At 34.9% G+C, this 125,438-nt stretch overlaps 26 protein-coding genes and 1 non-coding gene across 33 annotated transcripts; 16 read left to right on the top strand and 11 right to left on the bottom strand.

The window, feature by feature from the left end:
* Positions 1-619: 619 nt before the first annotated feature.
* LOC9323296 lies at positions 620-2,736 on the top strand. The gene is made up of 7 exons (XM_021035533.1): positions 620-1,073; positions 1,204-1,318; positions 1,396-1,555; positions 1,634-1,782; positions 1,856-2,007; positions 2,202-2,316; positions 2,421-2,736. Exons 1-7 carry the CDS (start codon positions 784-786, stop codon positions 2,559-2,561), a joined length of 1,122 nt encoding a protein of 373 aa, XP_020891192.1. The 5' UTR covers positions 620-783; the 3' UTR covers positions 2,562-2,736.
* On the bottom strand, positions 2,585-4,487 carry LOC9324780 (chorismate mutase 3, chloroplastic). The gene is made up of 6 exons (XM_021035534.1): positions 4,171-4,487; positions 3,723-3,948; positions 3,548-3,634; positions 3,254-3,397; positions 3,076-3,168; positions 2,585-2,987 (listed from the first exon to the last, which is right to left on the bottom strand). The coding sequence occupies exons 1-6, from the start codon at positions 4,329-4,331 to the stop codon at positions 2,751-2,753; spliced, it is 948 nt and encodes a 315-aa protein (XP_020891193.1). The 5' UTR covers positions 4,332-4,487; the 3' UTR covers positions 2,585-2,750.
* A 5,445-nt stretch (positions 4,488-9,932) lies between these two features.
* Positions 9,933-11,088, top strand: LOC110230629. The gene has a single exon (XM_021034044.1). It carries the CDS (start codon positions 9,938-9,940, stop codon positions 10,916-10,918), a length of 981 nt encoding a protein of 326 aa, XP_020889703.1. The 5' UTR covers positions 9,933-9,937; the 3' UTR covers positions 10,919-11,088.
* Positions 11,089-19,518: 8,430 nt separating this feature from the next.
* LOC9323295 lies at positions 19,519-23,698 on the top strand. 2 transcript variants are annotated; one of them, XM_021034257.1, is made up of 5 exons: positions 19,519-19,888; positions 20,362-20,594; positions 20,702-20,818; positions 20,861-21,248; positions 21,486-23,698. In XM_021034257.1, exons 2-5 carry the CDS (start codon positions 20,364-20,366, stop codon positions 23,423-23,425), a joined length of 2,676 nt encoding a protein of 891 aa, XP_020889916.1. In that variant the 5' UTR covers positions 19,519-19,888; positions 20,362-20,363; the 3' UTR covers positions 23,426-23,698. The 2 variants fall into 2 exon arrangements, with proteins under 2 accessions (XP_020889916.1, XP_002888716.1); XM_002888670.2 differs by having other exon boundaries at positions 20,702-21,248.
* Positions 23,611-26,110, bottom strand: LOC110230704 (putative pentatricopeptide repeat-containing protein At1g69350, mitochondrial). Its single transcript, XM_021034258.1, has one exon. The coding sequence runs from the start codon at positions 26,096-26,098 to the stop codon at positions 23,729-23,731; it is 2,370 nt and encodes a 789-aa protein (XP_020889917.1). The 5' UTR covers positions 26,099-26,110; the 3' UTR covers positions 23,611-23,728.
* A 50-nt stretch (positions 26,111-26,160) lies between these two features.
* Positions 26,161-30,284, bottom strand: LOC9324779 (protein GDAP2 homolog). The gene is made up of 15 exons (XM_021034259.1): positions 30,090-30,284; positions 29,408-29,824; positions 29,231-29,308; positions 29,044-29,099; positions 28,614-28,733; positions 28,421-28,491; positions 28,238-28,331; positions 27,821-28,024; positions 27,488-27,739; positions 27,253-27,361; positions 27,064-27,131; positions 26,885-26,954; positions 26,732-26,806; positions 26,536-26,627; positions 26,161-26,448 (listed from the first exon to the last, which is right to left on the bottom strand). The coding sequence occupies exons 2-15, from the start codon at positions 29,729-29,731 to the stop codon at positions 26,373-26,375; spliced, it is 1,689 nt and encodes a 562-aa protein (XP_020889918.1). The 5' UTR covers positions 29,732-29,824; positions 30,090-30,284; the 3' UTR covers positions 26,161-26,372.
* Positions 30,285-30,906: 622 nt separating this feature from the next.
* LOC9323294 lies at positions 30,907-32,602 on the top strand. The gene is made up of 2 exons (XM_002888669.2): positions 30,907-31,071; positions 31,414-32,602. The coding sequence occupies exon 2, from the start codon at positions 31,519-31,521 to the stop codon at positions 32,311-32,313; it is 795 nt and encodes a 264-aa protein (XP_002888715.1). The 5' UTR covers positions 30,907-31,071; positions 31,414-31,518; the 3' UTR covers positions 32,314-32,602.
* Positions 32,589-33,536, bottom strand: LOC9324778 (uncharacterized protein At3g61260). The gene is made up of 3 exons (XM_021036019.1): positions 33,160-33,536; positions 33,002-33,083; positions 32,589-32,906 (listed from the first exon to the last, which is right to left on the bottom strand). Exons 1-3 carry the CDS (start codon positions 33,252-33,254, stop codon positions 32,721-32,723), a joined length of 363 nt encoding a protein of 120 aa, XP_020891678.1. The 5' UTR covers positions 33,255-33,536; the 3' UTR covers positions 32,589-32,720.
* A 2,086-nt stretch (positions 33,537-35,622) lies between these two features.
* On the bottom strand, positions 35,623-36,967 carry LOC110231128 (CLAVATA3/ESR (CLE)-related protein 10). Its single transcript, XM_021036066.1, has one exon. The coding sequence runs from the start codon at positions 36,239-36,241 to the stop codon at positions 35,921-35,923; it is 321 nt and encodes a 106-aa protein (XP_020891725.1). The 5' UTR covers positions 36,242-36,967; the 3' UTR covers positions 35,623-35,920.
* Positions 36,968-41,168: 4,201 nt separating this feature from the next.
* On the top strand, positions 41,169-44,658 carry LOC9324777 (probable WRKY transcription factor 57). The gene is made up of 4 exons (XM_021035960.1): positions 41,169-41,716; positions 42,499-42,642; positions 42,739-43,103; positions 44,334-44,658. Exons 1-3 carry the CDS (start codon positions 41,355-41,357, stop codon positions 43,100-43,102), a joined length of 870 nt encoding a protein of 289 aa, XP_020891619.1. The 5' UTR covers positions 41,169-41,354; the 3' UTR covers position 43,103; positions 44,334-44,658.
* A 3,388-nt stretch (positions 44,659-48,046) lies between these two features.
* On the top strand, positions 48,047-49,883 carry LOC9324776 (PLASMODESMATA CALLOSE-BINDING PROTEIN 4). The gene is made up of 4 exons (XM_002888667.2): positions 48,047-48,288; positions 48,518-48,757; positions 48,847-48,874; positions 49,255-49,883. The coding sequence occupies exons 1-4, from the start codon at positions 48,237-48,239 to the stop codon at positions 49,613-49,615; spliced, it is 681 nt and encodes a 226-aa protein (XP_002888713.1). The 5' UTR covers positions 48,047-48,236; the 3' UTR covers positions 49,616-49,883.
* Positions 49,884-50,683: 800 nt separating this feature from the next.
* Positions 50,684-50,757, bottom strand: TRNAN-GUU. Its single transcript has one exon. It is a non-coding gene; the product is annotated as a tRNA-Asn (tRNA).
* A 64-nt stretch (positions 50,758-50,821) lies between these two features.
* On the top strand, positions 50,822-53,103 carry LOC110230764 (pentatricopeptide repeat-containing protein At1g69290). The gene has a single exon (XM_021034567.1). It carries the CDS (start codon positions 50,882-50,884, stop codon positions 52,856-52,858), a length of 1,977 nt encoding a protein of 658 aa, XP_020890226.1. The 5' UTR covers positions 50,822-50,881; the 3' UTR covers positions 52,859-53,103.
* Positions 53,104-53,373: 270 nt separating this feature from the next.
* Positions 53,374-55,202, top strand: LOC9324775. 2 transcript variants are annotated; one of them, XM_021034568.1, is made up of 4 exons: positions 53,374-53,462; positions 53,684-54,509; positions 54,593-54,871; positions 54,970-55,202. In XM_021034568.1, the coding sequence occupies exons 2-4, from the start codon at positions 53,686-53,688 to the stop codon at positions 55,082-55,084; spliced, it is 1,218 nt and encodes a 405-aa protein (XP_020890227.1). In that variant the 5' UTR covers positions 53,374-53,462; positions 53,684-53,685; the 3' UTR covers positions 55,085-55,202. The 2 variants fall into 2 exon arrangements, with proteins under 2 accessions (XP_020890227.1, XP_020890228.1); XM_021034569.1 differs by having other exon boundaries at positions 54,940-55,202.
* A 2,473-nt stretch (positions 55,203-57,675) lies between these two features.
* Positions 57,676-59,672, top strand: LOC9323293 (probable LRR receptor-like serine/threonine-protein kinase RPK1). The gene has a single exon (XM_021035158.1). The coding sequence runs from the start codon at positions 57,875-57,877 to the stop codon at positions 59,498-59,500; it is 1,626 nt and encodes a 541-aa protein (XP_020890817.1). The 5' UTR covers positions 57,676-57,874; the 3' UTR covers positions 59,501-59,672.
* Positions 59,667-61,498, bottom strand: LOC9323292 (ninja-family protein AFP1). Its single transcript, XM_002887181.2, has 2 exons — positions 60,410-61,498; positions 59,667-60,199 (listed from the first exon to the last, which is right to left on the bottom strand). The coding sequence occupies exons 1-2, from the start codon at positions 61,104-61,106 to the stop codon at positions 59,841-59,843; spliced, it is 1,056 nt and encodes a 351-aa protein (XP_002887227.1). The 5' UTR covers positions 61,107-61,498; the 3' UTR covers positions 59,667-59,840.
* Positions 61,499-65,238: 3,740 nt separating this feature from the next.
* Positions 65,239-68,138, bottom strand: LOC9324774 (ras GTPase-activating protein-binding protein 1). 2 transcript variants are annotated; one of them, XM_002887180.2, is made up of 9 exons: positions 67,958-68,138; positions 67,656-67,842; positions 66,924-67,182; positions 66,586-66,827; positions 66,355-66,514; positions 66,142-66,257; positions 65,975-66,046; positions 65,833-65,893; positions 65,239-65,749 (listed from the first exon to the last, which is right to left on the bottom strand). In XM_002887180.2, exons 2-9 carry the CDS (start codon positions 67,827-67,829, stop codon positions 65,493-65,495), a joined length of 1,341 nt encoding a protein of 446 aa, XP_002887226.1. In that variant the 5' UTR covers positions 67,830-67,842; positions 67,958-68,138; the 3' UTR covers positions 65,239-65,492. The 2 variants fall into 2 exon arrangements, with proteins under 2 accessions (XP_002887226.1, XP_020891527.1); XM_021035868.1 differs by having other exon boundaries at positions 67,656-67,831.
* A 5,241-nt stretch (positions 68,139-73,379) lies between these two features.
* LOC9324772 (putative methylesterase 15, chloroplastic) lies at positions 73,380-75,820 on the top strand. The gene is made up of 5 exons (XM_021010187.1): positions 73,380-74,124; positions 74,447-74,683; positions 74,789-74,932; positions 75,122-75,256; positions 75,339-75,820. The coding sequence occupies exons 1-5, from the start codon at positions 73,516-73,518 to the stop codon at positions 75,627-75,629; spliced, it is 1,416 nt and encodes a 471-aa protein (XP_020865846.1). The 5' UTR covers positions 73,380-73,515; the 3' UTR covers positions 75,630-75,820.
* A 121-nt stretch (positions 75,821-75,941) lies between these two features.
* LOC9324771 (protein SPIRAL1-like 2) lies at positions 75,942-77,332 on the top strand. Its single transcript, XM_021010188.1, has 3 exons — positions 75,942-76,066; positions 76,579-76,864; positions 77,057-77,332. Exons 2-3 carry the CDS (start codon positions 76,613-76,615, stop codon positions 77,135-77,137), a joined length of 333 nt encoding a protein of 110 aa, XP_020865847.1. The 5' UTR covers positions 75,942-76,066; positions 76,579-76,612; the 3' UTR covers positions 77,138-77,332.
* A 297-nt stretch (positions 77,333-77,629) lies between these two features.
* LOC9323291 (serine/threonine-protein kinase PAK 1) lies at positions 77,630-84,066 on the top strand. The gene is made up of 18 exons (XM_021034320.1): positions 77,630-78,548; positions 78,705-78,793; positions 78,877-78,984; positions 79,125-79,232; positions 79,398-79,488; positions 79,684-79,736; positions 79,866-79,928; positions 80,281-80,325; positions 80,588-80,623; positions 81,188-81,243; positions 81,650-81,731; positions 81,971-82,099; positions 82,179-82,317; positions 82,658-82,811; positions 82,999-83,203; positions 83,284-83,484; positions 83,599-83,684; positions 83,768-84,066. The coding sequence occupies exons 1-18, from the start codon at positions 77,786-77,788 to the stop codon at positions 83,865-83,867; spliced, it is 2,508 nt and encodes an 835-aa protein (XP_020889979.1). The 5' UTR covers positions 77,630-77,785; the 3' UTR covers positions 83,868-84,066.
* Positions 84,067-84,086: 20 nt separating this feature from the next.
* LOC110230723 lies at positions 84,087-85,817 on the top strand. 2 transcript variants are annotated; one of them, XM_021034324.1, is made up of 5 exons: positions 84,087-84,350; positions 84,718-84,784; positions 84,867-85,046; positions 85,137-85,245; positions 85,333-85,817. In XM_021034324.1, exons 1-5 carry the CDS (start codon positions 84,107-84,109, stop codon positions 85,630-85,632), a joined length of 900 nt encoding a protein of 299 aa, XP_020889983.1. In that variant the 5' UTR covers positions 84,087-84,106; the 3' UTR covers positions 85,633-85,817. The 2 variants fall into 2 exon arrangements, with proteins under 2 accessions (XP_020889983.1, XP_020889982.1); XM_021034323.1 differs by having other exon boundaries at positions 84,718-84,788; positions 84,871-85,046.
* Positions 85,788-88,444, bottom strand: LOC9324770 (fructokinase-like 2, chloroplastic). Of its 2 annotated transcripts, none has more exons than XM_021034321.1 (5): positions 88,208-88,444; positions 87,602-87,945; positions 86,867-87,519; positions 86,316-86,787; positions 85,788-86,227 (listed from the first exon to the last, which is right to left on the bottom strand). In XM_021034321.1, exons 1-5 carry the CDS (start codon positions 88,252-88,254, stop codon positions 85,887-85,889), a joined length of 1,857 nt encoding a protein of 618 aa, XP_020889980.1. In that variant the 5' UTR covers positions 88,255-88,444; the 3' UTR covers positions 85,788-85,886. The 2 variants fall into 2 exon arrangements, with proteins under 2 accessions (XP_020889980.1, XP_020889981.1); XM_021034322.1 differs by lacking the exon at positions 88,208-88,444 and adding an exon at positions 88,128-88,198.
* A 1,812-nt stretch (positions 88,445-90,256) lies between these two features.
* LOC9324769 (folate synthesis bifunctional protein) lies at positions 90,257-91,477 on the top strand. Its single transcript, XM_021010007.1, is given in 2 exon segments — positions 90,257-91,342; positions 91,344-91,477. Coding segments are annotated over 2 exon segments (1,050 nt in total). The 5' UTR covers positions 90,257-90,334; the 3' UTR covers positions 91,386-91,477.
* Positions 91,478-97,464: 5,987 nt separating this feature from the next.
* On the top strand, positions 97,465-99,129 carry LOC9323290 (protein CRABS CLAW). Its single transcript, XM_002888659.2, has 7 exons — positions 97,465-97,743; positions 97,915-98,034; positions 98,132-98,240; positions 98,343-98,391; positions 98,512-98,587; positions 98,686-98,748; positions 98,835-99,129. The coding sequence occupies exons 1-7, from the start codon at positions 97,642-97,644 to the stop codon at positions 98,859-98,861; spliced, it is 546 nt and encodes a 181-aa protein (XP_002888705.1). The 5' UTR covers positions 97,465-97,641; the 3' UTR covers positions 98,862-99,129.
* Positions 99,130-99,324: 195 nt separating this feature from the next.
* Positions 99,325-101,487, bottom strand: LOC9323289 (squamosa promoter-binding-like protein 6). Of its 2 annotated transcripts, XM_021035888.1 has the most exons (4): positions 101,334-101,487; positions 100,479-101,154; positions 100,246-100,382; positions 99,591-100,159 (listed from the first exon to the last, which is right to left on the bottom strand). In XM_021035888.1, the coding sequence occupies exons 2-4, from the start codon at positions 101,000-101,002 to the stop codon at positions 99,591-99,593; spliced, it is 1,230 nt and encodes a 409-aa protein (XP_020891547.1). In that variant the 5' UTR covers positions 101,003-101,154; positions 101,334-101,487. The 2 variants fall into 2 exon arrangements, with proteins under 2 accessions (XP_002887224.1, XP_020891547.1); XM_002887178.2 differs by having other exon boundaries at positions 99,325-100,159; positions 100,479-101,486.
* A 6,083-nt stretch (positions 101,488-107,570) lies between these two features.
* LOC9324768 (protein BIG GRAIN 1-like E) lies at positions 107,571-109,311 on the bottom strand. Its single transcript, XM_021010113.1, has one exon. It carries the CDS (start codon positions 108,825-108,827, stop codon positions 107,865-107,867), a length of 963 nt encoding a protein of 320 aa, XP_020865772.1. The 5' UTR covers positions 108,828-109,311; the 3' UTR covers positions 107,571-107,864.
* A 10,652-nt stretch (positions 109,312-119,963) lies between these two features.
* Positions 119,964-122,027, top strand: LOC110231066. The gene is given in 2 exon segments (XM_021035845.1): positions 119,964-121,001; positions 121,003-122,027. Coding segments are annotated over 2 exon segments (1,983 nt in total). The 5' UTR covers positions 119,964-120,023; the 3' UTR covers positions 122,008-122,027.
* Positions 122,028-125,438: the final 3,411 nt, after the last annotated feature.

The raw sequence follows: 125,438 nt of genomic DNA, 5'->3' as shown, positions 1-125,438 counted from the left end.
AACTCATAACTTGTACTAGCGTTATGGAATAAGCTCGTAAACTCTCATAATATCTCATAAGTACCTTGTAGATACGTTGTAAAACCTTTTAAAATACATTGTAAAACCTTATAAATACCTTGTAAAAAACCTTTAAAATACCTTGTAAATTTTTGGCGGGAAAAATTTTCTCGCCAAAAATTTAACGCCAAAAAAATTGCGGAATCACTTTTCCCGCAAAAAAAATTTTTTGGCGGGAAAAAATTTTACGGGAAAATTTTACAAGGTATTTTAAAGGTTTTACAAATTTTTACAAGTGTTTTGGCGGGAAAAATTGGGGGATCACTTTTCCCGCCAAAAAATATTTTGTATTTTGTGGACCTAATTTTGTTATATTTCCTTATATATTTATAATATCTTTTATTAAAAGAAGGGTAATTTAGTCATTTTGTACATAAAAGGGGTATTTTTAAAAATGGACATCCATAGGGGGCATTTTTGAAAAGGGGTATTGAAAAAGGGGCATTTTTGTGAGTCTCCCTTTTCTTTTTACAATATGGGTTTAATGTTTTAAATAAACAAATAAACCGATAATCGTTTCATTAATAAAACAAAACACGGTCGTTTTGAAACATAAATACGCTAATTTGATTAGGGAACTGTGGTCACCGGCGGCGAGAACCAAGGCTTCTTCGTAACCATATCTTTGGAAATCAAAAACCATCTTTGATTTTGGGATCAAAACAAAATTGACTCGAGGGATTTTGGGGCAGAGGAAAATTACTTCAATTTTGATTTCTTTGAATGGGTAAATGGAGAGCAGTAGCTGCTCTTCTTCTCCGTAATCAATTACTCAATTCTTCAAAAAGACTAAACCTTTCTTCTCCATATGTTTCGAAACACCACCCAGCGATTGGTTTAGCTTCTCGCTTTCTCGATTTCCGACACTTTTCAGCGTTCCCATCTCCGATTTCGATTTACAACAATGATTCTGATTCTGGGTCTACTGATGCGTATCAAAACTATGAATTTGGAACACATGAAGAAGAAGAACTAGGAAAAATCCCTATCAAAGCCTACTTTCTCAGTACTGGGTATGTTTTTGCTTATTGTATTGGGACTCACTTGATAAAGTTTTGAGTTTGGAATCTTTATAGTTTCAAAGTTGAAGTTTTTTTGTGTTTTCATTTGTAATTTGGTTTCTCAGATTTATGGTTTTGGCAGTATTGATTTGAAGGCAATGCAAGCTGAGAACTTATGCAATGTTGTTCCTCCTACTTCACGTTCTACTAATTCTATTGCCCTCAAATTTTCGGATTTTACACCTTCTGGAATCCATGTAAGTTTTACTCAGTGGAATTGCAAATGACGTTCCTTTGATTACCTTATGTTGATCTTGTGTTACTTGCTTTGCAGACTATGGACGAGAGGGAGAGTGTAAGCAACTGCCGCTTCATGGTTGTCTTTCAATACGGTTCTGCTATTCTTTTCAATGTTGATGACAATGATGTTGACCGTTATCTCGACATTGTTCGTAGACATGCTTCTGGATTGCTTACGGAAATGAGAAAAGATGGTTAGTGTTGGTCCTGTCTTTACTACTTAGCTTTGAGTTTGCAAATGAACTGATCTTTTGTGGACTTTGTTGTGTTAGATTATGCTGTGAAGGAGAAGCCTTTGTTGACTGAGGAAATGAAAGGTGGCCATGACTACATCGTTCTCAAAACTTTGGATACTAATAGCATACGTATAATTGGGAGTGTGCTCGGGCAAAGTATTGCATTGGATTACTTTGTTTCTCAGGTAACTTGTTCCTTCTCAGTGTTCTCAACCAATACAAGTATATGGTTAGATTTGAGATTTGTATTTATCTCAGGTTAACAAGTTGGTGGAAGAGTTTGCTGATATAAACCGTGCAATGGCGAAAACAGGAACTTTCACAATGACCAGGAAAAAGCTCTTCCAACTTGTAGGGAAGGCAAATTCTAATCTAGGCGATGTGATTCTCAAAGTTGGTTTGTTTGAGAGGTATTCTATTAATGTTAAATCATTTTCACATTCTTATGTTGTTTTCTATGATCTCTATATATGTGTATGCTTTTACTCATATACAAAAATCTGAGTTCTTGAAAATGATTTTGGAAGTATGCTTACTCTTGAAATCTCGTGGAAACAATGATTGTATATAAATAAGACTCATATGTTCTCTTTTGTTCTCATAGATCCGAGATTGCATGGAGAGAGGCTAGATATGCTCAGATATACGAGTACCTAAGAGAAGAGTATGAGGTCACTCAGAGATTTGGAGATCTCGACTATAAGCTAAAGTTTATAGAGGTATTATTGTTACATTACTAGGTTGATTGTGTTATATTGTTATCGATAAACAAAAGTCATGTTTTTGTTTTTCTTTACATAATTTTCTCTCTTTTTATCTGCAGCACAACATTCATTTCCTCCAAGAGGTGTTGCAGAACCGACGATCAGATCTTTTAGAATGGTGCATTATCTTCTTACTGACCATTGAAAACGCAATAGGCATTTACGAGATTCTTCGAGAATCCGCAGGAGCTTCACTCTGATGCTACAAAATTACAAGTCATTGTAGAGAATTCAAAATTCTGTGAACTGAAGTTCATTTGTTTTGATTCTTAGTTTACTATATCTGTAATAAAATCAACTTGACTCGCTAGCTTGCGCAGCTTATGTCAACATTATGGTTTTTGGAAATTAGGATCAAAACAAATGTTATGCTTCCTTCTTTCAAAACATTAATCCAGCCTTCTAAGCAAGTACTCAATTTGGACTTCCTTTGTGAGGGGCATGATCCTTTCTCCATAGAGTTTTGCAACTAAGCTAGGTTGGATTTTGTAGGAAGGATCAGCTCCAGTTTCTGGGTCGTTGATCGTTATGTCTTGACCGAAAATTCTGGCTTTGATCTCAACTCTCTTCTTCACTACTTCTTCAACCGTTTCGTATGTTAGAAGTCGCATCAGCTGTGTCCGGTCCTGGAAAGACTCAAGCCAGTTTATGACAAAAGAAGATGCACATAATGCATAAAGAGAGGGCATTTAGCATGAATCAAAATGAGAGTACTTGTTCTCGGATAGCTGTTTCATAGGCAGCAGGATTTTCACGAAACTTGGCCTCAGCAACAAATTTACCAAAGTGAATTCTCTTTGAAAGTATCTGCAAAGAGAGCCAAACAAACTTTTTGTTCAGTTTCAAGTCTCCTAATTGAGCCATATGTAATGATGCATGCCAAGCTTCTTGCCTGCAAACACATTGTGTCACAGAGAGCAGCTGAGCCACAATTACCGTCATCCCCTGGCTTGACCAGTCTAGGAAGAAGGTGCTTGAAATACATATTCCACACCTTCTTGTTGATGTTTATCAATTCGGCGCAATGATGCAAAACCTGGTTTAGTCGCAAGACGGAAGAGAAAAGTTACACATCGTTCTATGTGGGAGTATGTCTAGTTATTAAATATATGATCTACTTGGAGACTATCAAGTGTTTTTGCAAACTGCTCAGATAAAATGCAAACCTTTGAAGGCCAAAAGTCACCTGTGGGTATTGAATCGGAGGAAGAATAGGCTCAGGCAAGCATTGTGGGAAAAAGGGATGCTCATCAGGACTCTTGTACCTGTCCACCTAACTTCAAGCAAACAAATCATCAACAAAGACAAGATTTTCAGAAACTATGAACTAACTTTAAAGATTTTGCTGATAAGTTTTCGACCTTTGCGTGAAGCTTTTCAGTTTCTCTGACCATAAACTCAACCAAAGATCCTTGAAAGCATTCCATAGTAAAGGCATCCTCGTCATATGTATCAGCGTTGTAGCGATACTGAGCTCGTTCAAGAAGATTAAAGATAATACTGTCCTCTTGACGAATCAACGAGTGTCTAATGCTGTCAAGTGTCAAATACTCACTCTCATCAACCCGTAGCAGCACCCTAGAGTATCTATAAGAAATAGGCCAAATCACATCAATGCCTTAATCAACTTCAGCTAAAATAAACACAATGCATCAAAAAGTATAAATCATTCACTTCATAAGATTGATTCATAAGAAAACGAGAGACAAAGGATTTGCAGCAAAAAGATAGGTTTTTTAATCTCCGGTTTGAAACAAGAGTTATGATTCTTTAATGGCGGACAATTGGTAAATAAACCGAACGCATTACCGGATCGGAGAAGCTGTGGAGAGACGGAGGGAAAGAGACCCAGATAGTCCAAACCTCGATTTACCGTTCAAGATTGATACTTGCGAGATGGGTTTTGAAGAATTCGCGAGATTGAGGCTTGGGGAATTGGAAAACGCGGGTTTGAGTAGCTTAGCCTCCATCGGAGAATCAAAAGAGAAGAACTTTGAGGAAAGGGACAGAGACAGAGAGTGGAGAAAGAAAAGGACAGAGGAAGGGATTCGGCGGAGTAAAAAACGGGTAGTGACTCAAAATCCTACAAAATCCAATCCGTTACAACTTTTATCCGGTGAAGGAGAGAGGATTGGAACCACGCACGTGTTTAATGTTTCTTCAAAAACAAAAAAAAACTTTTGTTTTAAAATGTTCCTAGTTTCCTACAATTGCTGTCCAAAAAAAAAAAAAGATCTCTACAATTTTGTTATTAATCATAAATAATTCTAAATAATTGAGTTTTGTGCTATGATTTTGGCTAAATTATTTTTCTAACTATCAGCTAGCATCTGATTTTTTTTTGCTATCTATGGGCTGAAATGTTAAAATGTTTATTTCAAAATAGTTTATCCTAATTAATATTCATATACGGAAAGTATAAAATTTTATTTACATGATTAGAATGTGGATGCGAAACTAATTTTTTTTTTATCGAACAGAGCACTTTTATTATCGAGATGAAATGTGATCTTCATGGAGGATTTGAACAATGTAACTAGGAACATAAAAGTGTGTTACAAAGTTTAAATTATTCGAAATGGGCTCCTTGGCCAGACGATCTGCAGCCCTGTTACATCCCCGTGGTGTCCAAATTATCATCGCACTTGTAAAACGCCTTTGCCAACCTTGGATTTCTCTAATCAGGTTGTGTAACTGAAAATCTCTTGTAGTTCCCTTGATTAGCTTTGGGACTAGTCTGTTATCTCCTTCAAAGATGATGTTTTTGATACCCCTTATCCAGACATGTTGCATAGCCATAAGCAGAGCTTGTAATTCTGCCTCTAATGGTGAATTACACACTCTTCCTTTGCTTTGCGAAGCTTCAACATAAAAACCATCAGTATCTCGAATTATCCACCCAGCTTTTGACTCCGACCCATTATGATAGAAACTGCAATCATAATTGCATTTCTTAAAATTGATTTCTGGCCTCTTCCAAGAATTTCTCGGTGGTGATGATGTCTGCATTCTTGTGTCTGGGTTCTGTTGTATTGCAGCCCATTCATAAGCATCAGTGATAGCATATTGTACATCTTTAATCCAAGTGCTTCCCCTGCGTTGATAGACTAGCAAGTTTCTACTTTTCCAAATCCGCCATAGGACCCATAGAGGTAGTTGTTGCGTGAGAGAGTCTAAGTTCTTGTTCTTGCAACATTGGAGGATCCTTCTGAATTTATCATCAAAAAAAAGATTAGAATCATAAAAAGAGTCATGAGCGACATTGGAGCCTCTCCAGATTGCTTGAGCATAGGGACATCCAAAGAAAAGATGTTCTTTGGTTTCTTCAGCAGCACAACATCGTTTACACATTGCATATCGTGTTACTCTTCGTCTTGCTAGGATCGAGCCTATTGCCATAGAGTTAGTAACAATTCTCCACAGAAAATGCTTGATTTTTGGTGTTGTTTTCAGTTTCCAAATTGCTTCCTTGAATTCCATTAAACCCGGAGGTGGTGGAAACTCGTTTTGTTGATCCGGTAGATGTGTATTCAACCAATAGCCTGACTTCACCGTGTATTCTCCACTTTTTGTGTAGTTCCAGCCTAAGAGATCCGGTTCCGGTTGTGAACTTAGTCGCAACGTTTGTATTAGATCAGCATCTTCTTCTATTATCAGCTCCTCAATAACTTCCTTATTCCAAGACTTTGTATCTATATGCATGAGTTGATGGACCTTCGTGAGGTTTGAGTTAACACCAAGTTGTAGTCTAGGTGGCCGCGGAGGGAGTGTTGGGAGCCATGGGTCTGTCCAAATATTTGCTGCCTTCCCATCTCCTATGAGAACACGAAGTCCTTTTTTTAGGAGATCTCGTCCCTCCAAGATCGATCTCCATATAAAAGATGGTTTCGGTCCCGTGCCTGCATTCAAAATATTAGTCTCTGCAAAATATCTTCCTTTAAGAAGTTTGGTGAGAAGACTCGTTGGAGATTGAAGAATTCGCCAAGCTTGTTTGGCCAACATAGCTGTATTAAAGCTTTCAATATCTCGAAATCCTAGCCCTCCTTCTCTCTTAGGTAATGCCATTCTTTTCCATGCCAACCAATGCATTGATCTTTTATCCGGTCCTTTGCTCCACCAGTATCGCGCCAGTAAACCATTGATATCATCACATATTCCTTTGGGGAGTTTAAAACAGTTCATAGTATATACCGGTAACGCTAGAGCCACTGTTTTGATTAGGATCTCCTTTCCCGCATCCGAAAGAAATCGATTGGACCAACCTTTTGTTTTTTGTCGAACCCTGTTGACGATGAAGCTGAAAATCTCCTTTTTATTGCGACCAATATGTTCTGGTAATCCTAAATATTTTCCACCTCCTCCATCATTGTGAATATTTAGAATTCTCCTCAGTCTAGTCTTCACTTGCGGTTTGACTTTTGATCCAAAAGTGATGGCTGATTTATGAAGATTAACCGCTTGACCCGAAACTTTTTTATATTCAGTTAGAACTCCCATGATTGATGAACATGATTTCGGATGTGCATGGCAAAAGAATAAGGCATCATCTGCGAAAAGCAAGATTAATTGTCGGTCCTATTGTGCTTATTTTCATACCTCTGAGCTTGTTCGATGTAGTTGCATTCGTAAGAAGATGAGATAGAACTTCCGAGCACAATATGAAAAGGTATGGTGAAAGAGGATCGCCCTGACGAATGCCCCGACTTGGTTTTATGTATCCGTACGGTGAGCCATTGACTAGGATGCGAAACTATTTAAGAAAAGTAATTGTAGTTTAAAATCCGAGTAATAAAAAGATGGAATCTAAATGGAGAAAACCGCAAATGCATGCAAGATTGATCAATGGGGTTTTGTTGTGTTAGATTATGGTTTGAACTACATATGCAATTCATTTAGAGAAAATTAGATTATGGTTTTAGAAGTTCTTAGAGGAAATATATAAATTATGGTAAGCTAAAATCAAATAATTCAGTTTATCCAAAAATAATAAATGTCTAATGTGATAAACAAATTTTTAAAAACCTAGAATAAGAACATTTGTGTTTTCACTTTCTCACAAATCGGAACGAGTTATTAGGAAATGGAGAGAAGTTAACGTTAGAAAAAGAAGTGGCAAACGTTCTTAAGCGGAGAAATAAGAAAAAATCACATTTTATTTGTATCATTATTCATTACTATTTGTCTATTTCTATATAATATATATTCTAAGAGGTAGAAAATAAATTCCATTCTGTTACGAAAGTGAAAATAACAGGGAGCATTGCAAATGTCAAAGATTGAGGCGCACACATGTTTATCGTTTTACGTTTTAATATTATTTTGTGTGGAGCCCACCGTCACTATGCACGCATAGTAATTTACTTTTTTACGCCTATATAAACGAATGAATTCGTTCGATGTAATACACACCTTCACAATTCATTACTTCAATTACAAGAGAAGTAATCTCTCTCCCTCTCATCTCTTTATTTTCAGTATCCGATCCTTCTGCGGGTATAATTTTCTCTTCATTAAATATTTATATATCTACCATAAAATCAAATACTCTTTTATAACACGTTATCAGCACGATCACTCTATGATCGCTGAAAAAAAAATACGGTATTATACCGGGCTGTATGTCGCCTCGTTAAAAGAAAAATATGAGAATGAAAAAAAAAAAAATAGAAAAGAAAATTATATAAATAAATAAAAGAAACTATATTACTTCATGCACCATAATTAATTATTTTCTGTCAATGGTTGGCTGAGCCACCTGAAATTTTATTTACTGCTTTAAATATTTATTTCTGATGTCGGTCGGCTGAGCCGCCTTAATTTTATTCACTGCTTTAAATATTTATTTCTGCTACCGGTCGGCTGAGCCGCCTTAATTTTATTCACTGCTTTAAATATTTATTTCTGCTACCGGTCGGCTGAGCCGCCACATATTTATTTACTGTTTCTATGTGAATGACTCTGTGACCATAATATCACCGTGAATTATTTGTTTATATTATGATTATTATACAAGAAGGTTTATTCATCTGTATAAATATTTTTATCTGAATCGATAATTTTTGTTTGATTGATCTCTAATTTTTCAGATTAATTTTTGTTTAAATCTTTTTCGCCAACGGTCTCAAAGAAAAATTTCAAAATTTTTTCAAAAATTTCAAATCTTTCCAACGGCTAGGAATAGTATTTTTCAATCTATAAATACACTTATTTTCTCATTCATTTCATCAAAACAAAAATTTTTTTCATCTCTCTAAAAACTCTCTCCGAAAAAAGAAGAAGAATTTTGAAGTTTTGAAGTTTTGAAGAATGTTTCGATTATTCTTAATATTTGTTTTTGGAATCATTATTATGTGTATTTATAATCTTTGCGTTGTAGATTTTACTCCGCAAGAATTTCGTTTGAACATTAGTTTATTTGTTTATACGCTTCTTCTTTTTGTAATCGCTTGCATTATTAATGTAAACGGTTCATTTTAAATATGTTTTAAAATAAATTAAATAAAGATTTCTAATAATATTCCATGTTTTTATTTTTGGGAGACTCACAAAAATGCCCCTTTTTCAATACCCCTTTTCAAAAATGCCCCCTTTGGATGTCCATTTTTAAAAATACCCCTTTTATGTACAAAATGACTAAATTACCCTTCTTTTAATAAAAAATATCATAAATATATAAGGAAATATAACAAAATTAGGTCCACAAAATACAAAATATTTTTTGGCGGGAAAATTGCTCCCCCAATTTTTCCCGCCAAAACACTTGTAAAAATTTGTAAAACCTTTAAAATACCTTGTAAAATTTTCCCGTAAAATTTTTTCCCGCCAAAAAATTTTCCCGCCAAAAAATTTTTTTTGCGGGAAAAGTGATTCCGCAATTTTTCTGGCGTTAAATTTTTGGCGGGAAAAATTTTCCCGGGAAAAATTTACAAGGGATTTTAAAGGTTTTTTACAAGGTATTTATAAGGTTTTACAATGTATTTTAAAAGGTTTTACAATGTATTTACAAGGTATTTATAAGATATTATAAGATTTTACAAGCTATTTTATAAGGTTTTTACAAGTTATAAGGTTTTACAAGTTTTTTATAAGGTTTTACAAGTTATAAATACCTTATAAAACCTTAAAGTACCTTGTAAAACCTTTTAAAATACATTGTAAAACCTTACAAAACACTTGTAAATACCTTGTAAAAAACCTTTAAAATACCTTGTAAATTTTTCCCGCCAAAAATTTTCCCGCCAAAAAAATTTCGCAAAAAAAATTGCGGAATCACTTTTCCCGCAAAAAAAAATTTTTGGCGGGAAAATTTTTTGGCGGGAAAAATTTTTACGGGAAAATTTTACAAGGTTTTTTAAAGGTTTTTACAAGTGTTTTGGCGGGAAAATTGCGGGATCACTTTTCCTGCCAAAAAATATTTTGTATTTTGTGGACCTAATTTTGTTTCAAATAAGGGTAAAATGGTCATTAAAAATTAAAAGAGGGCAACCTTAAAAATAGACTCTCAAAGGGGGCATTTTTGAAAAGGGGTATTGAAAAAGGGGCATTTTTAACAATTTCTCTTTATTTTAGATAACAAATGGCAAACATTGAGAAGCTTAAATTTCCGGCTCTCAAAATTACTGGCGCAAACTACATAGCATGGACCACTGATGTGGAACTATATTTTGAGTCGCAAGAATTATCCGAGACCTTAAAATCGGAAAATTTATCGCCTCCAAAAGATAAGGCAAAGGCGATAATATTTTTGAGAAAGCATCTCGATGAAAATGTGACACATGACTATGCTCACATAAAAGACCCAGCAGAGCTGTGGCAAGCTTTAAAAGCACGGTTTGACAACCAGAGAGAAATAACTCTCCCTCATGCGTTAGAGGACTGGAAAAACTTGAGGTTCCAGGACTTTGAGAAAGTGGAGGAATATAATTCCGCTATGCTGAGGATAGTATCACAATTAAAGTATTGTGGTAGGCCTATTACTGAAACTGAAATGCTCGAGAAGACTTACCTTACTTTTCATAAAGAACACCGTGTCCTGCAAGAGATGTATAGAAATTGCGGATACAAAAGGTTCTCTGAGTTAATTGTGACTCTCATACTGGCGGAGAAGAATAATGAACTTCTTCTTAAGAACCACAACTCTCGGCCTACGGGGGCCAAAGCATTTCCTGAGGTCAATGCAACGGATGTAAAAAATCCGGAGAGAGGAAGTCAAACCTATCGAGGTCGTGGCCGTCGATTCAATCGTGGACGTGGAAGATCCTTTAACCCACAAAGCAGAAAGTCTTATACATGGGTTCGACCTGATCAAAGTTCAAAAGGAAAAGAATCCCAAGGACGTAACGCTCAAAAGCGTGAAAGCATCTGTTACAGATGTGGATCAAAAGGGCATTGGGCTCATGTATGTCGAACCCCTGAACATCTTTGTAAGTTGTACAAAGAGTCCCAAAAGGGAAAAGGGAAGGAAGTAAATCTTACTGAGCACTTTGAGGGTACATCGTACCTCGAAGCTTCCGACTTTATAAACGATGTCGACGAGACCGCTCATGCGGATAACTGAAATGCTTGTAGTGAGACTACTAGTCTCCAGTAATGCTATTGTATAATTATTATGTATTTCAGTTGTTCTAAAATAATGTTGTTTCTGAAAAATGAACTGATGTATAATTATTATATGTTTTCAACATCAATAATATTTACTTATATTTATTAATGTTTATGTTAATTACAGAAAAATGGATGAAACAATCTCCAAGGAAATGGCTCAAGAAATTTGTATACCAGATAGTGGGGCAACACACACTATTCTAAAGGACAAAAGATATTTCCCTAACTTAAAACCGACAAACATTATTGTCAATACAATATCAGGTCCTGTAGACGTGATTGAAGGAACTGGTATGGCCAACTTTATGTTGCCTAATGGAACCAAGTTTTCCATAAAAAATGCCTTGTATTCTCCAAAATCTAAAAGGAATTTGTTGAGTTTCAAAGACATATACCTTCAAGGATATGATACTCAGTCTGCAACTGAGAATGAAAAGAAGTATATGTACATAACTTCTAATAAATCGGGAAAAAGGCTTATATTGGAAAATTTTCCAAAACTTCCTTTAGGATTGCATTATACTCATATAAGTGCAATCGAATCGCATCTAGTGATTAAAAGAAATCCAGAAGATTTCACATTATGGCATGATCGCCTCGGTCATCCAGGCACCTCGATGATGCGAAAAATCATAGAGAGCTCACATGGACACCCATTGAAAATCCAGGAGATATATCATGGGAATAAAAAGACATGTGTCGCATGTTCTCTTGGAAAGTTGATCATAAGGCCATCGCCAACCAAAATTGATAAAGAATCACCAAAGTTCCTTGAACGAATTCAAGGCGATATTTGTGGACCGATACATCCACCATGTGGACCATTCCACTATTTTATGGTAATGATTGACGCATCTAGCAGATGGTCACATGTTTGTCTATTATCATCTCGAAATTTGGCATTTGCGAGATTTATAACTCAGATAATCAAATTAAGAGCTCAGTTCTCTGATTATTCCATTAAGAGAGTTAGACTAGACAACGCTGGTGAATTCACATCCCAAGCATTCAATGATTATTGTATGGTAACAGGAATTGAAGTTGAACATCCTGTAGCTCATGTTCATACACAAAATGGCTTGGCGGAATCATTAATTAAACGTCTGCAATTGATTGCAAGACCATTGATCATGAGATCAAAACTTCCAACCTCTGTATGGGGACATGCCATTTTGCATGCAGAAGCACTCATTCGGATAAGACCAAGTGCATACCATAAATACTCCCCACTACAGTTAGCATTTGGTCGAGAACCAAATATATCCCATCTAAGAATTTTTGGTTGTGCAGTGTATGTGCCTATAGCACCACCACAACGTACAAAGATGGGACCACAAAGAAGGTTGGGAATATATATTGGCTGTGATTCTCCATCAATTATAAGATACCTAGAACCGCAGACTAGTGATGTCTTTACGGCACGATTTGCCGATTGTCACTTTGATGAGAAAGTATTCCCGGTTCTAGGGGGAGAAAATAAGCAAGTAGGGAAAGAAATCAAATGGTGTGTACCATCCCTGTTACACCTTGATCCTCCTACAAAACAGTCAGAAATAGAAGTTCGACGAATTGTGCATTTGCAAAGTATAGCAAATCAACTTCCCGATGCTTTTGCAGATACCAAAACGGTAACTAAATCATATATACCAGCTGCAAATGTCCCTGCTCGAATTGAAATTCCACAAGAAAGTGGAAAAACAGATGATACACGTGAGTCTAAAACACGCTTGAAACGTGGTAGACCAGTTGGTGCTAAGGATAAAAATCCTAGAAAATGAAAGGAAGTTGAAAAGCATGATATTCCCAAAATAGCAGAAAGCATTTTGGAAGAAACAAATCATGAGTCTAATGACAATGATGAGCATCATGAGCCTGAAGGAAATCATGAGATTTCTATCAACTATATCCATAATGGAAAGATCTGGGATCGAAATAAAATGGATGAAGTTGATGACGTTTTCTCATACCTTTTGTCAAAGGAAATTGATGAGGAAAACGAGGATCCAGAACCAAAGTCGGTATATGAATGTCAAAAGAGACATGACTGGATAAAATGGAAAGATGCAATACAAGTCGAACTTGATTCGCTCAATAAGCGAAATGTATTCGGACCTATCGTACTCACACCTGAAGATGTGAGACCGGTTGGATACAAGTGGGTTTTCGTTAGAAAACGAAATGAGAAAAGTGAAATTACGAGATACAAGGCTCGTCTCGTAGCTCAAGGATTTTCTCAAAGACCCGGGATTGATTATGAGGAAACATATTCCCCCGTTATGGATGCAATAACGTTTAGATTCTTGATGAGTCTAGCGGCTGATGAAAATTTAGAAATGCGTCTCATGGACGTTGTTACAGCATATTTGTATGGATCATTAGATACAGATATCTATATGAGAGTTCCCGACGGGTTTAATATGCCAGAAGCATTGAAATCTAAACCCAAAGAGTTATGTGCAATAAAGTTGCAAAGATTATTATATGGGTTAAAACAATCTGGGCGAATGTGGTATAATCGTCTCAGTGAACATTTAACGAAAGAAGGATACGTGAACGATCCTATATGCCCATGTGTTTTCATCAAGAAAACAAAATCCGGATTTGTGATAATCGCGGTATATGTTGATGATCTAAATATAATTGGGACTCAAGATGAAATACAGAAAGCAACAAACTATTTAAAAAGGGAATTTGAGATGAAAGATCTCGGACAAACAAAATATTGTCTTGGCCTACAAATTGAACATACTCAAAAGGGTATATTTGTACATCAATCCACATACACCAAAAGAGTGTTAAAACGCTTTAATATGGATAAGGCAACTCCTCTCAGTACTCCAATGGTCGTTAGATCACTTAATGTTGAGAGTGATCCATTCAGACCACCTGAAGAGAATAAAGAGATACTCGGTCCTGAAGTACCGTATTTAAGTGCAATTGGAGCCCTTATGTATCTTGCAAATTGCACTCGACCTGATATATCATTTTCAGTCAATCTTTTGGCTAGATTTAGTTCATCCCCTACACGAAGACATTGGAACGGAATTAAACATGTTTTTCGTTATCTTCAAGGGACTATTGATTTAGGGTTATTTTATCCTAAAAATATAAATGGTCAAATGATTGGTTTTGCAGATGCAGGATATTTATCAGATCCACACAAAGCTCGATCACAAACAGGATACGTATTCACGATTGGAGGTACTGCTATATCATGGCGTTCTCAGAAGCAGACGTTTGTAGCTACTTCTTCAAATCATGCTGAAATCATCGCACTCCATGAAGCGAGTAGAGAATGCGTGTGGCTACGATCAATAAGTCGACACATTCAAACGAGTAGTGGAATTCGTCTGAATACGGAGCCAACTATCTTGTATGAAGACAATGCTGCATGTGTTGCTCAGACAAAGGAAGGATATATCAAAAGCGATAGAACCAAACATATCCCTCCAAAGTTCTTTTCATACACCCAAGAGCTCGTGAAGAATAAAGACATTGAAGTAAAATATGTCCGATCATCCGAGAATTCTGCGGATCTCTTCACGAAATCATTACCTACCTCTATATTCAGGAAACATGTTCATAACATTGGAATGCGTCGTCAACAAGACTTGTAAGTTATGATCCTGATCATTCGAGGGGGAGCTTGCGCGGTTGCACTCTTTTTACCTACTATGGTTTTTCCCACCGGGTTTTCCTAGAAAGGTTTTTAACGAGGCAACAGAAGATATTACGCAAAAGAATAGTGACACTGGTCTCCAAGGGGGAGTGTTACGAAAGTGAAAATAACAGGGAGCATTGCAAATGTCAAAGATTGAGGCGCACACATGTTTATCGTTTTACGTTTTAATATTATTTTGTGTGGAGCCCACCGTCACTATGCACGCATAGTAATTTACTTTTTTACGCCTATATAAACGAATGAATTCGTTCGATGTAATACACACCTTCACAATTCATTACTTCAATTACAAGAGAAGTAATCTCTCTCCCTCTCATCTCTTTATTTTCAGTATCCGATCCTTCTGCGGGTATAATTTTCTCTTCATTAAATATTTATATATCTACCATAAAATCAAATACTCTTTTATAACACATTCACCTTATTTTTCTTGCCAATATAGCAAATATATTCTTCAGGAATGTAGTGGAAATTTTACTTTTAGTCAATTCAACTAAAATGTTCATCTCAGATTTCAACTTTTTAACAATATTCTACTTGTGGGTTTTTTTTTTTTTTTTTTGGTGGTCAAAGTGGTTTATCTTTATGTGGTTACCATTTCAAGTCTCTTACTTTGTAAAAGCTTTGACATTACACCAAAATACATATTTCAATTACAACTAACAAACTCAAGAAGAATTTATTTAGATGCACTACATAATAATCATGATCTGATAAGTTTACTGTTAAAAATGATAAATAAAATGTTGCAAAACGACCTCAGTTTATTGGTGATTTTAACGATTATCGAGCAAGTAATAAAATTTTTGTTTAAGTAAAACGAACACTTACACCAATACACCATCATGCTATTCTTTTTTACTTGTAAAGCTAAGACCATGTACGTAGCAGATTTTTTATGGGTATCATAAGTCCAAAAACATTAAATTAATAGGTAAAATAAATGATTTGGACCTGAGCAGTATCAATAGAGTGATACTTGTGATACCAATCTCTGATGACGTGGCGGCTTGGAATTAGTCGGGAAAACGCGTTTTTGTGGAAAATGAGAGAAATTTGTTTTTTATTGTAATATTACCTTTTGTAATTCTATGTTTTAATATATTAATTTTTGATTTTGCAATTTTTTTTTATGATATTTAAACTGGTTTCACTAATGCAAACATATTTAGTAGAAATATCGTAAAAAATCTCAAATAATAAACAAACATTATAAATAATATTAAAAAATTTCTAATAATACTATATGAATATCACCTATAACCATCCTCTAATCACTTAATCAGAGCCATCGAAACATTTAATCAGTTATTGCGTCGGCTCTCTCAATGACATGATGATGTTCTTGTGGTTTACAAGACGAAGCACTTAAAGTCTTATCTTTACTTTACTTTTTCTCCACTGCTAGATCTAGCCAATCTTATTTTTATAATCATAATAATATTATTCCATTTGTTAGATACAATAAATTCGTACTTGCAAAGGTTTGGTCCTTCTGATTATTTTACACGAGAGAAAATATAAAATTCATACGGTTTCTAACGTGTTAATAATGCATAAACACGTTACCGTTAATGTTAGTGTATATAATAATTTTAATTATACTATATGTTTATTTTATATCGTTGTTTGACACCAGTGGTTTGTACAACTGGTACGTGGGTTTTAATAATCATAAACATTCCAAGTTGACTTATATCGGTCGATAAAATTAAAAAAAAACTATATAACAAATGTAACGTCTAGATTGAATAATATCCAACAAATGTATGACACGTAACGAAATTCGAAAGAAAATATGCTTCCTTAGAAGAATGGCATTTTACGTAATAATCTACACAACAAAGCCTTTTAATTACATTATGTTTAATACTAGATTAACCAATCAGTGACGAACAGAAGAAAACAAAACTTCAAAAGTATCCAAAACCAATCCCAAAACCGTAATTATCTTCAAAATTAAGGTCATTTAAATCCTGACATTTCAAACTAAAAACCTCAAAGTTGCATCGACATTGGGACCCTCTCATTGCTTTAAAATCTAACCTAATTTATAAACATTAAACAATTGATGCTTCATTTAGAAATTAACTAGTGTTATCATCAAACTTGTGATTTAGGGTAACTTATCTGGTCTTAAACTTAATCAAGTGTCTTAGGTTTATAAATGTCCTTGATTTTAAGCTAACTTTTGCGGGTTTTGCCATCATTGCTCGCTCTAATTATCTTTTCTTACTCCATTTAGGAGTGTTTAACTAAGATATTAAGTCTTTGTTTTAGTGTGCATGAGGCAAAGCATGGAGACCAAATTAATTACCACATATAGTTTCTGGTTTACGCTATATTAATTAACCAATATATGTATCTTTTTGTATATTTTGTTCGAAAGGAAGCAGAAGCTTCTCGATCTTAATATTCTGAAAAGAATAATATTTGTATGAATGGAATTAAGAAAAAGTTATGACTTTTTAATGTAAAAAGTGGTGGTCTTATAGAAAATTGGGAGAAGTCATGGGAGGGTATAAATTTGTAAATTGGTCATAGGCACAGCACTGTATGATTTTAATGCTCATATATAGAAACAGTTTTTTTCCAATCAAGGAAAATTGAAAACAAATAGACAAATAGTTGTCACATTTGTCTAACCGGTATTTAGAGAAATCGCAAGACCATTTCAGACACATGCGAACAAAGATGAGTTTTATCTATTTTGATTTCTGAACCGTATATTATCTTTGTGGTTTATGTGTTATATGATGCATCTGTTATATTATTAAAGGATTTTATATTGTTTTTAAGAGTGTTAAATATTACTAGCATATTTTGTAACTTTTGTTTATCAGAACATCAAGTGAATATAATAGAATTTTAAAAGTAAAATTCAATAAAATAGCGTGTTAAAGGCTTAAAGCTTATACATTTTTTTTTACTGTTAATTATTTTCTTATAGCATCTTTTGGAATTGTCTAATAGCAAAACTTTTAGTGAACCTAATAATTTTTTTTGTTTACATTGTTAATTACCTAATTCACTTTTTGGCTAAGAGGGTTTTTATGGTTTATGGAGTTTAGAAATCTAAATAAGATATTCAATTAGAACAAGTGTGATTGATGAGTTATCAAATAATGATATATCTATCGTCTTAGAAAATACAATATTGCGTTTTCTTAGGAAATTAAATATAACCAATAAAGATTCTTTATTTATTTATTCTCGAGTTCAAAACCTCTTTCAAGAATTGTCATATATAAGTTGCATTCATCAAAATGTATGGTTTTGGATCATTAAGATATGAAGTGAACCATTACTATTTTTTGTTAAATAAGATCTTTAGTTTTACCATCAATTCCGTGTTCGAATATCATAACTCTTTGGAGTTGTTAAGAAACATGTTTTCTAATTTGTGGATAAAATTTGAACATCAATGCTAAAACTAAACATAAACCATTTTTAATAGGTAATGCAAGTACAAATTAAAGGAGAAAGATATGATTTCTCCAAATGAATGAAACAACGCGCTTTATGTTTAGCAAACAAATGGAGACGTAAGCTCGATCTATTGTAAAAGTAAATGTATTTTTTTTAACAGCATACATAAATGTTTTTCTAAAGGTAATAATGAAGAAAAGATTATTCTTTGATAGTGTAGCTTTCACCATTCTAAAATTAATGTCCCAGGGTTAAAAGCCAAGGAACGACTCTAGGGGTAAAATTATACTTTTGATCTGTAATTTACGCCACTCAAATTGCAACCCAAAAGAAAAAATTATAAAAGAAATTAAATTGTAGTAGTAAAAAGAAAATTTCACAAATTTAATTCAAAACTACACTAGTTTCCAAGAGAAAAAAAAACTATTCCCTCCGTTTCGTTTTAGTTGTCGTTTAAGGTTTTTTCACACAAATTAAGAAAAACATTAAATTTTCTGTTTTACCCTTTACTAATATATTTTATAAAAAATTTCATTGGCCAAAACATTAAAACAGTAGGGATAAAACTGGAATTTTTACCAAATATTTGCACTGAAAACCTAAAACGACAACTATTATGAAACAAAATTTAAATTCTAAAACGACAACTAAACTGACACGGAAGGAATAATAAATAATGAAATAATAATTTACACGATGATGAATAAATAATGAATCTGCTCTTTGATTTAAATATTTTTATATCAATATATTTCAAATTCGGTAAGTATACTATATTTAAATGTATTTTTTAAAAAAATATTTAAATCTGAAAAATTCAGATTAACTTAAATAGATAAAAAAAGAAAAATTTACTCAGCTCTCGAATTGATTCGCCGGAACTATTTGACGTTTCCTAGGTTAAAGCTGGAGAAATCCGACCATAAATATATTATACAAATTCATATATAATGAAAAATATAGTCAAGCTACATTGAAAAAAATAACAATTTAATGCTGAAACAACTTTCACATAAACACGACTTAACAAACAATTTGAATTTTTTTTTTTTACTGCAAGTGTGTAAAATATAACAAAATCTAATAATTACTCAGGATATACAATCTGCAAATCAAATAATGAAAAGATTACTTTGCATTTAAATTAATTTGCATTCAAAACTGAAATTCATGAGAAAAGTCACTTTAAAATTTGAAAAGCCTAAAAGAAAACTGTAAAACAAAATGATGAGAAAAAAAAGAGACCAGATGTTGACAAAAATATATCGCGTCTCTGTTGTTAGAAGCGTCGTTTCGTGTTTTCATGTAATTTTCTCATTTTTAATTTTATTTTTTAAAAAACTATTTTACGGGATCTCTCTCCTTTCTCTCTCTACACCAAACTATTCTCTCTCTCTCTCTCATCACTCTAATAAAAAAGGTCTTATTGTTTTGTTTAATTTGTTTTAAGAATCAGAAGATAGATAGAGAAAAAGAGAAGAAGAAGACAGATGATGATACAGAGAGAAAGAGAGAGTAGTTGGCCCAGCGGATCGACGTCGACGATGATGATGATAATGATCTGATTCTCTTCTTTAAGCTTTCTTCTTCTTCTCTCTCCCATAGTCTCTCCTCTTAGATTTTCTATCTCCCTCTCTCTCTCTCTCTCCGCTTCTTATTTTTAGTATTATCTCAGAAACCAAAAAAATTAAAACACTTTTTTAAAATATTTTATCTCATTTGTATAATTTTTGTCGCCGATTTGGGAGTTAAGTGTAATTAAGCGAGATTAGAGAGGAGAGGAGGATGTGTGTCGTCGTCTGAGAAGTAGAGGTAAATCAATAATCTCTATCTCCATTATTTTTTCTAATTTGTATATTAATTTTCTACTGTTTTTTTTTCTGAAATTAATCGAAGCTGATTTTGATTTTCTTTATCTGATAAATTTAAGCATCTGATAATTTCTACTGTTCATCGTACGGCTAATGAATTTGTTTGTCAGATTTTTCTTCTTTCTCTTTTTTTTTTTTTAAAACCTTTTTCGAGTAATTTTGAGTTTCTTAATCAAGGATCGCTTTAGATTCAGCTTCTTCACCTTCAATGGCGGCTCCAATTTTCTGGGAATTTTTATTGTTCTACTTGTGAATTTTACAGCTAAATTCAGCTCAGATGTTTTTTTTTTTTTTTTTTTTTTAAATGCTCGGATCATTCATTTTATTGAATTGGTTACTTGATCAAATCATATAATGTCGTCGGTGATTTGAATCAATGGGCTAATAAAGCGTTGTTTTTTTTTTTTTATTGAGGAATGGGAGAAACAGTTCATTGTGGAAGCTTCTTACCCTCAATGAGGGATTTAAGTGAAGATTCTAATACTTGTAGCTTTTCAATGTTACATTCTAATGGTGATCAAAATTTGCCATTTGGGAAGTATCAGAATGGTTGTTGTTTCTCGGCGAGACCTCCTGCGACAGATTCTTACGAGAGAGATTTTTTAAAACAAACAATGCTTCAACACGAAGCTGTTTTTAAGAATCAGGTATCGAATTAGTTATGCCTTTTTCGTGTAACTCGAATGCTTTTGGTTTTATGTTTCTGTTATATTTGATTGATCTGTTTTTTTTTTTCTTGTTTTGGTTGATGCAGGTTTATGAACTTCACCGTTTGTATAGGACACAGAAGAGTTTGATGGATGAAGTTAGGGGAAAGAACAATGAGCCTACACCGGAAAATGCGATTAAACGAGGATTTCTTTTGGGAAACTCGATATGCGGTGAAGGTGGTAGCTCTCCAGCTTGTAATGTTTCTATGCAAAATGGGAAGGATGTGCTAGAGGTTAGACCTGTGAAGCTCAGGAGAACAATGATTGATCTTCAACTTCCCGCAGATGAGTATCTCGATAGAGAGAGTGAATATACGACTTGTCCTCCTTATGAGCAGTCAAAACAAGTTGGTGATGGAAAGTTGTTCTTTGAAAGAGGCAGTGCTTCTTCTCATCGGAACGATTCTTCTTTGGTTTTGAAGAAACCAAATGGATTTACTGACTTGAACGAGCCTGTCCATTGCCAAGAATCAGTTCCTCTTTCTTCTTCCGGGGACATATATTCTCTTTATGGAAGAAACATTTCACATGTGCAAGGCCAGTGGTTGGAAGAAAATGCAAGTCAAAATGGATGGATGGTTCTACAAGCAGGTGAGATTTTTCATTAAAGTTACATGTTCGTTTCTCTACCCTTTGAAACTATATTCATGGGAGGTGAAACTGTTTTATGCCTTCTGCTCCATTTTATGTGGGGAAAGTTTGGCAAAGAGCTCTTGTGATGGCAGTGCATGTCTTTCTAGATTGGTTTTTGTTGATTGTGTTACTGATACAGTAGCTATTTGCTTATCTTCTACTCTCTGATGTTTCTCTATTGCTGCATGGTTATAGGGAGCGGAAAAAGCACTCCAAGAGACAAGTTATGCCTGCCTTCCCATTCGGTACAAGTTCATTCTAACGGTGCATTTCAACCTCTGGGCTACCCTTCAACTGACCATAGGAAGTTATCCGGCGAAAGAGCATCTTTTGAATGGGAAGCTCCTCAAAGGAATCCTGAAGTTTCGTATGATAGCTATGTGGATTCAAGTGTGGCATCAAATGCTCCAAGCTTGAATCATGGCTACCGCCCTGAATCTGTCAGACCTTGGAGCCATTGGATTTCATCTTGGGAGAACCGAAGTAGCAGCTCAGATCAGAAACCCCTGCCACTGCAAGCGAATCCATTCTTGAATTTTACTACACAAGCAAGAGCAGACTCAAGTGCGGAGATGAGAAGCCGTGATTCTAACGGGCTTAACCAAGGATTCTCTTCAGTGTCGAAGGAATCTGCCTTTAATTTACCATCAGGAAACTTTAATCATCTTAACAATGGCCCAAAAGGGACTGTTACTAATGGTTCTTTGAGTGAGAGTGTGAAGCATCGGAGTCTTGAAAACCTTCAAGGACCAAAAAAGCAGGAGTGCTCTGCTGGGTTGCCCTCGATAAAACCTATGCCCATTAACAAAAATGGAATAACCAATGGCGGTTTGGATTTGAATGCTTCTGCAAATCATCAATTCATGGATGGAAGTGATATGGGTGACAGCTCAAATAATGTATCTCCTCAGAATGGTTTGAGGTCTGTTTCATGTTCTAATGACGCCAACTTGAGACATGTTGAAATGGCCAATTCACAGAGCAGTAGAAAGATTCTTGGTTTCCCTATCTCTCAGAAGCATTCTATTTGCAAGGAGCACCCTTCCCTTATCACTTCTTCTGTGTGTATCTCTAATGAACCCAAGAAAGTAAACACCTTGGTGAAGAGAAACCTCGATATTAACCTGCCATGTGAAACCTCGGTTTCTGAAGCAGTTGTTCTGGACAAGGAAGAAGGTAAAAAAGCTGCCACTCACAGGCAGCACATTGACTTGAATTTCTGTGCTAGCGAGGATGAAGATTCTGGCTTGTGTTCTAATCCAAGAATGGAAACAAAAGCAACTACTTTGATAGATTTGGAAGCTCTCCCGACTCTTGAGAATGAAGATGAAGTAGCGAAATGTCCAGTGAACAGAGCTGCAGACATTTCAGGGTTAGAGAAAGGTGAAGCTGGAGATTCTTTGGATGAACTCATTGAGGCAGCAGCAGAAGCTATCGTCACTATCTCACTGTCTTACCATTGCCGGAATACTGATGAAGCTGCTTCCTCTTTGACTGATGCAGTTGCCAAGGACCCGCTCTCTTGGTTTGTGAACATAATAGCTTCTTGTGGCAATGATTTAGAGAAAAAAATTGATGCTTGTTTGGAAGCCAGAGATTCTGAAGGCTGTCATGAAGAATATTCTTCAGGTGAGTTTGATTATTTCGAGACAATGACTCTGAACTTACTCCTGACCAAAGAAGAAGACTACATGCCGAAGCCTTTAATTCCGGGATATCTGAAATTTGATGGGACGGGTTCTGTGGGTATCACAACAAATAGGCCAAGAAGAGGACAAGCAAGACGAGGAAGACCAAAGCGGGATTTTCAAAGGGATATTCTCCCTGGGCTTGCTTCTCTGTCTAGGCTCGAAGTAACCGAAGATCTTCAGATGTTTGAGGGACTTATGAAAGCCACAGGCTACAATTGGAACTCAGGAGTGGCCCGAAGGAGCTCAAACCGAGGAAGAAAACGAATGGTCAGCAACATTGACAGAGCTCCGGTTTGCTCGTCTTTGGCGCAGCCAATGAATAACAGTAGTGTACAAATGGTGGGACTGGAAGATAGGAGCCTTACAGGATGGGGAAATGCAACTAGAAGGCCGAGGCGACAAAGGTGCCCTGCAGGTACTCCCCCAACAGTGATATTAACATAAAAGTTTTTCTTGAAACAAAACCGATTTGAGGAACATTATAGAGGGAAAAAGAACCCGAGAAAGTAACAATGAACAAAGACTGATTCAGCGATCGATGTTTTATTATTTTCAATCACCTCACCCCATGTTTGTGGGTGTTGGTTGCCCTTTGTATATCTTGTCCTCTCTCAGAAGGGCCAAAGAAAAGAAAAACATGATTGATTTGTATTAAGCTGGTTGGTTATTACAAAATCTGCAACTCTTTTTTCTATTGGGTCAATAAAGAATATATATACATGGCTCTAAAAATATATGACTTGTGCTTCATTCGTTGATCTGTGAATAATCTTCTTCAAGAGTTAGATTCTGTAAATTCCCAAGAAACATGTAGATTTCCTCTGTTTGGAAACAGGTTTCTTCCCCAGCTCCAAATCTGAAAACTTTTTTATCAATCTCAATCGCGCTGTACCCAGGAACTTTCTTGAGATTCAAACTCTTCATAGCTGATCTCATTCTCCTGAATTCTTCCCATTCCCCTTCTTCAGCATATATATTGGACAAAAGAGTGTAGTATCCCGTATCGTCGGTAACAATATCCGAAATGTCATTTTTAATGGCTTTGATGATATCCATTTTCTGATGGATTCTGCATCCATTGACCAGAGAACCCCAAACGGAAGCATCAGCTAGGAAAGGCATCTCCTTGATGGTTCTATATGCTTCTTTGAGATCACCAGAACGGCTCAAAAGGTCGATGAAACAGGCGAAATGCTCCGAGTTTGGTGATACGCCAAATAATTTCATCAAGTTAAAGTAGTACTTGCCTTCTTCAACGGAACCAGAGTGACCACAAGCAGAGAGAACGTTCATGAAGACAACCTCGTTAGGTTTGGTTCCAGATTCCACCATTTGATTGAATGTAGATATGGCGGATCCTATCCGTCCGTGCATTCCATACGCGTTGATCATACTACTCCATGACACAATGCTCCTATTCGACATGGCCCTGAAGACGGTTTCAGCTGTGTTGAGATCTCCACATTTGGCATACATGTCGATTAGAGCTGTATCAGTAAAAAGATCCTTTATACCGCAAACGATGAGCTTGTGATGAACCCATCTCCCTTTCTCCAGTGAACCTATGCTTGAGCACGCTTGAATAACCGCCAAAAATGTAACCTTATTTATCTCGAGGCAGCTATGATACATATAGTCAAAGAGATTAATCGCCTCTAAGGAGTTACCATTCTGAGAAAACCCGCAGAGCATTGAGTTCCATGTCACAATGCTCCTATGCTTGATTTGATCAAACACTGTGCATGCTAAATTTACAAATCCGCTTTTAGAATACATGTCTATCACCGAGTTTTGCACAAACTCATCCGAAACATCCGTTCTTATAACATGTCCGTGAATCTGTTTCCCTAGCCGGACTAAACCAGTATTCTCGCATGCAGAGATTATGCTTGCCAAAGTGAATGAGTCCGGTTTTATTCGCCATGTCACCATCTGTCTAAACAAGCACAATGCCTCAATCACCATACCTCTGTGTGCATATAGAGATATATGAGAGTTCCATAACACAATATTTCTATCACCAACCACATGTAGAATTGTCTCACAGTCACCGAGTCTCCCGCATTCAGCGTACAGCTCAACTAAGGCCGGAGAAAGCGACTCGTAGTTCGGATCCAGCTCTCGTCTAATTGCAAAACCATGGACCGACTTGCCTTCTCTAATCAACCCGTTCAATCCACAAGAGCTCAAAATGCTATAAAGCGTAACCAAATTCGGCTCAATTCCAGATTTTAACATCTCACTGAAACTTCTCAATGCCTTTTCAGAGAACTCGCCACGATTGTAACTAGAAATCATAGCTGTCCACGAAACAGCGTTCTTCTTGGCGATCTTCTCAAAGATTTTCTCCGAGCTAAGCAAATCCCCACACTTACTGTACATTGTAAGCAAAGAATTACACAGTGTTTCATCAAAATCAAACATTTTCCTCGTTATCTGTCCATGGACTGACCTAGCAATCCTCAAACATCCAAGCTCAGCACATCCTTCTACAACGCTGATCATCGTCACAGCATCGGGCTCAACACCATCATCCACCATACACTTAAACATCCGCAATGCTTTCAACACCTCACAATTCTCGAGACAGCTAGAAACAAGAGTACTCCAAGCCACAAGATCTCTCACAGGCATTCCATCGAACACCTTCTCTGCATCACTTAAATTCCCCGTTTGACCATACATACACAACAGAGACGTCTCTATCACAGCGTCGTCGTCTACACCGCTCTTAATAATCCTCCCATGGACTTTCCTACCAACACTCAGATGCTCCCTCGAACCCGCACAAGCCCTTAAAACAGACGGAAACACAAACTTACTGATCTGGGTCTTCTCCGAAACCAACCTATGGTACAGATCAATGGCAGCGTCGAGTAAATGACACCAGACGTTGCATTTGATGAGAACACCGTACATGAAGGAATCAGGGTAAGGAAAAGCTTCAAAGACGAGCCTAGACGAATCTGGAGAACCCATGAAAGCGTATGATTCAATGAGCTTCGTCACAGGAAGAGGATCACGACGGAGACGGCCGGTGACGAGGAGGTGAGCATGAAGCTGACTTACTAATCGTAAGCTCGAACATGATCTAAACAATGGCATGTACTGCGTCATCTTCAGCTGAACAAGAACATTGACAAACAGAGAAAAAAAGAGAAGACTTTTGGCTCTTTTTCTTTTTTTTTGTTCTGCTGAGAAAATGGATTTATAAACAAAGATTCAAACTTTAGATTACATTAGAAGAAGAAGACTTTTATTTGCTCCCAGGATCATCATACACAAAAAGGGTAGCGAAAATCTTGAGAAGAAGATAAGCATGAAAGAATGAAGAAATATTGCACAAGCAAACATACAAGTACTGGATAAAGTAACTGTCTTTGATTTTGGTTCATGGCCGTTGGTAAACGTATTTTGTTCTTGGATCAACGATTAGACCTTTTCCTCCGTTAACTTCAAGATCATGCCTGCGATTTTTCACACAAGACCCGGTGATTAAAAAAAATCGACAACTGAACAATGATAATAGAGAGTAAAGAGGAGACTCAACTTACTGGAAAACAAAGTCTGGGATTGTCAGCTGCTCACGAGGAACATATTTGAACAGCTGCAGAAGTCGGTCTGCATATACAACTTTCTTCCAAACCTTATCGGATTTTTCGAAATGGAACAAGAAAACGACAGCAAATTAGAATGACTCGAGTCTACCGGGGGAAAAGGCTGGGACTTTGAAATAATTCAGGACTTTACCACATTATCCACGAAGAATTGCATAGTTAAAATTGTAGCCTTCAAGTGAAAAGTTGGATGAAGAACATAGATTGCCTGGAAGAAGCAGAGATGATCAGGATTGGGACAAGGAGGAAACTTCCTCTATGAGGTTTAGTAGGTGTGATTTCATACCTGAAGGTTACGCTGGTGTTTTCGACCAAGTATCTGTTGTAATCTTTTCATCCATCCCAAATCTGGTTGGCTGTTTATTCACATTGTAAAATCAAGACCCGTAAAAGCAAAAAAATGTTAGTGAAGTTTATAGAGCACAGGAGTCTTTTTCCAATAAACAATATTAACAATCAACTTACACTTGTAAAGATGCTGCAGAATGAAAATAGACAATCGAGTAAGGCTTTTGTATCACAGGTTCAAATTCCTGTAAATTTGCACCAATTACAGTATCGTCAGACACCGTATAAAGTCAAAGAAAATCAATACAAGATAGTTTTTGAGACAGAACTGCAGTATGTTAGAGAAGGTATGCTATGCGTGCTTACCTTTATAACATAAAGCACAAAACGCTCCAGATCAAGACAACGCAGCAAAAAGTGAGCTCCTACAACAACCATTACAGGATGACCCTCGGTGTCAACACCACCACGGTAGCTGAAGAAAGAAAACAGAAAGGGCTTTGTCAATGTCTGTTCCAGTAGTCATTGGCTCAAGGGCATATAAAGTGAACTTATGCAAGGCAAAGCGAGAGAAAGAAAACCAAGGACATAGAAACCATACACAATTTTCATCTCTGCAATCTCGGAAAGGTTGAGAGAATTAGCTTTCGCTAGGTATCGCGAATGAAGTGAGTATTCCTCTGCAGCAGAGAGAGGGGGTCCTCCTAGATCACCAAATCCTAGCAATTTAACAAAATTGAATCCACTTTGTGCTTGTGCAGTCTTCTCCCATTGTTCTTTGCGCCTTTCATCTGGATCCTTAATCAAGGACATGAAGGCAGGATCCAGATACGAATCAAGATGATTCGAGTTCCTGAAATCATATGGCTATTAATAGAGTGAAAAGTAGTGATACAATAAACTGCAAAGACTGCAGCAGTCAGAGTTCACCAACCTGCGTAACAAAGTAAGATCAGTAGAAGGGCGCTCGAGTGGAGTTGGAAAAGATCTGGGTGAAGGTTTATTTGGCAGCGCCTGTATTCTGATTTTACGTTCGTCTATAACCGTCTCACCATTTTCATCTCCAACATCAGCTGGAAGCTTTGAGATGGCAACCTCTTCCTCATGTTCATCTCGAGGAAAGTAAAGTGGAAGTAATCTACATTTAGAGAGTCAAATTCAGCAATGTTCGGCATTGCTTAACTATAAGAAATTATGGTATATACATTGCCAGCATTTCTACATGCTATGGTATTTATGTGAATAATTCTGAAAGCAAAGGTTCTCGAAACTGAAAATGAGCAAATCGATTACTACGATTACACAAAATAAGTAAAGGTTCTTGCAAACCAGTTGCAGCGAATTAAGATACCGTTTGTATATCTCTGTATCAGAGGATGTGGTGGTACAGAAAACAACGGCACTGATTTTATCCTTTTGCTTTTCTAGAAAGCGGCGAACAGTTCCTGAAAACCGCACAACCCATGAGTTGGAAACTTGACAGTCATTTGATCAAAAGCAAAGAGACTGTTCAAAAAGAGAAGAACTATCTTACTTATGGCAACATGAGCAGCTGGTTCTCGGGGATAGTTTTTGGCTTCTGTGTATATACAGCCCATAGCGATACTGCAATGTTGTATGCAAACCAAAATCAAGTTCTTGAGTTTAGAAAACAAAGAAAATCACAAAATTACTAAAGAATCAGATTGTTGCAAATAAAATAAGGAAAGTAATTTCACTTCACACACCTTTGAAGGCCACTGTCTATGAGAAGCTCCAGACAAGATCTATAGCAGTGACTTAGAGCATTCTCAGCAGCTGTATGATACTTTACTGCATACTTGGGTCCTACTGTGTGGATAACCCGCCTGAACAAGACACAACAAAAAAAAACATTTTTTGGAGTTGGGGACTACGTCGCACAAAATGTTTTAAAGTCGCACAGAATGTTTGGTATTTGAAAAATTCATCAGAAATCACAGTATGTAGTACTCACACAGGATGTAAAAACTGTACAGAAGCAACAAGCCAACAATGGAGAAGCTCTATCATACGGACAAAAGGATAGTTGAAAGATAGAGCAGAGGCTAAATTCAAGGAGCACAATTTTCTTTCTTTTTTAGTCTTCTAGGTAAATACTGAATTTATCTTAAAACTGTTTTCTCCATCACCAATTACCTCGCTGGTAGATCATAGGCATTTGTTACTTTTGCCATCCCTGTCCTGCATCCACCCTGTCAAGAAACAAAGAATAAGCAAAAAATACTCTTTCACGCAACCATCTAAGACAATACATAATATAATCCCTTTAATAGTATATATAAATAATCTTGTTTTAGAAATTAGTGAAATAAAGTGTTTATACCAATGTAGCACATTGCTCTGCAAGGCCAGGTCCAGCAGCCACATGTAGACCAGGACTGCTATGTGCCTCATCCAAGTTCTGTCCTCCAATTCCAAGAAATTCAACCATATCAAAAGACGCACATTAAGAGCAACTTACTTACACGCAATCAAACACAATTCCTTGACATCAGCTTACCTCATTTGTCGAATTCACAACAGCATCAACCTCAAGGTTCCAAGGTTCCCCTCTCCACAGGTATATTCTAGAGTTTATCTCGTGGTCAACAGGAAACTTAGATACCATCCCATTCCCGCTGCTCCCTGCTTCAGAAGACGAAGCCAAAGGGTTTGCATACCGTGGATTCGAATGTGCAGGATCTCCTGTTTCACCCTCCAAAGATGACCTCTGCTCAACATCACTCCACCGTGGAATCTGATCCAAAGTAACAACGTAATCACCACTCTCTGTTGGAGTTCCACCACGAATGGTTGCCGCCGTGGGAATGGCTTGATACATCATTGTAGATCAAACCAGAAACCACCTTATTACCTCCCCCACTATAAAGAGGGTTTGCCCAAGACTTAGTATATGCTCCTGTCAAAAGCTTCTTCACTGGAAATGGGAAACAAACAAAACAAGTAAGAAAGTTGGGAAATTCTCAATGCCCAAGTAAAATTACGTCCACAATCATCAAAATTACATAACCAGATCGTACTAATGCAATCAAAAACCTAATAATTTCCAATCAGCCATAGTCTACAGTTAAAGAGAAAAAAAAAAGATGAAAACTTTCAGATAATACTAATCTAAATCGTTGAGCTTTAATCACAAAATCGAAAAATTAAGAAACAGAGAGGTCGTGAGATTGAGGAATCACCTGAAATTAAAGAAATTTGATTCACCAAAAGCGAATCGAGAAAGAGCCTAATCAGAATTTCAACTTCATGTCAAGAACAAATTTCTACAACTGTGATTAGAGAGATGGATCGATGAAGTAGCCACAACATCAAAACCAGCTACGACACAAAAATTGAGTTGTCGTTTTAAGCGAATATACCTCAAACCTCGAAACCCTCTCACTCATCAAGAAGGTTTGACAAAACAATTAATTAAAAAAAAAAAAAAAGCATTCAGCCGTTAAAACCATCACACTTATGGCACGTGCACATTGGTCAATACCTTTGTTTGAAAAATCGCTAGGCGCTAGTCGGGCGCTCGGCATGGGCCTAGCGATTAATCGAAAAATCGGGGATTAATCGGGGATTAGTTTTAGGGTTATTTTAATATTTTTAAAACATATTAATCTAATATTATTTTCAAAATTGCAGTAAACACATAAAAATGTATTTTTGAGACAAATTTATGATTTTTATTAAAATTTGAACATAAATTATTGTAAAACATTACAAACTCTCAATTCAAATGATTGAATAACAAAAATAAAAAGTTTTTTTATACTAGCAATCTAAAAATAATCGGGATATGTAAGATTAGGCGGGGAATAATCGGATTAGGCGGGAAGTAATCGGATTAGGCGGAGAGTAATCGGGTGACTGATTTCTTTAAGGGATTAGTCATTAATCGAGGCGGATAGGGTGGGCCTAGCGATTAAGCGGGGAGTAATCGGGTTTAGGCGGGGATTTTTAGAACAAGGGTCAATACTCTCTAAGCAACCATCTAAACGACGCCGTTTTCTTCGTCTGCTCCGATGTCTTTATTTGCGTTTTGCCATTAAAAAACTATCACGGCGGATCAACGAGAGAGAGAAAAAGAGAGAGGCTTTATTCTTCTTCTTCCTCTCTTCCCCGTTTCGATATCTTCTTCAATACATCTGCGTATCTGATTTGAAAGATTTAACGGTAAGTAAAACTTCATCTGTTACGGAACCTAAAAATCGAATTTTTAACCTAGATTGCTCTTTTTGATCTATTGCGTCTTCTGCATCTAAAAGTTCATGCGAGTTTATGAGTATATTTAAGGTTTTGATTAAGATGAATCAACCTTTGTTTTGTTTTGTACATTGAGCTTTCGAGGGCACAGTTTTTTTTTTTTTTTTGTTTGCCATTCTTCTGATCTGTAATCTTGTTCATGTCCCAATAACATATATAATGTTTGTTATTCTGAAAAGTTTGTGTTTTTGTGAATATTTTCATATGTAATGTTTGCTTAACTATCTATGATTCTCTTCACTTGTTATCCAGGTTCGTAAAAATGATGGGTATTGGTCAAAGAAGCTCTTTTCAATCTGGGAAGGTTACTGGGTAATGTTTTGTACATTGGCTCAGATTTTATAAAGTTTGATCAAAATGTGGGGCTTTGCGTCGAATGTCATTGGAAGTATGGGGTTAAAGAAGTCCCCTAAAGATCCAGCTCAAGCATCCTCTCAATGCTCTGATGACGAGGTTTCAAATGTTAGCAGGGATGAAGAGGGATTAGAATGTCCCATATGTTGGGAATCTTTCAACATTGTCGAGAATGTTCCCTATGTGTTATGGTGTGGTCATACTCTTTGTCAGAATTGTGTCTTTGGGCTCCAATCTGCTGTTTTGAGACTCTCGAGCCAAGATATCAGGATTCCGTTTTTCGTCTCGTGCCCGTGGTGTCAGTTGCTTTCGTTCAGGATTGTCTACAAGGGTAATCTAAAGTTCCCTCGGAAGAATTTCTTCCTTCTCTGGATGGTTGAGAGTCTGAATGGTGACAGGACAAGCCATGCTTCTTTGGTCAGCGATAACCAGCAATCGGTTCCGACTCCTAGGTGTAGCATGTCTCTGGGGAACCAGAGCAGCAACAACAATCTGATTGCAAGACCTTTATTGCGTAACCAGTCTACAGAACTTTTGCCACATCATGACCACAGTAACCAACCAAGCAGACAACACTTCTCTTTTCACAAATCTCTCGATTTTTTCATCTCTTTCACCTCCAAGTTTCCGTTTGTGATCATCTTCCTTCTGATCGTATTCTTTGCTATACCTGGTAGCCTCATAATTCTTGCCCTTTACTTCCTCCTCACAATACTTTTCGCAGTTCCAGCTGGTCTGGTACTATATTTTGCTTACCCTATTCTAGAAAGGTTGGTGCATGAAATAACATCATCATGAGATTGGTTCTGAACTCATGACTCCTATTATTGGTTGCTCGGCCCAGTCTGTGTGTTTGTAGTTTCATTATGGAACCCTTTTTTAGGACTTGGAGTCTTTGATGGTCGGAACTCAGAAGAAGTTTTTATGATTTGTGGTAATTTTGCACATTTTTTAAAATATTATTTATTACAAGCTTGGGCATTGTATTTGTGATTTTGAACTCTTGGTTTTAGTATTGTGGTGCAACTGTCTAAAGTTTTGGTTTGCAGATTTGTGCCATAATGGATCACATGTGTGTTATCTCTCTCTTATACTCTAATAGATTAAAACACCTTATGTATTTGTGTCTGCATTTTACATGTTGGACAATAGTGATCAGCGGTTAAAGAATGTTCGGTTTTACATTTCCTGCAACTTTGCAGGATTCAGAGGCATGCAGAGGGTTTCCTACCAGTTGTTCTCATGAGGTTTGCTTTCTCCTTAACCTTCAACTCTTCTTTCATTCGACTCTCATATGCATGTGCTCTTGCACTTGCAACGATGATCTCAATACGTTCATTTTCGTCCGTGAACCTCTGGACCGCCTTCAACTTTGTTTTCTCTACAGCTCTCTTCACATTCATCACATCGATTAGTTCTTTAATTATGCAAGAATCAGTTTCTGGAACCAAAGGAAAGTGGAGAAAAAAAAGAAAAGAAGAGGCACCTCTGTTCTATGAAGCTTTCTCTTTGCCTTTTTCCTCTTCTTATCTTCCCATGACACAATCTTCTCACTTAGCTTCTCGTACCTGCAAAAATCTCAAACCCATTAGCCTCTTAGCAACATTTAAACAGGACAACAAAGAAAGAAAACATAACACACACTTGTTTCTTGATTTGCTTAGCTCTGTTTCCTTCCATTGATCCACCACAGCTGCCATTGGTACAGGTTTTGCTCGTTGCTCCCTGGTATCGTTCATAACGCTACAGTTTGTTCAGAATCGTATCTTGAAATTTTGGATAGTACCGTCAACTAATATATAGATAGATATTGCATTTGGAGACAAGGAAGGTTTAGTTTGGGAAAGGCTGCTTAAGCAATACCTTTCCCTTAATTCAAGTCATTAGCTTAGGGTCTCACAAAGGGTTTCTAGTTAGGATCTCTTAGTACGTCAAAGAGATTACCCAGTTTAGATAGATTCCTTGTCTCCTAAGAGAAGTTTTGTTAGTTTATGTGAGATTTGTTAAGCAATTCATGTATATAGTTTTTGGGATTTTACTTTACAATACCTATAGTTTTTAATCTTCCCTTAATACGGAACCACCATAACAACCTAACAAGATCTAAGACAGAAAGAGCAACTTAGAAACCAGAGTGAAGAAGAAACTCGTTCAACCATCTCTCATCGTAAAAACCAGCTGATCCTAGAACCTTAGGCTGAGTTTTCTCATCTTGGTACAGCTTCTCCACCACTCTCTTTAGCTTCTACATGTCTTGTGCATACTGTTTCACTTCCACATTCGCCGATACTCTAGATGAACAAAAAGCTCGTTCCCGACTTCGTATGAATCGATCTTGTAACCCTTTTCGACTGAGTATTTCATTAGATCATATGAGTTCTTAGCGTTCCAATCTCTAATCCATATCCTTCCTCTTAGACCAAACGTGACTATAGCTCTGCGTAGGCATGACCAAAAGCTAACCGTAACCGTATTTCGAACCGTAACCGGACCGTTTCTCAACCGTAACCGGACCGTAACTGTATAAAACGGTTAAAAACCGTAACCGTTAACCGTCAAAACAGATTAGTTACGGTTAAAAAATATACTAACCGTAACTGTCAATTAACCGTAAACGTGTCAAAACCGCATAGTAAAGACTTTAAAAATATGATTGTAGCTGTGGATGATGCAAAAACAAATTTCGAATGTTCAGATAAAGATTTTCAAAAAAAAGTAAATGATACCGCACATTAAAAAATCTACGTTAGGAAAAATGGTTTTTTTTCAAACAAATATGTTCTAATGCTATATTGCTAAAAATGAAGAAAATTTGGTTTATAACATACTTTTTAATTCTATTCAAAGTAGTATAATAAGTTAGGTAACTCGTAAGATTTTACCTCCGATATTAATCGTATCGTAAGCATCAAATAACCGTAACCGTATTTAACCGTAACCGTTGTAACCGTAACCGTTTTTAACCGTAACCGTTTTAACCGTATATATAATGGTTAAGGTTACGGTTAAAGAAAATTTATAACCGTAACCGGCGGTTAATCGACCGTAACCGTAATAACCGTAACCGTGGTCATGCCTAGCTCTGCGTACGTACGTAAGAGTGTAGAACCCGGTTTAGCATTAACCACATCCGGTCTTGTAACCATCCTCCAACTCGTATCCTCATTTCATTTCCCCAAATGCTGTTACATTTATTTATTATAGTGTACTCACAATTTATCATTAGTTAAAAAAGATACAACAACATATATATATATATATATAATCAATGTTACCCTTGATTGCATTTTGAAGGATGGAATTAGACAAATCCTGAAATCAAGAAAAGAATGATGTTTTTAAAAGTGTGTGATAATATAATAAGAAATGTATAGGACATACCAAATTGTTGAGACCAGATTGGCCCCAAGGAGACAAGGACATTGGCAAAAGTCACACTTATCAGTGGGCCACCAATCTAGAGTGGCACAAATGAAAATGATCATCAGTTTTGGCTATGGAAGTCACAGCTTCAATTTTCAGTTTTGAATCACAATTGTTTTCTTTCTTTTTTATGTGTTGAAGGATTTATTTCTATTTGTCACATCATCATTCAATGATTAAAAAAAAAAAGTTTTGTAAATAATACACACTAGATTCTCATTTGTAATTATTACAAACTAATGTTTTAAAAATTAGTGATTCATAAATAGTGTGGTAAATAGTTATAGTTTTTAACGATGAAAAGTATTTTATTTTCTTAATACTTGGGTTGCATAATTCATCATAAAAATCTAGACTAGCAATAGAGAAAAATATTTTGAAATTAAAGAGTTTGAAAACAAATAATTAAAGAATTGGAAAATATCAAAATAAATCATTTTACCTTTGTAGCACCTTCTCGGTTTGCATCTACATATCATAATCTTACGGTTCTTCTTACCCGTAGGAGATTTTTGGCAATCAAATTCCATAATATCCAATTGAGAAGGCCCATAAATCATAAAGCCCATTTATTATTTAAAACTCCAAAGCAAGAGCCAAGAGAGAGATTCAGCTCCCAAATTAATGGAACTCATGTGTTTCTTTTGTTTGTCAAATCTCAACCTCCTGTCTCAATCAAAACAATGTATGGAGCTGACCTTCTTTTTTTTCTACCGTTTTGTTTTAAAATAAGATTTTTGATGCAGTAATATAACAAGGAAGTGAAGATCAAGATCCTTGGCAAATAAAACTATTTCCAAGCTTGTTTCTGCCCTATTTTCACAATCGATAAGCCCAAAAACAAGCATGGAAATAGTACTAGTTTTGCTCATAACGTAGTAATTGACTAATTGCACAATACAAAAAGATCAAGAAAGTAATTGAAAGAAGAAAGATTTACAAGAAAAAAATGAGAAGAACCCTAGGTAGCTCTTTCCTTGGATCAGTTGTGAAGTGGGTTTGGACCGGAGGGAACAAGTCTTTTCTCGACGCCGTACCTTTGATCAATCTCCGTCGAAGGAGGTGGAGGAGAGAACAACGGTTGTCGACTGCTTCTGTGGATTCTTTCGAGCTCAATGCACATAGAGCGTGCGTATGGACGAGAGAAAGATTCGCATGAACGGTGAGGATATGCGTAGTACGCGTGTTGAACCCTAGGAACGGTTCGGTGGGTTCGGTTAGTCCAGTTTCTTGTTGCTCTTGCGGTCGTAAGAAGAAAGAAGACGATGAGGATATTGATCGGACTGTTCCGGCTAATCTTCATCGTTGGCTATAGAGAGAGAGAGAGAGATCTTCGAGTGTCTTGTTGTGTTGTCTAATGGAGAGAAAGAGAGAGAGAAATTCTTGGAAAAAGAAAGTTGTGTGAGAGAAGGGAAGATATTGAGTGAATTGGAAATTTAGTGTTTAATGCTTAGCTACATCAGTGGATACGTTACGTATAATTTATTATGAGAAAAAAATCTAGGTTAAAAAAAGAGGGTAAGATAGGGAAAATTGAAAGATGGGTCTCTATAGGAAAGTTACATTTTCCATATCCATAAATGTGAATCCGTGACCTTGTACATTCCGAACCATAAATTTCCTTTTTTCTGTAATTGATTTGTTTCGGAACAAAAGTGTGAAGGATTACTGTTTTAGATATGGAAAATACAAGATTGGCCAATAAATTTGACAAGAAGCTACATTGGACCTTATTTTGGGTAGTTTCGTGAACCTTAAGTTATCTTCATTCTTCAGTGTTTTTGCAAAATCTTTCTCTTCCTTCACTTACGACATGTTCGAGTTTGTGTCACCAAAACAGTAAAACCAGAAACGTACCTCTGCTTTACTATGAGATTGTAGGTTGTGAAGGATTTCTATTGGAGCCAAACCCAAATACTCTCTGCTTGGAGAGACCAACTGAGATAGAGAACTAAAGATAAAGATCGCAGACTAATCGGAAATTACATCAATCACGAAGATCCGGTTAGAGAAGAATCATGAAAGATTGTAGAAGATTATCCATATGTCAGAATATTTTTTAGTTCACTTCTATTCTATCTCTATAGTCTATACTCTATATATACATAATAAGTGAATCCATTTTGTAATTTTATTCTTAGGAGTCTGAAATAATTTACCACGAAACAAGCCGCCAAATAATAGACATGGCTTATGGATCTTGTGGGCTCATAATTTAGTACGGCCCATTGTGATATATACAGAATTGGCCCAAATATAAGGAGTGTATTTTTTTTTTTATCTCCTCCATTCATTTCATTAGTAAAGTAAGTGTTTACATGAGATTACAAATAGAAAAAGATGAAACCCATAAGATACAAGCCACAAGGGTGTTGGTCTAAGCCTAATATTTGTATCTTCTTTTCTCTTATAGAAAATGGAAATAATAGGGAATTTTAGTCATTGGTTAATTGAATTGTAAACGTGACTGTCGTTTTCCAAAAAGGAGCAAACGTGGTCGTTTTAGAATCATGGATGATTCGTAATCTAGTACTATTTCTCTTTTAGATTTGCAATAATGATTATGATTTCTTGAAAACATGGAGTTTGATTTTATAATGTTAAAAGATGATGATTAGATACTAATTAAGAGAAAGTCTAATTGCGTTAAATTCCATGAAAATTGTGTGATGGAATTCCAAGTTCAAGGTTCATCGCTCCTGACTGATGAATGCCACTTGACTTATGTCACTTTATGACTCGATCTCGCACCATGGCCCCCACTTTTGTCGACGCGTACTGATCTCATTATTTATAATGTATCGCGTAGTCATTTGTGTATCAGTGAGTAAGAGTTTTTTTTTTTTTTTAATTCTAAAAACTTTCATTAAGCAATGGTTATTACAAAGTCAATACAAAAATTCACAAAAATAATTTATTATATACGCAAATTTATGAACCATATGCCGAAGAAGTGATTAAGAGTTTAACTATCTTTATTTTTAATAAAAAAGTCCAAAAGTCGAATATATTTGTCACAAAACTAGTCTACAATAATCAGGTCAAAATCACATCAACTTTTGTAGATGATGAAATTTGATCTTTGATTCATAATACCAACTATTTATTCACTTAAACAAGTATTAGATCACAAGTATTTATACTGCTAGCTAATTAATTTTTTTTTTACATTTTAAATAAATTATATTTATCAACTAAAATTGTAAACGATAAACCCTAGCAGTAGATTTTACAAAAAATATTTTATACAAATTTGGATTCATCCATTAACTTTTGCAACAGAAAATCTTATTAAAAAGTTCGTAATAGTTTTTTTTTGCCCCTAAAAAAAACAAAAACGTTTGTTACCGTAATGCAGTGTTTAAAGTCTAACCAAATGGTGAAACACAAACAGACAGAATAATTAATTATTATTTTTTTTATACAAAACAGTCGAATAACAAATTGCTCACATTTGACGTATTCATTTATAAATAACGATTTCATTCATGTTCAATTAGGTTTACATTTTGTGAATAATGATATGAGGAAAAATAGTTTGTACCTAGTGAAGGGGGCTTGTGGCCGCAACACTATATATCACAATTTGGATTCCAACTTTATAATATTCGTGTATAAATTATAAATAAAATATGGTATAAGAAATTTGTGCATATATATGATTTTTTTTTTTTGTGCATTTACGAATAATCAATGGAATTTAACGGCAACATGAAGCGGTAAAAAATTGTTTAACAATAAGAGATGGCATGATACTTTGAAACGGTAAGAGATGGCATGACATTACCAATTTTTGTATCCGTTGTACCGATTTTGTTAAATCATTTTAGTTCCTATTTATATGATATATATATATATATATATATAACATTAGAAGTGAGCAATAACTTTAAATGATATATAAAAAAATTGGTCAGTCCTTTTATAGCTAATTTTTTAAGTTGTAAATCCTTGAAACTTAAAAACACTTATTTAATTAGTAACCATTTTAACGATATATCATATAATACAATATTTATGTTGATTTGATTTCCAACATGATTTGCTCCCATTATTGATACCTTTTTTCTTTTGTGAGAGGACCATTATTGATACTTTCTATTCATAATCCACTATTTTTTTTTTTTTCCGAGGATATGTATATCGAATCAAAGGGCCTACGAGGATATAGATGGATTGTGGAAATACAAGTAGGTGTCCCTCTTGCGTGTACGCACAAACGATTCTCGACGTGTAGATGCTAGCGTTCTAATAGCTCCGAGATCGATAGACCAAACCCAAAAATGGTAAAGAATATATAATGTTGCTATTTAGATGTGTATTAATACTTAATTCTTTGATTAGAATACAAATGATAATCTAAATTATGTCTATCCATATATTTTCACAAAAGTGCATATGGATAAAGACATAAAGTTATAACTATTTTTCTATAATCAAAATTTTTAAAACACAACTTGTATTACAGCTGTATCTATATATGTTGTTAGCGTAGTAGCGTGTGGTACATATGTTACATGATTTCAACAATATTCTAATAATGGTTAGACATCACCTAGACATGTGTCTCGTTTTAATCCGTTTATTTTACAAATATCGATTAATTTAGTGATTATAAATATAGACTTACTATTTTTAAAAATTCGATGTCGTTTTTTTTTTTCTACGGTGAACTTTTTACATGATTCTTGAAGATATGGTTTTGCTTGGGTGCGACCGCAAACGTTTATTTGATGGATTGCAATTATGGGAATATAAATATGGAATAACATGTGAATATGATTAGAATGATAATCATCATATATGAGTTATGAGGATTAAGAATTTCCACGTGGCTGGTTAATTGTTTGTGGTTTACATTCGCTAAGATTCTTGTCATATCCGACACGGACAACACGCAGGAACCAATTATTTACTTTCTAACTAATTTTCAATCAAAATTTAAATATACATACTTTAATCATTTTTAATAATTCCTCTTTTCTCTTCAATAAAATGCTTCTTTTTTTTCTCGTTTCATCAAAACCACAATAAGTCGGTGGTATTTGTAAGTTAAAGCTTATTTTTAACACCAAAAAAGGAATCTCATGGACTCATATAACAGAAATTTATACCAAATCGAACTAGGGGTGTGATAGTTCGAGAAAAGGGTAATTTCATATTCGTACATTCTGCAAAGTGTGTTTTTCGACCTGAACAAATACGTAGGGTTAATTCATATCCAAATCTCAAAAAAATTAAAATTTCATACCTAAACTTTATATTTTGTGCCTAATTCAAATTCGTAATTAACGGATGTTAGTCATCTTTTACAGTTGCTAAATCAAATGATCCGTATTTGATAACGTGGCTTAAAATAACGTCGTTTTAAGCGTTAGAGTTGAAGTTTTATCAAAAGTTAGCATTAATCAAGTCTCGAACCCCCGGCGTTTCGATCAAATGGTAATAGGCTGCATAAATGAGTGAAATGTCGTGGGTTCGAGACCGATATATGTTTAGGCCATAACATCAAACACGTGTCATTTCACTCAGCAAGCGTAACACCGTTAATTACGATTCCAAATTAGACACTAAATATAAAGTTCGGGTTTGAAATTCAATTCTTTTTGGAGTTCGGGTATGAACTAACCCTACATATTTATTTAGGCCGGAAAACACACTTTGCGAATTTTCTCGTGATAGTTCGTATATCTGTTTCGTAATCGCTCACGACATCAACAAAGATCAATAACTCAATTATGTTTGTTTTGTAGTTGCTAACAACATTATCATCGACTACTCCTTGATGTGTGAAAAACAAAGTCTCAATGAACCAACAACTAGAAAACAAACAAAACTTAATCGTTATCGTTGTCGCTAACGTCGTTAGCCTAACGACTAATTTTTTTTGCTACTCGTTCGTCTTTGAATTAGTGGTACCAATTTTAATAGTGAAAGAAGTCTAATTCATGTTAAATAATTTCTTTATAATTGAACAAAATAGGGAAGAGGTAAGCAACGAGTAAATGCAAATCCAAGTCTAAAAATAGGAGTCGATCTAGGGACGGAAAAGTAGACGTGGGCCTCTCACTTCCGCTACTAACAGCCTCCCGTTCCGTTTCACTTGACCCTCTCGACGTTGACGTTCCATTTTTTTCAACCTTCTCTTTTTTTTTTTTCCTCTCTCTTGAATTATTTATTAATAATTTTTGTGTTTACGCAATTTCCAAAATTAAAAAAAAAAAAAAAAAAATCTCAATGGAAAGAGAGTCTGAGATCGGTCCTTGACGAGACACTGCACTTTAACGGGCTTCAAAGTTTTTTTTTTTTTCACTCTCTCCTCTCTTTTCTTTCTTTCTTTCTCTTCCAATCAAGAACAAACCCTAGCTTCTCTCTCTACCTCTCTTTCTCTATCTTCTTATCAGTACTCTCTCATCATGAACGATCCTGATAATCCCGATCTGACCAACGACGACTCTGCTTGGAGACAACTCACTTCTCAAGATTCTGACTTCTTCGACAGAGACACTTCCAATATCCTCTCTGACTTCGGATGGAACCTCCACCACTCCTCCGATCATCAACACAGTCTCCGATTCGACTCCGATTTAACACCAACCACCGGAGTCAAACCTACCACCGTCACTTCTTCTTGTTCCTCATCCGCCGCCGTTTCTGTTGCCGTTACAGAGGTTTCGACCTCTAATAATAATAATCCCTCCGCTACCTCAAGTTCAAGTGAAGATCTGGCCGAGAACTCAACCGCCTCCGCCGAGAAAACACCACCACCGGAGACACCGTGAGTTTTTTTTTTACTGAGACGAGAAACACGTGTGTGTTTTTTTGTTTGCAGGGGTCCGATCGTAATTTACTTCATCATCTTGGTGTTGGTGGTGGTGGGGAGGGTTTTAGTTTTACCTTGGGACCAAAGCCAAAAACCCCAATTTTCTCTCATTTATTTTTCTCCTTTTGAGTCATTTCTTTGGCATCACAAGAAGATGGAGAGTGACGAGTTCGTCCGTACAGTACATAAGAATTTTTGGAGAGGGAAGGAGAAATTAGTAATTATGTAAAGAATCGTCGGTGGCAGTTGGAGTAAATAATGATGAATGGGAGGAACAACTCCGCCGCTATTGCGGCTGTGATATTAGCGTGCACTCTACATCTTCTTTTTCTCCTCGTCCTTTTTTTTTAATTATACTAATGTTAGGTCAAAAAGTGTCTAACGTTTTAATGATGTTTATCCTACATAGTGTCTATCTAGCAAAGTTATTAAAAAGACACTGATTTTTTTAACAATTCTTGTCTCGTCGATCGTAGTTTCATAAGATGTTCCTTATGTAGGGTTTTAACTTAAAAGATGAATGAAAATGGTATAGCAATGTAGAATGGATGATTTTAATGAAAATGTTTGAAGTCAAGTAACGTTTTTTTTTTCCCGTGGCTGTTTGACTGTGACAAATATTAGGATTAGAATCCATGTTTTGTGAGATCTCTTAGAATTTGATGGCTTGATTCATTGGTTACTCTGTGATTCTGATGCATGGTGATGTACTAATCTTTTGATGTTTTTTTTTGTAGAGTGAAGGAGAAGAAGAAGGCTCAAAAGCGAATTCGGCAACCGAGATTTGCATTCATGACCAAGAGTGATGTGGATAATCTTGAAGATGGATACCGATGGCGTAAATATGGGCAAAAAGCCGTCAAGAATAGCCCATTCCCAAGGTCTTCTATATATCATCAGTTTCTTCGATCATTCTCTTAGTTAACGGATATGCAAGGTAATTAAAAGATCTCTCATTTATTGTTTTTGATATATAGGAGCTACTATAGATGCACAAACAGCAGATGCACGGTGAAGAAGAGAGTAGAACGTTCATCCGAAGATCCATCGATAGTGATCACAACATACGAAGGACAACATTGTCATCAAACCATTGGATTCCCTCGTGGCGGAATCCTCACTTCACACGATCCTCATAGCTTCACATCTCATCACCATCTCCCTCCCCCATTACCAAATCCTTATTATTACCAAGAACTCCTTCATCAACTTCACAGAGACAATAATGCTCCTTCACCGCGGTTACCCAAATCTACAACTGAAGATGCACTTGCCGTGTCTAACCCATCAGAGGAAGGCTTACTTGGTGATATTGTACCTCAAACTATGCGCAATCCTTAAGGTAACTTCGTATATGTCATATATTTTTTTGTGTGAATTCAAGCCCTTGCGAGCTCATATTCATATATATGTTTGTATTTGTTAATGTTAGCGTCTATATAATTATAGGAGTGATCAATTCTATAAAGAGCTCAAACATATATATCTTTTGGTTTGCAAAGGATTTAAAAACTTTAAATGGACCACAAAGGCATAAAGGGTTTTTCGTTGTTGTCCGAAGCTGAAAATCCACATCGAGAGATATCATAAGTGGGATAAAATTCCTATGCTTTGACAGAAACGGAGTTTATCTGATGTAGATGTACTTATGAATATTAGGATCAAATATCGTGTTGGTCTAATCATTGATGCGACCCATTATCTCTCTTATGGAACAATTTAGATCACTCGATAGATATGTCGGCCAGTGCTTATTCTTTCTCTAGTATTCATTTTTTCCAGAACACAAATTAAGTTGGATGATGCATGCATATATAATAAGTGGATGATTGCCTCTCTATATATATATATATATATATATATATATATATTATAGATATGTCTATATTTACCAGTGATTGTATAAGGATCAAGCACTGGTATAATAGTGCCTTTTGTCTCACTCTTGCTATAAGGCATATATAGGCTTACTTATGTATGATAGAGATGAGCCCAAAATGGGTCGGCAGTTTTATAGAAATGTCAACAAATATTTAATCCGAAGCTCAACTACTCCACTCAGTGTCACGATGATGCTTTTTCCATTTATATATATAACCTTTTGTGTGTGTTCACAATTGCATGTATGCGTGATTCTATGTCCTGCATGGTGCATCAATCTTTATTCTATGTATATGTATATGTATATGTACTTGCATGTATATAAGAAGTCCACGAGGCATGTAGGATAAGTTCTGAGGGTAATGTGTTAGGTCATAGGAATAAATGCTTTCTGTTTTAGCCAAAGACAGCAAATAAAGGAAAAAGGAAGAAAATGAGTTAGAAGAGACGTATGAGCATCTTTAGCTTAGCTTCACAATTGAAACCTTTACTACGTACATTTGTGTACATTTGTTAATTATTAAAGTATGTATATAGTTGGCTTTGTTATAAGAAGCTAGATAAACAATATGACAAAATTTACACCATTGACATTAACAAGAAATGTCTCTATTACATTAATATATGCTATTTCCAAAGATGAAATGTAACATATATATACGTATCTGCCTTGTTTGATATAATCTCCCAGGTAAGCTTGGTAACAACAGCTAAGGAGGTGCTAACTCATTATAGAAGAGATTGCAGACCGGTAAATGCAGGGAGGATATAAAACCAATATGGCGTTGTAACCATGGATCTATATATAACCATATATATTACTTCATTATCAATGTATAGCACCTCACCACCGGTACGTTTGCAATTTCTTCATGTATATGTTTTTATGTAGTTATATATCCAGATATAATTTTGATATAACTTAACATTAATCTACTCAATCGTGAATCCATCCCACATTTAGATGCATGTATGTGCACTTAAGAAAAAGAACGTGGAAGAAATTTAACGTTGTTTTTATTATTCTTTTTATCAATTATTTTACAATTATTTTAAACAATTTTATCTTTATAACTTTAGGGCGATATCTAATTTACCTTTATGAACTTTACAGATTGCAAGAATATATTTTATATTGGAGAACAGAATTCGCAATGCGTAGTTCTATTGAAAAAATGATAATCAACTGATTTGGTGATGAAAATATCTTATAATGTGGGTCAAGGCATGAATAATCCGAACAATATCGAACAATACATGACATATTTACAAATATAAGTCGATACTGTAAGAGTTTCGTGCACATATCTCTTTATCTAATTCATAATGATAACGCTAGCTAGCTAGTCCATCTCAAACCTTTTTTTTTAGGGAACATGGAGGAATGAAAACCATCTTTCCGACTATATTTGTTATATAATCATTTTTGTTGTTGATAATAGTATATATGTGGAAGCTAGCTAGCATTATAATTTGTCATAATTCGGTGAGATTATATCTTTTAATTCAAAACTAATTGATTAGAAATATATTTTTGGTGAGAAATATTCTTACATATAAACTTCTCTTTTGGTTCATATATCTCGGACCAAACCTCACTTCGGTTATATATTGGGCTTTCCAAGTTCATTTCAACTCAATATCATTGGGCCTACATGCTCAAGTTCCGCACAGATTTGTTATTGGGCTCTTTTCCAAAAGGTTTCATACTAGTTGGAGTTGGACTTTACTTATATATTAGAAACTTTTTTGTAAAACTTCCGATGTGGGATGTTGGTTTGTACCCAACAATCTCCTCTTCAAACCACAAACCACAAACATTGGGCTTCCTCTTCAACGAAACCTTGGCACCCTGACTCGGCACCTTTTTATTCACGAAATTCTTAAGACACCTTCTTATCGTGTCACATTTGAAGGCTTCTCTCACACCGATCATAGGTCCAAGCCCACTCTCTTAGGTCCACTTTTTTGACCTAGGCTCTGATACCATTTATTGGGCTTTCCAAGCTCATTCCAATTCCGTAATAGTATGATATTGTCCGCTTTGAGTCTACATGCTCAACTCAAGTCCGCACAGATTTGTTATTGGGCTCCTTCCCAAAAAACCTCATACTAGTTGGAGTTGGACTTTACTTATATATTTTAAAAATTTTTTTCTAAACTTCCGATGTGAAACGTTGGTTTGTACCTAACATTATACCCATTATTTAGGTTTTCAGGGAAACGATCGCGTGTGAGAGTATAGAATATAGAGTATATTTTAACTATAATAAACGTTAAAACAGTCGTAAAACTCTATGGTTTAGTGGTTAAAATAAAGAGATAAAAGTTTTTTCAAAATTTCTCTTTAAGTAACATATATATTACAAAACACAATACTCCCAAATGTTAACAATGCTTAATATACATCTATATATATGGAGGAGGAGGCTAGTGCTTACTGGTATATCTAGATGAGAAATTACGAACGTTACGGCCCAACAAAGTTGCCATGGGCTTGGGAGTAACAAGACAACCCAAAAGCAAGTAAGTAACGTTCGAAAATGTTTGAAATTGAAAAAAAAAAAAAACTGATAAATATGTCCATTGAAAAGCTGAGGCACCGACTAACAACAAACAGCTCAACTTTCAAGAATGTCCACACAAATAAACAGAAATGATTATTTAATAAAACCAGAACAAAAAAAAAAGAAAGTGTACCATTTTTTGTGTGCAAATGTGTGTTGTGTGTGGCACATCACACGTGTCGTAGTATGACGGCAAAGGTTGTCTTTTGCACATGGCTCGGTTCGCTCGTTTAATAAAATCCGAAACCCATCCTTTTTTTTTTGTTACCGTTGCTTCTTGCACAAAATTGAAATCCTCAATAAAACAACTTTTGAAATGTGTTCTTTAAGAATCGAGTTCTCAAAATTGTTGGAAGAGTGGATGAATTGAATTTGTACGTGTTGTTTTATAGAAGAAAAAGTATAAGCCAAGTTTTTGTTGGTTTTAAAAAACAATTAAAAGTTTAGGGTTTAGGTTTAACTTCTAAGCTATATATATAATAATATATACTATAGTTTTTGCATACTCACTAAACCATATGTTTAGACGTAATTTTTGACCGTTGCTAAAAAATGAGTTTTTATTTTGGGGAAACAAAAGACGAGTTTATTATTTTAGGACAGGTGTTTAAAAGGAAGAGAGAACTCATCTGAGATACGTAAATCGAGGAGGTGGCAAAATTTGTAAATAAGAAAGCATTTTAGTCCACTTTTACTATAATCTTTCGGTGCGCCGAATAAGTCTCACAAGAACAGAGACTAGAAGACAAGAATGCTTTTAATTCTTTTCTGCAAAACTACATTGGTTCGTGTAGGTTTTTTTTTTACTATCTTTTGTTATTTACTCAATTTCTTCTTACACTTTTGTTATACATAAAAGGAACATTGGTTACTCAATGACTCGGGGGACTTTTAGTTGTCCGCCGGCTTAGTTTCATTCTTTTGGGCGTTTGGTTTCATGTAAAGTTCTATCTCAAGTTTTAATGAAAATTTTTAGATGACAAAAAAAAAAAAGGAACATTTCTTTGATTCTTTTCTGTTGTCACTGCCAAAACGTACTGAGTTTATTTTAAAATTGAGTAGTTGGGTTCGTATGGTAAAAAAGAGACCCATTATTAAAGTTTTGTTGTCCCTTGAATAAAATTCAAAGCGCTTTCGTTTGTTTTTGTTAGTTGAATTTAAACACTTTGGATCAATTCATTTTAAGCATTGAATTGATACGTTATTTTTCTTGTCTGTGTTACTTTTTTTTTTACCTAAACGTCTCATTATATCATTTAACTATTTCAAAATGCCTCATATTCTGTGTTTGTGTAAATATTTAATTTATCAAATAGATTATATCTTTGTCACGTTTTATATAATTTGTATTTTTATTATTTAATGTGTTAAACTATTAATATAGCTATTTATGAAAGTATCAAGATATAAATAACTTTAACAGTAGGTTTAATAAAATATTGTATTAAATTTTTCAATTTAATTTTTTTTTATAGATTTGGAAAATCCAATTGATGACACAAAATAGTATAAAATTCTTTGAACGGATTGAGACAATAGTAAACGGTACCAAATTAGTTAAAAACAATAAAAATAACGATTTATAATGATATAAAAAAAACTAAAATAAATATTTTGGTGTGGCTTTTGTAATTGGTAATTATTAAACCGATTACCAAGAAAAGCCATACTAATACTATCTTTCAATATCAACTTTGACAATTGTTGTTTACATAAATACAAATTCTTTGATATTGATGTTAATTAGTATAATTACTACTACTAAGTACTAATCAGGTATTTTAAGTAATACATCTATTAAACTAATGCCGCAAAAAAAAAAAAAAAAAAGTGTTGGACCATGGTCGTATATAATTATTTATCAAAACATAGTCACACACACTTGCCGTTATTGTCTAGAACTCTCTCTCGCTGCCTAAAAAACTCATCTCTCACCGTCTCAAAACTCTGAACCTAAACAAGTTCGATCTAAAAAGCCTTTTCCTTTAGATTCTCTCCAACAACAGATCTCTCTGAACTACACAATCATGTCGGTTTTACTTCCTCTCTGTCTGATTATCTCCATGTTCACATACTCAAGTAAGCCCTGTTTCCTCTGTTTCTCACCTCTTTTAACTACAAAATGTTTCTCCTTTATCTTAGATTTCACCAGATAGTGTCAGAATTTTAGTATGAGATCTTAAATAGACCAACCCGTTCCAATCTTATATCTCAGACTCCTCAAAAATCTCGACTTTTGTCTTGTGGGTTAGTGTTCTAGCTCGAGCTCTGTAATGAAATCTGTTTTTGTATGTTTGGTAAATTTCAGACGCAGTGTATTGTGTGTGCAAAGATGGGAACGAGCAAGTTCTTCAGAAGGCAATAGACTACGCTTGTGGAAACGGAGCTGACTGTAGTCAGATCCAGACCTCCGGAGCTTGTTTCCAACCTAACACCGTCAAAAGCCACTGTGACGTCGCTGTCAACAGTTACTACCAGAAAAAAGCTTCCTCCGGTGCCACCTGTGACTTTAACGGCGCCGCCACCCCTTCTAACACCCTTCCGTCAAGTACTCATCTTTACACAAAGATACCCACTTATTTCAGATCAAGTCTCTATTTTTTTAATATTGACTCTCTGTTTCTCTAATTCTTGCAGCTGCTTCAAGCTGTTTAACTGGTTCAAGGTATGTTTTTGATTCTTGATTCATTCTTTGTTTAGATGATTTTAGTAATGTTTGATTCTTAGTCTCCATAAAGTTGGAAATTTTTTTTGGCTTTCTGGGTAGATTTGCTTTTACCACCGACTAACTTATTTTTAATTTTTCGAATTTGGTTATTAATTTGTATTTGTGGAGACACAATGATAGTGATTTAAGACCAAATGAATAGACAAAAGAATCTTGATTAAATGTTTTTTTGCATCATTCATCATTTCTGTTCATTTCACCTTTACTAAAAAGAGAATTCACATCAAAAACAGTCCATCATTCACATGATCCAGATGAGCATCATTATTAATTATCTTGTAACAAATGATCGCTAATGTTTTTGACTATTTTTGCAGCTCTAGTGGCACTCCTACCACAGGAACCCCAACTAGTGGGACCCCAACTACCGGAACTCCAACCACTGGAACCCCCACCACCGGAACTCCGACTACTGGGACCCCCACCACCGGAACTCCGACCAGTGGGACTCCAACTAGTGGCTTCCCAACTACCGGGACTCCGAACACAGGGACTAACACTGGGATGCCAAATTCCGGTGGGATGCCAACTTCATCATCATCTTCGGTGTTCCCGGGCACTACTCTTGGACCGACTGGGAGCGGGGGATTTGGTGATCCAAATGCTGGAGAGAAGCTGTCTGTCCGAACTAACATGGTGGTCTTCTTATTATCCGTTGTAGCTATGCTTGTCATATGAGGGCTTAGAAGTCACACGAGGTTGTGGTTGTAATTGGATTGCTGAGATATCAGATCTTGCCAACGGCTCATGGTTGATAGAGCCATCTTTTTTTCACTCTTCTTCTTAGGGTTTGGAATTAGGTTGGCAGAGAGACAGAATGCTGGTAGTAGCTAGTATTTTGGGTATGTACAACTTAACTAAGAGCTTTACTTTTGTAAATCCGGAGGATGAGATGCTCTTTTGTTTCTTCTATTCTTTTTTATCCTTTTTACTTGGATCTTTCATATTTTAATACGTACCATCATTACCATTTTAAGTCCTGTTACAATAACGATCAAAACAAATGCTACCAAATGAAAAGTATGTAAATTTTGTGACTTCAAACTATTTACTAGGTATGAGAAATCTATGTTTGGTCTCTTTCACCTTTGGAATTATATAATAAACTTGTCAAACAAAACGATTGAGGAATCACTTTTTTTGCTAGCGATCAAAAGAGTGTCTCTTTCGATGTGGGTTTTGTTTTCTCCAGTCTGTCTACTAACAACGTGGGAAGTAATGGTCTTAAAAGTGTTAACGTAATGATTGTTGACAATGAGCAAGAGGGATTAACTTTTGGTCTCCCAAATTAAGATGGCTCCTAAATCTATACATAAAATGGGTAAGACTTTGGAATTGAATATAGTTTTACAGTCTATGGAATCTGTTGAGTTTCTTTTGTGTGTGTTTTGGAATCGGGTGCGGTTAGTAGTGGTGGTCAAGAATCTGATCCTCAACTTCTCCCAAAGCTGCTTTTCATTTCCAAGCTGATTCTTAAAGTTCGTTGATTATTAGCTTCAGAATATTTTGCATCTCCTTTTCTCCTTTCTCAACTCTCTTTATACACAAGCTTGTGTAACCAACTAGGCTAAATGCCTAAATGGCTAATGATCTTTTTAGTAACTTAGGTGGCTCTCTCAATTCTCAAAATACACATACAACATATCTTACTTGGTATGGGCTTTACTAATGGTCTTTTGGTTCATGTGTGGCCGTATCTTTTGGGCTTGTGAGAGTAATTTCCTCTATAAAGGAAAAAGCCAAAAACGCTAGAAGGAGGGGTCGAACCTCCGACCTTGTGGTTAACAGCCACACGCTCTAACCAACTGAGCTATTCCAGCTTCTTTGGTTGTTATATTAGTTAAAACTATTTATACTTTTAGAGTTTTAAAACTCGGAAGCAAATATGGCGGAGAATTTGTTCTCTCTCTCAACCAGATTGATGATCTTCGACTGCTTCATAGAATGTTCAGAAAAACTCTAACTATAATCTCACGAAGACATTTCTCTTCGTCTTCTCCTGAAAGTCCTTCCCTTTACTCATTCCTTAAACCCTCTCTCTTCTCTAACAAGCCAATCACTCTCACACCTTCACTATCACCGCCTCAAAACCTCAAAACCCTAACCCAAGAGCAAAAATCCTCCTTTGAATCTACCCTCCACGATTCTTTAACTACCCACAACACCGATGAAGCATGGAAGGCTTTTCGATCTCTCACCGCCGCTTCTTCTCTCCCGGAGAAGCGTCTCATCAATTCTCTTATTACCCATTTGTCCAATACCGAAGAAAGCGGTGAAAACACTGCACACAGACTCAAGCGAGCTTTTGCTTCCGCTGCTTATGTAATACAGAAAGATCCGATTTTGCTTGAGTTTGAGACTGTTCGTACGCTTATGGAGTCGATGAAACTTGCGAAAGCTGCAGGGCCAGCGTTGGCTTTAGTGAAGTGTATGTTTAAAAACAGGTACTTTGTTCCTTTTGATCTCTGGGGGCATTTGATTATCGATATCTGTAGAGAAAATGGAAGCTTGGCTGCGTTTCTTAAGGTGTTTAAGGAAAGTTGTAGAATTGCAGTAGATGAGAAGCTTGATTTTATGAAACCGGATTTGGTAGCTAGTAATGCGGCTCTTGAAGCGTGTTGTCGGCAGTTGGAATCTTTGGCTGATGCTGACAATGTGATTGAATCTATGGCTGTTTTGGGTGTGAAGCCTGATGAATTGAGCTTTGGGTTTCTTGCTTACTTGTATGCGAGGAAGGGGCTTCGAGAGAAGATAAGTGAGCTTGAGAATTTGATGGATGGTTTTGGGTTTGCAAGTAGAAGAATTCTGTATTCCAATATGATTAGTGGGTATGTTAAAAGTGGTGATTTAGATAATGTTTCTGATGTTATACTGCATAGTCTTAAAGGAGATGGGAAAGAATCGGGTTTCGGTGAGGAAACGTACTGTGAATTGGTTAAAGGGTTTATAGAGAGTAAAAGCGTTAAGGGTTTAGCGAAAGTGATAATCGAAGCTCAGAAGTTGGAATCTTCTTCCATTGATGCTGACAGTTCAGTTGGGTTTGGAATCATTAATGCTTGTGTTAATCTTGGATTCTCGGATAAGGCACATAGTATTCTTGAGGAAATGATTGCTCAAGGAGGAGGATCTGTGGGGATTGGGGCTTATGTGCCAATCTTAAAAGCTTATTGCAAAGAGTACAGAACAGCTGAAGCAACTCAGCTGGTTACAGAGATCAACAGCTCTGGGCTTCAATTAGATGTCGAGATCTATAATGCTTTGATTGAAGCTTCCATGACGAACCAGGATTTCATATCTGCGTTTACATTATTTAGGGATATGAGAGAAACAAGAGTGGGGGATTTGAAAGGGAGCTACTTAACAATAATGACAGGTCTCCTTGAGAACCAGAGACCTGAGTTAATGGCAGCGTTTCTAGACGAAGTTGTCGAAGACCCTCGTGTCGAAGTAAATTCCCATGATTGGAATTCGATTATTCATGCATTCTGTAAATCCGGGCGTCTGGAAGATGCAAGGAGGACATTCAGAAGGATGGTTTTCCTCAGATATGAGCCGAACAACCAGACATACTTATCCTTGATTAATGGATATGTGAGCGGCGAAAAGTACTTCAACGTCCTGCTCTTGTGGAACGAGATTAAAGGTAAGATATCGTCGATGGAGGCAGAGAAGAGGTCCAAACTAGACCATGCTCTAGTCGATGCGTTCTTGTACGCATTGGTGAAAGGAGGGTTCTTTGATGCGGCGATGCAAGTGGTAGAGAAATCTCAGGAGATGAAGATATTTGTGGATAAGTGGAGGTATAAGCAAGCATTCATGGAGACTCACAAGAAACTTAGATTGCCAAAGCTGAGGAAGAGGAACTACAAGAAAATGGAATCTCTTGTTGCCTTCAAGAACTGGGCTGGTCTCAACACATGATAAAAGTTTTCAGGACACAAGCCAAAGACATCTCTGTCATCTCTTTCTGGTGTTGTGACAGTTTGCATTGCTAATAATAGAAAGCATCAGATAGGAGAGTTTTTAGTTAAAAAAAGATGGCGCCAAAAGCAGCCAAGATAGATTAAGACGAGCTAATCCCTAAATTGTAGGAATGCCTTTGGTTTATAGAAATCTGCAGGAAAACAAAAAAGAAAGACCAAATGGAATAATTCTTTCAATTTTGTTCAACCTTTTTCCTTTTTACCCTCAAAATTTTGAAAGGATTTCCTTTTTGTGTGTTTGTTTTATGAATTTCTCATTGTTCTAATATCTCAAGGATAGATTTTACAGTTTCCTGTATGGAGGTTCGTTGCCTTTATTGAGATAACAACTTTCATGAGTTCATCATTATATTTCTGTTGTTTGTTCTGTGAAGCTTTTGCCCATTTGGTTTTACAGTTTGCAAAATTGTATTAAGTTTCAATTTGGTTTATAGACAGAGAAGAATCGTGAAGAGAAGATTACTTACGGAGGGAGCCATTGCGGGTAAAGTATAAGGTTCGAAGAGCTAGGGTTCATTGGAACTTTACATGGATATTCATAGGTATAAGTAAGTTCTGTGTTTTACTCTCTTATAATTCTTCTTTATGCTGCTTTATCATTGAAGAAATTAAAGACTTCAAGGACTTAGGAAAGATTTGAAGGATTCTGATTGGTTCGTTCAGTCATTCTACGATGTATCTTGTGTTCTTGAAAACATCTCCTTTTCGTGCATTTGTGAAGCGAGTTCAAAGAAGATGATGAAGTTTTCATTTTTTCTTTCAGCTATGGAAACGAATCACAAGAAAGGAAAAACTAGAAAGGCTTATCATCTAAAGAAGCATAGAAAATCAGATAATAATAAGAGTTTCGATCCAAGACCAACGATCAAAGAAGTGAATGATGAGAAGCCGGTTTTGTTCCAATTGGGGAGCATTGCTAGTTATGGGGTCAGTGATGTTCGTCTCGAGGCAGATCCAGAGATCACCACTAGAAGATCCACATCTCTTTCCTTGTCTTCATTGTCTCCAACCTCTTCAGGGGATATACTCGAGATCAATGCAAAAGAAAGGAAATCCAGCTTATCTTTCGATAGTAGCGTACACAATAAGGAGCTCTTAAGCCTTTCTTCTAAATTATGCGAGTTACAAGGTTCATCAGACACACCAGGGTCACAAGTGTCTGGTGTAACTCATGCTTCAGTGGAGCCTTTGCTTATGTCGCCTTCTGTTCAAATGATGGATAGAGAAGGATCTGATCAACCTCAGAGAAACTCGTTACCGACCTTGGAGAAGAATTTGAGCACACTTTCAAATGATTCTCTGTTTAGTCTCAGCATAGGTGATAACGCGATAGCAAGAGATGAGTTGTTTAGTTACCGTGATTTCAAGTCTGGAGAGATCACAAAATCGGGAGAGCTGTTATCGTTCTGCCCTGCTATTCATGGTCCGGCTGATTCTTCTGATCTAGGAAAGAGCTTTGATATGGAGGACAAAGCGAGTGGAGAATGTGAGGATAAGTCGTCGAACTCAAATGTATCATGGAGGAACATTGGAGATTGCAATAACTCAGACGAAGCTCCGAGCAGCACGCAGTCATTTTCATATCCAATGTGAGTTTTGTTACTTTATACCATCATCTCATTGTAGTAGTCTTCAGAAACTTTAATTTTGATTAATTGTTGTTTTAATGCAGAACGAAAAAGAAGAAGAAAAAAAAGAAGGCAATAAAGAAGAAGATGACACAGCAGCAGCAACAGAAGAAGAGATGTTCTTGGTTGTGTTGCAAGAACACTGGACCGTGCTTCTCCTGCTGCAGATGGCCAAGTTGTGATTACAACTTCTTTTGCTGCAAACGGTTAAAATGTTGCCCGTGCTCGTGCTTCTCCTGGTGCAGATGGCCAAGTTGTGATTACAATTCTTCTTGTGGCTGGCTCTTCTGCTGCCATTGGAGCTGTTGGAGTTGCTGTTCCAGGTAGATTGCTACTTCCAGATTCTCATGACATTGGTCTTCTTTAATCTGTGATTGTTTCAATCGAAAAGCCTACCGGAGTTTTCTTTGTGTTGCTACAGTTCTTCGAAGAAGGTAGTAGATGATGAGATGACTAGAGGGAGTGACGAACAGAGACTGCAAAAATCAGAGTTAAAAACATCTCATAAATGGTTTTGTTGCTTTCTTTCTTCTTAACTTTAGATTAGATTCTTACACAACTCTGTTTTCTTCTTTAGCTAAAGGTATTAAAAAAATTAGATTTTACACAAATGTAAACGTTTCTTGCCTATTGAGAGCAGTACCAAAAAAAAAACAAAAAACAATATAATTTTCTGTTATCATCAAAGTCAGGTGAGGTTTGAAAATAGTATTAGGCAACATAAGGTTAAACCGTTTAAAGAAAGACTAGGTCTGAAGTCCCAAGATTCACAAATCTTGTGGTAGATAAAATATCCGTTGATGTTGATGTATCTTACAGTGTACGTGGAGAGTTAAGACTTTAGATAGTAGAAGTGTTTAAACTTTTTTTGGTAAAAAGAAGTGTTTAAACTTCTCAAGTAAAATTATTTAGGCTATCAACTTGATATGTCTAAAGGAGAAAGGAGTAATCAACATGATTTTGGGTTTGGCTTTGGTGCAAAAAGAACCTTCCAAATATAATTTTTGCAAATTTACCTTTTAACTTACAAAAAAATGCAAATTAACCCACAAAATCTAATTTTACCCGTAGTATAACCTCGGTCACAACAGTGACAACACTAACAAACTACTAAATTACTTAACAACTATTTTCAAGCTTATAGGCATGGAGATTCGCAATACCATATCACTACTAAAAGATTAAGATAACGACGTTACCGCAACCTAATATAGTTATGAATATCATAAGCTCACTCTATGTGACTTCCCAATTTAAAACCTTGTTTTTATTTCTTTTTGCCAAGGTCTCAAAAGCCAATAGCTTTATGTACTTATATAACAACCGAACTTTTTCATTTTCACTAATGATATTAACATTCTTAACAAAAAAAAAAAAAACATATTGTCAAAGTTCATTTATTCATGTATTATTTTGACATTTGAAATTGCATGCTAACCAAATCATAAAATTGGTTTGTTAAATATAAATTTTATAGTTTTTTGTCACGTATTTATATATTTGCTAATGTTTTGCTTATATTTTATTTATATTTTGTTATTTTTGTCAATGTTGTTCCTTTTCATCGTTAAACCGGTTTCAATATAAAACTAATTGGTAGTGAATGTTTACACTATATTCATAAATGTCTTGCATGTACGGTATTTGCATGTACGGTATTACTAGTATAATTGGTTCCGGAACTTTGTGTTTCTATTATTTTTTGTCAACAATATGTAATAAGTTGGGTTTAAATAGAAAAAAATACCGTACAATTCAAATAGTTATAAACTATTAAATTATAATATAAACTATGCACAAAAACTTTATAAAATCTAATAAAATAGAATAAAAAAGCCCAAAACATCATATATTATAAAACATGAGGAGTATTTGTGGAATGATTCAAATGATCGAAATTCTAATGAACGGCGTCATTAACATATTTCAAAATATTTGACATATTATTTTAAAATTAAAGTGACATAAAAAGTCGAAGAGATGTGAATCTTTATTATACATTTTCCACATGTTAACTTTTGAAAAATAAACACTTATTAAGAACATAATTTGTGTCTTTTTATTATATTACGGTTTTTTAGATTAAACCGATTGTTTTTGTAACGGTTTTTTTTTTTATCGTACAATATGTCAGTATACAGAATCAGTTTTCCAGTTTAAATATTTTTATCTTTAGTAAAATCTTACAAATGTTCACATCCTATTTATAAAAATATCATGTCTCCGGTTAAAAGTATTTTCTAGGTCCGCTTCTTTTAGGAGTTCCTACACATAACTCATTGCTTATGTTACCATATGGTAAGATATTGAACACATTACAAGAATCTTTTTCTTGATTTTAGATCCGCACAAGTACAAACTGTGATTCCTTTTCTTTCTAAATCGTAATCGTACTCTAATTAAGTTTCTTCTTCTAATACTCTTTTTGGTTAAAGTTATCAGCCGTTACAATCCTAAAATATGGACTAAAAGAGTCGCGATTAAAACAAAAGAACAAAAACATATTTCTGACGCAAAATCTAACGTCATAATGACGATGATTCACAGAGGAATACACGTCTACTTAAAAAAAAATGAATCGTTACGAAAGAAACGATTTTGGAATCTAATCATGGACCAATACAAGACTAGTGTAGGTCCCATACCTATCCTGGCTGGTCAAACCAGAAGCAGCCATGTGGTCTCTCACTTCTCTCTCTTCACATAAATACATTCAGACATTGACTTCAGTGGGTCCCACACTTCTCTAAAGTCTCTATGACAACGACAAATTTTTAACGACAGAACCGAGAGAGACACGGCTGAAAGTGAAACACTTATCCTATTTATCTCTCTCAAATTACAAGAGCAAATTTTAGAAATAAATAAGAAAAAAATTCGTTTTATTTTTTCCTTAAAATTTTATTTGATGGATAATATTTAAGTAACCTTTCACTTGTAATGTGTTGAAATTTCAATAATTATAAGGAAAAGTTAAAAAAGCTGAGAGATTTTTCTTTCTTTTTTTCCTCTTTTCCTCGAAATGCATTCTTCTTTGACTGTTTCCAATACGTTAAGAACTTTTTTTTAAAAAATTTATTATACGTCTTGATAATCGAGCCATAGAAAATATTTGTTTCTTTAATGTCATTTTCTTTTGGAGTAAAGAAACTTTCTTCTTTTGCAACTTGAAATTTCGATTTCGAGAGCGAGAAAGAGAGATCAAATTTTTTCACAAAAGACTTAAAATTTGTGAAAAAGAGACAATTTTTATTTTAGGGTTTTGATTTTCCTTGTTTCATCTGCCGTCGTCTCTCTTTCTCTTTCTCTTGTGAAGAAGAAGAAAAATGAAAATTCTGGGTTTGGTCTTCTTGCTGTTTAATTTGTTTGTGTTTTCATTTTCTCGGAAACTTTTAACCGAGAGTGGTCTTCACGACGAAGCTGTTCTTTTGAAGCTGAAGAGTAGTTTCTTCGATCCAAATGGAGTTCTGTCTAGCTGGGTTTCCGACAGCTCATCAAACCATTGTTCTTGGTACGGTGTCTCTTGTAACTCTGATTTAAGAGTCGTCTCTTTGATTCTCAGAGGTTGTGATGAGCTTGAAGGTAGTGGTGTTCTTCATTTCCCAGATTTGTCTTCTTGTTCTTCAAGTAGAAGAAGACTTGGTGGTGTAATCTCTCCGGTTGTGGGAGATTTGTCTGAAATTAGGGTTTTGTCTCTGTCTTTTAATGATCTAAGAGGTGAAATTCCAAAGGAGATTTGGGGGTTGGAGAAATTAGAGATTCTTGATCTTAAAGGTAACAGCTTTATCGGTGGAATTAGGGTTCTTGATGGGTTTTCAAGAAATGTTGTTCTTAGGAAACTTATGAGTTTTGAAGATGAAGATGAAATTGGTCCAAGCTCAGCTGATGATTCTCCTGGTAAACCTGGATTGTATCCGATTGAGATTGCTTCGATTGTGTCGGCTTCAGTGATTGTCTTTGTGCTTCTTGTTCTTGTGCTCTTGTTCCTCTACACGAAGAAATGGAAACGAAACTCTCAGATTCAGGTAGATGAAATCAAGGAGATCAAAGTGTTTGTGGACATTGGTATTCCTCTGACGTATGAGATCATTGTTAGAGCTACTGGTTACTTTAGTAACTCCAACTGTATCGGTCATGGCGGTTTTGGTTCGACGTATAAAGCAGAGGTGTCTCCAACGAATGTGTTTGCTGTTAAAAGACTCTCTGTTGGGAGGTTTCAAGGGGATCAACAGTTTCATGCTGAGATCTCTGCTCTTGAGATGGTTAGGCATCCGAATCTTGTTATGTTAATCGGTTACCACGCGAGTGAAACAGAGATGTTTCTTATCTACAACTACTTATCCGGGGGAAACCTTCAAGATTTCATTAAAGAAAGATCGAAAGCTGCTATTGAGTGGAAGGTTCTTCACAAGATTGCTCTTGATGTTGCGCGTGCTCTCGCCTATCTTCACGAACAGTGTTCCCCTAAAGTCTTGCATAGAGACATCAAACCGAGTAACATACTCTTGGACAACAACTACAACGCTTATCTATCCGATTTCGGACTCTCGAAACTCTTGGGAACTTCGCAGTCTCATGTCACAACAGGTGTAGCTGGTACATTTGGCTATGTTGCTCCAGAATACGCAATGACGTGCCGTGTCTCGGAGAAAGCAGATGTTTACAGCTACGGCATAGTTCTCTTGGAGCTCATATCGGACAAGCGAGCGCTAGATCCATCTTTCTCTTCGCATGAGAACGGGTTTAACATCGTGTCCTGGGCACATATGATGTTGAGTCAAGGCAAAGCCAAAGACGTCTTCACCAAGGGACTATGGGAGACTAGTCCACCAGACGATTTGGTCGAGGTTCTACATTTGGCTCTCAAATGCACAGTCGATAGCCTTTCGATAAGGCCGACGATGAAACAAGCCGTAAGACTGCTGAAACGAATCCAGCCTTCTAGATTGTGATACAAAGCTAGAAGAAAGTGTGTGTTTAGTAGATGATTTGTACAGCAGCAAACAAGTGCCTAGCCATTAGAATCTTTTTCAAGTCTGTTTTTAAAATTTTCAGTGTAGGGAGGTTTTTCATCTGTATTACTCTTGTTCACCATATGCATGAATCATCAAAATGTTATTCTCATTCTACTCTCTTGAAACTGATATAAATGATGTTTCTGTCTCCTTAATTCTCTTCTCTGTATAAAGTAATAAAAATACATATATAACTTAAAAATTGAGAAATGACCAGAGACTCTTAAAAACATCTTCTCTAAACAAAAGTGGGTTGGATCAGAGGGGTTTTGGTCTATTATAAGAGATTAGAAGGAGAAGAAGTGTTGACAACAATGTGTCTAAGAGGATGATCTACATGAGGACCACCGGCATGTATAACGAAATCGGCCGGAGACAAGAAATCGCCATGGCAAACACACATGATCCTAACTTCTTCTCCATTACCGTATCTATAAAGAATCCCATCAACTCTCTTCCCATTTGGTCCGTCTCCTTTTGTAAACACACATGGCATCTCACTTTTTCCTTTCCCTTGTGGCTCCATCTTCATGTTCATGTCCACTGAACTCAATCTTCGCAGCCGATTTGTTGGCTTTGTGGTTGTTTCTTGTTGTTGTGTCGTTGATGGTAAGCTTCTTGCTTCATCGCTCGACGCTGTATTCACCAAAACATGTTTTTTTCAGTAACATTAGTCCATTACCACAATTAAACGACCTTTTGGGTTGCGAAAAGGCGAAAACTTTGCATCAAAGGATTAATCTATCTAGCAATCTAAATTTGGCTTTAATGATTTGTTACATCAAATTGCTTATAGTTCAAGTTTCAACAATTTTAATGATCATATTAGATAGATTAGTAATATACCTTTAGTTTCCAACTCGGAGACGCTCGATGAACTTCCGGCGGCTCCTCCACCTCCTCCTCCGCCTTGAGATTCAACGGAAACTTGTAGTGAATCAAGAGCAGCGCTGTGTTGCCGCAAAAGTTCGCTTTTGTTAGCCGTCGCTGACCACCGAGGAAGTCCTGACGATGGTCTACCTCGCCGTCTCGAAGTGGTGGCAGTGACAGCTTCTTCCGGATTATTACTGTTTCCTCCACCGGCGACGGCGACGGTACGAAGCTTCTCGCTTCTCCGTCTCTTCGCCGCCATTCTTCTCAAAGTCTGCATCTCTTTCCTCTTCCTCCACTCTTCCTCCGACTCAGCCGGCAACGACGTCGTTCTCATCAAACCCGTCCCCCTCGTCGCTCCCGCCACCGTCTCCGTCGAAACCTTCGTCGTTATCATCGCCGCCGCCTGATGATGATGATGATCTTCCCGAAACAGAGGCATCGTCACAACAACGGAAGAAGATCTCACAAGCTTATTATTATTACTCTTATCAACTCCAAATCTCCCACCAAGAGATAAGCCAAGATTTAACTCGATCTCATCATCTTCTTCTTCTTCATCATCATCTTCACCTTCAACAGAATTAGAGATAAATCTCTGAAGTAGATCTCTTGGAAACACACAACTATTACTTCTCGCCATTTCTCTACTTCTCTCGTTTGCTTCCGCCATTAACAACAAAGAAGCTGATGAAACAGTAATCAGATTTTGATGCCACGATCCATAATCCAATATTTGCAGAAGAAGAAAAAGTTTCTCTTTAATCCATTAATAAAAACTTACGAGACACGTTCTGTTACTATTGAATATGATTTCTCTAAAAAATGGGGGAGACAGACCAAAAAAAAAGTGAAATGGATGAGACAGAGAAAGAGAACTCAAATTTGAGTACAAGACAGAATATTCAGTTCAATTTTACTTGTCAATACCTTATTAGTTCATCATTAACATTAACATGTACAATAAAAACCAAATCCCTGTAATTATTTTTTTCTATTTACTCGCAAAAAAGATTTCACCAAGAAAAGAAATTGTAATCAATTTAGATTCTCTCCTATATAATAAAATTTACTATTTTACATACTTTAATTAAAAAGTTTATTTATTTTTTTTATTAATTATTATGTTGTTGAGGAAAATTAATAAAATAAAGTTGAGTAAGAATATATATAAATGTTGGGTTTTGGGCACGTAGAGGAAAAGAAAGCGACGAGAATAGCCAATGTGTGAAAAGTGCCAAGTGGCAATCAGATGATCCCTCGAATCGACACGTTTTTGTACGGCTTATAATTATTTTTAATTTTAATTTCTTTGTCCCCACACTTTTTGCCACTATTATAAGTATTATTGCTTCTTTGCTTATACTATTATTTAAAAAAACAAAATCTCTTATTTAATTTGTTATAATATTCGCTGGCGAGTTACGTGTCATCATCAGCGTTAAAAACGGAGAGGATGACATGTGTCGGACGAGACACGTGTTGCTCTGTCTCGTTTTAGGTTCAGAGGAATGGGCTTAAGGTTCTTTGTCTCAGGTCCTACAATGGTTTCCAACACGTATTTAAAGAAATTTGTATTTTTCATTTCACAACTTGCTTGTTCTATAGTGTGCTTTATTCATGATTGGTTCTATTCGTTTCAAAATAGAAATAATGTGTCTATTTTGAGAAAAATAAAATTAATCATTAATCATCGACCAAGTAGTCAATTAATGGTTTCATCTTTTCTGTTAAAAAAGTTTAATTAAACATCATTGTTAGATATGGTGTCTCGTATAGATGAACTACTTTATATTTAAAACCATTATTCTAAAACGAAATCTCCTTATCGATGGTAATTACGAGGCTTGGAAATTGGAATTCGAGTAATAGAAAAATTAATTAAAGCATGTATTGGATATTTGGATTTAAGTTTTATCATAGAGGTTTGAGTGAATCATTTAGGACCATGTTGAGTTTTATTTGTTTAGGCAGATTTTTTTATCACATTACTTTTAAACGTAGTATATAACTGTAACCGGTTTTAGAAGTAGACCCGAATATATAAAAACTTGAACAACTTGATGGAGAAACTTATTTTCGACATAGATCTCTCGAACGACTAGTTAGTTACTTGATATATATAATGTAACTATATAGTACAAAGTTAAACTTATTATTAATTTATCACTTTGATTTCTTTATGATTTTCAAATTTGAGCATAATATTTATGAGTTATATATGGGCATGATCTTAATCTAAATAAGTAAATTTGCAAATCTATATATATCCGAAGTCTTGAAAATTCTAAGATATCGATTTCCTCTATAACCTTAATTGAACGTGATCTTCATCGCATGAACCAATATTAATTTTATCAAAAACAAAGTTATTATTCTATAATATTAAGCGTTCCCCATTGGCTAAGGGTAAGGTACGTGGTCCTATATGGCCAGCTCAGAGATCTGAGAGACCTCCTCTTACACCGTGACAACGAACTGTCGCGGGAACGTGAAGCATGTCAGCGCTCGGACATGTAAACACGTGTCCTAGTGGGTGTGTGGATCCTTGCGTGTCTAACATCCTCCGATCCATTTCTTGTATTATTCTTAAAATCATCCTATCTTTTTTTTTTTTTTTTTTTTTTTTTTTTTTTTTTTTTTTTTTTAATAATCCTATCTATCTACTTCATGTTAGAACGTGAATCATGCTTTTATACTATAGTCTTGATTTCGTAATGTACATATACAGTTATACACTTAGAGACCCTTTTGAACCAGATAAATTATGAGTGAAGAGTCTATCGTAGAAACTAGAAGACCAGAGTTTTTTTTTTTTCTTTCTTGTCTTTAAAATTAAAATGAATAGAATGGTAACACAAATAATAATAGCCATGACTCGATAAACATGGCAAACATTTAGCTATCGGCAAAAAGCCACTCCAATATTTCCAGTAATTTTGCGCAAATGAAAAAATTCAGCGTATTGTCGTCTTTGAAATTTTACTAACAATTAATAATAATACAAACTATAGATTACATATTTATGTTTTGATCATTTTTACGATATCTACTAATGGTCAACCTAAATACTCCCTCCGTTTTCGAATAGTTGTCGTTTTAATTATATGCACACAAATTAAGAAACTATTAATGTTGTTAGTTTTTCAATATAAAAATATCATTAATTATCTACCTAAACATAATTTAACCAATAGTAAATCAAGGTACATAATAAAAATAAATATAAAAAATAAAAAAGTAATAAATTTTGCATGAAAAACTGTAAACAACAACTAATTAAAAACAAAAAAATTTCTCTAAAAGGACAACTATTCGAAAACGGAGGGAGTATATAATAGTCGAAATTCGAGATTCGATAAAAATATTCAGTTATTCGAAGTATTCTCTTGTAATAGGATTTTATACTAGTATCAATGATAGAGATACATTAGCAGATAAATCGTCAATTTTGTAGAATCACGTAAATTTAATGCAAAATTAAATTTAAAATTTCAACCACAAAACATTTTAAGCCAAAACTCTTATACAAAATTCATGTTTTGTTTATTTGTTTACAAAAAAGGCTGAAACTCTTGTATGATTCTAAAAAGAATAATGAATCTAGGCCACTCATCATCACTACAAGTCCACTGTCCACCACACATCAAAGCTAATAGGTGTTGTGTGATGGGTAATGGCGGAGGACGCTTTATAAGTTATTGCCATAGGGGTCACGTGTCTCCAACGGATTGGTAAGTAAAGAATTTAATTACTTTAGTTTGGTTCTAATTTTTTTATTTAACTCATTAAAATCTATCCTTTTAAAAAGGATTCAAACAACTTATGTAGAGAGGTTCTAAAATTTCTGAGAAATTGTAGTAGAATGTAATTTGTTCTCTTAGAATGAACTTTCATTGCATCCAATATATTTATAGACCTTCATATATCAAAAAAATTGGAACAAAACTTGAGCCCATAAAAAAGTAAAACCAATGAGTATTATGCAATAATTATTTTTGGGAAGGATTCTATATATAAAATATAATTGTGAGGAGAAATATTTCGAATTTTATTTATGAGAAATTTTGAGTTTTTCGAGAATATTTTGACATTTTTTATGAGTTCAGTTTCTTAGGAGAGTGAAATGGTTCTTTTGAGCCCTATTTAATTTCGGATGACAAAAAAAAAAAGTTTGTTAGGAGAGGGAAAAAAATTCTCATAATGGATTAGAGTCCAATGGTTTTTTATACTTTCGAATTTAATGATAAATCAAAAGTAACTGGTTTAGAAAAAATCATAAGTAACCATGGATACATTAATAAGTTTTGAAAAAGAATTCTTATATCATTGTAAGATGATAATGACCTTTTTTTTTTTAATCCTTTTACATTATAAAATGTTATGGTCATTTCCTTTTTAGGTTCTTGCTATTGCTAAGAAATTAGGAAATTACTTCCAAAAGGGAAAAAATTTCCTAAAAGATAAAGCCATTTTTAACACATTTTCTGAGAGAAAAGGTAGGTAAGCTGGAAAAGAGATTGGAATCAAATCTAGCAAAATCGTTGACGTGGGAGACAAGAGAGAGAGAGAGGTGTCGCATTCGCATATTATTTGTTTTCTCTTTATCAAGCATTGCTAAATTACTTCTTTTTACAACTCCTAATTACTTGTTTATTACAAATTCTTTGCTTCTTTAGAAATTACAAATATTGAAATGATGCAACATTAGACCAGATTTCATATAGCTTATCTTAAATTACTATTTTTCTTCAAAGTGACTTGATTCGCAACGGAACAAACCATAGGATATACGTTAACGTGAATACTCGAATAATAAAAATTGGAATATAAGAAGAAAAAAAACAAAAAGACAGAAGAAAATGACTGGTGAAAAGAAGAATTATGTTGAGTTCCATAAGAAGAAAACAAAAAAGAAAACCTAAAGAAATAAAGATATATGAATTTGTAATGTCGAAAAATAATCTCAATTTGCAAACTCTTGAAATAATAAATTTTCTAAGAAAGCTCCAAATTGTAAGTGTTGTTCTTGTGTTGGTGTTTGTAGAGGAGAGTATCATCAAGCTGCTTGAACCTTAGGGGCTCCTCCTTCACTTTTTTTTTGGTTATTGTCTCCATTTGCATTCCGGTTTTTTCTAATATTCCTACGGTTTCTGACCTGCTTGAACTCATCTTCGCCATCTTCTGCAGAGCCGTTTTGTGTCTTGCTGTCATCTGCAGAGCTAATCTCAGTCTTGCTGCCATCTGCAGAGCCATTCTGAATCTTGTTGCTTCCACCTTTGGTTTTCCCAGAAGGTTTGCTTCCATCATAGTCAACTGCAAGAGGAAGATTCAGCCTTGCACGCTAGAAACCGATGATTTTAGATTAAGAGGCGGGGGTTAAGGAAAGAGAAGCTTACCTTCCTTCTCCTTTACACGAAGCTTACGGTCTGCAAGCATGAAGGGCGTGTTCTTGGTAGCCTGGAATTGACAGAGTTTGAATATTAGAAATTCAGAGACTTTTAAAAGGGAAACAAGAAACTGGTATCTGTAGTTAGTTACCTGAAGCACGCTCTGGACAGAGGCAGCAGATTCAAAGGCAATAAACCCGAAGCAAACTGGATTAGCATTGCCCTGGACACATAAGAAAAATGTAGAATTCATGTAAGGATTCTAGGAGAGGTGATGAGTAGAAATAGCAAAAAGATACGAGAGATCAAAGATCAAACCCTGGAGCTTCGGACTTGAATCCCGTTTTCTTTGATAGGACCAAAATCCTTGAACAGTTCATAGAGTTGGGGCGGCATTGCATTCAATGGCAGATTTGCCACAAATATAGATTTACCTGAAACAAAAACACACCCATCCGATAAACAAAATAGACAAGAAACGAAAAGAGTTAATTTCAATCCGACAGTAAATGGCAATCTCTGTCTGCTAACCTGGTTCTTCAATGATCTTCTGATCATTTTTCTTTATAGATTTACTGACGTAAGCAGGTTTTTTAGGTGCTGCAGCAGCACGTGGTTGTCCCATGTATTTAGGTTGCTGAACCGGGGCTTTCACTTGAAACGGAGCAGCGTTGTTTGCCAACGATTGGACCTGTACCGCATTACGGGTAAGTATGCATAGATGTCCCATGTTAAACAAAAATTTGCAAACATATGACTTACAATCGCAGCAAACGATCTCTTGGCTCCATCAGGTTGAGGAGCAACTGTTTCAGCAACTTGCTCTGTTGATTTTTGAGCAATAACAGCTTTTTCAGACTGCTTCATCTTTCCATTGTCCAATGGAGCAGCAGCATTCTTTTCAACAGCAGCATTAACAGACTTGGCCACCGAAGCATCGTTTTTCTGTTTCAGCTCGGTCTTCTTTAGCTCAGCAGCTGGCTTCACAATCTCAGTTGCTGGCTCTACAATGTAGATAGTCCACAAAGAGTAATAATTATTGACTGATATGGACTTACTCGACAAACTTAATCAAACGGAAAAAAGTTAAGACAACTTACCACATTCAACAACTGGCAGAGTTTGTGGGGTGGAATCATCTTGATCAACATATCGAAACATGTCATTGAGGACAACATGGTTATTATGACGTGCCAAATAGAATATCTGAGAAAACTTCCTCCTCAGGTTGTCTTTTCCAGTCATGAAACCGATAACCATGATAATTATCCCATCATCCAAAGAATTCTGAGAATCGATACTCAGAACCTCAAATGTCGTATTGTCAAAGCCACATGAAAGGATATGCTCGTTGATAGCCTGTAAGAACCAACATTATAAATAATGTGAAGTCTGAAACTAAACAAGAGTATAAAGTGAATCTCAATTGAAGAAAAAGAAAAGAAGTCAACAAAGCATTAAGTATGAGAAATCAACAAGTCAATTATAACTAGTATCACAACAATCGCATACAAATCTGTTCTCATATCACCATCACCTAAACTAGAAGAACACACTAATCTAAAGAGCTGTGATCTAACATAAGCAATTGTTCAATAGAACTCAATTTCCACAATGCAATAAACTGAGATAAACAAAAACTAAAAGCAACCAACAAAAAGTATGAGCAACATAAAGCTAAAGAGCTAATACAACCGTGACGTAATCAAAGGATAGTTTCACTAGCATGAGATCGATCGATTTCAAAACAATAGGAGCATTAAAGGACAAGACTTTATGTTATCAAATAGAAGGAGCATTAAAAAGGACAAGACTTTATGTTCTGAAATTACCTCAACGGAAGTAAAAGACAGCATAGTACCATCAGGACTAGGTCTGCTGAAAACACTATCATCAACATATAACTTATGAGCTTCATGAGGAACATATCTTAAAACATGATAGTACTGTTCCACAAAGGCAGCAGAAATCGCCTTCGCTGAAGGAACAACTCCCTCGGTAGCCATATCTGCACACGTACTGATAATCAAACCAACGACAAAACAAAAACAGAGAACAATTCAGAATCAAATCGGAAAAACCCTAGATCAAATTTTTTTTAAAACCCAAATCTGAAATCGGATCAATAATAAACCTGGCGGCAGAGGAAGATGGAACCGAGGAGAGTCCGGCGATAAAGAAGGAAGCTTGAGAGGCGTGATTAGGTTTTTTAGGGAAATTTAGATTTGGAGAAGAAGAAGAAGAAGAGAGAGCCTTTAATAGGGTTTTAGAGAGGTTCCTTGATTTGATTTGATTTCTTACGGCGATGCAGAAACTAAATAAATAAGGAAGAAGGAATATATAATAATTTCTAAAATTCTATTTAAGGTAGGCTTTGGTTTTCTTATTTCCGAACTCAACTAGTAAATTTGGTTTTTTTGACTTGGTTACCTTTTTAAGTTGACCGACTTAAGAACTTTTAACCCATCACACGGTTAAAAAAGTAAATAAAAAAAAGGAAAATCTTAACGCACTCGAGTCGAGTGGTTCGTGTGGGTCTTACTTGGTTTCGGCGTGTTTCGGACCATGTGACACTTATGAACTTAGCTCTTGTCCAAATTTTGTATTAAAAAGAAGTTTCTAGAACTTTTGTATATCTATATGTTAATATCTTTCATTTTTGATTATATCATTAATGATAATAAATTTTTTGAAGATTGGATAAATCTACTGTTTATTTAATTAGAGATATCTAAATAGTAAATACAAATCAATATATTTAAATAAATCTTATAAGATATTTTATTTAAAATACTGAGATTTTGTTTTGTAGCTCTTGTTATCTTGTAAGAAATTCATTGCTTATTTATTTTTCAATTTATAATTATAAGATTATAAGAGAAGTGAAGATTGACTTTAGAAGTCAATAAGGGATTAAAAAGATAAAAAAAATTAGAACTATAATTGTAAAAAGTAAAGCAGAACACTAAATAATTTTCAAATTATTTTGATTTAATTAGTAACTTTAAAAGAACACATAGTGAAGAAACTTAATATCATGGACCAGTAGAATAAGTTTAAGTAATATGTATAATAAAATCACATAATTAGCATATAAAAGAAACTTAACGATAATGTGAGTTAGCAATTTTGAAAACAAAACTTTATATGATAAGATAAGTTGGAAAAAATAAAAGGTTAATAGTAAAAGGGTTTTGTGCAAAAAACCCTTAGAGTTACCAATTTTTGCAACTTTACTCTCTTTCTCCAAAAATGCAAAATAATTCTATGAATTCAGAAATAATATGCAATATAGCCATTTTTGCTATTATCAAATTTTTAAAATTTTGAAAAAAATAATATATCAAATCGAAGCCCTCGAGACGAGGAGTTCAACTACACCTTTAGAATTTTTAAAATTAAATTTATGTGACGGTGAAAACGTTTACAATATATGTATAAGGGTTGTGTTACATATTATTTTTTACTTCAAAAGATTATTTTGCATTTTTTGGAGGTGAAAAGTAAATTTGCAAAATATCACACGGATCCTAATCTAGTGAATAATAAATTATCTCAATTTTTAGCGAAGAATTGCTCTAAATCCACACTACCTGACATATGTTTATAAACACAGACAGTTATAGAGGTTGTTTCTACCAAAGGTTGTAAATCTTCTCCTCCATGGGCATGAAGTTGAAAATCTATAAATTTTGAACTTGGCCCATGATTTAATGATCCTTTCGGTTGATCAAATATATTTACCGTTACGCTTTCTTTGCATGTAGATACTCCCGATCGATTTGTTCACATTTAATTTGTAGGATTATTCGGCACTCGATATCTTTCACTTGGAGTATTCTTCTCGATGAATTAATGAATTTTTCTGGAAACATAAAGCTTGGAAAATATCGATCTCTGAGGTTTGGATAGAAAGAAATAATCAATTTTAACGTGATATCCACAGATTAAGACTAAATCATCCTTTCAATTAAAGGTGTTATAAAGAAATAATAAGAAAAATAATGCAACAATTTATTTTTGAGTTGAATGCATAACATATTTTGCTCACTTTATTTGTGTCACATTTTTATATACCAATAATATTACTAATATAGAAAAAAATACAATATATTATTACTCTCTCTCTCTCTCTCTCTCTCTCTCTCTCATGTCAGAAATTTTTCATAGGACGGCGCTCACTGAAGAACCGCCGAACGCGATGCCGGAGGAGGTTTTTTTCGACAGTTTTTGCTTGGAAAAGAATCATCGTTGCACTGGAAAAAAGCTTATCTTTTTTTTCTACTTTGCAATCGCTGATTAGTGTTCTTTTGTTTGGAACTGAAGATTACAAGTTAGGAAAACCCAATTCGTTTTTTAGTTACGGAACTCAAGATTTAGGGTTTGGTTTTTCTTAGTTAAGGAAGGGAGTAATTAGGGTTTGGTTTTTCTTTGCTTGGGAAAGAATCATCGTTGCCCATGTAAAAAGCTTGTTTTTTTTTTGCTCTGGAATCGCTGATTAGTATTCTTTTGTTTGGAATTGAGGATTGCAATTTAGGGAAACCCAATTCGTTTTTTTTGTTACGGGACTTAAGATATAGGGTTTAGTTTTTCTTGGTTAAGGAAGAGAGTAATGAGGGTTTTGTTTTCTTTGATTTTGTCTTATAGGTAGATCACGAAGTGAAAAACTCTAAATCGGATGTTCAAGAGAAGACAAGTGACCAAGAATCCAACAAAGGGTAAACGAAACATGCTTTTGTGTTCCACCTCTGAAATTTTGGATTGTTTGTCTCTTACAAAACATGTGTTATATTTCAAGAAGCAGAGAAAGAGAAGTAATAGTTTCCCAGAGGTTATGGGCATGACATCAGCTAAGGAAAATGCTAAGTCTGCTGGTGAAAAGAGCTATTCTATGACCGGGAGAGATCTAGACTCACATAAGGGATCAGAGGACAATGACTACAAGAGAGCCTTTGGGCATGAAGGTTCAATCATCAAGAACAAGGCAAGTAAACTAGTCAAATCATCATTTTAAATAAAAACAGAAAGAAACTCAAAATCATGGACCACTATAATAAGTTAAGCAATATTTATAATACAATCACATAATAAGATAAGTTTGGAAAACAAAACTTTATATAATAAGATAAGTTTGGATAAAATAAAAGGTTATAAGATATCTTAAAAGGTATATTTTGCTGATTCAAATCCAAACATATAAGATTCATAATTGATTAACATAATGTTTACATAAAATTACAAGACAACTTACTAAATTTTCTAAAATACTATTTATCATTTAATTCGTGTATCACACAGGTCCTTATCTTTTTTTTTTGGAAGATCACACGGGTCCTAATCTATGAAATAATAAATTTCTAGTGAATAATGAATTACAAGCCAATATTGATATAATTGCTCTGGATCCGCACTACCTCGCATATGTTTATAAACAAAGACAATTAGAGATGTTGTTTTTACCAAATGTTGTAAATCTTCTCATCCATGGGCATTGTAAATTTTTGAGATAAACTAGATATTAAAATAGTGCGGAAGCTTAATAAACAATAAAGAAATAAACGAGACGACACGAGATTTAACGAGGTATCAGTTGGTTCTCTTTCAAACCAACCCCTAGTCCTCGACTGCAAACAAGTTTATTAGATAACTTTAAGAAGACAATACAAGATAGAAATAAAACTTTTACACAAATTTTAACATATCTATCTAAAACATGATATAAGATATCACGAGTAAAACATTTACTCTCCTTTAATCATGGATGTCTTCTTCTTGCTGAAATCCTTGCTTCGTGCTCCTCACAGCGGCAACAACTTCTTCCCAAGGTTATCTCTCTCAAACTAAACAGTCACACAACACTTGAATAATGAACTTTGTTTTCTGTTTCTCTGTTTTAACAGTGTAGCAAGTGTATACTTTGGAAGACACAACACATCTTCTTCTTATAGAGAAATTTTCCACGACTAACGTTACTCCTTTTCTACACAAAGAAATAGATCAATCACCACTTAATACAATTAACGTTAGAGAATAATATATCATATAGAAGAAAAGTCAAATTCCCACTTTATCAAGACTTTCCAATAAACAAATATGCCAAATTTACAATTAATAAAAAGAAATAATTATATCATAATTCAAAATAATATTCTTAGAATCAAACAGGCATGAAATTGAAGATCCATAAATTTTAACCTTGGCCCATGATTTAATGATCCTTTCGGTTGATCCGATATATCTACCACTACGGTTTCCCACGAACCTGACTCCATAAGACCATATGCAAGGGGGGAACTTTTGAGTGTGTTCTTAGGATTTAAAAATAGGAAATAAGGTGAACAGTGGTAGAACAGTTCTAACTTATCCTGCAAACTGTTCTTCCTGAAGAACAGTTTTTTATAATTTTAAGAACAGTTGTATCCACTATTTAACATTTTTATTATTTTAAAACCCTTAAGAACACACCAAGTGTTCCCCCTTGCATATGCTCTAAGAAGATTTCAAAATATATTATATTTTTGGCAGCCTTTACTCCCAATCATGCAACATGGAGTGGTATTCATAGAAAGGTTATAGGGAATATTGTTCGTCAAAACAAATCATGTTCGAGGTATTTGACAATCGATGAGGCCTGGGCATAAAATCCGAAATTCGAAAACCGATCTGAAACCAATCCGAAAAATCCGGTTTCGAATCTGAAGCGAATAGTCACGAAATCCGAACGGATAATGAATTCTCCTATCCGAATTATCCGAATCGAACCCGATCCGAACCAAAAACCGAAAGGATATCCGAAAACCAAAAATAAAATTATATATTCAAAAATATTAGTTATATTTAGCTATAATTTTATAACAAAGAACAAAAATTATAAATAACCTAGATATCGGAAATTTTTTAGTTATATTTGTTAAAATTATACTTATTTTTACGAAATTTAGCCAAATTTTAGTAAGACTAAACTATTTTTTATTCATATTAAACATTTTTTTAGTTTTTATCACGAAAAAGACACTATCCGAACCGAAACCGATCCGAATCTGACACTATCCGAACCGAAACCGATCCGAATCTGACACTATCCGAATCGAACCCGATCCGAATAGTCACAAAATCCGAACGGATAATAAACTCTCCTACCCGAATTATCCGAATCCGAATAAATCCGATTCAGTGATCGCCATATTATTTGTTTTGTAGTCACCAAATTCAGTGAAAATCGCTAAAAAAATTAGCAACCAAAAGTATCGCTTGATGGTAGCTATCGGATAAACAACATTTAGTCGTAGTCGTTGGTCACAATGGCTAGGGACTGACAAAAGAAAAAGATCTATATATAAACAAGAAAGATACGAGGATAAATATGTTTTATCGTTGTAAAGAAATAGTCTGCACTCGAAAGTCAAAGTAGCAAAATGCTCAAAGAAAGTGCCCTTCCATGTTCCTCCCTCTTTCTTCTATCTCCATCTGTATAGGCAAACAATTTTCATTAGTTTTATTTTTTTATCATTAGTTGATGATAGAATAATCAAAATTTTAAATCAATTTTTCTCATATGTGCGTTTTCGTGAGTCTCAAGTAAAAAAAGTGTGTCAAAACTATCACGATCAAACAGATTTACATTAAGTACAGCTTCACAACGTGAGAGTCTCAACTCTTCATTTTCACCCATCAGAAATCAAAATAATACACATGCAAGCACGAACATGCTACATATATATAAAACACATACACACAAACTTGTACACATTACAAGAAAAACCAAAAATTAAAAAAATGGGAAACTCTTTAAGATGCATATCGCAAGAACAAGATCCAAACCAGAAGAAACCTAGCTCCGTCGTCAACGGTAATAGCTCGGAGAAACACGTTCGGAGGCTGTCTCTAATACCATCTTTCCGACGCCGGACATTACTTCCATCTCTCTCTTGCTCCGGATCCTCAACTTCGTCTACGTCCAAGAAAGGAGGGATCAAGACAAAAAAAAAGATCAGAGAAAGACACCACCAAGAGCATCATCATGATCACGAGAAAGACTCTCTAATCCAAGAACAAACCTTAGCCGCCACTAATATCCTCTTTAGTCAAACGCCTCGTAACAGCAACTCTGCTCCTCCTTTCCGACGCTCCACCTCCGTCGTTTACACTCAGCCACCTCCTGCCGCTGTAGCCGCCTCCGTAGGTTCTGTTTCCGGCGCCTTGACTCCTAAGAAATCCACTTATGGATACGTTAGAAGTTCTAGTAATAGGCAGAGATCAAGCACCGATCCTGTTCTTAAACCCAATCAGCTCCTAGACAAGGCAAGTACTTTTATATTGTCCATTTATTTGGCTCCGTTACATGATACACCCCTAGATTCATCGAACTGTTCAAACCGGTAAAAATTGAACCGGCTAGTTCCTATAGATTCATTTGAGGAATTGAAGTGAATAACCAAAAACATTGAATGAAAAATATATAAAACGACATTTTTGTTAAATGTTTTTGTGAGAACAATCACTTGTTACACATGGATGATTACATAAACATATTTGTGTTAATCTTTTAATTTGTTTTAGCCAAATTCGCTATTGAGACTCATTAATCATTATATGATACTATGATATAAATGGATGGAAGCAGGAGCTAAAGGTGGAAGGTGCGGAGACGAAGCGGTTCGTCCTGGTTCATGGAGGAGGGTTTGGTGCATGGTGTTGGTACAAAACCATAACGCTCTTAGAGAAACATGGTTTCCAAGTCGATGCCGTTGACTTGACCGGTTCTGGTGTCAGCTCTTTCGATACAAACAACATCACTAGCCTCTCTCAATACGTCAAACCCCTCCTCCACTTCTTCGACACCCTTAAACCCACCGAGAAGGTCTCACTTTCATCTTATCATAATGTTTTTTTTTTTTGGTCTCAATAACACTAAAAATGGTAATTTACTAACAAATTTAAGATATAAATTGATGGGTGTGAGCAGGTGATATTAGTGGGGCATGATTTTGGAGGTGCTTGTATGTCTTATGCCATGGAGATGTACCCTTCTAAGATCTCGAAGGCTATCTTCATCTCTGCTGCTATGTTGGCTAATGCCCAAAGCACTCTTGATCTCTTTAACCAACAGGTTTTTTCTTTTTCTTTTTTCTCCAAAACATTTGTTTCTATTTTTTAAAGAGTTTATGCACTAAGTAGCCTAATTTTGGCATTTATTTGCCAAAATGATAAGATAACAAATTATTTTACACAATATCTTGTTAAAATTAACTAAGCACCAAAAATTTTTAAAATCTAATTGCAACCATTTGATTTGCAGCCTGACTCAAATTATGATCTGATGGAACAAGTCCATCTATTTCTGTACGCCAACGGAAAAAAGAACCCTCCAACAGCCGTTGATTTCGACAGATCTTTGCTTAGAGACTTTTTCTTTAATCAGAGCCCTCCAAAGGTACACTACACATAAGGCTAATAAATAGCTGAACCGGTACAATTCGGTTTAACTAAACCCGACTTGTCTTTTTTTGGTACAGGACGTTGCATTAGCGTCGGTATCCATGAGACCGATCCCGTTCGCGCCAGTGGTCGAAAAGCTTCACGTGTCGGAGAAAAACTACGGTTCAATCCGACGGTTCTACATCAAAACCATGGAGGATGATTACGCTGTACCGGTTTCTCTACAAGATGCAATGATCAAATCGAATCCTCCTGAACAAGTTTTCAATCTCAAGGGCTCTGATCATGCACCATTCTTCTCTCGTCCTCAGTCTTTGAACCGAATACTCGTCGAGATTTCTCAATTACCTCCCAAGAAATCTTCTTGATCAATGTTACCGGTTATGTAAACCGAACCGGACATAGGATCCTGTAAACATAAAGTTAGAGATTGTCGGATTTGTTTTTTTTTTTTTTGGAGAGATATGAACAAAAACACATTTGAGAATGGGTCCGTTTTTTTATAATTTGTAACAGTTTTATCAAACAGTAATGCTTTATAAAAGTTTTGAATCACTAATGCAAAAAGATTAGGAAGAAAGCTAAGTTAATTTTTGGATTACACTAGAAAAAGGTTTAAAGTTACAAAACGACACCGGCTTATACAGTGATTGTTGTTCTGTTGGATAATGACGTGCCAGATAAGCATTACCTTACTATTTTCCGTCACCTTTATTTAGTATATATATATCACAATTCACAGGCTTCTTGTTATCTCTCATTGGCTCTTCTTCTTGGCTTCTTCTCAAATCACCTTGCTGATCAGGTAAACTTGATTGGTGTTTTGTGTTGTTTCCTTCTCGACTTAGGTGTTTGTTTGAGAAGTTTTTTTCATTTGTTGTTTTTTTTCTCTGTATGTTGACATGTTGTGTTCATATATAGCATTGCATCAACGGATAGGTTCGGATATGCAGAATTTGATTGATGTATGAAAGAATGTTTGTATACTCTAGCCTCTAGCTAGGTTATTGAGCAATTGCTTTTGTTAGGGTAAGATGAAGATAGTGTGGTTCAAAATTCATCTGGCAAGTCTTTTCAATGATGTTATTATATTGGTGATGATAAGTTGTTAATGACTCTCAAGTCTTAATTCATATTTTGGTTTTGTTGCGTTGTAGATGTGAATGTTTTTTAACAGAAGCTTTCACAAACAAATTATGATTAATTGAGTGATCACTCCACTATTCTTTTTTGTTGTTTCATATCGTTTAGTGGATAATGTTTTTGTGTAAAATATGATTCTGATTCAAGATTTTATCATATTTTTGAACCCAAAAGCTAAAGAATCTTTGAGAGAAGCAAGAGAGATAGAATGGGTCGTGGAGTTAGTGCCGGTGGAGGGCAGAGTTCTTTGGGATATCTTTTTGGGAGCGGAGAGGCTCCAAAGCCATCAACCGTTAACAAAGCTCCAGCCGAAACCCAGTCTTCTGCTCCTGCTCCACCTCTTCAAACTGCTGCTCCAAAGGCTGTTGATAGCATCAAACAAGTTCCTGCTGGTCTCAATAGCAACTCTACAAATAATTACATGCGTGCAGAAGGACAGAACACAGGCAACTTCATTACGGTATGTCTCCTTCTTTCAATGAATCGGGTTCTGTGTGCTGGTTATCGGATAGCAAAAAAATCTGCGTCTTACTTTTTTTAGATTAGTTGGCTGACAATGAAGCTTTGTTTTGTTTTTTTGTGCGCTAACAAAGTAATCAAATGTCTAAAAGTTATGGTACAGTTACGAAAACATCTTGTGGTTGTTGTGCAGGACCGGCCATCGACCAAAGTTCACTCAGCTCCAGGAGGTGGCTCGTCTCTGAATTACCTCTTTGGTGGTGGTAGCAACTAGCTATTTGAGGCAAACTTGGTCACTCTATCTTCTTTATCCCAAGTCACCCTTGTATCATTTTCGTGGAACCTCTTGCCTCTTGGTCCCTAGCAGAATATAAAATCTGTATAATCTCTAAATTTCTATGTGATTCAATTGTTGTATTCTCGTCTTTCAAACAATAACATTCTCTCTAGATTTCTACTATTTTTTTCACGTTTCGATTCATAAAAACCTCAAATAAATGTTAAAGAAAAACGAATAAGAACAATCTTGTATCCCATTTCCGCAATTGAACACTTTAATTGGTAATCGGTAAAACGGTAAGGTCAAAACGGAATATACCATTTTTTTTTCTTCAACGGAATATACCGTTATCTTTTTTTTTCTCTATCTTCTGCAACTTTTTGTCGTACTTTATAACCATTATTTATTTTTTTACACCAATATATATTTACTGTAACAAATAATTATGCAAGAAACACTAATGTTTAGAGGGTGCATAGACAAACATAGAATTAAATTAATATTCCAGCTTGCAAAAAAATTTAGTTGGCCCATTCCTTTTTTTTAATGATTTTTTTGTTCATCATTAATTTTAACGACGAGAAGTAGTCTGCCTGACTCTCTTTTTCTCTCTCCCGGCGACGACGGTTAGAGCCGCCATAGATGGATCATAACTCGCCGAGATCTCGTCGGAGCCGGAAACCGGAGCCCAAATCCGACATATACTCCACTTTCGTAGTCCACTCCGACTCCGATTCTGATCAAGGTCGAAATCGAGATAAACGTAAAGCCAAACCTGAGGAAGACGAAAATGTCGATTTATACGCTACAATGGTTTACAAAGGTGATAGTGACGGAGAAGGAGAGGAAGATGATGAAGACGATTCTATGCTTCCTCCTCTTCTCAAGCGTCTTCCCAAAGATTTCGGAGGCGGCGCGTCGCTCGATTACGACGACGACGACGGTGACGAAACCGGAGATTTCGGCACGATGATTGTGAAAACAGATCGGAGTAGTCATAGTAAGAACAGTCCGTACTCTTCCAAACCGCGTATGGGAGTTAGTCCTAGGAGGAGAGCGAGAGGTGGAGATGAGGAATCTTCCGATGAGGAAGACGAAGAAGAAGAAGATGATGATGATGACGGAGAGTACGGTACGTTTGTTGTGAAATCTTCGTCTAAAAAGGGAAAGAATAAAGAGAAGGAGATTGATATGTCAACTATGGGAAGAGCTGTTGCGAGTATGCAGAAATCAAATTTTGGTGGTAAGACTCGGAAATTGGATCCTTCCTCTTCTTCTTCGAAGCTTCAAGGTGAAGATAATCGGAAAATGCAGCAGCAGAACAGTAAGATGTCGACTACGTCTCTTCCGGATAGCATTACTAGAGAAGATCCAACCACCAAATACGAATTCCTCAATGAACTTGGTAAATTAGCATATCTAGCTTCATAGAGTTAATTTGGTGTTTGTCTCTATCGGATTTGCTCCATTATGTTGCTATGATCATGATCAGCTATCAATATCCCTCAGTGCTTGTTCCAATTTTTGCTTACTATATCAAATCTGGCATCTGGATTGGCAGGGAAAGGATCATATGGATCTGTATACAAGGCAAGAGATTTGAAAACATCGGAGATTGTTGCTGTTAAAGTCATATCACTTACTGAAGGGGTATTAAAAGCTTGTCCTCAGCATAAGTTAAAATGTCATAGTTGCTAAAGCACTCTATGTGATTCAAGTTCTACTTTTATCAGGAGGAGGGATATGAAGAGATCCGGGGAGAAATTGAGATGCTGCAGCAGTGTAACCATCCAAATGTTGTCCGCTACCTTGGGAGTTACCAAGGAGAAGATTATCTTTGGGTGAGCATCTGGGCCTCAGCTTGGTTATCTTTGTTGTATATAGGAGCTCTTACTATTTGGAATCAGTTTTTTTTTCTTCGTTTATATATTATAGTTTATGTATTCGCTCTCTCTAGTTATTAATTTATGTCTTCTGACAGATAGTGATGGAGTATTGTGGAGGTGGAAGTGTTGCTGATCTTATGAATGTTACCGAGGAGGCGTTGGAGGAGTATCAGATAGCATATATATGCCGGGAGGCGTTGAAGGTATGCACACAATTGTCTGTACCTTTTTCACTTTATAGAATGGCTAGAAGCATGAAGAAGAAAAATGATGTCTGCTCTCCTGTATTTGATGGTTCCGTCTTTGCTTGCGCTCATTTGCTTCAACATGTTTTAGGCCTTATACTTCTGTTTGTATCTATTTTGTAGGGCCTTGCATACTTGCACTCAATATATAAAGTCCATAGAGACATTAAAGGTGGTAATATCTTGTTAACTGAACAAGGAGAGGTCAAGTTGGGTAAGTTAGCTTGGGGAATTATATAACCACCTGTTTGAAGAGTTGCCTTTACTTATGTTATTTTTATTACACATGCAGGCTTTTATGTTTTAAAGCTTAGAATCTTCCTTAGCCTTATCGGTTTTTAATTAGAATTTTTATTTATTGCTTTACAGCTGCATGCTGATTCCAAAGTTCGCTACCTTATCTTTTCAGGTGATTTTGGGGTTGCAGCTCAACTTACGCGGACTATGTCGAAGCGAAACACGGTAAATACATATTTGAATAAAGTTCCTATGGTTAATGCTTCAAGCTTTCTTTGATCAGTCGGGCTATTAAAGCCTTAGAGACTTTCTGCGCCTGATGGTGGATTCTTTAATGTTTTGTCTTGTTTGAAGTTCATTGGGACTCCACATTGGATGGCCCCGGAGGTTATTCAGGAAAATCGTTATGATGGGAAGGTAGGTGTCCTATTTGACAGTAAATTGTCTGATAAACTCCTTCAAGTTTTTCGATTAATTTAAAAAACTTCACATTTTATGGACTGATTTAGTGGTCCCTTTCATATCTAAATGTTAATTGCTGGAGTTTAAATTTTCACGTCTACTAAATCTAATATTATATCTCTTGAAGAAAGTAATTAAGGTTTTACTAAAAATGGGTTTGCATACCAGTTCACAGGATGCTACTTTTAGAGGAAATTAGAATCTGGTACATAAGCCAGTTAGAAACTAAGACTGCGAAGTTTTCTAGAGAGTAGAATTAAGGATTTTCCTGTTTACAACTTGATGACATTTTGACTCTTTAATACAGGTGGATGTATGGGCTCTTGGTGTTTCAGCTATCGAGATGGCAGAGGTAATATGGGACTACTTCTCTTAGGTGACAGTTTAGTACTTTTTATCCGACAATTGTGCAAGCAAGCTAAGTTAGTGACTGTTTTGAGAGCTGATTGTCCTGTTAGCTGTACTGAGTCTCGCCTGACATGTTGTGGAAAAAAGAAGAAAATTGTACATTTTGATTAACACTTTTGACCCCTTGTCACTTAACTCGCTTCTTCCTTATTTTATTCTTAATAATTCTGTGGTTTTCTTCTGACTTTTGGTTGTGTTGTTTACAGGGGCTTCCTCCAAGATCAGCAGTTCATCCGATGAGGGTTGGTATATTTATATTAAGCCATCTTGCTTTTTAATTATGTTTCCAAGTGATCAGATACCTTGCTGAGTTTAGGATGGGCAAACTATACAGTCTCGCCCTTTTTAATGGTTTTGTTTTTTTTCTCTGCTTGGAAAATTGAAAGGAATGACTTGAAGCCAAACCTAAAACAATTTGTTGCACATCAGTGCGAGTTTGGCTTCGTTTCAAGAGTTTCTGTAAATGTGGTTGGCTCGAACCATTTATTAACTTTGGTTGTAAGTGGTTTGGTTAGGTCTGTTATAAACCAATCTCAAAGCAGCTTGCTGTTGTTAAGTTTGTCCTATAAATTGAAATGGAATGAAATTTGTATAGACCTGGTATGAAATTTTTCATAAACATGAGAGTTATTAGGCTAGAAAATGGAGGTCTTGAAATACTCTTAAAAGGCCTTCTCTTGATTGGTTAGTGTTGAATACTACGTAAGAGAGAGAAACTTTTGCTTGTTTGCTTACTTGATGGCCACTAATCTTATCATGCTATTGTCGTTATTTAATATCTCATTTCAAACATCTGTCTTTGTTAGGTTTTATTCATGATATCCATCGAGCCAGCTCCAATGCTCGAGGATAAAGAAAAATGGTATGTCTTCAACCTCTTTAGAATTGTCACGACGATTATCATTAAGGCAGAAGAGAATTTTCCAAATCATCCAAGCGCAATCAGCACCTTATATTGTGAAAAGTATAGTTCCTTGTAGTCGCTTCATAGACGTATGGGTCCACAGGTGCTGTAGTAATTGCATATCCACAATATATACAGTGCTTTATCGATTGATGGTCTATTATTAGCTTCAGAACGATTTTTCTCATGGGTCTAATAATTTTTCTAGCATTGGCAAAGAAAACTTATATATGTGGTTAGCAGCATACTTTTATACAAAAGCATTGACCTACAAGCGCTCTGAATCATAGTAATGCAATTCTCGTTAAAGAGGTCTTGGCAATATCTTATGCAACATTCGACTGTTGGTTGCTACTTTCTGCAGGTCCCTGGTCTTTCATGATTTTGTTGCAAAGTGCCTTACAAAGGAACCACGTCTTCGCCCAACTGCAGCTGAGATGCTTAAGGTAAACTATGATAGTCTTTTGCCTGTTCGCCAGAGATCGTTAGTATGTGTATCTCAATGCGCTCTTTTTTCCTTCCATTTTTCTTTCTTTTCAGCTAACTGTGACTCTGTCTTGTCAATATTAGGATGTCTTCAGCTTTAGTTGTCAGAATTACCATCAATTTCATAACTGGCATGCAATTTAGTGTTTAAGTTCTCTGTGTTCTGCTGATGCCATTTACTCTTTGGTTTTAAATTCAGCACAAATTTGTTGAGAGATGTAAAACTGGGGCTTCCGCAATGTCGCCAAAGATTGAGAAGTCCAGACAAATCAGAGCTGTAATGGCTTTGCAAGCGCAAAGTGTTGTCGCACCTTCTTCGGAGGACACTGTATGTATTGTTTTTCTGAAACGGTTACCCCTCTCTTAGTTACCCCCATCTTCTTTCCTAATATCTAATCTTGTAACAGTCAACACTGGGTCCAAAATCAAATGAAGAGGTAGGAATTACTGTTCCAGCTAAACCTCCTCAAAATTCCACCGAAGCACCTCTAACTGGCACCCTGAATCGGCAGCATATAACTGGCAACACTGTGTTGGCTGGAGAAGGCAAGTATTATATGCATGCGTATCTATGTCCATATTGCATACTTCCACATAAGGAATTCAACCAAATGGTGTGTTGTTGTTGACTAATCAGTATGCTTCTCTAAACATGTGCTGTGAACCTCAGCCTGTTATGTAGTAATTTACAAGTTGGCAATCTGCATTTCCGAACCATCATGAGAATTGTTGAGTGCATTTTCTTGGAGATGTATAGTAAACTCTAGGGGATGATGTTTTGATGATTTATTCAGCAGCTTTTTTAGCATCCAAGCTGTTGTGAGTTTTCTCCCTTCATGGTTTCAAAAGCATGTAACTTAATGTTTCCACTGGTTCATGTGATCAGGTGGTGACTTTGGAACTATGATCGTTCATGGTGAGGATGAGGCAGAGGAGAGTGACTCCAGGTCTCAACTTGTCAAAGAGAAAGAAGAATCTTCATCTTCTCAGGTTGAAGGTGTTTCTCGCGAAGTCTCCGGAGAAGAATTACCTGACTCATGGTATTTTATCTTTGTAATCCTTTTTTTTTTACTTTATCGGGGGCATATCTACTTACATAAATAGGCGCTTAAATTTTCCTTCAGATCATCCAATTTATTGAAAAGAAAGTTACATGGATATATAACAATCAGGATCTGATGATGAACTTGCTTCTTGAGCATAATTTAACCTGATATTGGTTTCTAGGATACATGACAAAAAGAATCCTCCGGGTATCGATCTTCCAATTGAAGCTTCGACTTCACAGAGCATCCAGGCCAGTTCGTCTCATGAGCATAGAACCAAGCTAAATAACATAGCTGGAACACAGATTGAAGGTGGCAGTGATGCAAGTGGTAGTACCTTGAAAAATGAAACTGTTGGCAGGAAAGCTTTTGCTTTGCAAGATAAGGTTAGTTAGTTTTGTGCTGTGTCTGTGCGACAGTCTAGTCAATGGCGTGTTTGGGTTAAAATGTGTCTACTTTCCTGCAGTTATGGTCAATCTACGCAGCTGGAAACACAGTACCAATACCATTCTTGAGAGCAACAGATATATCCCCAATTGCACTCTTGTCAGAGAACATGATCGGAGGCATGCAACAAGATGGGAATGGAACTGTAGCCGTTGAAGCACTTCAGGAGCTCTTCACTTCTGATCCCCAATCCAAAAAGGGTCGACGTGGACAAAACGAGGTCGAAACTCTCTCTCTCTCTCTCTCTCTCTCTCTCTCTCTCTCTGAACTCTATATAACGTGAATGAATCATAATTTTATAATAATCTGTGGGGGTATGAAATATATTCTGCAGATGCCTCTTCCTCCAAGCGTATACCAAAGACTGACTACAAGCTCTTCTCTAATGAACCTTGCACAAGTTTTAGCATACCACAGAGCGTACGTGGGAGATAATAGCAAATGTTTTTGTTTTGTTTAAATGTCAGGACTAGAAACCTAAAAACCCATTCTGCTGATTGCAGGTGTTACGAGGAAATGCCGCTGCAGGAATTGCAAGCAACGCAGGAGCAGCAAACCATTCAAAATCTATGCGATACTCTTCGCACTATTCTCCGCCTCTAAGTATTTCTATGTTCATATCTGTTGCTACTCTTGTATTAGTATAGTATAGGTTGGCTCGACAAGTACATCTTTATTTTTCCTAAACGTTTTTTTAAAAACCAATCAATTTTGTATCCTCTTAGCACAATTGCTAGAAGATTGAATGTAAGAAACGGATTTTATAACACTCGTATAAATAGAATTCCTTAGGTTGAATAAATATTATTACAAGTCGTGTCCTGTGGGTAATTCGAAGAAGCATGGTGAGATACCAAAGTCTCTCTGCTTTGTTTCGAGCTTCTCGCCGTTTAACCTCACCGGCGACTTGGTTCTCCGTTAGGCAATTTTCTTCTTCCTTACTACTTCCAAAGACGACTCCTCCTCGCTATTTTCCTTTCTCTTCTTCAATCTCTAGGTTTTCTTCTTCGTCTTCTTCTCCTTCTCCTTCAGTTCGACCGCCAAAATCCGCCGGTAGTAATGGCGGCGAAGAAGACACTTTTGAATGTAAGATAAAATAAATCAACCTTGTCTTCTTTGACTGCCTCTCTATCTTCTGGGTTTAGAATTTGTTTAGGTCTTTTTCGTGTCTATAAGGTGTTTGTTAAAATGTCTCCTGCTTATAAAATTTAATGTTGCTCACTTTTAGCCAAACGGTTGCTTCACCTTAGAATTTTAATGTTTTCGCAGTTGAGTTATGTAAATGCCCCTTAAGAGTTTCCTGACAAGTCAGAAACGTTTGGTCTCATGTAACACACTTTTTGTATGTTCTAAGTTAGAAACTGTCTTTTCTTGTCCATAGAAGCTGGTATTTCCTAAAGGTCATAAGATACTGTTGGTCTCATAACACATTTGCTTCCAATCCAATTGGCAGATAAAACAACTGATGATGTTGAGGTCATAGAAGATTGGGAAGAAGAAGAAGATGAGGAAGTTGAATCTTATGTATAGTTCTCCTACATTTTCTCATCACTTCGCTACTCTGATTCTTCGATTCTTTTAAGCTAATCTTTCTTCTGTTTTACAGCTTGGTGATGGAGGAGATGGTGGTGGAATTGTTCTTCGAGATGTGCCATGGGGTGAAAAAGTTCTCTCTATTGCTGCAGAAGTTTTGAAACAGTCTGAGGAAGAGTTGGAATTGTTTGCTTTCAAAACTTCACCTCGTGGATATATATATGTCAGACTAGACAAACTCTCAAATGAGTAAGATTCTTCACCCTTCTATATCAAACCATTGCGAAAGCAGTATGTTTCAGAAACTAAAGAAAGCTTCTTGTTTTTCCTTGTACAAAGATATGGATGTCCTACCATGGATAAGCTTGAGGAATTTAGTCGGGAATTTAAGAAAAGACTAGATGATGCTGGGGCTGAAAAAGTAATCCCAGAGGATCTAGCCCTTGAGGTAAAAAGAGTCTTTCTCCATGAATCAACGACCACTCAGGGTCAATTTGTTCTAAATCTTGTGTCCGTGTTGTTTTTTTCTGTAAAGGTGTCATCTCCAGGAGCTGAGAGGCTGCTGAGAGTTCCAGAGGACTTGCCTCGATTTAAGGAGATGCCAATGACAGTAAGCTATGTAGAGAAAACCAACTCAAGGAAAGTAGTGAAAACTGCAGTGTTTCTCTTGGAGTCTATCGATGCAGAATCGGATAACTGTGTCTGGAAATTAGCAGATGTGAAGGAGAACAGAGATCCCGAAAGCAAAGGCAGACCGTTAAGCCGGAAACAAAAGGACTTGAGAATCACACTGCCTTTCACAGATCACAAGAAGATAAATCTCTACTTGGATTAGTTAAGTAGACGTAGAAGTAGAGTTGCTAGTAAAGGAAGTTCATTGTCTCTAAGGGTTTCACATTGCTGTTTTTGGATCATTTCTCTATCCCGTTAGACATATCTTCTCTAAGCTCACTAGTGTACACTAGGTTGTGTTTAATATAATGGTCTAGATATTAAAACATATGACAAAAATTCACACTACTAAGATGTTGTAAGATGCGAACAGGGAAAAAAGCTGACTAACAGAAATAATATCAGTTCTTATGAAAATCATAAACTACCATCTTCAAACATTGAGCCAACAAGCTCTAACTTCTTGTATTCCCTTTCCTCTACTGGTTTCATAACGTATGGACCATCTGGTTCATCATAAGGCTTTGAGGTTTGGTATTCCCTCTCTGTTATCGATCTTATACCGTTTGGATCTGATTCCACTTCATCTTCTTCATCATCATCTTCTTCTTCCATGTCATCCTTTGGAGGATATCCTCGGGTTTGTGCCTGCAACCATTGATCAACAACACCACACTCAATTGCATATCTTGCTGTTCGTTCCAGGTACCCTTTATTGTTCATAAGATCTGGCTGAACCGTAAGCATTCTTATTAGACCTGAAATAGAGAGTAATGTAGTTCAGTTAACACCAGCATAACTTTCCAATTGCTATGAGAAACAAAAAAAAGACAGCGAAAAGTGTACCTGCAACGATGCCATCTCCAGATGCTGACATATCCCTTGTAAAAGGAGTAATGGGAGCATCCTCCATTCCAGAAACAGCACCATTGTGCTCTTTGGTATAGTAATGGATCTTAGAAGTGCCATTGGTCACAAACAAGACCTTGAGATTTTCATGCCAAAGCTGTTCCACAGTTTCTGGCGGATAATGGACAAACTTACTGATGTCATTGTTTTCTGTATCGAACTCTTCAGTTGGCTCGATTCCGCATAAGAATTCAAGTTCCTGTTTTGTGATTTCAATTATGTCTGCAAGATCCCACACTTCCTGTATGAAAGACTTGGTTTCTTCGCTGGACTGCCATAGTGGTAAAGGGAGATTCAAGTCATAAAAAATGACAGTGCCTAGTTGCTTTGATATCTTGATGGCTTGTATCGTAGTCGACATCATCTTCTTATCGAGTAGAGAATGCGTGCTGAAGTAGAACAATTTCGCCTGCATCAAAGTTAAGAGATTGGTGAACAAGAAAAAGAGTAAAAAACTCAATGTTCCAAATCTCCAAGACAATATTTACCTCTTTGAGCACATCAACGTTGATTTCAGATTTTGAAAGTGAATCCTCTGCACAGGGCTTGATACAAGTCGATTTCAAGCGACCTCTCTTGCTGATCTTCATAGTAGAACATGCCGTAACCCTTTTACCATCAATCTTAACTGATCTAGTTTGGACTTTGCACACATTCAGGTAATACAACATGGCTTGACCATAGTCATCATCCCCGAGTTTGCCCATAAAAGCAACCTTACCACCCAAGCTTGCAAGAGCAATAGCAACACCTCCTGCACATCCTCCAGGAGCCCGGATATACTTCTCCGGGGCCCACTTTGCATCGCTCATCCGTTTGTGTAGTTCATAATCTAATAGCCTGTTAGCTGGCCTTCCCGAGGGCACAAAAGCATGTTGTGCAGATCCAAAGCAACACACAAGAGGAGGCCATCCATAAGTGTGACTAATATCTTCACTGTCATGTTTACTCAGATCAATCTCTTCTTCTTCACTCTCGGTATCAGTGCTTTCAACAGCCAAGGCTTCCTCGACATCACTAACCTCGTCATGAGTACTAGTAGCTAAATCATCCTCCATTTCTTTATCTTTCTTAACAGTCCTCTTTCGTCTCACTTTCTTCTCGGTTTTTACTTCCTCCACATCAGAAGAAGCTGCTGCAGCTGTAAATATGTAGAATTCAAATTATGCACTAGTGAATCATCAAGTGAGGACCAATCATCTCAGAAATGGTAAAGTCATTACCTTTCTTTCTAGTTCTTGTCTTTGGTTTCAAAGCTGAAACAGTGCTTTCCTTGTCTAAAACACCATCACTATCTACCAAAAGTTGAGAACTTTCTTCTAATGGTTCATCAGTTGCTACCACCTTCTTCTTCGTTGTTCGAGCACCACCTCTCCTAACACTTTTCGATGGTTTCTTCCCCCCAACCGCCCCGTTTCCATCATTGCCTTCGTCTTCAAGAGGGGCTGACTCTGATAGCTTTCTCCTACCAGCAGCCATAGGAAAGCTTTGTTTCCCATTCCATCTTTCACCTCTAAACTTCACAAAACCCAGCGACTGGAGCAGACAAGGAACATCTGCATTGCATCTGCCAAAATTAAGCACAGCTATGAGAAAACCATGACATCAAAATGTGGAATTTTCAAACAGAAATAACATGGCTTTCCACTAAATTGAACAAGAAAGTGGATACAAATCAGCGAAAAAAAGCACTCAATTCAAATCATTGTTACTCATTCTTCTGTAGAAAGATAAGAAAAGCATTCGCACATTTCTGGGCAGCAAAGTAGTTCTACGCCAAATCCATAGAAACCCATGGAAGAAAACAAGAGCGATAGAAGCAAAGGGACCTGGGAAATGATAAGAATTGGGTGAAGGAGAGAGACGCCATGGACATCAAATAAGAGCTCTTTTCGAAACGAAATTGTACTGAAACTAAGCTCCGAAACCCATAAAGTCGAAAGAAGCCTAAACCCAGAAATCAACACAGGAGAGCAATAAGTTTATGAGTTTGAGGGAGATTGGGGTTTAAGCTCTGAAACCGCAAGAGGAGAGCTAGCTGGGAGAGGATGAGGGAGAGGTTTAGCGCTTTAACAAAACGGCACGCGTTCTATGTTGTAAATGTGAAAACGTCAAGATGTCCATACTCTTCTTTACTAAATTTATTTACGGCTCATTTTTCTTCTTTGTGATCAGTAAGAAAAATATGATAGTTTTACACTTTTAGTGATACATAAAAAAATATATATATACCGTAAGCATAGTGCATTTAGAATAATCTATATTCTATAGTACATATTTTTTTTAAGTGTAGGTAGAATTGCATTGTTGTGTAGTTTTTCGTGAAATCGTTTGCTATATAAAAATTACTGCAAGGATAAATTTTGTTCGTTGTGAAGTTAATTGGCTTCCAACAAAGCCACGAAAACTTACCATTCATTGAAATCATATACATCTGGTGTGATGAGAAACTTAATACAAATTCTAACACGAGAAGAATAATGTTATGGTAAAAGTAAAACGGCTATTTTTTTGCTAAATAAATGAAAATAATATTGTTTCGAGTTATGATAACAAAAAAAAAAAACAGAACAGTTGAATCGACTATCGGTAATTTGGTATGCAAGAATATTGATGTAGTCACAAAAAAATTCAATAAACTTTATAAATGAAAAATTTGATGTGGTTGACGAACAAAAAAATGATGTGGTTTTAAAGGTGGAAATTAAATAATTGGACTGTAACACACATTTTTCCATCATCTATCCAAATATATATTTAAATAGTAAAAAAAATGGAATAGATAATAAAATTAATGAAAAGAAAATTTTCTGAATACAAAATTGATATAAGAAAACAACTATAGAAAAATAGGAAAACTAAATACATTTAGATGTGGGAAAACTAAATATATTTAGATTATATCAAGTCATTAAATAGAAAAAAATCATATGAAAGAGATAAGAAGAGATATTAAAATATCAAAGTAGGAAATTTTAAATAGAAACTTTTTGAACAATAAGAGTTAATTAGATGATATGATCAATTATCAAGTCATAATACAGAATAAATCATATAAAAAAGACAAAAATAATAATTAAAATATCAACGTATGACACTTGTCAAATAGAAAGAGTGCACTTGGTAAAAGATTATTACACATTATCAAATAGAAAGAGTGCACTTGGTAAAAGATTATTACACTTATCTAAAGATAGTAAAATGTAAATAAATGAGGAATAAGCAAATTCATCAATCTTCATTGTTAGATTGAACTGATCATAATTGTTTACTATGGAGATGAACTGGTATTTAATTGGTAACATCCCTCTTTTTTACATCACCCCAACTATGAGAGATTCACTACCAATTTCAAAATCTCTTTAACAAAGTTTTCTTCTCTTTTTTGTCTTTTTTTTTCTAAACCTTCATATCTAATTCGAAAGAAGCTGATTTTTGACGAGCGTGAAAGACACAAGGTACTCGAATAACAAAACTAGTTCAGAGAAAAAGTATGTGAAAATTGGCTACCATCTTATCTCTCTCATAAAAAAGTATTGTTTACTTCTTTGGTTCTTCTTAAAATATTAGAACCCATTTTGTGTTTCTGATAATTGTTTTTTTTTTTAATCTAAGACTAAACTCATAGTTTTTGCACACAAAAAAAGAAGGACTAAACTCATAGTTTTGTATACTTTCAGGTCAGATCGAAGCAAATAATAGTGTTATTTGGGCCGGAACAGAATATAATAATCTAAAATGGGTTCGTATCTTCTTCATCCGTTTCATTTTCATTGTTTACGTTTTGATTATTGATACACTATCTATGTTTAAGTAATTATTTAGAAAAGTATAAATTTTTTGAATCCTATTTCACCTTCGAAACATATTTTGTATATGACTCAGATTTCGCATCTTTGGAAACAACAACTTTAGAAGAAGTAGTGATTGCTTTAGGAAGCAATGTTGGAAACAGAATGAATAATTTTAGAGAAGCTTTACGATTGATGAAAGACTATGGGATCTGTGTAATAAGACATAGTTGTTTGTACGAAACAGAACCTGTTCATGTGACCAACCAACCAAGATTTCTCAATGCTGCAATAAGAGGTACCACAAAGCACGAACCTCATGAACTCTTGAACATTCTCAAGAAAATTGAGAAAGAGATGGGTCGTAAAGAGAATGGTTTAAGGTATGGACCAAGACCACTTGACTTGGACATATTGTTCTATGGGAAGCATAGAATAACTTCTGATAAACTCATCATTCCCCATGAGAGAATCTGGGAAAGACCATTTGTATTAGCACCTTTGGTAGATTTGCTTGGAACAGAAGATATTGATAATGATCATATAGTTTCATATTGGCATTCACTCTCAATCCATCCAGGTGGAGTTTTTCAAGCGTGGGAGCGGTTAGGTGGTGAATCATTGCTTGCAAAAGGCGGTATACAAAGGGTTGTACCAATAGGAGATGATTTATGGGATTTTTCTAAGAAAACTTATGTGATGGGTATACTTAATCTTACTCCTGATAGCTTTAGTGATGGAGGTAAGTTTCAATCTATAGATTCAGCGGTTTCTCAAGTCCGCTTGATGATCTCTGAAGGTGTCGATATTATTGATATCGGTGCACAGTCAACGCGGCCAATGGCCTCAAGAATTTCTACTCAAGAAGAGATAGATAGACTAATTCCGGTTTTAAAAGTTGTTCGAGGTATGGCTGAGATGAAAGGAAAGCTCATATCAGTGGACACTTTTAACTCTGAGGTTGCTTTAGAAGCAATAAGAAATGGAGCTGACATTTTGAATGATGTCTCTGGAGGAAGTTTAGACCCGAACATGCATATGGTTATTGCGGATTCTGATGTTCCTTATATGATCATGCACATGAGAGGAGATCCATGTACAATGCAAAACAAAGAGAATTTGGAGTATAATGATATATGCAAAGATGTTGCTTCGGAGCTTTATGAGAGAGTAAGAGAGGCAGAACTCTCTGGGATTCCAGCTTGGAGGATTATGATTGATCCAGGAATTGGATTTTCTAAGGGAATAGCTCATAATTTAGAAATTGTCATGGAGCTACCAAAAATCAGGGAAGAGATGGGTAAGAAGAGTATAGGTTTGTCTCATGCACCTATACTTATAGGACCCTCAAGGAAAAGATTTTTGGGAGATATTTGTGGTCGTCCTGAGGCAAGTGAAAGAGATCCTGCAACTGTTGCTTGTGTTACTGCAGGGATATTAAAAGGTGCTACTATCATTAGAGTTCATAATGTTAGAGATAATGTAGACGCGGCAAGGCTATGCGATGCAATGATGAAGAAAAAAGGGTCAAAATGGACGATTAGTATATGATTTGTAGCATGGTATTAAGAACATATGTACATAAAAATGATGTTAAAACTAAGTTTATTTGTTTTACCCTAGTAAATTCAGTTCATTTTAAAAGTTTTTTCGTAGTTTTTAAATCTGCAGTTTTGTCATCATTTTGGTTCTAAAAGTCATCAGGGGCAAAACACTTTACTTAAAACATCTTTGCACAACACACCAAATCCAAACTCATTATCGATCATACTGTAGAGGAAAAACTGTTGGTGGATTTTATCGCGATTTTGTATTCTTTTAAGCCTTAAATCATATTTTTGCCAAGAACCTGATCTGAATCTAGATGGTACTAAAATAAGGAAAAAAAGAAGTAGAAAAAGAGGTAGTGCAACTTATTTCATGGATGATATGTTTTGTTTTTTAAGTATTTGATGTATAATAAGGGATCGAAGACAGATGTCCTTCTCCACAATTCGTAGTTGCCTTTTTATGAGATCGATGCATGGAATCATGAATACAAAGAGAATGTGAGAAGCGTGAATTTTGCTTTTGATGAAGATGTGAGTCGATGGCTTGCTTCTTTTAATTTTGTAGTTTGAAAGTGGGTTACATTACAATCATACAAAACACTGTTATTTTATTTTATTTATTAAACAAAACAAAACAAAAATTGTATATACTGTTGCAAATTGAAGGGTGGAAAACAAAATGTGTAATGAAGATATTATATTGTGATGCAAATTGAGAAGAAAGGACTATTGTGCAAGGAATCAGATAAGACATAAGAGCAGTCATCAAGAACATGTGACACTCAATTTGTTTTTAGATTTCATTTTTTTTGTATGAAATTTTAGATTTCATTTTACCTATATATAGACATTATTTTTTCAGATTTCATTTGGGCATAATCAAATTTATGGCAACCGATGGAGGTTAGGAAATATTGGTGCTTTCTTACTTATCTTTCAAATAGATAGAAGAAACTACCTACACAACAACGTTGAAGGAATGAAAAATTTAGTATATAGGAGAAAGAGACGACAACTGTCGACAAGAAAAGTTAGTCAAAAAGAAATTCATAAAGGAAAACGTTAAATGGAAGCGGAAGATGAAGTAATTTAGAATAAGAGAATCAAAATTGGCACGAGAAAGATCAACTAAAGGCTATGTTGTCTAGTGCTATATTGAAAACACATAAGAGAAAGTGATTAATTAGGAACAACAACTAATAATAATAAAGACAAGTCAAATCGGAAAGAGAGCGATAGGGTTTCCGAAAAAGGAAGAGTAGAAGCTGCGAATGAGTAGAGACCTCTTTACGTTTGATGTGAACTGTGATGCTTCTTAGCTTTGTGTGTTTCTATTAAACTCAAGTGGGTTTGGTGAACTTTCCTTTTGACTTTTTCTTTTTTTCAAATTATAGAATTTCTTGTTTTTCTAATTAGGTAAAGAATAAAGATCTCTCAAGGAAGTTTACAAATGTTGCATTCCACTTATCTGTAAAATTGAGATTTTTTTGATGTGCTACAGTTTTATATAACCAATAAAAACGGAAAATGATAATGTTTATTTAGCAGACTCGGTTATAACAAATATTACGGCTCCTCCGTTTCATAATATAAGATGTTTTAGAGATTTTTTGTTTATATTATAAAATGTTTTCAAGCCTCTATGTAAATTATATATTGATTTAATACTTTATATTTATTTGTATTCTTGAGAGTTGAGAGAGAGTATTGAATTATTATACATTATGAACATAACTAGTCACTAGTAAGAAATTTTTTTTTTTTTTTTTTGCTAAATTGTTAATATCATATAAAATAAAAAAAGTTTGGATTTACATGTTGATTACCTAACTTTTGGTTCTTTGGCAAAAAGAAAATAAAAAACAAGGAAGCAAACAACTAATCTCTTTAACTTGGTGAAGTTCAAATCAGAGCCAAAGACTCCTTAATTTCCTGAATTTCCTTCGATGCCTCCTTGCGTAGATAGAGTTGATGATTTCACGATCTAAAGCCTTGAAAATGATAGACGGTGGGACTACTTGGAGATTATGGAGGATGTTAATGATCTAAAGTTGATGATTAGATCGTGAAGTTGATGATTTCACGATCTAAAGCCTAGTAAAAAATTCTGTGTTGCTCTAAAAAATAAATGATTTAATTTAGTAACGATCATACAGTAATCTATTTTGTTTGTTGGTGAATTATATATATATATATATATATATATATATATATATATATTGTCTTTTAACTAAATACCGTAAGTACGTTAGGAACAATCTAAACGACTTGCAAATATACTCATGATCCATTGATCCTCTCTTCCACGCTCAAATTACATATGTCCTGATGTCCATTATTAATTTTGTACCCACAAAACACTATAACGGTCAATTACTTTGTGATAGATTACACATTTCCACATTCTGAATTTGGAACACCGAAACTATCATATCATATAATACCCAAAACAAAAACCATGATAGGTGCATTCAAATAAATAAAAATCTAAACGCTCGTCTCATCATAACCGGTAGCTAATGAATTAGTTATCATTAAATATTAACTCGACTAAGCCATGCTAATTAGGCACAAAATAATTTAGTACACGACAAGAAAAAAGGCATATTTTGAGATATACATGACAAATATAAAAATGATTATATATTTAAGTGTACGTAAAAGTAGTGGATGTATGAATAATGGTGGTATTAAATAGATAGATAGCTAGAGGAGAGGGTAAAGGCAAAGCTTTAAAGAGTCGGAGTAATGAAGTTATACGAGCATGGAAACCTGACTAAACCCTAATTTCTTATTAGCTCTCTTCCCTTTTTTGGCAACCGTCCCATCTCTCACAGTCATAGTCCCCAACCTTTTCTTCAATAAACATAATTTAATTTCAGTCACCTTTTTTAAGATGCAGACAGAGATATCTTATCAAAATTTCTAGTCCACGATTACCTTATTTATTATATACAACTAATCTTCTATAATATACAATTAACCTTATTATATACAAATCTTACTCTAAAATTTTCAGTTACATCTCTGGTTTAGTATGCTTCAAGTCAAAATATGGAAATATTCAAAAAAAATATTCACATTTCTATCTTAATGCCAATGCGATGAGATTTGCTAAATTTTTTTTTTTTTTTTTATGATGAGATTTTGTATTGATAAAAATGGATACATAAATAAAAACTTGAGGATAATTGTTCATTGTGCATGGTTAAACTTTCTTAGATTACAAAATAACGTATCAATAATTTTAACAAAATAAAGTATCAATAATTTTTTTAAATTAGATATGAATCGATCAGAGATTTTGTTATTGCAGATTTTGGAATTAGACTAGCGTACAGTGTTAAAAATAAATGTTTACAAAGCATATTAAATAGAAAGAGTTTTTTTTTCTTTTTTCTTCTAGATTTATTATTTATTGCAAATTATGAGAACTGTTACATAGACGATTCTACAACTGACAATTCCTTCCGACCTTTATTAGATCCACGACAGACATCACCTCTTTCACCTCCTTTTTCATGATCACCTATTTCACCTCCTTCTTCCTGCTCTTAATGGACACTTCACTCTCTGCGTAGAATCCTGGCGAACGGCTATAATTGTACATCGCTGGAGATCTCATGCATACTTGCCTCTAATAATCTGCAAATATATTAATAAATCGCAGTATCTGGGACTCGAACCCCAGACCTCTAGATGTAGAAGCATTAATTAACCCTTGATCAACCAATGGGCCAAGGGGGCTTCCACAAATAGAATGAGTTATTCATGTTTTTTTTTTGTTATCAACTAAAGAAATTGAGGACTTTCATTAATCTATTTATATATTAGTTCTAACATTGAGAGCAAAACTTTAATCAAATGAAATTGTAAGTAAGCCCAATATGTGTGTAGAAGTAGGAAATCTAAGGAAAGTGAAGAATGCAAAAAAGTTAGTCACTGAAAGAGACGTGTGATTGATCACTTGTCTCCTTCCAATTTCCCTGTGGGGCAGTGCATGCACAAAAGATGGAATCCATTCTATAGCTCCTCTTTTCTTCACTATCTTTTCAAGTTTCTATTTTTGATTTTTGATTTAGCTCAACGCCCTCACATCTTACTCATCTTCCCTATAATTAGTATGCTAACAAATATGCTTGTTCTATCTAAAATTCAGCAATAAAAGTGTGTTTATCTCCCAAAAAATAACGTTGCTGAATTTTCTTTTGTTCGTCAAATAATGTTGCTGAATTATCACTCTTTTTATGGATCGGATTAATACATACCTCAGAAACCAACAGTCTAGAGAACTTAACTTTTACATGTATGTAATAAACAAAACTAAAACAGAAAATTTGTTGTGCAATGTACAACACATCCTTAAACATAAAATATAAATTGTAAATCCTATAACTAAAAAATAACATAGATAAGTGGCAAATCAAAAGATTCTGCTTTTGGATCCAATGTATGTATAGTTGGATGTGTCTAAAGAAGATCCATTTTTTTTTTTTTTGTTGTTTCCCTACAGTTAAACGATTTTTGTATTTAACTTATTAATGCAATTGAGTTAAAATTTTCACGATGAAGAAAAAAGTTGTGAATCATGACAAGTTTTGTTCTCAGTTTTACAGTGAAATCATTTTGCGTGAAAATTTTATGAGAGAAACAAAAAAAGGAACAGATCAAAGATCAGGAAAGGACCATTCTTAATTTATAACATGTGGGCAAGTCAAGACTTCTGGCATCAAACTTGAATGAATGTAATCATATTCACACCATGTATTATGTAATATATAATTTTAATATCTTAATTGGTCATCTCTTTTTGTCATTTTGCATCGCATATATGTGTCATAATTAATATCTGTACGATGTTGAAGCTGGTGAATATAAAGTGAAAATATATATACATCGATCTTAAACCAATGGTCATGAATATATATCTTACACCATGTATATCTGCTTATTTTGAAAATATTGATGTATAGGAAAGTATTGGATTGTTTGTTTTCATTCTGATCTTGAGTTAATTTTGGACTAGTACTTATGAGTTATTTACACATAACACATGATTAATTAAGGTATAGTGTTAACTAAAAAATAATCATATTTATACGAAAAACATGATTGAATAATCTTCAGCACAGCTTATTATAGCAAAAACTAATGTACGAGGAGTGACATTTAGAGTCTTGATATTTTTGAAGCAAAATTAAATACGTCTGCAAGATTTTGCAGAGGGAGTATGTACTATCATCCGCAATAGTAGCAACACAGATAAAAGTCATAAAGCCCTAGATCCGGTCCCTTTAATTTAATTCATATATATGATTTGACATAAAATTAATTTGTTAAAAGTTTGTTTTTACATTAAATTCTGCGTATCTTTTTTAAAAGTCAGTTAATAATATATTAGTATAATTTATTTATCTTACCGAATCATGCGGAAACGTAGATTAATCGTCAAATTAAACTTTTTTTTTTTTTAAATTAAACTTGTTGTTCCAAATTGTTTTATCTGTTAAAACATTTATTGCAGTGGTTACAAAATAGAATAGTAAGTAAGATATCCCTAGAAAACACATAAATTATAATGTCACACTCCAAAATTCGTGTCTACACCTCAAGTCATTTGTTTAAGATATTAATTGGTAAAAAAAAAGAAAAAAAGATATTAATTGGTTTTTTTTTTTGATAAGATATATATTAATTGTTGTTAAAATAAATTATAAAAATGAAATTATGGACTGCATATACGTCCAACACTTGGACAATCTTTCCCTCTCTCTATACATCTCATGGTCTCACTATGTTTGTTCTATAAATACAAGCCTTCTAACTCATAAAATAACCATAACCCTAACTCTACAAAGTTCTTCTGATTCTTTATCTCTCTCTTTCTTTCAAGAGCGGTTTTCAATCCATTCGCTAAAGATCATGAACCTTGAAGAGAAACCAACCATGGCAGCTTCAAGGGCTTCCCCTCAAACCGAACATCTCTACTACGTCCGGTGTAGCATCTGCAACACCATCCTCGCGGTAAGTGACCCACACAAATCAGAAGATGGCTAAGCATATATACGTGCATGACCCTTATATATTTATGTAGATAATATGTCATGCATGCGAATCTATATATTGTTGTTTATGTTGTGAAATTTTCTTCAAAATTTTGAACTAATTGTAAACCTAATCTACATACATATATAGGTTGGGATACCATTGAAGAGAATGCTTGACACTGTGACAGTGAAATGCGGACATTGCGGTAACCTCTCGTTTCTGACCACAACTCCTCCTCTCCAAGGCCATGTCAGCCTCACCCTTCAGGTATATAACACTTGCTTTATAGTTATACATATGAGTATAATTCTTTATAAATAAAAAATGTGATACTAAGCCTATCGTAATTTTCTTAATTAAGCAGATGCAGAGCTTTGGTGGGAGTGAGTATAAGAAGGGAAGCTCTTCTTCTTCCTCTTCCTCTACCTCCAGCGACCAGCCACCATCCCCCACACCACCCTTTGTCGTTAAACGTAATTAAGCTTATTACCATTTCTGACTCTTTTTTCTTCTATAAATTTAATCACTATCTACATAATAAATGATAATTTGTTGAACATCTTTTTGTATTGTAGCTCCTGAGAAGAAGCAGAGACTTCCATCTGCATACAACCGCTTCATGAGGTTTTAACCTTTGACATATATATATTCTTCATTTCCAAATTATGAAATTTAATGCATAAACATTAATTATATATAAAATTACTCTTCTTCATCTTTTTTGGTTTTGAAAAATATAAAAAGGGATGAGATCCAACGAATCAAAAGTGCTAATCCGGAAATACCACACCGTGAAGCTTTCAGTGCTGCTGCCAAAAATGTAAGACGACAAGTTTTTTTTTGTTACCAACCATTTTTTTCATTAATAAATATTTTTTTCACAATTTCGTTTGTGTAATTGAAAAATGTCACAAACAGTGGGCTAAGTACATACCCAACTCTCCTACTTCCATTACTTCCGGAGGCCACAACATGATCCATGTACGCTATACAAACTCAGTCTGGATAAGGACATTTATATACAATATTATATACAGACTTAAAATTCAAATGTTTTGTTCAATTAGGGCTTGGGGTTCGGTGAGAAGAAGTGAAAAAAAAAATCTCAGGGGAAAAGAAGCCAAAAATAACAAACGCATGCACGTGTGCGAGTGGCTGCGTCGTTTTTCTCATCTTGTGTTGTTCATGTAATTTTCCTTATGTATGTCATGTTGCAGAAAATGATGTTGCCTTAGTTTCTATGACTTTATATTTCTGTCTGTCTTTAGATTTGAAAGTAACGTCACTTGCTATGTCCCTTTGGACGTTTATGTCTGGTCTTTATTTGTCTTAATCCTATCAAAAATTTATCTGCTTATTCCTCTTCCATCTAGGACATAATATTTTTCCAAGGACTTAGCTTGCAACTTTCAACATCCTAACTTCGAATTCGAGAATCTCAGATGACGTGAGTGTACAGAACAAAACAAAACAAAAGTGAAAATTCACTTTTTCAGCGAATATTCACTACAATTATATATACAAATTGTCCGGAAAAAAAAAGAGACTGAAACGCTGTGTAAAAGAAACAGGCATAGATATCTGAAGCAATTTTCTTCAGAACATTATTGACTGATGAATAACAACACAACAGTTACAAATTACAATAATACCTGTAACATGATTTGATCTTCTTCATTCCTCTATCTATTTCACCAATCTAATAATTACCACACCCAAATTAATAAACTAATCAAACCACGCAGGCTTGTCTTGTCCTATAGTGCAGAAAATCTCAAGAAGCTCGAACCGGTTTTAAGGAATAAGAATGTTGTAACCTTTTTTTAAGAGCCAGGGAAATAAAGCTCGTTATATTCCTGCTTCACATCACCAGTGTAATTCCTCTGTTGCTCGATTCTTTGAAGATGTGATGACAGTTGCAGTAGATCAACCGTGGATGGTCCTTTTCCTTTACATGAACTAGAACCAGCAGAATTGGTCTTGCCAGGATCGATCCATAACGGTTCCATTTCATGATAGTCTACTTGTGATGGGTGATTGGGATTTTGGTTTGGTTGGGTGATTGAGAATGTTGTGTTTGGAATTTGAGACAAGTGTTGTTGGGACTGAGCTGACAGAAGAGAGAGAGCACAAGTAGAGCGTGAAACCGCCGTCTCATGTAAGTCCCAAATAGAGGATACTTCCGCTGAATAAATCGCTGGTTTAGATTCATAAGTTCTGCTGCTGTTTTGCCCAATAGCAGGAAACATAGAGCAAGTAGGTTCATCTTTGAAACTCACGAGTCTACTTGCACGGTGGTCGTCGTCATCTATTACTCTGTATAAGAGACTACCAGGAAATGACTCTGGCAATACCAACGATGGATTCTCCAGAAACTTGTTGCCTACTACACCTATTTACACACAGAATGGATTCAAACTTGCACAAGTTTGCTAATTCAATACATCAATGGATAGCGAAAAGACAGAGACTGAGTACCTTGAGAGGTGCGAAGAAGCTTATGGCGCTTACCCGGTAGGAAATAGAATGCAGGTTTTCTTCTTCGTTCATTGTGACCAGCTAATCGCCTTCTGCAACTTCTTTTGCCATCATCAAACTCTGAGAGGAAATGAAACCTGAACAGAAGAAAAAGGTAAAAGAAACAAACAATCAAGATCCATCAAGCATGATATGTTAGTTAAAACGACAACTTGAGAGGAGAAAGAAGAAACCTGCTGCACTGTTGACAAAACCTCTGTTCAAGACCATTAACTACGACCACGGAAGTTTTAGAATGAGCCTCGCAAACTCTATGCCTTTTGTGGTAATCTTTCGAAGAGCTCAGATCCATATTACACCCATACACTTGACACAAGGGATTCTGAGAGCAAAGGTTTGAAGCTCGAGACTTTTTAGCTGGCAGAGCAAAACCTCTAGAGGATGTATCATCATCATTTCCTAAATCCAAAATGCTCCTAAGTTTGAAATCTATCCTATTCAATTCGTGACTAGACAACTTTGAAGAAGAAGATTGGTTCTCTTCCTCTTCCTCTTCAGGAACCACTTTGGTAATAGAAACAGCACTGAATCCATTGGAGTTACCAGCCATGTCAGAAATCAACACATCATCATTATCATTCCTCAATTCATTAGAGAATCTATGTTCAAATCTTCTATTCTCAGCAAAAGAATCAAAAGGTAAAAGAGTTTCATTTGACATGAAAACGCTTCTCCCGTAGCTCCAAGAATCATCCATCACCCAACACTATAATCAAATTCGATAAGTAAATTCAAAAACCCTAAAAGGAGGAAACTTTATTCTTAATTGAGAAAACCCAAGACGACGATTCACTTATTCCTTCGACTGGCACAAAACCCAGATAGAAAATTGACGAAAAGATTCAAACCCTAACAAGAAACAAAGATAAAAATCAATACTTTAATCAAGGAAGCAATCAAACAAGATGATCATCAGTAGAACATATATAATTTAAGACGAGATTTCGAGTATTTCTCTTCCATCTAATGCAATTGAGGTGAACCAAATCATAAAAAGAAGATCGAAGAATAAGAATCAATATACATACTTCCGATTAGAGGAACAGAGAAGAACTGTGTATAGGAAGCAAGCAAAGAGACAGAGATGGAGAAAATATAAGAAAAGTGAAAATGGGGGGAATCGAAGGAATAAGGTGAGAGGTGACGTCGAAGCAGATACTGTTGGGGTCAACATGATTTTCACTGGGCATGGACAAAAAAAACCGGATCCGATACCCGAACTGATATTCGAACCGAAAAAATCGGGTTGGATTAGAGTATTCGGAAATTACCTTATTGGATAGAGTATTGGTCAACCTGTGAATATCGGTTCGGATCGGGGATTATCCGTTACCCATAAATGGGTACCTATAAACCCGAAACTGAAGACATATGTGTTTATATACGTATATAGATATAGTCATATAGTCTTAAATAATAGTGGAAGATGAGCTTATGAGAGATATTTTTTCAGTCATCACCCATCTATCAACTTCCAACAAGGCTACAATCCTACTTCTAATTCTATCTTTTTTTTTTTTCGTCTGAAAGATTATTTATATATCACGGGTGAAATACGTTCTTGGAATACAAAGACTGGCGGGACTTTAACCCCCAGAAACTAAGCCGGCGGAAAAACGAGATATCCCCAGAGTCATAGCCCAAAAGAGGAAAACAGAAGCCCTAAGTTACAGGGAAACATTTGAAAACGATGAAATTACAATCCACAAAAAGCGAAATGAAACACAGCAGCTGGAACTAAGATCTCAAACGAAAAAGACTGCCAAAAGATCTCCCTTACTCCTAGATGAACAAAAGCCAACCACAGTGGATGAACATAATCCGTTAGCAGCTAACGAAACCTCCTATAATGAAGCCAGAGTACCTCCCAAATAAAATAATCCTAGACTTCATATCCGGCAAGACGAAAGCAAATCACAAGAAGACTCGCAAATCTTCCGGAAGCGGCGATGTAGAAACCTACTACAATTTGACGCCTCGATAAAAGTCTTTGATTTGACCAGACCTCGATCAGGTCTTGAGTGTAGAGACAAAAATCCAAACCGATGACACCAAACTCCAAACAAGAAAGGCAACAGATCGAATCGGGGAGCTCACAATAAAGACCACCGAAGAGAGGGAGAGTAAGAATCAACAAATCCAAGGAGAACTAGAGATCCAACCAAAACCATGCCATCAAAACGGGCTATCACCAAAAGCAAAGAACCAGAGATTGTGAGCCACAAAATCTGGACCATACGTCTAAGACGTACACACGATCCGACGAGAAAGGGCCAACAAAGCAACTGCTTCTCAAATGAAGAGCAAGCCAGAGATTGAAACCATCCTAAATTAACCACGACTAAACAACTAAAACAAACCCAAGAGAGACTCCAGCCAAGCGAGACAATGAAAACGAACCGGAGATGAGAAAGGACTGCTGAACAAGCCGTGAAGACTCGCCGGGAAATTCCATCGTCACATCAAAGCAAGATCTTCACCACCAACACCGGATTTAACATATAGAGAACAAAAACCAACAAGACAACAAAAGAAATACATTTGGACCCTCTCACGACAGCAACGGCGAGAAGCGCCGGCCACCGGAGAGGTCAATCTGAAATTTTTTTTTGGGGGTGGCAGCTAGGTTTGAGAGGAAGACGACTATTTTGTTTTTGACCATGACTTCTAATTCTATCTAGTTCAATGTTTTTGATATTTAGATAATCGGATTTATATTTTCATATACATATTCGGATTTCTCTACTCTTAACTTTTAACTATTAATCATTGTGACTTTGGATTGGATTTAGATGTCATGTTTATGTTCTATTCTTTTTATTTGATGTTTTGTGCATGTAAAATGGTTTAAAATTTCGGGTATGGAGACATATTTTGGGTTTATGGGTAATTTTATCTATTTAGACCCGAACCCAATGGGAACCCTAATTTTCGGGTTTTTTTCGGTTTTCATACTTATTACCCAGACCGATCCGAACCCGACGATACCCGAACCGAACCAGAACCGAATATTTAGAAATACCTGAATGGATCGTAAATTTATTACCCATTTAACCCGAACCCGAACGGGTTTTACCCGAATCTAAACGGGTTACCCATATGTCCAGGCCTAATTTCCACTAAACCCATCTTCTTCTCCACTTCTCTCTCTCTCTTTTTCTTCCCTTTTTTTTCATTCTTTAAATTTTGTATTTTTCTGCAGATTTTCAAAAGGTATTGGATATTGTTTCGGTTTAGATTTGGATCCGGAATACCCGAATTATCTGATAAAATTCAAATTACCCGATCCTAGTTATCCAAATTATCCGAATTATCCAAAAATTACCCTATCAAACATGAAATTCTAAATTACACGATCCGAATTGAGCATAAAATTAATAATATGTAATGTAAAGTTTTGGATTAGCGGATCTCCGATTGGGTTTCGGATATTATCCGATCCAAACCGAAATCCGAATCACATTCTATATGAAATCCTATCGAGTTTTACTAAATAACCGAAACCGATTTAAATAAGATTTTTCGGATCGGTTCGAAACCTCGGATTATATGTCCATGCGTACAACTAACTAACAGGAATCAATGTCCAGCCCTACAAAAAAAATATAAGCACATCTAAAATGAATTATATCACTGTTAAAAACACAAATGTTTTGGTTATATACAAACCCGTAATTTTTTTTTTTTTTTTTTGGTAAAATGTGAAGTAAAACCCGTAATTTATTGTGTTTGTTTTTCAAAACAACGGGTAATAGGAACAAGTACGAGTAAATCCTTTTGAATGGCTAGTGTTTTTCGACTGAGTAGTCTATTCATCGAGCTGTTAAAACTTAAAAGCATCTAAAACGTGACACTATTTCGTTTGATCAAGTACACAAATCGAATTTAAAGAAAGAACAAATTGTTGACGTCATGTCTCATTTTCTACCACTAAATCATTACCAATTTACCATTGGTAAAACTAGTTTTAGGTTCATTTAGCTTAGTTAATTATTGATATGCTAAAAGTAACCGAGTAAATTGCATATAGGTTTTTTTGTGGTGATGTACGATTGTTTTCGGAACAATTACACCTAAACAAAATCTTGGTTTAGTCACAAATAACATACAACGAATATGGTGGTATGTATTTCACATTGACGTAGAGACAAGCAACCAAACTGATGTGTTCACAGACTATCTCGAACACATGTATACTTAAATATGACATAAATATGTTGATCACAATCAAAACCAATGAAGATCACAATGAACATCGTCCCCATTGAAAGTTTTACAATTTTGACAAACACGTTTTTTGGTTAAATTATTTGGTTTGTTGGCGGTTTTGATGAGATTGTAAAGATTAAAAAAAAAAAAAGAACAACATGGGAAAAGCCTATTTTATATAGCAACTTGGAAACATTATTATTTTGGCTTAATTTTCTTTTAAAAATCGTTTTAATAAGAATATATATCCAAATTAAGAATGTATTATGTATGTGGGTTTCCTCAAACGAAAAAGAAACTTTGGGGTCGCAAAAGGAATAAATAAAATATTAGAGAATCAGCGAATTGTAGAGATTGGTGGTGGAGAGTGTGTAGGCAAAGCCTTCTGACGATCCCCAAACCTTTTGCTTTATTACAAAATCAACCCCTTTTCTTTTATTTTCTTAAAAATCTTTTTTTTTTTGGTGGGAGCCAGATCATACCTTATTGGCCAACCAACCGCACTTTTCAGGTGATGGAATCTAAAGCTAAGTCCTAATTACTTCATTTTGTTTGTTCTTGTTTGCTGTTGATATTTCTTATGTAAATTACACGTTTATATGATTAGATCGTTTCTCATATATTACAATGTAAAAGTTGTAAGTAAATTCGATCATATACTTTTATGACTTTATGTGTGTCAAAAGACTTGAAAAAGTAAGGAAAAAAAAGAGGAAAAAAAAAAAAAGACTTGAAAAAGTTAAAAATTAAAACAAACGGATATGTGAAAAAAAGAGTTGGTGTTGGTTCCAATTTGCAAAGCCAGGTCCATCAATTTACGTAGCATAGTAAAGGTCTATTTACGGCCCATGGGGGTCTCTTCCATTTTCACGAAAATTCAAAAGATTTTAAAAATACTACTCCATGAATCATGATGTAACAGTCAGTGTGCACCAAAAAGACTGGTCATGATTACTGTCATAGTATTTGAGAACGATGGAAAGTTCAGGTTTTTGAACTTTACATTTTAGATCGAAGACCAGAATTTATTTTTATTCATAGTGGCACCATTAAAAATAGATACAAGAAGAAGAAAAAAACTGAGCCAAATATTTTGTGATCCGAACGAAGTTTTCTTTAACCGAACGACAACATTGGTTTCATACCGAATAAGTGGAATAATAACATTGATTTATACTGAATAAACTGAATTTAGTATAACCGGTCCAATAAATAAAAATTTATTGAAATTTGCATATATGACGTTAATTATTAACTCATCTAACAAAACTCCTAACATACTATTTGTGAGTGTCTTTATTCGCAAGATTAATTATTATATCATTTTACTTTGCATAATTACCTCAACTTTATGATTATCACATGTTTGGACCCTCCACCCACTAGATGATAGGAGAAAGCCATATGTATTACTTATACATTTCATATATCCGACTTTAGTCTATATAGGTGACATGTATCATTGTTTCAACCGTCATGAGTATTTTTCTTTTGTTTCCTTCTTTTTGTTGCCACTACGCATGAGTTCATTGTAGGATTGTACAATTATCTGCTTTGTTTGGTTTATTTTGTAAATTTTTTGTTCTTAAAAAAGTACCTTATCCGATTGAAATACTAATAAGTAAAAAGCATATATATATGGCTAATTACATATGTATAATTACAGTGTTTTTGCGATGAATACAACTCGATATATAATTTTTTAACCAAGCTAGTGTGTGATTGAAGTGGAATTAATATTAATTATCTTTTGTTGGCATGAGACCAAAGACTAATTTTCATTAAATGTATTTCGATCACTGATTAATGTTTTTTTTAAAGTTAAAATTTCAATTTCACAAGATCTTTCAAAGTAAAAAAAAAAAACACAAATCAAAAAGAGTTTAGTCACAATCAAAAAGAGATTTTAGTCGGATATATATCCAACGTACGACCAGCCAATACATCCGAATTATCCTTAGAAAGGCTAGCTATATAGTCGTCTTAATCCAAAAATAAAAAGGCTATATATATAGTACTCCGTATGCCTTAGGCATGCATTAATAAATAAAACTTGAAAAGCAAGCGCAATCTATGCATGACAAAAGCTTTTGGATATCTCTTTTGTCCTTGATTAATTTGTTAATACAATTATCTAAAGCAGTTGATAAATCCTTTTAAGGATAAATCAATCTTCAGCCAAAACACTAATTATACTTTTTCACTTCTATCGAAGCTCTATGACGCAACTCGTGACAGGACAACAAAAAAAACGTCTAGGCATACCGCATACTAGATTAAGTTATTGGGTACTAGTTCTTATAATAATATATTAACGTTTATGAATGATTCTTCAGCAGTGGCTTGCATGCTTAAGCTTGAGGTTCGAAACAACTTGTTTGGACCCGCTAAAAATGATATCCTTATTTTCGGAATAGCATGCGTTCTCGGTTCTCATATGTTTTAGATTATTTTTTTCTCTTAAAAATTATATTTCTCTAGTTATATATAAGTTATTTTTAATTCTTCATGTTTTAGATAGTTCGGCTTCTATATATACACAAAATATTAGAGCTCAAGATTTTTTTTTGTCTGTGTAGATCTTTCTACTTAGGACTTACTTGAAGATTGGTACATCTAATATTATTTATTAAGCTAATAGGAAAAAAATGCAAGTGGAGATCGTTGTTGGTCCCCAATTTTTGTCTCTTTGTCTTTTTCTCATGTTATCGATACAAAATTTAATTTGAGAACTAGTGGCTCCATAAGTTGTAAGACTCGTAACCGACGACAAAAAATGGACTTATAACTAACCAACAAATGTAAAGGAAAAAACAGCCAGCCAAAACTTAACCGGTTAATTACTACAAGAATACAAGTCCAATTCGACAACATATTCGTTGATAATTATGTTTGTTATATCCCAATGTATCAACGGTTTATATATATGGTCCGTAACATATAGCTCAGTTTTTTTTCCGGTCGGTGAATTTAGCTCAATAATATGTAAGTGACAAACTTTTTCAACAAATCTTTGATTTCTACTGAAATAAAAATGGTTTTACCACGTACTCTAATAACTAAAATATTAACAATATTGTACAAAATATAGTTTACAAGGAAAAAACGTAAAGAGATGGAAACAAAAAAACAATGTGATAGACAAGAAATCTAGGTATTTATCAAATCTACCTCAATCTCATACAGAAAAAAAAAAATTCATTAAAGCTTCCACAAACAAATCCAAGAAACCCAAAAGAATTACATATAACTGAAGAACAATCAGACAAGAACAAATCTGAAAAAACAATTTGTTTTATGGGTGTTATTACCAAGATCTGATGGAGTTTATGACACTCAGAGAGTTTTGATTATATATGAGTGTTGTTGATGTTAGCTACATTGGTAGTCTCGTAGACTGGCAAGCCTCCACGAGACAATTCGTAGTTTTGCAACTCGAAGAGATCAGAACTTGAATCACTCTCCATTCCATCATCATTTCCCTCTCTCTTTATTCTCCTATCATCATCGTCATCATCAGCCCAAATCCTCTGATTCTCCGAGAGGCTCTCCATCACCTTGAGTTTCTCGTCCAGCCAAGAGAACTCTTTGTTGGTCTTCTTTTCCTCTTCTCCCACTTGTTTTGTGGCAGAAGTGTAGTTCAAGAACTGCTTGTAGTTCTTGGTGGGAGTGTTCAAATAAGGAGGAGGAGTTCTGAAACCCGAGCTTGAAGACGACATCAGAGATTTTGATGATGATGATGCCGTGGTGGTGGTGGTGATTGAATTCGATCTGCTTGAGCTCAAGAAATGGCTGATACTGCTTCTCCTCCTCCTCCTCATCCATCCTCCTCCAGGGATCTCCTCTTCCACTTCTGGATCCGTTGGCTTTGTCTTTGACTTTGACTTTGATTTGTTCTTCTTCGAACTTGCTTGATGGAACAAGGAGTTCAAGAAGCTGGCGATTTTCCCACCTGGTGAGCTCGGTTGCTTGTGTCTCACGTTACCAAGTCTCTCCTTGATTGTTGTAACTTCGTGCTTCTCATGATGATCTTGTTGAAGATGGTGCACTTGTTCTGAGCATCTGATAGGCAAATCCAAGCTGATTCTTCTTCCTCCTCCTCCTAATATTCCCCATCGCCTAGGATTCTCCTCTCTCGCTCCGTTATAGCCATACTTTTGTGTAGGTCTATGGTCACCAGAGGAGGCTTCATTGTAGCCGAAGTACACTGCGGCCTCAAACACGTCAAGCTCTTCGGAATTGCGCTTGTTGGTCAAAGATATTCTCCTCGAGAGCTTATCTGGCTCTGCTGATGAGATCCCTTTCATGGACATTATATTTTTACGGTTTGAGAATCGGATACTTGGATGATCCAAGAGTATCTCTTTCTATGCTTGATTTGCGGGGAATGAGGAACAAGTTGCTAAGGAATGATATAATGAATATAAGGTGTTTAGGTTTTATATAACAATTGATGTGATATGTAACTCCTTCATTATTAAATAAAGTCGTAGTATGTGAATATACGGGTCGTAAACGTATCATTCGATACTCATATATACGTTGATAATAGTGGATTACGATTGTTTTATATTTTTTGGATTAAATGTTTTGAATGCATGCTGTGAATTTTAGAAAATTTGGAGGGACACAAGTCATAAGAGTTTGTGTGACCCACTAAATGCGTGGGTGAAGAACTTAATTGTAGGAGAAGGTGGGCTCATTTGATTTTTATGAGCTTTCTGATAAGGTGTAGGAAATTTAATTGACTGTATTTATGATAATGTGGACCTATCGTCTCTTGTTGCCTTGGATTCCAACTTTGAGTGTTTTTTTTGGATTTAATATTGTCGTTCATTTTTGAAAATCTTTATGCTTATGTACATCAAACCACACACAACCCATGACCTCATTAAATTTGCATAGATGAATATATATACACACACGTATGTATGTATTTAAAGATATGTTAATTAGTTGAATGGTGACTCGGAATCGACGTATGTTTGATTGTTCCATGAACGTTAGGTTAAGGCAGTTTGCATTGCCTGATTCTGATTGCCATTGACACAATGTGCAAAACATGAAAAACTACCGTACGCAACACAACTTGTTCCGTGTGTTTATGTGTCCGATTTATATTATTAGCATCTCTTTGAAGAACAAATTTACTTTTTGAAAAGATAAACATTACATGAAAATATTCTTTATCAATTAAAAGAAATTTTATGTTAAAGCACCTTTAGTCCCGTGGTTAAGAGTTTAAAGTCTTCTATATTAGATCAGGGGGTCGATTCCCAAAAAACGCAATTTTTTGCTAGATTATTGATGCAAAACTTATCGGAAGTTATAAAACTTTGTAAGCAAAGTCGTGCGTTATGGTCTCGTATATTGTGGAAAGAGCATGTCCAACGGATGTTGTGGGGAGAGCATGTCGATCAGATATTTGATATTTCAATGGTAATTTCAATTGTAGACTTGTAGTATAATTTAGTGAGTTATGTGTTTGTGCCATTAATTATCATTTGTTGAAGAGCTTCGAAGTCACTCCTCCATGACATTTAAATCTTTAATCATTAATTATGTAAATCAAGCTAAATGATATTTTTTATAATCACTCTCATAAGCGTACATATTTACTACTTCGAATAGTCTTCTTATAGATATAATTTTTATTTTAGAGATGCGTTGGGCAGAAATAGTAAATTAGAAACAAACTGATATTGTTGTTTATATATTGGTATAAATCACTTTACAATAAATGTCTGTAATATATGGTTTAAATTTATGAGATATACTAATATGAACATGAATAAAGTTGATTTTAAATTTACTTAATATAAACATATATAAACTTGATTTTAAATGGGCAATTGACAAAAATAGCCCCAAAAAAGTTTGTTTTTCCAAAATTAGCACAATATTTCTAAAATTCCACAAATAGCACCCTAAACTTTAATTAAATAGAAAATAAGAGCAAACACTAACCTAATATTAAATTTAATCAAAATTTCTTTTAAATGGTAGAAATATATACCCTAAATTGGAATGAGGGAACCCAAATATAATCCCACAAACTAATATTAAAATGAATCAAAATCTCTTTTTTAAATGGTGGAAATATATACCCTAAATTGGAATTAATGAACCCAAACATAATAACAAAAATTCAATATTAAAATGAATCAATATCTCTTTTACATGGTGGAAATATATACCCTAAATTGGAAATAAAGAACCCAAATATAATATTTTAAATTTATTTCTAATTTATTTTGCTTGAATAGTTTTTATATAAAAATTGTGATATTATTGGTAAAAATAAACTAATGATAATAATTATAGAACAAAAACTTAATAGTTAATCAACTAATGCTATTTTTGAAAGTTTATGGAGTGTGTGCTATAATTGTCCATAAAACTTGTTTTAGTGCTATTTTGGGGAATTTATCATTTTAAATTTACTAATATGAACATAAACCCAAAAAAAAACAACGTGATTTAAATTTACTACTAGTTCATCAATTTCCAATTAAATTATTTACTAAATGGATTATGCTACTTAAAGCTAGATGAGCAGGAGAAATTGAGACATGACACTCAAGTCAGATCTGACTTTACAGTGGTGCAAACAGTTCACTTGGTCAGTTAGCGAGTTTCTAATACTATCTTATCCATATTGTTTTCTGAGAAGATCATTGTCAAGGAAATAGTTTTTCTTGACGTAAAATTAATTGTTCTAGTGGTTAGCTTAGATAGAGGAAAATAAATGAGAAGAAATAAAAATATTTTCAATTAGTTTATTTTTTTTGCCAGTCAAAAAATATTTGTTGTCCACCAAATTCTTCTCGATTCTTCTACTTTTAGGAGAAACAAATGAAAAGATTCATCCTGTAAATACATAGGATGTGACTGTTAGCATCTTATAGAAGAAAAATAAAGAGAAGAATTACAATTGGGAAAAATGTCGTTAAAATCCCCAACTTATTCAAAACGTTGATTTAAATCCTCAACTCATGACGAAACAAAATAAATATCAAACTTATGTTGACTTTCCAAATAAATATTAAACTTTTGTTAACTTTCCAAATAAACACAAACTTTCATTGACTTTCCAAATAAATATCAAACTTCCGTTGACCTGATCATATTAGGTACGACGTTAAGTGAGTTACTAAATTCTCAACTCATGACAAAACGAAATAAATATCAAACTTATGTTGACTTTCCAAATAAATATCAAACTTATGTTGACTTTCCAAATAAATATCAAACTTCCGTTGACCTGGCCATATTAGGTACGACGTTAAATGAGTTAATAGATCTCGTAAACGGAGGTAATTTTCTGTTAGCATATATGTTAATTGATAACGACATTGTTTCATATAACAACAAAACGACGTCGTTTTGTCGTAACGATTGAATTAAATCCCTAAAGTCAATCTTAGATCCCCAAATCGAGCAAAATCCCTAACCCTAAATAGAGTATGATTTGAAACTCGGGATTTTATTGAACAGTTAATACAAAACAACGTCGTTTTATGTTTAGAAGGAATACTTGTTAGTTTTTTGATCAACAAACGAACTCTGTTTTAACAGAGTATGAAGAACAAAACCAAAATGAAAAATAGAATATGAAGAAACTTGATTTTTATTGATAAGAGAAAATGTATTACAAACAATGATGTTATTGAGTTTGACTCGATCTACTTATACAACACGAAACAGCGTATACGTACATGTGTTAATCGAAAAGACACAACTTTACGAACAGACACAACTATACGTACGTACATTCGTGACTCTTACGTAAATAACTAACTTATAGGAATACGATTTTAGGTTATATGACTTAGATGAGATTTGATTATAGTTCAACAATACTGTCATTTTTAATTAGCGGATCTGTTAATAGAAAATTAATCCCGTTAACATTGTCTGTTAACTCACTTAACGTCATGCCTAATATGGCCAAGTCAATGAAAGTTTGGTGTTTATTTGGAAAGTCAACATAAGTTTAATATTTATTTGGAAAGTCAACATAAGTTTGATATTTATTTCGTTTCGTCGTGAGTTGAGGATTTAAATCAACGTTTTGAATAAGTTGGGGATTTTAATGACATTTTTCCCAATTACAATTCTTCTATTTTCTTCTAAAAGTTAACCAGTCAAATAAAATTTGAAAGAATTGTTTTCTTCCCAATTCATCTCAAAAGTAACATAAAAAAGATTAAAACTTCCTACTACAATTATATAGTAGAAATAATTCTTCTACATTTTAATTTTATTTTCTTCTCTTTTTTTCTACCTTTTTTCTTCTCTTTTTTTTTTTAACTTTAACGAGTCACACCCATAATAAAAAAAAATTTCTTCCAACTTTCATTTTTCTTTTCTTCTAAATTCTTCTCATTCATTTTCTTCCTTTTTCTTCTAATTAATTACTCTCAGTTACACCCTATAAGTAAGGATATAAACCAAATCACACTAGTTTGATCCGGAGTTTGAAAGGGATTCCAACCCATTACCTTTCTACAAATTTTTAGGGCTCAAAATTTTTAGTCTAATCTAGAATCCACTTTAATTTGGCTGGATATTATAAATCATGAATCAAACGTTAGCTCATGAAACTGAAGTTTGAGAAGATTAGTCCGCAAAATAAATAAATAAAAACTAATCGGTTTTTATCTTTAAAATCTAGATATTTTCAAGTCAGAAAATTGTTGGTTCCATCCTCTTTATCCAAGATTCGAACATAATCAAACCTTTTAAAATATAAAGAATGTCCGGGGTTTAGAAGGTTATAAATCAAGATTATGATGTCTTTATGTATAACCTTTTAGCAACTATATTTAGTATTAACAGAAAAAAAAATCAGAACTACCGAGAAATATAAAGAAAAGTAGGCAAGGTCACGTTGTATAGATTCCATATTAAATGGTTACAAAGGCAAAACATAGACATGACACGAATATTAAGTAGTGGTTAACATGAGATTCGAGCCCACTCGTGCGGTGACAATCCAAGGGAGATGACACGTGATATGGTTTTGGTGTACCGTTGTACAACTACAAAGACATAACTAGAAATTAAAAGGGTTTTTGTCTTGGGGTGTAGAAGTTGAAAATGATACGTTAAGAACACTTGAGCCCCCGGTATTGAAAATTGACAGTTCCATCTACATCTCAGTCATACCTAACCAATCCCTAATATGCAATCACATTTTCAAATACTGAAACAAATTTGGATTTCAATTAAAGCAGCCAAGTATTTAATTAGTTTATATTCCAAAGTTACGTAGCCTAATATGGGTCAAAGTTAATATGAAAGATAATCTATTATCTTTGACAAATGAAAATTTAAAGTAACCTACGACTTGGTCATCTCCCCCTTAAAAACTCCCCAAAGTCGTCCGGTAGTGCTACTGACACTTCGATGGCCTGGTCATTATATATAATTATATATACTCTTTTCATTTCATATTACTTGTCACCTGTAGATTACGACTACTAAACACTTTGTTGTCAAATTAGTTATACTTACACAATGCACATCAAATTATTGGATTTTGAGATGACATTTGTAATATTCAATTGAAAGTGAAATGAGTGAATATAATTTAAATAATTCAAAACTGTATAATGACTTCGCTGGACGATACATACCATCATAATCGTATACATATATGTTATATAAACGATTAACTTTATCCAAATAAATTATCGCCCCATGCTATGATTGTCAAGTCAAAATCTAAAATTTGGAGGAACTGGTGAAGGAGACAAAAGAGGGAAATGAGTGTGTAAGATAGCTTTCTTTTGTTTTGAACCTCACCATTCTTAAAGTTGCTTCTTATGGCTATACTTCTCTCACCAGTCCCATCTCTTTCTATCAAACACTTCCCATGTGTGATCTCATCTTCCTCCTTTGGATATTATCCTCTCCAATTGCGAAACAATTAAGTAAATAAGGAACAGTCATTTGTCGATGCACCCCAAAACGAAAAAAAAAAATTATGGAGAACAAGATAAGTTATAATTGGGCCCATTTAGCCCAATAAGTTTATCGTATTTGGTCACAATGGGCCTCAATGTTTGGCCCCACAAATGACAACTCTAAGAACTCAACAATGCCCTACTTTTTTGAGACAACACAGTGTGGTAGGCCTTGAAAGATATGACAACTTTCATACATCACAATTCACAATTCACAATTCACAATTCACATATATACTCTATATTAATTTAATATATCTCATATGTAAAATCAGACAACATGAATACCATGGATCCACTATAAGTATATTCTTGTAGAGTTATGAAAATATTTTAAGCTTGTTGACACATTGTAAATTTTGGTCACTCTGGCGTTTGGAAGAAAAAAACTCAAATAACTTGCTTAAAATGACATAATTTTGGCAATATTTGCAGAAAAAACAGGTGACAAGACCATAAGTCAAGAAAATATTTTTTCGTAGATGATTTTTAACAAACAGTGTGGATCTTGTATAAATTACGTATTATGTTTAAAAAAATAGCATGTCATATTTTTATATAATGTGTTACCAAAAATTTTTAGCGTGTCCTCCAAAATATTAATATGAAATTTGGAAATTTCTGTCACACTAATAAAGATTTTTCAAATAAATCAAAATGAAAGTCATTTTGGAATTTGTTTTGTATGTAATAAGGCCACATAGTGTATATTCCCTAATAAGATTCCTGCAATATTTGTATTATTACTATGGAATTTCACTACATAATTATAAATCTTTCAAATCTAGAAGAGTTTGTCTCATGCTATTAAGTATTAATAAAAAATATCAAAATATAAAAATTTTAAAACTAGAAGCACAAGTAAAAAAAATATAATCTCCAAATCTAAAGTGAAATCAAAAGACAAAAAAAATGAGTACGCGAAAAATGAGTATGCTTTTGTAGAGAAACTTATTGTTGTTAAATGAGTATGCTTTCGATCCAAAAAAAAATGAGTATGCAAGTTTATTTGGTGATGAGGACTTCGAATCCATGCTCATCCGAGAGGAGGATGAGAAAATGATCCAAGCAAAAACATACCAAGACATGTTCCGATGAACTAATTTCCCGAGTCAGTTTGGACGATAAAGATCTAATAGCGATCAAAGGAGGATTTCAGCCCATTTAAGCCCAAGACCCATAAGCCTTGATCGATCCTGATTTTCCAAAACACAAGGGAGTCATGAAGAACCACGAGCCTAGGAAGACCAACATGTATCCGCCCAAAATCGAAGACACAAGTGCACGGTAAAAATCCTTACTCGATAGCATGTGCAGGGCCCGAGCCACCTTGGCATGTATTTTTGGGCATCTTAAGAGTAGAGATCCTACTAGGCCTGGGAATTGGACCCGATCGGTTTATTCGGATTCGGTTTCTCGGTTTTCCGGTTATTTCGGAATTTGAATGCTATTCCGAAACTAACCGACTAAGATTTCGGTTCGGTTCGGTTCGGACACGGTTATCTCGGTTTTTGCAATTTGGTTATTTCGGTTTAGTTGTTTTGGGCCAAAAATGGGATGTCTGTTTTTTTTTGTGGAATTAAGTGTTGGGCCAAAAATGGGCTGTCTGTTTTTTTTTTGTGGAATTAAGTGTTGGGCTTTCTCTAAAAAAAACATAATTGGGGACAAATAAAAAAAAAAAACAAAGAAAAAGAAGATTTTGTGTCGAGAAGAAATCGACGAAGCAACAACGACCGACGAACTGATGACTGGAGACACCGGCGGCGAGATCTGTAAGGTGGAGCTCGTGTATAGATCTGAAAGGCGAAGAAGATGATGATGTTCAAAGATGGTGAATCGAAGAAAAAGATGTTGGTGATGGATCAAAGAAGAAGAAGCTGTTGAGTAATAGATCGAAGAAGAAGTTGAAGAAGAAGATGATGAGTGATTGATGAATCGAAAAAGAGAAAGAAGATTGAAGAAGAAAAGGAAGATAAAGATGATGATGAATCGAAAAAGAGAAAGAAGAAGAAGAATAAAATGAGTAATCGAAGAAGATTATGAAGAAGAAGAGCGGCTAAGGCATTATTAGGTTAGGGTTTCTGTATTTCGGTTAACCGTTCGGTTTGCTCGAACCGAACCGAAATTTTTGGTTAACCGAACTAAATTAAAACCCTTTCCGATCGGTTTAACTCAATTAAGTGGAACCGAACCGATTTGTCCAAATCTCGGTTTGGTTCGGTTCGGACAAATCGGTTCGGTTCAAAATCCCAGGCCTAGATCCTACCCAAACACAACAGGATTCGCCTGATGCCACCAAATCAACTCGAGGGGCATTTAAGGAAACTCGCTCGTCAAACCCCTTAATCTAACAACGCTTGTTTCTTCATGATTTCTAGACACTCTAGATCCTCTATGAGGGTTATAAAAAAAGAATAGTACAAGAAATCACTTGTTCCATATACAAAGGAGATCATACTTTTCTATTTATGACCTCTTTTACACATTGTCATTAACTTCTTCTTTTCTTTTTAATTAAAGCTGATTGAGAGAGCTTCCCCTACACACATCATTTGGATGCACAAGGCCAACCCCAACGTCTCCATTCAATTTGAACCATCCTTTGCATTTATTCTTGATTTATTTGTTTCCATCTTGTGATTTTTAGACCATTACCTAGTTGAGTCCAAAATTTATAAAAGTTCATTATTCTCCACTGTAAAAGTACATATTCTTTAATTTATTGAATCAAATTGGAGTTAACATGCCTTTTAAGCTCAAATGCTTGTTCTATGTATCAATTGGTGTGTTGTAAGTTTTGCTGAATTTGGTTGAATTTAGTTGAATCTAACGATTTTTTTTTGTAAGTTGTTGAATTTAACTGAATTTGATAGTTTTTTTAGATAGCAAATAGTATTAGCGGAAATGTTGAATCTAATTGAGGCCTTGAATGGCTGCAGTTTTTGGATTATGATTTTTCAAAAATCCAATAGTCACTCATTCATGATTCTACAAAAAAGTAGATTTTCTAAAAAATAGAAAAGCAGATTTTAAGAGATTTTATCTATTTTTTCATAGAATCCAAAAACCAAGTTTTGTAGGTCTTCTAACAATTTACGTCACATTTTTTTTTTCAGTTTTTTTTTATTATTATTTTAAGTATGCTATTTTTACTATTTACCAATTCATTCAAAACTAAAACCCTTTTCTATGGGTTTTTTCCTCAAGACTTGCCGTCACCAAATTAATATTATGTAGAAAAACTAAAAACCAAACAAATTACCATTCAAGATTTTGCAAAAACTAAAATCTACACCAAAAATCAAAAACCACAAAAATCAAAAATCAAAAACCAAAATCCAAAAATTAGAAACTAAAAACCAATAAAAACTACCAAAATCCAAAATCTTGCAATATTTCTTTGTTGTGTTACCATTTAGGTATGATATATTGTTCTTTGAGGAACTCGGTAGGCTTGTCCATTTTGGATTTCTAGTCCGTTCTGACCCGTACATGTCCCTAAGTTTTCGTCCCATGTACATTTCTATTTAATAATTATCAGCTAAATTTATTTTAACACATACCGAAATAGAAAAGGATATCCAAATTATTCATTTGGGTATTTGAAAATTCTAAAATTATTAAAAAAATGTCTTTTTCAAAAAGAAATTATTAGAATTCTCAAATACATGTTCCATTACCTAGATTAGTGGGAGTTTGAGTAGTGATTTTTTTTAATCAATTTCCCGAATCTTTCCCATTATTTAAATTATCAATTTTATAGGGAATAGATAGTACTTTATTTATTTGAATTATACGTTCTGATATTTACGTGCTATTTTTCGTTATGATATTCCAAATAGACACCCATATATAGAATTAGGAGTAAAGGCGAGAGACGGGTTTTTTTTTTTTTAACGTCTTCTTTATTAATCTTAAAAAGAGATTACAAATATATCAATGAGCATACAAGTGGGAACTCTACAATCCATACAACCAATATTTAAGTTCAACGAAATAATCGAAAAAGTGAAATTACACGTTGCTTTCTTTTTTAGGTAAGCCTTACACGCTAACAGATTTATCAATCTGTTATTTTCCTTGATCGTCTTCGTCTTCAGTCTAGTTTGATTTTCTTGTTTGGCTATCATCTCTTTTATGAAACTCCAACACGTTTTTTGAAAATCAAAAAGTTGCGATCCATCAGTTACATCGCAAACCATATAATCATTTCCATCACCCGCGTGAGACGACGACATTGTTTTGGTTGTAAATATTGCCCATGAGAGATCCATGATCTCGATTAAATGCAAGGTTCTTATGATTTGATTCCATGGCGGTTTCCAAGGCGGTCGCCGTTTCCACAACAAATCTGTAAAGATTTGTTTCAAACATCGGTAAGCCACCAAACGATCACGATTACCACCGGAAACTAACTCAAAACTAACAATAAATGTTAGAATTGACATATAATCGACAAGATATGTCAAAATAAATACAGCGTAGCCATTGGAAATTGCAATTCGGTAAGGGACCCAACACATCCAAAGGCTCATGTTCACTTCCATAGATCGTCCACCATGTATATTGAACAGAGGCTCTTTGAATCCATACATAATTGCTTTTTCTTACAGATCTAAAACTGAATTAAAAATAAAGAGAATAAACGGAACCGCCGACAAGTGCCAGCGGCCCTAAACCAATCAGAGAAGATGGAGGCCAAGGAAGAGAACGGTTACTGGTTTCGCTTTTTCAATCGCCCGACGGTTATCTTTCCTTTCGATTATAACCAAAAATCATATTTATTTTATTTTATTTTTTGGAAAAGCTGTTTATTTTCATTTTTTTTAAGATAATAGTTTATTTAAAGCAGAAATAATTTAAATTTTTATATAAATTTATAGCATATATATATATATATGTATGTATTGACAAAAAAAAACCAATATATAATGACTCAAGAAAATAAACTAATTAATTTGCCAACTCAAGTCAAATATTATATGAAGTCTTACCCAACGGAACAAGTCTTATGAAATATTTTGGTCATATAGAACTCAAGTGGCAAGGTTATTAAAATTAAGAAACTCGTCATTATCTTCGGCACGATACATAATAATGGTGGGTTTGTTAATAGGTATCCGTCAGATCTAAAAGTAGTAGTATTATAATGTTTCAAATTGAATTATTCTGATATCAATAATGTAGAAACTATTACTTGGACATCAAAGCTCTAGTAATAAAATAATTTTGCCATGTAAATCGCGCTTCGTTGACTTTAGCATTATATAAATGGTAGATGGTTAGTGGTTACCTGTTAGATTTAGATCTGAAGTTTAGTTTTAATAGTATATACATATCCCAACAGCTAATAGTTTGATAATCAAAAGTGTAGTTGTTATATAACCCGCCATTACTTGAAATCTAAGCTCGATATTTTACAGGAAAAGAGCATATATAGTTTTGAAGATTATATTCAACTTTTTCTCTTTCTTTCTTTTCTTCCTTTTTTCACTCCTTTTTCTGATCTACGTAAAACTTGTAATAATTACGTATGTCATGGAGCCTTTGAAGATAAACTTACCGTTCCACGAGCATCCATTAACGCCTGTGAAAATAGAGTCGAAGTGTGATTGGTGCGGACTCAAATTCAAAGGTGTAACTGATGGCTACAAGTGCGACTCATGTGTTTTTGGTTTATTCCACAAGACATGCGCCAACAATGAGAATATCCCCCACCCTTCTCAAACGTGTGGCAACATTCTATATCATACTTTCAATTTCTATAGCGGCGAGAGGAGATGTGCAGGATGTAGAGAGAAGATCTACGATAGCTATATTTTTATATGTAACGATTGTGTTTTGGTACCTACAAGAAAAGGAAGATTTGGCTCTTCATATTTCCATTTCAACTGTGCTAAGTATCCACCGTCGGAGGTCATTGATGTTCCTCAGCACCATGACCATAAACTCAAGCTAGAGACGGTGAGAAGCTGCTTCACTTGTGCAGCTTGTGGAAAAGATTGTGATGGATATTCCTACAAATGTCACGAATGCAATTTGAAGTTTCATGTAAATTGCGAAAAGTATCCAGCAGAGGTAACCCATTTTTCCCACTCCTTACACCCTCTAAAACTCTTCAAGGATGAACCACCTGCTTATACTGATGGAAAATGTCGTTTGTGTGGAGAAAAACTTGCTAATTCCGAAGTCTTTTATCATTGTTCCACTTGTAACTTTAGCTTAGATCTCCAATGTGTTTTTCATCCACCAAAAAAAAATCCTCACGACCTAAACATCCATGACCATCAACTCACCCTTATGCCAAAATCCATCTCTTTTACTTGTACCACTTGCGGGCTAAATGGAGATCGGAGCCCATACGTATGTCTTCCATGCGATTTCACTATCCACAATGATTGCTCTAGATTTCCATGGGTTATAAACATCAACCGCCACTATCATCGGGTTTCACGCACTTCTCTTATTGGTGTGGTGAATTCGGTATGTGGAATTTGTCGCAAGAAAATGGATTAATTGGAGTTGTGGGGGTTATTCTTGTAAGAGGTGTCCAAGCTATGTTTTTCATACAAAATGCGCAACTAGAGAAGATGTATGGGACGGCAAAGAAATGAAAAACGAACCTGAAGAAGAGGAAGATATTCAACCATTCACAGTAATCGATGAAAACACAATACATCATGTTAGCCATAAAGAGCATAACCTAAGACTTGATAAGTCTGGTATCTTTATCAAGGATAGGATTTGTGAGGCATGCGTTTATCCTATCTATCACCATTCTTTCTACAGCTGCATGAGTTGTAGTTTCATTCTTCATGAGAGTTGCGCTAATCTACCTTTATGGAAACGGCATGTGGTAAGCAATGAACGGTATAGATATAAATACTGGGATTATTTCTTTAGATGTATGGCTTGTGGATTACTTTCCAATGGTTTTAAATACGATGCTACAAGAAGCATATTGGATGTGCGCTGTGCTTCAGTTACTGAGCCATTTGTCCATAAAAGTCATCCTCATCCCTTATTTTACACATCACCACGAGGAGTTTGCAGTGTTTGCAAAAAAGAAGCACATCATGTGCTCAGATGCGTTGAAGATGATTGTGGATATGTCATGGACTACAAATGTGCTCTATTACCATATGAGGTAAAACATAGTGTCGACCATCACTTTCTCTCTTTATGCTATGGTGAAGAAAATGCAAGTGGTAAATATTGGTGTGATATTTGTGAGAAAGAAACAGATCCAAAAACATGGTTTTACACCTCTAAAGATTGTGAGCTTACTTTGCATACGGATTGTGTGCTCGGTGATTTCCGAGGTCTCAAGCCTGGAATCGCTGAAGATGAGTACGTCCACCACGTCCCAAGAGATTTTAAGGTGGTTCGCAACAACAGTATGTCTCGACCACTCTGCAAACAGTGCAAGTCTCGTTGCATATTCCCGTTCTTCTTGGAAACATGGAATAAAAATTCCATCCATAATGGATATTATTGCTCTGAATCTTGTTTCTATTCCTAATATTGTTATGTAGATTATATATATATATATATATATATATATATATATATATATATATATATATATATATATATATATATTGTTTTTTCCGGTTCTTTTTTTTTTTTTTTAATGTTTGATGTGTGACTTTGATGTATTTGACAACGACCATGTTCTTCTGTATTTTCGTCTGTGGCTTTAACATGAATAAAGAACTTCTCATTCGCCAAGGCAACTATTATTTAGGGATATTAGTACTTTCAAAATAATATATTGCGATATTTAGATATCTAGTAGTAATTAAGCTTAATTACTAATAAACGTTGTGCATAAAATATAAGATATGGTAAGTTTAATGTGATATAACAAATATTAATTCATATAATAATAATGAACAACAATATATAAAACTTCAAAAACAGAAACATTTAATTTATTTTCTCACATGTACAAAACAAATCTTCATATGCTATCATCCCTATCAAGATATACAATAATCAAAGCAAAAATAACATTTTTAATCCTCAAAGTGTCATTAGAAATCACTTTAAACCTCGAAATAATTCCACTCGCATTATAAACCACCATTTTAATAAATAAAAAATTGTTTTAAATTTAAATAAAATTAAATAAATTTATATGAAACAAACAGAAATTAATTGTTCCGTCATTTTTAGGGCGGTACAAACAGAAAGTAAATTTGGAGATTTAAAGTGTTATTAAAATTATCTTGGTGGTTTATAGTGTTAGTAAAATTCTTTCGAGGTTTAAAGTGTTATCCGGTGACACTTTGAAGGTTAAAAATATGATTTTTCAATAATTAAAACAGGTAAGAACTTGTACTATGCACGGGATAAATTTTATGCGATATAATTTTATAAATAATCGTATTTATGGTAAAAAAGAATATATTAGATTAGTTTATTAATTTTTTTTACTTTATTTCAAGAGTATATAGTGACTGTATTTGGCTCTATAATATGTTTTAAACACAAATCAAAAATCGAACCGGAGTTTTTCCAGCTAGATTATTGGATCTCTGGGCCAAATTGGTACTAATGGTTTAACGAATTTCAATTAATATATATATATATATACATATATATATAGCACACACATATGTGAGGTTAATAATCGTACTTCAATATAAATTATATATTTCATATATAAAAATAAATCATTAGAGGCATATATATAAGACTTTTATCAAAGAAATGTATACAAATTAGTTATGTTCATTTTTTAAAAAATAATTTATATTAATAAATATATAGATGTCCGTAGTACATGATATTTATATGATAAATATGTATCAAATTTTAAGTCATATAATTTAATGGAATATATTTTACAAATAAATATGTCATAAGTTTAGGCATATAATTAATATTGTGTTTTCAATATGGTGTTTTATAATTAGGAAAGAATTTGTATGATGTTAAATTCAAAATATTTACATATGGTAAGTTTAGTAGTATTTATATATGTTTGGCAATATGTTTTATATAATAAGAATTATAGAAGTGTTTGGTTAGTATAATTGTAGAATTAAATAAATAAAAAATAAAATTACTTAGAAAAATGTGGGCTTACACATAAACAACAATGACTACTATCTTTTAATATACAGAGAATATTATTTGTGCATTAACTATTATTGTATATATGCATATATAATTGTTTCCATGCATAGCAGGACCATCATCTACATGTTTGTTATAAACCACATGTTGGATGGACTCCATAACCGTGGACCTTATGCATATTCTAGAAGGCCCATGTCCATGTCCTAGAAGGCCCATGCCCATGTTCTTGAAGATTCTCCTTATGACGGCCTATATTGTACTTAGTGGGCTTTTGGGCTTTAGGGTTTACTAGCCCAATGGGGATTTGTCTCCCCTCATCATGTATATATATGTATCGAAATCTCATTCATTAATCAATAGAACAACACAGTTTACAACACGTTATCAGCACGACTTGCTTTTAACGAAAACCCTAAAACCCTAACCCTAAAAATCACGATACTGTTCATCGCCGTACTGTTCATCGCCGACACTATTCATCGCCGACACTGTTCATCGCAACACTGTTCATCGCCGACACTGTTCATCGCGATACTGTTCATCGCAGTACTGTTCATCGCGGCACAGTTCATCGCCGACACTGTTCATCGCCGACACTGTTCATCGCGACACTGTTCATCGCGACACTGTTCATCGTGGTACTGTTCATCGTGGTACTGTTTGCGGTTCGTTGCAGCAGCGTGAGTTACCGAGGTCTTTAGCTCCCGGTTCTAGTCCATACAACCCCATAAGGTGAAAGGTAACATCAAAACCCTAAAGCTAAAGAACCAACAATTGAACTTGAAAGTTAAGCAAAGAGAAACCCTAAAACGAATGATGATTGATTAAGTGATTGCTTTGCTTGTATGATTTGATTGCTTGTTTGATCCGATTGCTTGTTTGCTCGATTGTTTGACTCGTTTAGGTTGCTAGAAAAAGTTGATTATCGCTTAAGCTAAACTCGCCTAAGTTGCTAGAGAAGTTTTAATTGTCTAAACCTAAAATCGCAAAACGAAAATACATAAGCTAATAACCGAAACTTTAAAGGTCTCAAAACCCTAAAACCTAAAATCCTAAATAAAATAGGAAACCCTAAAATCTAGGAAACCTTAAAATCCTAAATAAAATAGGAAACCCTAGATAATAGGAAATCTTAACAACCCTAAATCCTAAATAGGGAATCTTAAAATCCTCAATAAAATAGGAAACTTTAAAATTCTAATAGAAAGCATGAAAACCTAAATAAAATCCTAAATCCTATTGTACTCTAAATCCTAATTAAATTAGGAAATTCATAAATCCTATTCAAGATAGGAAAACTTTAAGAAATAGAAAATTTCCAAATCCTAATTAAAATAGGAAATCTTAAAATCTAAAATCATAAGTGAAATAGGAAAATTAATCCTAAAGTAAAGAGGAAAGTAAATCCTAAAAAGGAAAAGGAAAAGTTAATCCTAATAAAAAGAGGAAATCTAATCCTAAGCAAAAGAGGAAAGTCAAATCCCTAAGTAAATCGATTCATGGTTCGGTCTCAAATACCGCATGACACTAACGATTACATGATTTTGACTCAAAACTTTTCCTTGTAGATGTTGAATTACAACTTGTACTTTACTGCCCTAAATTTCTTAGGAGATAATTATTTTAAAATGGGCAATGGATACTAAGATTATCCTAAAGTCAAAAGGACTTGGTGAATGTATCTAATAAGGCAAGAATGCCAAGAGAGAAAGATAGATACAAGACAATATTAGCCACCATCTTATTGAGAGTCTCATAATCCAGGACTATAAGTCCGTGGATGAGTCTATTGCTAGATGAAAAAAAAATAAAAATAATGACTTACAGATAAAAACAGTGAGTTATGACCTCATAGATTAACCCCAT

This window comes from Arabidopsis lyrata, assembly GCF_000004255.2.
Source record: "Arabidopsis lyrata subsp. lyrata unplaced genomic scaffold ARALYscaffold_2, whole genome shotgun sequence".
NCBI classification, from domain to species: Eukaryota; Viridiplantae; Streptophyta; class Magnoliopsida; order Brassicales; family Brassicaceae; genus Arabidopsis; species Arabidopsis lyrata.
This window is presented reverse-complemented; position numbering and strand designations above follow the sequence as displayed.

Bases quoted from the DNA above. Each gene is read 5' to 3' on its own strand.
- LOC9323296 (XM_021035533.1), top strand. From the start codon at position 784: ATGGGTAAATGGAGAGCAGTAGCTGCTCTTCTTCTCCGTAATCAATTA. The intron at 2,008-2,201 runs GTATTCTATTAA...TTGTTCTCATAG, and splicing joins AAAGTTGGTTTGTTTGAGAG to ATCCGAGATTGCATGGAGAG. The intron at 2,317-2,420 runs GTATTATTGTTA...TTTTATCTGCAG, and splicing joins ATAAGCTAAAGTTTATAGAG to CACAACATTCATTTCCTCCA.
- LOC9324780 (XM_021035534.1), bottom strand. From the start codon at position 4,331: ATGGAGGCTAAGCTACTCAAACCCGCGTTTTCCAATTCCCCAAGCCTC. The intron at 3,635-3,722 runs GTCGAAAACTTA...GCTTGAAGTTAG, and splicing joins CTGAAAAGCTTCACGCAAAG to GTGGACAGGTACAAGAGTCC. The intron at 3,398-3,547 runs GTGACTTTTGGC...CGACTAAACCAG, and splicing joins CTCCGATTCAATACCCACAG to GTTTTGCATCATTGCGCCGA.
- LOC110230629 (XM_021034044.1), top strand. From the start codon at position 9,938: ATGGCAAACATTGAGAAGCTTAAATTTCCGGCTCTCAAAATTACTGGC.
- LOC9323295 (XM_002888670.2), top strand. From the start codon at position 20,364: ATGGGAGAAACAGTTCATTGTGGAAGCTTCTTACCCTCAATGAGGGAT. The intron at 20,595-20,701 runs GTATCGAATTAG...TGGTTGATGCAG, and splicing joins AAGCTGTTTTTAAGAATCAG to GTTTATGAACTTCACCGTTT. The intron at 21,249-21,485 runs GTGAGATTTTTC...GCATGGTTATAG, and splicing joins ATGGATGGTTCTACAAGCAG to GGAGCGGAAAAAGCACTCCA.
- LOC110230704 (XM_021034258.1), bottom strand. From the start codon at position 26,098: ATGACGCAGTACATGCCATTGTTTAGATCATGTTCGAGCTTACGATTA.
- LOC9324779 (XM_021034259.1), bottom strand. From the start codon at position 29,731: ATGATGTATCAAGCCATTCCCACGGCGGCAACCATTCGTGGTGGAACT. The intron at 29,100-29,230 runs GTATAAACACTT...GTTTCTTGACAG, and splicing joins CAGAGCAATGTGCTACATTG to GGTGGATGCAGGACAGGGAT. The intron at 26,449-26,535 runs GTAAGTTGAGTC...GAAAAATCGCAG, and splicing joins ATCCCAGACTTTGTTTTCCA to GCATGATCTTGAAGTTAACG.
- LOC9323294 (XM_002888669.2), top strand. From the start codon at position 31,519: ATGTGGGGCTTTGCGTCGAATGTCATTGGAAGTATGGGGTTAAAGAAG.
- LOC9324778 (XM_021036019.1), bottom strand. From the start codon at position 33,254: ATGAACGATACCAGGGAGCAACGAGCAAAACCTGTACCAATGGCAGCT. The intron at 33,084-33,159 runs GTGTGTGTTATG...AGATTTTTGCAG, and splicing joins CTAAGCAAATCAAGAAACAA to GTACGAGAAGCTAAGTGAGA. The intron at 32,907-33,001 runs GTGCCTCTTCTT...ATGAATGTGAAG, and splicing joins GAAAGCTTCATAGAACAGAG to AGAGCTGTAGAGAAAACAAA.
- LOC110231128 (XM_021036066.1), bottom strand. From the start codon at position 36,241: ATGAAGATTAGCCGGAACAGTCCGATCAATATCCTCATCGTCTTCTTT.
- LOC9324777 (XM_021035960.1), top strand. From the start codon at position 41,355: ATGAACGATCCTGATAATCCCGATCTGACCAACGACGACTCTGCTTGG. The intron at 41,717-42,498 runs GTGAGTTTTTTT...TTTTTTTTGTAG, and splicing joins ACACCACCACCGGAGACACC to AGTGAAGGAGAAGAAGAAGG. The intron at 42,643-42,738 runs GTCTTCTATATA...TTTGATATATAG, and splicing joins AAGAATAGCCCATTCCCAAG to GAGCTACTATAGATGCACAA.
- LOC9324776 (XM_002888667.2), top strand. From the start codon at position 48,237: ATGTCGGTTTTACTTCCTCTCTGTCTGATTATCTCCATGTTCACATAC. The intron at 48,289-48,517 runs GTAAGCCCTGTT...GGTAAATTTCAG, and splicing joins CTCCATGTTCACATACTCAA to ACGCAGTGTATTGTGTGTGC. The intron at 48,758-48,846 runs GTACTCATCTTT...TAATTCTTGCAG, and splicing joins TTCTAACACCCTTCCGTCAA to CTGCTTCAAGCTGTTTAACT.
- LOC110230764 (XM_021034567.1), top strand. From the start codon at position 50,882: ATGTTCAGAAAAACTCTAACTATAATCTCACGAAGACATTTCTCTTCG.
- LOC9324775 (XM_021034569.1), top strand. From the start codon at position 53,686: ATGGAAACGAATCACAAGAAAGGAAAAACTAGAAAGGCTTATCATCTA. The intron at 54,510-54,592 runs GTGAGTTTTGTT...GTTTTAATGCAG, and splicing joins CAGTCATTTTCATATCCAAT to AACGAAAAAGAAGAAGAAAA. The intron at 54,872-54,939 runs GTAGATTGCTAC...TCAATCGAAAAG, and splicing joins TGTTGGAGTTGCTGTTCCAG to CCTACCGGAGTTTTCTTTGT.
- LOC9323293 (XM_021035158.1), top strand. From the start codon at position 57,875: ATGAAAATTCTGGGTTTGGTCTTCTTGCTGTTTAATTTGTTTGTGTTT.
- LOC9323292 (XM_002887181.2), bottom strand. From the start codon at position 61,106: ATGGCGGAAGCAAACGAGAGAAGTAGAGAAATGGCGAGAAGTAATAGT. The intron at 60,200-60,409 runs GTATATTACTAA...TGGTGAATACAG, and splicing joins CTCCGAGTTGGAAACTAAAG to CGTCGAGCGATGAAGCAAGA.
- LOC9324774 (XM_002887180.2), bottom strand. From the start codon at position 67,829: ATGGCTACCGAGGGAGTTGTTCCTTCAGCGAAGGCGATTTCTGCTGCC. The intron at 66,828-66,923 runs GTAAGTTGTCTT...TCTACATTGTAG, and splicing joins TCTGCCAGTTGTTGAATGTG to AGCCAGCAACTGAGATTGTG. The intron at 65,894-65,974 runs GTAACTAACTAC...TGTCAATTCCAG, and splicing joins CTGTCCAGAGCGTGCTTCAG to GCTACCAAGAACACGCCCTT.
- LOC9324772 (XM_021010187.1), top strand. From the start codon at position 73,516: ATGCAAGCACGAACATGCTACATATATATAAAACACATACACACAAAC. The intron at 74,933-75,121 runs GTTTTTTCTTTT...TTTGATTTGCAG, and splicing joins TTGATCTCTTTAACCAACAG to CCTGACTCAAATTATGATCT. The intron at 75,257-75,338 runs GTACACTACACA...TTTTTGGTACAG, and splicing joins TTAATCAGAGCCCTCCAAAG to GACGTTGCATTAGCGTCGGT.
- LOC9324771 (XM_021010188.1), top strand. From the start codon at position 76,613: ATGGGTCGTGGAGTTAGTGCCGGTGGAGGGCAGAGTTCTTTGGGATAT. The intron at 76,865-77,056 runs GTATGTCTCCTT...GTTGTTGTGCAG, and splicing joins ACACAGGCAACTTCATTACG to GACCGGCCATCGACCAAAGT.
- LOC9323291 (XM_021034320.1), top strand. From the start codon at position 77,786: ATGGATCATAACTCGCCGAGATCTCGTCGGAGCCGGAAACCGGAGCCC. The intron at 82,100-82,178 runs GTATGTATTGTT...ATCTTGTAACAG, and splicing joins CACCTTCTTCGGAGGACACT to TCAACACTGGGTCCAAAATC. The intron at 83,685-83,767 runs GTACGTGGGAGA...TGCTGATTGCAG, and splicing joins GTTTTAGCATACCACAGAGC to GTGTTACGAGGAAATGCCGC.
- LOC110230723 (XM_021034324.1), top strand. From the start codon at position 84,107: ATGGTGAGATACCAAAGTCTCTCTGCTTTGTTTCGAGCTTCTCGCCGT. The intron at 84,351-84,717 runs GTAAGATAAAAT...TCCAATTGGCAG, and splicing joins CGAAGAAGACACTTTTGAAT to ATAAAACAACTGATGATGTT. The intron at 85,246-85,332 runs GTAAAAAGAGTC...TTTTCTGTAAAG, and splicing joins CAGAGGATCTAGCCCTTGAG to GTGTCATCTCCAGGAGCTGA.
- LOC9324770 (XM_021034321.1), bottom strand. From the start codon at position 88,254: ATGTCCATGGCGTCTCTCTCCTTCACCCAATTCTTATCATTTCCCAG. The intron at 87,946-88,207 runs GTCCCTTTGCTT...TAATTTTGGCAG, and splicing joins CAATTCTTATCATTTCCCAG to ATGCAATGCAGATGTTCCTT. The intron at 87,520-87,601 runs GTAATGACTTTA...ACATATTTACAG, and splicing joins GACAAGAACTAGAAAGAAAG to CTGCAGCAGCTTCTTCTGAT.
- LOC9323290 (XM_002888659.2), top strand. From the start codon at position 97,642: ATGAACCTTGAAGAGAAACCAACCATGGCAGCTTCAAGGGCTTCCCCT. The intron at 97,744-97,914 runs GTAAGTGACCCA...ATACATATATAG, and splicing joins TCTGCAACACCATCCTCGCG to GTTGGGATACCATTGAAGAG. The intron at 98,241-98,342 runs GTAATTAAGCTT...TTTGTATTGTAG, and splicing joins ACCACCCTTTGTCGTTAAAC to CTCCTGAGAAGAAGCAGAGA.
- LOC9323289 (XM_021035888.1), bottom strand. From the start codon at position 101,002: ATGGATGATTCTTGGAGCTACGGGAGAAGCGTTTTCATGTCAAATGAA. The intron at 100,383-100,478 runs GTTTCTTCTTTC...TCTTCTGTTCAG, and splicing joins TTTTGTCAACAGTGCAGCAG to GTTTCATTTCCTCTCAGAGT. The intron at 100,160-100,245 runs GTACTCAGTCTC...GTGTGTAAATAG, and splicing joins GCTTCTTCGCACCTCTCAAG to GTGTAGTAGGCAACAAGTTT.
- LOC9324768 (XM_021010113.1), bottom strand. From the start codon at position 108,827: ATGTCCATGAAAGGGATCTCATCAGCAGAGCCAGATAAGCTCTCGAGG.